The following is a 102,536-nucleotide window of genomic DNA, read 5'->3' as shown; positions in this document are numbered from 1 at the left end:
AGAATATAAATGGAATTTTACCTTCTCAGAAAACGTTTATGTAATGAAATTTTGTGAAACCAGTGAAATCTTTCCTTTCACTTTGCAGCTGCTCTTAAAGCTGATAAACCTTCAGCCCAGCCTTCCCTCTGTGATATCATGTTGCTTTTTTTGAAATGCCTGATAAATGAAGAATTCTGGTCTCACTACTTCCAAAACAAACTGTTACTCTCCTGATAATCACTGCAAAAGCCCTTGCTTCTCCTAAGCGAGGGAGTGAAGATTCTCTGCAGCTTTACGAGAGCACAGACTACCTCGGTTGAAGTTAAATCCTTACACATACAAAGAGTAGACTTATGAGGCTGGCTTTCACCTGGCAGTCCTGTTAACCTTTATGAGTCTTAATGAATCCATCTGTCTGTAGAATGTCCTTGAATTTCTTTTCGTCCAAGACTGTCTCCCTAAGAATGCCCCCATCCCCCAGCACTCTGTAACCCAGGAGTAAAATGGGTTCATTGTTTGGAGTGAGAGTTCAGATAGTTGTATGTGTGTAAGACAAGGTAGCGGTTCTTGTTATCACAGAGCCTGCAGACATATGGGAGACAGGGAGATGAATAAGTGCTGTGACAGAGACTCTGAGTTGTCTAATGAATCTGAGTGTGTAAAATTAATGACATTGTTCTTCTTTACACCCCTACAATATCAAGCTTGACCATTTTTGTTCTAAATTAGTACATTCTCATTTTAGTATGAACAGTAGAGTATAATTGACCAGTCTACCATCAAACAGAGACTTGGTTAATTTTATATCATTACCATTAGTTTATATAACTGCTGTGTAATAGAGCACTGCTTCTCAGCCAATGATGGAAGCAACTAGATTTTGAAAAAGTCAAAACATACATTACTTCGTTGATGCTATGAAATATTATTAATGTGTGTATTTTGCATGGTTTTTCTCAAATGTTGATATACCAGATAGCTCACTCTCAAAAAAGTAAAAAGGAAGAAAAAGCTTCTTTTGGGTGTTCGCTTATTCACATTCACTTATTTTTTATTTATTTTATTTTACACTGCATACCCTATCTCACAGTAACATTCATCCAAAGATCATCGTACACCTCGGATTTCTTAAAAAAAACAAAACCCACTGACATCGATTATTTTGATTGACATTTAATTTCATGTATTTGTTGCTTACACTCTTTTTTTCCTGCCCTTTATACTTTTTAACTTAAATTTTTGCAATCACTTAAAACAGTCATAGTCACGCATTGATTATTTTTTACATTAACTGCAGGATCCTTTATAGACAGATAAATAGATTATCTTGAAGCCTTAGCAATCCGTCATTTTCAACAGTGAGGGCTCATTGTCAACAGTCAAAATCATCACAAGAGGTTTGTTTAAAAAGGGCATTAAAAACATGTAAATCAAGAAAACATTCCAGAGAAACAGATGTAAAAAAGCATATAGATAGATACAGACAGAACACAATGACACCTTATTCTAATCAAAGCATTTATGTGTATTTAAAAATGCGTAATCAACACAATTTAAACTTCAGGCATATAAATGAATAAACTCTCTAAATTTGGACTGCAAATAATAGAACTTTAAAGTTGTTAATCTCCAACAGCAACATGTCTGCACTTAAAATGTAGGACATGACAATATACCAAGACAGAATATGGAATTTCCTTCTGAACATGAAAGCAGAGCGATACCAATTTCTAAGAAATGGCTCTTCTCCTCAACCATGATGGCAAAGATATGATAAAAGAGCAGATGTTTTTTTCAGACGTAGTCTTTCCTGTCATAGTCACTGGGGACGACGGACTTAGGTTGAGCGTATACCGTTGATGGAGGCCCATGCTTTTTCTGAGGCTTCTGGGACCGGCTGCACAAGAGGATGGCCCCTCCTATGAGAAGAAAAGCAGCTGCTGCCCAGCCCAGGTACAAAGCTGCACCGAAGTCTTTCTTCTCCCCCGATCCCGTTGAATTGTGGAAGTCCATCATGATATTGTGGGCAAACCATGACACGGGTATCATCTGGCTCAGAGATGCCAGGATAAAGTTCACACCAGCAACAATCATCACTTGAGCCTTGGTTGCCTTTTCATCCACACAGTTGGTACACTTTGCTCCCACAAAGGCTGCAAAAAGCCCCACAATTCCCAAAAGAATGGAGAGGATAGTAAGGGCACGCGCGGCCTGAAGCTCAGGACTTAGATCCAACATGGAGTAATGAATTTTACACCCCATGTAACCTGTGCTCTGGATTCGGCACTCCATCCAGATGCCCTCCCAGCTCGTCTCAGTAGTGATGATATTACTTTGAATAAAAGCTGTTACTTTCCACATGGGCAAAACGCAAGACGCAATGGCAAAGATCCATCCAAGGAAAGCCAGGGCCACTCCAAGAATCTCTAATCCCATTGAAGGCATGTCTGCACTGTGTGTAAATACGAAGTGTCCACTGTCAAGTGTCAAGTGTCAGATGTCCTCAGAGTAGTTTGAAGAGATCTGAGTGATTTATTGAGATTATTGCTGATACGAGAACAGATGGTTTTAAATAGGTGGAGTCACATGGATATTGATTGGAGGAGTTCAAATAGTTAACTGCCCCACCTCATTTGTACTGCCAGAAACAGCCGACTCAGCTTAATGATTCAACTTTCACGGCCTTAGCAGCTCTCCCACCTGTTTGGGTGAGGGGAGAGTAAACAGTGGCTTTTTCTCTCAAGTCTACAGTAGTTAAAGAATAACAGAAAAGTTAAAGGTTGAAGGATGAATGCTTGAAAGTAGAGGACAACTTCAGCAATAGTATCATTGTAGTAGTGTGTGGCAAATGAATCAGAAAGAAAATTTGTTAAAAATGCTTATGCAAGTTGCACAAATGGGTTTGTGAATGCCATTAGTACTTTATTACACCTTATTTGGATAAACAGTAGTCACTGAACCCCGAACATGATGGAAGTGGTGAAAAGCAAATGGGGGGGGGGGGGGGGGAGTTCTCTGGAAACCAGTGGGAGTTCTCTGATTATGTGAAAGTTGTATTTGTATATATGTGAAAGCCTCTGCATACCTCTGATAAATTTGATTAAAAAAAAACATCATCCCAAGTTCTATGGAAAGCTTTCACAATTCCACCTAAAAATGTTTAATCTTTATAAGTTTAGAGATATAAATGTTTTGGAAAAAGCGCTTTCATCTGGCCACAAAAAAGACAAGGCCTAGGTTTCTTTCTCTGCTTTTTATAGAAATATCATTTTAAAAAATGTCTTTTTAAGACAGGTGATTGATAAGAATGTTGAACGAGTTAATTTTCTCTTAGTGTAAAGCACACACTGAGTTACTCAAGCAGCCTCAATTTAGAAAGCTTAAATTGTTAGATATTATGTCATCATAATAGGGTGTGTAATGTGCTGATATGTACTGCTGAAAACAGCTTCACTGCATCTGTTCAAATGACTAATCTGTCCTTCTGGGAAGTTCTTGACTAACACTACTTGTGGAACTGCAATGCAACACAAAACCCCTCTAACATAATACAGTGTGCACTGAATATATTACTTTCGTGAAACTCTTTTAGGAACATCTGTATTTCTCTCAGTACACACACGTGCTCGTAATAGAAGAAAACACTATATAATAGGCCAGTGTGTTGGAAAATGCATAAATAGTCTGTTTAGGTGTCCTGTGGGTGGGTGGAATGGATTATCAGTGTCCTTTTTCAGAAAATCATTGCATCATTTATTTCAACTTTTATTTCAGTGTGCTGTGGAGAAAAACTTACACTCTGGCCTCCAAGATTTAGCAGAGCTTCCTCATCACACTAACACAAACTGCACGGCATCATTTTCACTTTGTAAACCATTTTACTAACATGAACATTATTGACATGATCATAGGACCACAGCAGTCAAACGCATGGCCTTCAGACACTTGAATGCTTGGGCTTAAATCAAACATTATTCAAGAAATTTATATTTTCTTGAAGTTGTTGAGCAAGCCTTGGCCCATCAGAATAAGAACAGTAAAAATATAAAAAGCCTTAACATTTTATCCTGAGTCAACCTCTGCTGGGAAATGATGGTTTAACCAACAACAACATCATTGTTTCTCTCTTGCATCTGCAGTTTCTTTGAAATGGGAGCTGGCTTGTACTAATATGTTTTCCATCACTTCTGACTAGCACCCGATTGCACTGTTGTGCTGAATGACACATTTTGTAAGCAGCTCTGTGGCTACTGAAAAGGAATTTCTAGTATATTTAGAAGCTCGTAAATATACTTTACTGTATACTAATAAATATATGTAACTTCGTATCTAATGCCTAAGTTAAGAAGAGATGAAATGTTTTCTAATTTGTGTTTCTTGTGGATTTTTAGCTCTTCTTGTTTGTCGAACGGATTAAATCACATGGGTTGGTTGACCTTAAATGAAGCAAGTCGACTATTTTTCTGTCTATATTGTTAAAGTGTACTATTTAAGCATAATTTCTTTCATAGTAAATCTTTTTTATATAGTGTTTGCTTTTTTAAAAAAAAGAAAAAAAGAATTGACATACCCTTTTAAACATTCAAACTATATTTTGAGTCTGTGAATCCAATGCCAAGCAGAAGTGCACAGCAATTAGTTGCAAACTAGCTGATCAATAGAGTCTTTGTGGCTCAGTTGTGACTCGGCAGAGGTTACATCCCCTGCAGATGGAGACTGTTATCTCCGACTCAATTTCACTTTGCAAATGGAGGGCAGGCTACAAAAGAAAGGGAGCACAAGGTGCTCTTCTGAAACAAGCCATCTATTGTTAGTTTCTTCCATCTACATTGAAATAAAATATCCAAAGCTGGAATGCCCCTGAACTGCACTTCTTGGTCAAACATGGCTGAACTCTATAGCCGGTATATGTCCCTGCCTCTGCACACCAACAAACCTTTTGGAATAAAAAGCACAGCACAAAGTGCACTATAAAGAAAAGTTGATAACAAACCAGTTACTGAAAAAAAAGTTTTACTTTTCAACTGAAGTTGTGAAACTTCCTCTTGTCAGAATTTACTTCCAAGTACATTGTGTGAAGATTTCTAAAGGTTAGAAACATCTTGATTTCAGCTTTTTGAGGAAAAAAATGTGTTCATACTTGCAAAAGAAACAAAAAAATGCACATCATTTTAAAAAAAATGTTCACGACTAAAACATGAAACACGGATCAGTCATTTAAACATTTGAAGCTAGCACCAAACATGCATCTACTAACCACAAATTTATAAATGCAGTTCATCATTTCCTCATGTCACACAGTCATACATAGTCTCTTCTGGTGTATCCATTGACTGATATGGTTTTTACAGCTGAGTAGTCAATGCGGGAAGGTGCAGAACCACCACCACTTGGTGCCGTGGTTGATCTGCGAGGGCAGGAGCAGCAGAGCAGGGCTCCCCCTAGAATCAGCAGGCAGGAAGCAGCCCAACCAAAGTACAGAGCATTACCAAACTCCCTCTTCCCTGTCTCCTCCAGCATGGGGTCATAGAAGCCCAGGACAATGGCGTGAGCTGTCCAGGACACAGCCAGCAGAAGCAGCAGTCCAGCCACCACAAATGTCACCCCAGCAGCCACCATGAGGCGAGGTTTACTGCTCACATCCCGGCTACAGTTGGTGCACTTGGCACCAGCCACTGACAAAATGATGCCCACAATGCAAAGAACCAGAGAGATGATGACCAAGGCACGAGCTGCTTGCAGGTCAACTGGAAGCCCCAGCATGGAGTCATGTACCTTGCAGTGCATCTGTCCTGTGCTCTGTACAGAACAGTTCATCCACAAGCCTTCCCAGATAACCTGAGAGATGACAATGTTCTGGCCGATGTAGGCAGCCACTCTCCACATAGGCAGGCCACAGGTCACCATTACTCCCAGCCAGCCAGCCACAGCCAGAATGATCCCGAGGATCTCCAAACCGGTAGAATACATAGTTGGAGCAGGGGATGAGGAAGGAGCTGAACAAAATTCTGTTTCAGTACGCTGTGAGATGGGAGGGCTTCTGTGTCGGTGAGCTCAACCCTCTTGAGATGAAGGTGACATTGGATCTCTGTGGCTCAAAGGCCTGTGCAAGGCTTTTAGCGAGAGAGGAAGAGAGAGGGAGAAAGAGATTCTACCTTCTTTATTCAGTTTAGATGACTGAAGGTGGAGTCAGCTTAAGGTGGCATCATTTCTACCTCCAAACTGAACTTGGGTTTCTGGAGACATCAAAGTTTTCTTTAAAATCTGATACAAAAGGATGTCTTATAATATGAGACAACCACAAAAATACATATCATTGTTAATAGAATAGTCCAATGCTGAAATGTACATGAACCCAGGGAGTGTTAGTTTATAGTAAAATGCTGTAGATTTTTTTCTGAAAAACAGTTTTATCTATTTTTACACCAATTAAACATTTACATTTATTTACTGAGATGCATAAACTGAATCGAGTAAAGATACTTTTAAGTGTTTTGGAGTTTGTTAGTTTTTTTAAACTGGATACACAGTATTTTAGTCCATGTGTGCATATTTCTGTGACATGTGACAGAATGATGAAAAACGCTGAATCATTCCCTGAATGAGACCCATGAAGAAAAAAAGAGGAACAATGCCAGCCTTGTTTTTTGGTGGCCAGTCACACAATCCCTTATAGCACAGAAAATACCTACTGGCCAAAAAAAGAAAAAGAAACAGGCATCTAATGAGTCCTCTTTATGTCATTTGAGACCTATCTAGAGATTCTTGGATGACTTTATCCAGTTATATTACCTCATTTTAAGCCAGTTTCCTTAATGATGGCTAGGTAATACTGAAATAAAGTGTGATGGGCAAATTAAACTCTTGATAATCTAACTGACCAGAAAATTAAAAAAAAAAAAATACAAATCAAGGTGTAGTAATGCCCAGATATTTTCCCATTCAAAAAATATTCACTCACAGCTGTTATGTCTTTTTTTTCTTTGGTACTGTCTGTCCTGCAAATACTTTGGTCAAAGGACTAGAAAATGCCTAACAGTTAGGGATATCTTCTAAAAAGTCTTCACATCTTCTTGAGAATAGGGGCTTGGCTAATAAGTGAACTCTGTGTCATTAAAGGCTATCCACTAATATACAGAGGTCACATCGGGTCAGTGATTGGCTACAACAGCATTAAAATGATTTGTTTATCAGCACTAATTAGATTGACCAGTGCTCAGAACAAAGAGTCCAAAGAACTGACTGAAGATTTAAGAAGGAGAAACATAGGTTTGCACAAGCTGGGAGGGTCTCTTGGGGCTATTTCTAAATAACTGCAGATCTGAAAATCTTTGGTTCAAATAATTTTACGTGAATACAAGTTATTCAGATGTGTCACTCAAACTCTTACCCTCAGATGAAAGAAATTTGTTAGGTTGCTCAGGAACAAGAAAGTAACTGCCAAGACTCAGGCCTGCAATGAACAGTAAACTACTGGAATGTCAGATCTCAACCTTAATGGAAATTTGTGTACTTTGCTTAAAAGTCAGGCCTATGCTAGGAAATGGACCCATTTAAATTCAAATATCCAGAAAGAATTATCCCAGAAGCTTGTTGATGGCCAAAAGCATGTGGTTGAGGTGCAATTTAACTAAATTTAACTAAAATTAATAGGGGAGTATAAGTCAGTAAAGATGTATGCTATGCAATCATTCCACCCTGAAAAAGAACAATTCAAAGAAATCATTAAGAGGCCAAAATCTCCTTGAAATTCTTGTGCATCATCAGTGTCTGAAAACGTCTGGCCACAACTGTAAGCTGGGAGTAGTAATAGTTCTCCATTCTGCAACCACACAGTCTTTCATCATCATGACACATGCCTGCCAGAAGTCTGTTGTTAGTCAACAGAAATATACTGAATAGTACTCCCTTTGTTGCCAAATAAGTATTAATAATGTGACTTAAAATATAAATAAATAAATACAAAAGCTTTATCGGTTAGAAACAATAGTAGCACAGTGGTGATGCAGTGATTTACCTAAACATGCAAACATACATGGAATACAGTACATAAAGAAATAACTAAAGAATTTGTACATACAGTACTTTGCTTCATTTATTATTTCATCAGTTTTGACAAAACCACCTCTGTGTTCTAAAGACGGCTGTAGGGACTCACTGTTGTACCTCTGCTTACCTCTTCTGTACAGATTGACAATTTGTACAACTTTCCCCCCTACCTTGTTCAAATTTTTACACATTTTTTGTCCTTCCTTGAGAATGTCTTCTTCACAGACACTTTTTCCCTCAGACCATTTCTAATCGTACTTCAATGAACAGACTCAACTGAAGGGCCTATTTCTTGACTATAAAATACTGTTCATCTGCTGTAGTTTCTTTTTGGGCTTTTCCCTTCTACTTTTGTCCTACACTTTTCCAGTTTCTTCAGAACTTTTAAGAAATATCCTGCGCACAATGCCAAGGTATGCACAACTATTTTAAGTAATGTAACTATTTGGCTAATAGCTATTTGGTAAACACCTTGTTGGTGTGAAAATATTAAAATATTATTTTATGGCTGTCAAACTGTGTTATATTTTGCATCATATATTATATTTCGGAGATTCAAGTAAGGAAATGCTGCGTGTTGTTACAACAGGTTGATAGTATGTTAGTAACAAAATACCTAAGTTACCTGTTATGTGTAGACACAACACTGGTTCCTCCCTGAGTTCTCTTTTTATGTTTGTATAAAAATAAAACTCACTCAGGTGTCTTCTGTGCAAGCCTTTTATGCTCGACTGATTCATATTATCAGATACAATGACTGGATTGAAAAACAGTGAAAAAGCAGCCAGTTTCCATATAAACACTGTGAAAGAGCTCAGAAAGCCTGGAGCACTACTCAGTATCACTTTAAAATTTACAGGTAAGTCCGGTTCCATGGAGGAAACATGAAAAGAAATGGGGAGTGGCTGGAGACTTTTGCACAGTACCATGCATGGATAATATGTTATGGGAGCTTTAAGATGTTCTTTCCTGCGTGCCTCAGCTGTGGTGACCATTTCTTGGTATCACACATGTAGCAACTCGCACACCTTGCTCAACATTTACCTGTTATGGGAACCAGTCTGACCTGTTCAATGAAGGTGCTCCTGGTTGTTGTCACTGTACGCTAAAGTGTACTAATCCTAAGTATAAATGTATACCAATTATTGTTAACATTAAGCTGAAGAATTTCTTTTGTTGTTTGATTTGATTGCTTTTTAATTGTTATTTAAAAACAAGCGTCTGTTGTTGAAAAATACTGTAGTGAACTAATCCAGTTTAAGCTAATACAGCTTAGTGCAATCAGCATTGTTACAGTGATTGAAAGCACCATGAATCATGTAAGGAAATAGTAAAATAAAAGGAAATAAAAGCTGTTCCTGTATAGAGCTGTAACGGTCTACACAGACTTTACGAGTCTTTCCCCAGGGCAAAATACAACCTGACAACAATTCTTATAGAATTCAAAACAACACCTGCATGCTTGTATTTATCATAGAACAAACAGCATTCTTTTTTTTAGGGGGGGGGGGGGTAGCTCTCATCTCAACCATATGAGCATCATAAGTTGTAAATTAGCAAACCAAAAGTAGATCCGTCTAAAACGGGCCAACTGTCGTTTTAAGTTTTCTTGAAACCTGTTCAGTCACAAAGACATCCATATTTGGTGCGTTGTTATGTTGTGTCGTGCAGACTAGTCTCTGAAGTTGCGAAACATTAAAGGGCACGTCGATGTACTCATTGAGATTAGTTCTTAGCATGTTATCCTCTTGGCATTACAATGCCCACAAATGCAGTTCGCTCTAAACTGAAACTGGGCACAAACAGTTTGCATGGTACTTTTATTTATTGCATTACATCTGATCAAGCAGTTTAAATTTAAGGTTTAGTAGCGCTGGGTGGTTAGCACTTGCGTTCATCCTCATGCCCTGGATGTTTTTGTTTATTTGGCAACATAAACAGAGCAAGCACCTTCTGTTTTTCTAACACAAGTTGCAAGTGGCCTGTACTTTTTGAACACCTGTTAATTAATTTTGTGTGTAATGTGGTGGTTTGTATTTAACGGCATTGCTCAATGAATCATTGTATAAAAACTAAATAACCTGTTGTCATCTCTTTGAACAGAGATATTAATAGAATGTATTAAGGGGCTAATAGGAGTGCTACTGTCAACAGACCTGACTTCAGTAAGCTCCAAATAACAGATTAAACAAGAAAAAGACCACTGTGAACAACAACGCACAAACACACACAGACATCTTCCAAGAGTGTGATTTTAAACCACTGCCCTCTGAGAGTAAATATTAACAGGTGTGTTTTATACAGGATGTTATCATTTCGGGTCTAAAGAAGCTCCTATTTGGCAGACTGAAAGATTTCAGGTTCCCGTTGGTGTCATGTGATAATAAGACACGGCAAAAATGAGTGAGTCACTGAGCAACACACCATGTTGTGCCTAAATCATCTGTCATGGTCCTGGGTCATTTTGACCCAGTGTTCTTAGTTTTTCTGTAGTTTTGTATTTTGTTTCTTATGTCCATTGGATTGTTTGGTTTGGTATTTGGATTCCCCCTGTGTCCATGTTTTTATTGTGGTGTCTGCTCTGGTACCGTGTTCCCATCCTATGTGTTCTGTGTTCTCCTCATCCCCTCGTATTCATCCTTCTTCTCTGCCTCTCTCTCTGCCTCTCTCTCTCCGTGCTCATCTCTGTGTACTGTGTTGTGTTTAAGGTCCACATCTTGGTGTCAGTATCGTCAGTTTCGTGTCCTCCCTGCTCGGCCATGAGTAATTGTCTTCAGCTGTGTTCCCCGTGTGTTCCCACTTCCCTCGTTACCTTCTGTGTATTTATGTCAGAGTGTCCCTTTGTTCTGTGTTGCGTCGTCCCTCTAGGTTGTGTGCAATTTCCGTGTCTTCCCAGCGCCTCAGCTTTTAGTTGCTCCCAGTATAGTTTTGTATGACTTCTTATGTTCCTGTTAATAAAGACCGGCCTTTGAGTTCATCCCCGTGTGTCTAGAGCCGTGCATTTGGGTCCTCTCTTGCCTTCACACAGCCGCCGCATGACATCATCCACTGAAACTGTGACGCTACCTGAGCAACTGGCACGCAGCCCCCAGTGATGATATCATACAGATACAAGCAAACCACAGTTTTATCTGATGAAAATCCTAGACAGTATAACAATTTCCCTTACATCAGAAAATCTAACTTTTTCCATAGGAACCAGTAACAAAACATTGATCTCATATACAAGAAGATACCTTGAGCATATGACAACTTATAACTTATAAACAGGTGCAAAAACTATTAAATAGGTCAGGTAGGTTTTACATACAAAGCTTATGGGCCTTACAGCATATAAAATAACACACAATCCCTCATCTGCAGTTTTATTTTGTTTATTTCTTTGCATCGTAACCCTTCAAGTTTGACTAAAGGGTTGGGCAACTGAATAACAACCAAAGGCAGCCGTTACTGTGAAGTCTGAGCTTGTTCCAGACAACTCCCTTTGTCATTTTCCCACAGCTCAAGCATTCAAGTCTCTTACCTGTTGTATCAAAATTTGTACTGTTGGCTTTTGCAGGGATACTTACGCATTGTTATGCCTTTTAAGCACAGTTTAATTACTTGATCGCATGTCTTGGCAGTTTTTTAAGTAACATTTTTTAACAGTTACATTTAAATTTTGTTCACCATCTGAATCTTAAAATGATCTTACATGTATGTGAATATTTTCTTATTACCCACGAGTTTGACACGAGGAGTCATGAGGTAAATGATTGCAGCATAAGGCCTATCAGGAGTAATTTGGCCCTGAAAAATCTCTCCTCAGAGTCTTAATTGTGAAAATTCCTCCCAGCCTCCTTGTGTCTGGAACCTAATCTCCATAGCCAGGCTCAAGTACCTTTAATGATCCTACCTTGGAAAAAATAGAGGTATTATGGTCCTTACCGCAGTTCTGGCTCTAAAACACTGCCTCTATTCATTTCGGGGACAATCTGATTCTCCCTCTACCTCCCTTAGCCCCCACTCACTATTCCCTCTTTTAGTAATAGTCTGTCACCTGAAATCACTGTTCCTGGTGTTTGCTATTTCTCTAACATCTCAACCCTGATGTCTTCAGAATACTGTGGAAAACTATCTGTAAGTCAAGTGGGATCTGGACTGCAAAATATACATTCTCTCTGAGGACATCCTGTAAGAGCTGCAAGTATTTAAGGACCGACATCACTGCAAGGTCAGCTTTAAACCTTTTTACTCTTTTCATGCTAACTAATATAAATTATTTTCTTGAGGCTGTAAAGGAGGTTGACAACAAATCTATCATTCTTTTTCATTCATTTCAGCATGAAATAGCATTCTCTTTACATTTGCTGACAAGCAGGGCATGTGTGCTTTCAGTGAATGATAAGAATGGTGTGAGTGCACCTGCACAGTGTAAAGTTTATGAGAGTCTTTTCTAAAAAGCTGTTTTGGAAGACATTTGGGTTCAGCTAATGTACATTTAAACAACTATTCAATTCAGATTAAGTATTATTAATATTAGTTTATATTATTTGGACAGTCAGGATTTTCTTTCTCTAGACTGAGGCATTATTGAATTTCAGAAATAACTTGTTTTCAGTGGATCTGTTATCCTGACTTGTATAGTTAATCAAAAAAAAGGTTAACTATACTACAAAAAAGTATAACAATTCGATCTGTATATTTAGGAACCAGTTGGAGAAGCTTTTTTTTTCATAGTTCCTCAAAACCTGACATTTTACATATGCATGATTGTTACTTCACAACAGTAAAGTAGTTTCAGTCATTGTTACTGCAACACATCAAAAAACATGGGACAAAAAATATCTTCTATGGGCAATGCTTCTGCCACACCCGTGAGTCATAAGGTAGCTTTTCCACCTGCAACGATTACCCAACTGAGACCAAAACTGACATGATGATACACGTTTGGGGTTGAGATTAGGGATGAGAACCGTAAGGACGTCACAGCTCTGTGTAACTTTGCATGTGTCAAGCCCCTCCTCAGTTAAGTATAAAAAAGGCCCGTTCCAGACTTATTCAAACATTTACACTTGGGGATCTTTCAAGCAAGACTAACTTTCTGGACATTTTTTGAAATACTGCAAGAAATTTTCTGAGGAAATATGGCTTCGGCTGGCTTTCAGATGCTGGGCACTGCCCTGTGCATTATTGGATGGATTGGGGTCATTGTTATCTGTGCTTTACCTCAGTGGAAAGTTACAGCCTTCATCGGCCAGAACATTGTCACAGCTCAAACTACATGGGAAGGCATCTGGATGACCTGTGTAGTCCAGAGCACAGGCCAGATGCAGTGCAAAGTTTATGATTCAATGCTGGCCCTGTCTTCAGACCTCCAGGCTGCTCGAGCCCTTACTATCATCGCGATCCTGCTTGGTGTCATTGGCATCCTACTGGCCATGGCTGGAGGGAAATGCACCAACTGTGTGGAGGATGAGAGCTCAAAAACCAAAATTGGCATTGCAGCTGGAGTGGTCTTCATCATTGCAGGTGTTTTGTGCCTTGTCCCAGTGTGCTGGACAGCAAACGCCGTCATACAGGAATTCTACAGTCCATTGTTAATTGCTTCTCAGAAGAAGGAACTGGGAGCTTCTCTGTTCATTGGCTGGGGAGCAGGAGGCCTCCTCATCATCGGTGGTGCATTCCTCTGTGCCAACTGTCCTCCCAAGGATAACTACTCTGCCAAGTACTCAGCTCCCCGTTCATCTGCTCCAGCTGCAAACAAGGGCTACGTTTGAGGAGAAACAAGGAAAAGGAAAAGCTGAGAAAGCCAAGAGACTAAAAAAGAGATATGAATCAAATGCGTTGTGGTCTTATTGATTGATTCATGTTGACACTTTAAATATTTCAATATTTCTATCGTGCTTGTTTGAAAATTGCTAAGAAAAAAAGCCCACCGCACCCAAAACTGGGCGTGGTGCACACAATGTCCCATACGGTGGAGTCACAAAATGCTGTAAAGTTCATCATGCTACTTGGATTTGTTGTATTTTTCATTCATTCATTTTCCTTTGATATTATCCATTTGTATCTTTTTGCATAACATTTCATGTGTGTTCAGTGTGTTTTTTATTCATAGACGTTTTTAAACTGTAAATAAAGATGCGTTTTAAGCACTGCTCAACCAACATATTTTGTGAGTTTATCCTTTTTTTTATTTATTAAAACTGTATAATGTTAAGTTTAAATGAAGTCTTATAAAAGAGGATATGAGGTAACACCTCTGTCTTACAACAGAGGTGTTACCACCCATAACCATATTTTAGTTTATAGAACTAAATCAGTGTTTCTTTTTTGTTGGCCAAAAAAGAGTCCAAGCAGATAAAACTTATACAAATCAGAAATCAATATAATTATTAAATATATTGTAATATAATTAAATATAATATATCTAAGCACATATTTTTTTTAAAAAAATGATTAGTAGATAGTTGGGATAGGCTCCAGCGCCCCCCGCGACCCTGAAAAGGATAAGCGGAAGCGAATGGATGGATGGATTAGTAGATATATATAAGATACATATTTATCAAATCACTACTAGGAAACATGACTAATTTTTATGTAAAAATTCTTTAGTAGATGCATGAGCAGCTTAAAGATTTCCATAATGTACTTTAAAAAGAACAGTACAATACCGTGAAAAAGTATTTGTCCCTGATTCATTGGTTTTTGCATATTTGTCACACTTTCAGATCATCATGTTTCAGATCATCAAATAAATTTTACTAATAGTCAAAAAACTCAAGTAACTACAAAAGTAGTTTTCAAAATTGGTTTCACTTATTAAGGGAAAAAAGCAAACGCGGTTTGTTTAGCCGTCGATAGGACGACTTACTGAGTTTCTTATCATTGGCCTTCTGCATAACCCAGTTTTACTCGTGCTTCAGGGCACAAACTGTTTGCCCAATTTAAGTGTGAAAAATGTGCAAAAAATAAGAAATCAGAAAGGGGGCAAATATTTTTCACAGCACTGTATTCTAGGAAAATAAGGCACTCCTTTTCCCTCCAAAACTGCTTCCTCTGAGTGACTCTTTAGTGAAGCGCTCCCTATCTGAGTAATTACTTGGCCAACACTGCCTCTTGCTGCAAAGAAGATATCACATCTTGCAGTTTTTTGTCTGACTGCTGAGTGAGACAAAAAAACTGTTTCAACAGTCAAACGGTAGCATTTTAACCTTAAAAAATCTGTTAAACCTGAACCTTCAATACATCAGTATAGTATAAATGAACAAGGTTAGTCACTTATCTGATTAAAGATTTAAACATTTAGCATAATGTCTGTGTAGGTTCTCAGTCATCCAGATCATGATATTCCAAGGAGCTTGAAAAAGAAGCGACTGGACTTCTGTAAGTTTTTGACAAGAGACCATCAAATAAAACAGGAAATTGCTAACACACTCAAACATATGAACTTGTCCCAGAGACAGGAGATAAATACAAGACAGCAGGAACAGAATGGGAACACAAAAGAGGATTAAAACCCTATAGCCAAATTCAAGCAGTAAAAACACAGATTTCAATATCACAAGGAAAGTAAAGCTAACATGGAGCTCGAACATAAATCCAATCTCAAAACCAAAAGAAAGTCATAAACCCCCAAAACACAGAATAAACCTTAAGACCTTTGGAACAGGAACACAGAACTAAAGGCATGAATTAGCACCAAAAGGAACTTGTATCAGTTGTAAGCAAATCAAGGCCAACTCAAGTAAATCAAAATAAACACTAAGAAATAACAGAAATCTAAATATCAACAATACCGACTAAAACTAAAGAAAACTTAAATATTCCCAAAACTCAAAACTCTGGATCCCAGACAGAAAGACCCTGACATTTATAGCATATTTAAATCAACTGACCAAAGTGTTTAGAGGCCATAAAAAATATACATACAATTAAAAGTGCCTGAATAAAGACATTAGAAACATAATTAAACAATAATAGAAATAAATAAGACTCTGCTTGCACAATGATAAACCAAGAATATTCTTTTAAAAGTCAGAGAAAATAAATAGGTTTTAAACAGCATAGCGTGGCTTAGCATATTTGATTCTGCATTTTCAGCATATTTTTACACCAAATGTCCTTGCTATTGCAACCCAAAAAATTAAAAAGAAATAAAAGAAACCACAGAAGCAAAAAATTATTGTTGTTTGCTTTTTCATTTTTTTATCCAACCTTGAAACTCTGGATTTCTGGCTGGTCAGCAATAATGAAGGTCACTAGGTCTGTTTGTGTGTAAACTCATCTGGCCAATGGCAGTTGACGACTGTGGTTTCACATTCCCTTATGTCTGTGTCTCTTTTATTTCACACAACAAACTTTAAGCACAAGCTTACAGCATTTCCTCTGCACTCTTTTTGACCTTAATGTTGGAGAAATTAAGACAACAAGATGGTTTCTCAGGGGATTCAGATCACTGGTATAACAATGGCTATAGTTGGCTGGCTCTTGGAGATCACAGCATGCGGCTTACCCATGTGGAAGGTCAGTGCTTTTATTGGTGCCAACATCGTCACAGCTCAAACCTTCTGGAAGGGCTTGTGGATGGACTGTGTGGTGCAAAGTACAGGCCAGATGCAGTGCAAGGTGTATGACTCGATGCTGGCTTTGGAATCTGACCTACAGGCTGCTCGTGCCATGATTATCATCGCGATCCTTGTTGGAGTCTTTGGACTGATCTTGTCAGTTGCTGGTGGAAAATGCACTAACTGCATCAAAGAGGAGCGATCCAAAGCAAAAGTCTGCATCTGTTCTGGGGTTCTGTTCATCATCTCGGGATTTCTCTGTCTCATTCCAGTCTGTTGGTCTGCCAACGCCGTCATCACCAATTTCTATAACCCAATGATGATGAATTTCCAGAAATATGAGCTGGGATCTGCACTGTATATTGGCTGGGCCGCTACTGGGTTGCTCTTAATGGGAGGGGGGCTCCTGTGCTGGAACTGCCCACCTAAATCTGAGCGCCGCCACTATGTGCCCAAATATGCACCTGGAAAGTCAGTCTCCACATCAAGAGAATATGTTTAAGGTGGTATTCCATTTCCACATGGACTCTCAAGGTCACAGAAATAGCAAAGGTAGCAAACTGGAGATTGCTTTAAAACTAAGATATAAATTATCCACATATTTGAGATAATGTAAATATGGCTTAAAACTACTGCTTGTTGAACGATGAGGTTTGGTCATGCTTTGTGTGGTTGTCAAGGTGATCTTTTCCACATCGGATGTTTTGTTTGGCCAAACATGTGAAGCTTATATCATAAACAATGGCTGCATTCCATTTGGAGGTACCGGCAGGGCTTTGCGACTGAGTCATTTGATTCATTGTCACATCTGCATGAAATGAAATGTTATTATTGTTACCGCTGTACTATTCCTTATGTGATTTCTCAAAAGGATTGGTGTAAAATACTTTCCTTAAACACCAAAGTATTCTGTGAAAGGGGCTTTTGTAATGTCTAATTTATAATGGAATGTAGCTGTGTTCAGAATTTCTGTTATTTGTAGCATCATTATGATCGGTGTAAATTTTAAGTCAGTTTTCTGTCAATGACAAATTGATTAATATTTATATCTTCTCTCACATATTACCTAAACAACCAGCAGCACATATATAACTGCTACTCAAGAAATGTGTCTTTAAAATTGTTTTCTTTTGCAAAACACTCTTTCTTGCCTTTGATGTATTTTCCTGAAAATAGAGAATTCTCTCCATTTTTCTGTTGGTGATCACTTGTAACATTTCAGCACTGCAAATAAACTGAAGTTTGTTCTGCATTCTTGATTTTTATTTTGGTCAAATTTTAGTGTATAAACTATATTATGGAGACAGGTGAATGTTGAGGAGTAGTAAAATGAAAGTCAAGCAAAAGGTGAGGCAAGTACACAATCCTCTACTGTAACTAAAGAGCAGATTAAGTACATCATTACTCTGATAATCTATTTTGCATGCCAGTTTGTCTCAAAATATGCCATAGATCAATACTGAAATATAGTATAATAAAACTATCAACGTGAGCAATAGCTGTAATATGACATAGTGAGGATTTTTTTTTATAACTTAAACGCACCCATTGTTGTGTTAACAAGCTTTAGTTTCAAATTTTTATAAAAACCTAAATCATATATCACTCCGTAAGAAAAAGGTGTGTTCTACTAACAAGCGAAAGTGTGAAAGTGGTTGGTAGAGCAGTATCGGGTAACTGGTATAACATGTGAGCACTTTGTTTTTACCCAACAGACATCTCGGTCATGGGATGTTATGGGTTTTCTTTAAAGTATCACCGTCAGCTGTATTATATCCCATTCCTTTTATGTGATTATTATCAAAACGAAAACAAATAATCCAGTTTCTGTTAGAGATGGCACGATACCACTTTTTTATGTCCGATACCGATACCGATATCATAAATTTGGATATCTGCCGATACCGATATGAATCCGATATAGTGTTTTTTAATCAACAAAACTGTTTTTTAAATATCTTGCTGCATTTTGTATAAGTTCATACTCAAGTTTAAAACAACAACTACACTAAAGCTATTCTGTTATACCTGTATGCAAAAGAGAATATTTCATAGTTCAGCAATACTGATCAATCTAATAAACTTAAACCTACACCATCCTCCCTATTCTGGTATTTTAAAGACTACTTAGCATAAATATTAAGCAACCTAACTAATAGGGTTCCAACTCCCAGCAACAACAAAAATAAATAAATAAAAAATAGGGAACCACCCCTCACGCGCCACCTCATGATGCTTAATCGACGTAATCAACCTTAATTTGATGCAGTGTGAAAAAAAATGCACAGAAATCAATTATTTTTCAAGAAATATTAAATAGATTCAACAGCTTTCTTCAACAAAATTGCAGACTGCACAGATGGTACCTTCCCAAAGGAAAAAGTACTATAGCTTACTAGGGTATATTAGACTTAATAGTTACTATATACAGTAATTGACTTCTATTCATTTTACATCAAATTAAAACTTTGGGTGTCAGATAATTAATTATTAAAAACAAGACATTTTAAATGAGAATAAGAAAGAAAAGTGTGTCTTTGTGCCCCCTTTTCCCTGTTAATGCCCTATCGGCCCCCCTGGCTAAACTTTGCTAGATCCGCCCCTGCACAGCTACCAGCGTCATCTACGTAGAAAAAGATCCTCGAGTAGAAAGTAATATTAAATAAATTCTAACAACAGCTGATCAAGCTTAAACGTGCTGCTGTTGTTCAGCCGCTGGTTTCCTCTTTCTGGTGCAAAGTGGGCCAAAAGCAAACAAGAGACACGGACTCATGACAGAAAAGCCGATCAGCTGATCATTGATCAGTTTCATGATTGAAGTAGCAGCAAGAAGAGGCAGTCGCTCCATATATCGCTTGTTAAGCTTAACGCAGGAATGCTTTACAAACATTCAGAGATGGACTTACACACTTGCTTTACTTCTCTCGGGGATAACTTTGTCGGAGATGAAATGCCGGGTTGCTAGCGAAGCTCCAAATGCTATCCAGACCACCGACAGGTCCCGCATGCCACAGCCGCTCTATCACGTGATGCATACTGCTCTGACGTGCTAACGTTCTGAGGCGAGTTACGGCGTGTTGCAAGTTTTGCGAGGTGCTTTCGTGATATTTAATGGATCGGATTACATTTTTAATTTTTCTCCGATATCCGATCCAGTAATTTAGGTCAGTATCGGACCGATACCGATACGTAATATCGGATCGGTCCATCTCTAGTTTCTGTATGTACCTTTGATCGCCTGTCAGATTGGCATAAAGTATATGAGAGAAATAACTATAGGCAGGCAACAGAGAAAACATTGTGAGTCTAAATGTGTTTGTTTTGTACTTCATCACGTTTTTTCAAAAGCTTTTATTTTAGTTTTAATTTTAAAAAATGACAGCTAACAATTTAATTACTGAACCACAGAGAGAAGCAGCATGTCAGCTTTGTTATTCCCTAAATAAATGAAATGAAGAAATACTGGCGAGTGTGTTAAACAAAATAAATAGATGAAAATAAATAAAATTAAACCATGTGTTTCATTTTAGCTTATGGCCATACCACCTTGAGCTCACAAATCCGTCTGAATTTAGAACTAAACATTTAAAACAAATTTTCCAGTAAAAATCTTTTTAGCTTCAAGTTACTCAGTTTTAGTGAGTGTGTGAAGGATGGAGAGGGGTTATCCCAGTTTCAGGTACTTTAAACTTGACGAGTGATTGTTTCATCCAAAAGACTTATTATCACTGTGAGAAAAAGATCCACATATGACACTGTGTTTTGTTTTGTTTTGTTGTAAAAGGAAGCACTATAAACATTTTGTTTGCCTGATTATCTAATCAGCTGTAGGCTAATTATCCTTGTGTGTGTGTGTGTGTGTGTGTGTGTGTGTGTGTGTGTGTGTGTGTGTGTGTGTGTGTGTGTGTGAGCTTTAGGCTAATTATTCGTGTGTGTGATCACCAGTGAAGGGCAGGGAGGGGGCATCACAGTTTAAGCTGGTTTCAGGCACGTTAAAGTTGATAAGGGATTGTTACTAACCAACAGGCCAATAATGATTATGAAAAGAGATCTGCATATGAAACTGTGCTATTTATAAACAAAAGGCAGGCACTGTTTAAAAAAATCTGTGGCAATCCTTCAGCTTTAGAAGCAGAGGAATCTTGTTTGGCCAGAGGAACTCATCTGACAACAGGACTGCCCTCCTCCTTCACATTCTCTCGCAAAAAACAGAGCTGTGTCACTCTGCAATTGAACCTGTCCACCGAAAGACTTTTCTCTCCTGGTGTAGACGAAGCTGCTAGACAATGGGGAAGATTTGCAAGGAAACGGCAGGTCAGGTCATAAGCTTCATAGGCGTCATTGGGGTGGCAGTGGCCTGTGGGATCCCCATGTGGCGAGTTACCTCTTTCATTGGAGCCAATATTGTTACAGGCCAGATTGTATGGGATGGTCTGTGGATGAACTGTGTGATGCAAAGTACTGGACAGATGCAGTGCAAGCTGAATGACTCTCTCCTGAGCCTGACGACTGATCTGCAGGCTGGCCGAGCACTAGTCATCATCTCACTTCTCTTTGGATTTATTGGCTTTATCATCTCGTTTGTTGGAGCCAAGTGTACCAGCTGCCTGGAAAAAGATGCATCAATGGCAAATGTGGTGATCATAAGTGGCTGTCTCATCATTATCTCTGCTATCCTGATCTTAATCCCCGTCTGCTGGTCTGCAGCTTTCACCATCTCAGACTTTCAGAACCCCTTGACTGTAGCAACACAGAAAAGGGAGATTGGATCTGCTATCTACATTGGATGGGGCTCAACTATACTTCTTCTGATTGGTGGGATCATCTTAACCACCTCCTGTCCTCCCCAAAAACAAATGTATGGATACCCTAGCTACCAACAACCGGTGTATGCTTATTCAAGACCAAACTCAGCTGCATATGGCCGTGTGTATGCTCCACCATCCAACCAACCATACACAGTCGCAGGTGGTTATGCTCCCAGCAAGCCATATGCAGCACCAGCCTCATATCCTGCTTCACAATATCTATAAAAATGAAGGAAGAGATCAAGGACAGAGACTGAAAACCTTGCCCTGACAGCTGCTGGACTTTCAAATGACCACTGGGAAATACAATCACACGAAAATATCAGATGTACAGACGGCATTATTCTGATACACTGATGTAAAACAACTAGACTTCTACACATACTTTTACCTTTAAGATTGTGAAGCTTTGATGTAAAAGGAATCTGTGTGTGTGCTGAAAATTGCATTGCTTTTCACAAGGAAGTCACTGTCTGATGTATTTATTTCCCTGTTATGAACTACAGATTTAGCAGTGTGCTTCTTTTCTGTAACTGCCACTTTATCTTGTACATTTTCATATGAATTTCAATAAAAACATTTGTCTTACCTGTAACCTGCCTGTTTACGGAGTCATTGTTTATTAAAACATCATGAACAATTATCTACATAAAAAAATAAGTTCAGATCCGTAGATCTACACCTACGTAAATTTTCTGCTAAAATCTTTAAGAAATTGATAGGTAACAAATGATATTAGTGTCTGATTCCACAACACAAAATAAAAATAAAAATCACAAGGAGTGCGGTTTAATCTTTGATAATAATGTAAAATATTGATAGTGATATCAACAGAGTGGAAAATAAATTGGGAAAAAATCAACTCGATTGGTACAGTATTTCTGATAAATTAAAAAAATGAAAATAAAAATATACAAAACAATACATTGACTCAAAGCTATGATCAATTTCTATTATGTCTAAGGACACCTAAAGTAGGAAGGCATCTTGTTAGAGAATGCCTTGACATCCATTGAAACTAACACCCGTGTTTGTTTGTAAAGCCCGAAACCAGTGACCTGCCCAACCAATGGTTGACCAGTGCAGAGGATTGTTGGAATGAGGAATTTTTACAGTCCTCATTTACATACTGACGTGCATCTGATCGAAACTAAGTCTAGTCTGCGTACAGATAATGTGAAGAATCTGGCTGGGCTGGTAAATCATTCCTGGTAGTGGTTTCAGGTCAGAGGGAAGGATCATTTGACTCCACCTTCAAGAGAGCAGAAGCACCTTTATATGTGCCATGGTCTTAGTTAGAGTTCACAACCTAAGTGGACGTGCTCGTGAAACCTTTAAATCCTTTGCTTCGTTCATCTCCAAGGGACTCAAGCCTCATCATGGTGTCAATGGGACGACAGTTGCTGGGCTTTGCCCTGGCAATCATTGGCTTCGTGGGGACCATCGTCACTTGTGCCTTGCCTATGTGGAGGGTCAGCGCCTTCATTGGAGCCAACATTGTGACGGCGCAGATTATCTGGGAAGGTTTATGGATGAGCTGTGTCATGCAGAGCACTGGCCAGATGCAGTGCAAAATCTATGATTCTCTGCTGGCTCTTTCTCCAGATCTCCAGGCTGCCAGAGCTCTTGTGGTCATTGCTATCTTGGTTTCTTTTATGGGGGTTATCGTCGGCATTATTGGAGGAAAGTGCACCAACTTTGTGGAGGAACCAAGATCCAAAGCCAAAGTGGCCATTGCTGCTGGAGCTATCTTCATCTGTGCTGGTGTGCTTGTTCTCATCCCTGTATGCTGGTCTGCCAACTCCATCATCCAAGATTTCTACAACCCTACCCTGATAAGTGCCCAGAGGAGAGAGATTGGGGCTGCACTCTACATTGGCTGGGGCACAGCTGCACTTCTAATCCTGGGTGGTGCCCTCCTCTGCAGCTCCTGCCCACCCAGAGAGAGCCCAGAGTATCCAGTGAAGTATGGCGGTCCCAGGTCCACAGCCACCAGCCGAGCCTATGTCTGAAATTCTACTGAGAAGGACTATAAATTATTTTAATTTTCTTCAGTAACACTCCTTCATTCTGATTGTCTAATTATACCACAATTTGTATGTCACTTTCTGTGTTAAGGTAACAAACTATTCTGACTTTCTGTGAAATTCAGAATTCTTTGGTAGACACATGAGGGTTGTGTTTCTTAGACATCAAAAGTCCAAAGATGTGTGAATCACAGAGCTTCCAGCACGCCCCAAATCTGGACTGAATGAAACTATTTTATACTGAGCTTGTATCAAACCTAACTATCCTCTGAAGTCTTGTGGGAAATCAAACCTGTGCTTGAACGATGCTATGCAAGTAAATGTGTATTGTACTACAGTTATATTATGAATTTGTTGTAAACAATATTTAGAAATATCTCTATTCAGCTGCAATATGAAAGTACTGCTTTTGTTTACTGAGCTGATTTGTAATAAAACATTTTACCTAATTATATAATTTTGTTGGTGTCCTTTTAGATCACTCAGAAATTTGTTTACTGGTTTAAATGAGGTGTTTTTCTTTTTTTCATCTTTTTTTCCTATTTATCTTGACAATAATGTATTTATCATTACACAGAGCCTAAGCAGTTAAAACATTTAGCCTTTGTTGCCGCCTTCATGGCAACAAAAGCTAAATGCTCCTTCGTGGCACCTTTTAACAAGTTTAGCCAGTTTCACACCAATACTGCCAGCGATACCCTTTTCATAAAACTGGTTTTGTGTGTTAGTCAGTGAGTAAATAGAACACCCATAACACCCATAAGACACTACAAGTTAAAAAATAATGTCAATTAAAAGGCATTTAGTTCTGCTTTGAATGTAAGCTATATAGTAGAGATGGCACGATACCACTTTTTTATGTCCGATACCGATATCATAAATTTGGATATCTGCCGATACCGATATGAATCCGATATAGTGTTTTTTAATCAACAAAACTGTTTTTTAAATATCTTGCTGCATTTTGTATAAGTTCATACTCAAGTTTAAAACAACAACTACACTAAAGCTATTCTGTTATACCTGTATGCAAAAGAGAATATTTCATAGTTCAGCAATACTGATCAATCTAATAAACTTAAACCTACACCATCCTCCCTATTCTGGTATTTTAAAGAGTACTTAGCATAAATATTAAGCAACCTAACTAATAGGGTTCCAACTCCCAGCAACAACAAAAATAAATAAATAAAAAATAGGGAACCACCCCTCACGCGCCACCTCATGATGCTTAATCGACGTAATCAACCTTAATTTGATGCAGTGTGAAAAAAAATGCACAGAAATCAATTATTTTTCAAGAAATATTAAATAGATTCAACAGCTTTCTTCAACAAAATTGCAGACTGCACAGATGGTACCTTCCCAAAGGAAAAAGTACTATAGCTTACTAGGGTATATTAGACTTAATAGTTACTATATACAGTAATTGACTTCTATTCATTTTACATCAAATTAAAACTTTGGGTGTCAGATAATTAATTATTAAAAACAAGACATTTTAAATGAGAATAAGAAAGAAAAGTATGTCTTTGTGCCCCCTTTTCCCTGTTAATGCCCTATCGGCCCCCCTGGCTAAACTTTGCTAGATCCGCCCCTGCACAGCTACCAGCGTCAGCTACGTAGAAAAAGATCCTCGAGTAGAAAGTAATATTAAATAAATTCTAACAACAGCTGATCAAGCTTAAATGTGCTGCTGTTGTTCAGCTGCTGGTTTCCTCTTTCTGGTGCAAAGTGGGCCAAAAGCAAACAAGAGACACGGACTCGCGACAGAAAAGCCGATCAGCTGATCATTGATCAGTTTCATGATTGAAGTAGCAGCAAGAAGAGGCAGTCGCTCCATATATCCTTGTTAAGCTTAACGCAGGAATGCTTTACAAACATTCAGAGATGGACTTACACACTTGCTTTACTTCTCTCGGGGATAACTTTGTCGGAGATGAAATGCCGGGTAGCTAGCGAAGCTCCACATGCTATCCAGACCACCGACAGGTCCCGCATGCCACAGCCGCTCTATCACGTGATGCATACTGCTCCGACGTGCTAACGTTCTGAGGTGAGTTACGGCGTGTTGCAAGTTTTGTGAGGTGCTTTCGTGATATTTAATGGATCGAATTACATTTTTTATTTTTCTCCGATATCCGATCCAGTAATTTAGGTCAGTATCGGACCGATACCGATACGTAATATCGGATCGGTCCATCTCTACTATATAGTGAAAAAATGAAGTAGAGCGGTGGCCCATAGATGTGTTTTTGGAGACCTATGTTTTACTAAGCTCGATAAGTGGCGAAAATTTATTCATCGATTCAATGGATTCTCTTTGGAAGGCATGAGGTGGGAAGTAACAAAGTACAAATACTTGTACTTAAGTAGAAATTTCAAGAATCTGTTATTTGATTATTTCTGACAGTACTCGCTTTTACTCAACGTGTAATTCTTGTATCATTTATGGCACTAGTCTCTGAAACGGTTAAAGTGGAACCGTGTGTGCTAAAAAGCAATAATCCACCAAAAATTTATTTCCAGTCTTTATATCGTTGCCCATATGGTAAACAGGTGACAGTCTCATGGTCACAGCACTTCAGTCTCTAGCTAAAAGACGCATAAAGGGAGTAACATGTTGTGCAACTTTTAAATGCAAGTATTTAGTGAATATCAGCTAACACAAACTGTTTGCCACACAGTGTGTCTGCTAGATAAAGGTACAACAGTTTCATTTCCCAGGGAGAGAAAAGAATGAGAGATAACCACAGATTGAGAAATATGTAAGAAAGGCACGTCAGCACAAAAAGAAGAGAGGTTATGTTTAAAAGTAAGGCATGAAGCATGTAATGTGCTCATTAAAAATCAGGTGTTACATCTTTTTATGGTGTTTCGATAAATTAGATTTTTTTTCATGTAGTGAAATTTCCTGCAAAACAAACTGAGGTTTGCTAGCCTCAGGTCATTGTAAGTTTAATGGGCTTGTGATGCTTAGATTACGTCACACCAACTGTATACTGCCGTGTATAAGTACAGTATCAACAGTATGCTGTCAGTGTAGGGGATGGAAATCACCCAAGGTAGCTTGTTGAATTCACTTCATCCACAAAGAGCAGTAAACCTCAGTTCAGCAAAAGCAGCAGCACAGGTCAGCTGATCAAGCCTGTGCACAAAGAAAGTATACTAGAACGCACAACAGTAGCGATGGTGTTGTGAATCTTTTACCCACACTGAATAACTACAACCAATTTAAAGGTTCCCCAGCTGCTGAATTCCATTTTTAACCCTGGTGTTCAGGGTGTGTTCGCTACAGTCACACAACCTGTTATGTCTGTCCATTGTTATCTAGTATCACATTCCAGAGTTTCTCTTTGTGGTTAGACAGTGAATCTGCTGAAACCAGCTGGGTTGATTACTCTGAGCTCTGTCACATGTCACTGACATCACAGCCTTCTTCTCTGAACGAACGAAAAATAACAACTAGGTTTTGGTTACTCAATTAACAGAAACTCTAACGCAGGGGTGTCGAACTCCAGGCCTCGAGGGCCGGCGTCCTGCAGGTTTTAGATTTCACCCTGGGTCACCAAACCTGAATCAAGTGATTAGTTCATTACCAGGCCTCTGGAGAACTTCAAGACATGTTGAGGAGGTCATTTAGCCATTTAAATCAGCTGTGTTGGATCAGCACATCTAAAACCTGCAGGACACCGTCCCTCGAGGCCTGGAGTTTGACACCTGTGCTCTAACGTGTTGTTTCTACTTCCATTATACATTAAAACACTTATAGTAGTCTTGAAATAGATAGTTGACATTTGAACAAATGTAAATATAAGGAAATATTTATGAAAACAAAATCAATTTGGCATTATGTTGAATAGATTTCTCACTACTAGTATTCAGATTGAGGGATTAAGATATACTTCACTGATCCTCTCAGGGAATTTTATTCTATTTATTCAACCCATCCTAAATATTTAGAAGAGCAAACAGCCAGTATATTGAGTCCAGATGTGAGCAATTGCCTTAATCAAGGGCACAGTGACAGGAGAATTGAATTAACACATGTGACATTTTGACAAAAAGACAAAAAATAAGAAAAACAAAATCTTATCAACATTTCAAAATGTCAAACAAACTGAAATACCGATGCAGTGTCTCATTTCCTAGAGAAACGTGTGTGAGAACAGATAAGCTTTGGCACCGTTCATCTAAGGTTTTGGATCATTAGGACACATTTTAAACAACAAAATAGAGTTCTGTCTAATTAACATCCAATATTGATTTATTTAAAAGTAATTTATCCAAACCTTCATCAGTGACATTGTGAATCAAGCTAGATACAGGATCACTTCACAACAAAGCTGAAGTTTTCTCAGACCCCAGACATAATGGAGAAGACAAATATATATATGTATAAAACAGATAAAGACAATTTTTCATATGGGGGTTACAAATAATATATACTGAAAATGAAAACACGCCTGAGAACATGAGAGCAAAGCAGAAACAATGAGCCCCTCCCTGTTTCCGGAAGCTTTTACTCAGTACTTGGATGTCTGTGTTTTGTTCCTTTTACGGTAGTTCTCACTATGACCACATTTCGCCATGACAGCACATACACTTCGACACACACTGACTCACAAAGCGAAATCAATACCACCTGCTCTATTGCGGCTGAAAATCTGTTTACAGAGTTTACAGATTTGGAGTTTACATATTGCACCTTTATCCTTTGTTTTTGTTGAAAAAATGTATTTTGTTTTGGTTTTTGATGTTCAGAACATTAGGAAAGCATTCAGTTACCAAAGTCCTTGTCCTTCTGAAAAATGATAGAAGCCTGAATGTTTAATATTCCTAAACACAAAGAATCCAGCATAGCCAGTCTTCTCTGTCAGGGCTTCTGAGCCCACAATAGCTTCGCTTTTATACCTCTTTTTATTAGATTTCATACACACTTTAGTGACATTCAGAGCGAGAAGACAATGGCTTCTCTGGGGTTGGAGATGGCAGGCTGTGCCCTTGATCTTTTTTGGTTGGATTGGTTTATTTGGTGCTCTTTGTCTGCACCAGTCCCATGTGGAGGGTCACAGTGTTCATGGACAGCAACATTGTAACTTTGCAGGTCATGTGGGAGGGCATCTGGATGAGCTGCATGCATACATGTATGTCTACGACTCCATGCTGGCTTTAAGCCCAGACCTCCAAAGTTCCTGTGCTCTGGTGGTAGTTTCCATCATCATAGGTATTGCAGGGCTCCTCGCAGCTTCTGCTGGAGGGAAATGTACAAACTTCATTCCAGAGGAGAGAGCCAAAGATAGGGCCTCAGTGACAGGTGTTGTGCTGCTGATCATCATTGGTCTACTCTGCACTATTGATGTTTCCTGGACTGCCAGCATCACCATAAGGGACTTTTACAAACCCATGGTAGTAGACGCCTAGAAAAGAGAGCTTGGTGCTTCCCTTTACATTGGCTGGGGGACTACTGATCTCAGGAGGGGGGCTCTGTTGTGTCAACTGCCCTCCTAAGAAAGATAATGCTCCATCTGTGAAGTACTTCTTAAACAAGTCTGTAGGAAACAACACAAAGGAGTCATTCAGATCTCTGACACCAAAGACATACATTTGAACATTCTGATGGGAATATTGAATAAACAAAGGCTGTTGTGAAACATAAAGAAAAAGCACATGCACACAGACAACATGCAATGAAGGAAATCTGTTCATTGCATTTGTTCTCAAGAGGGAATCAGTTTTAGCTTCCTAGAGGCTTCCTAAACATGTTTCCTAAACATTAAACATGTTTACGTGGACAGTTTATTGTATAATGTATTTTATTATATATATACATATATATATATCAATCACCTGACTAATATATATATATATATATCAAATATATTATATATATAGTTCTTACTTTTATTATTATTATTATTATTATTATTATTATTAATAATAATAATAATAATAATAATAATAATAATAATAATAATAATACAATAATTCTGCTTCTGTGTTTGTTTCCTCTGATGATATTTGTTTACATACTTTTGAAAAAGGGGCCTGGGAGTGATGTGAAAAAAACACGGAGAGAACCTGTTTGTCCGGTACTTACCAGTAACGACTACTCAAGTAACAAAAAATGGTGACTCAGGGACCAACAACGCTGTTGGCTGATGAGTTTAGTAACCCATGACTTACCCTCAGTGGTTTCATTTATCACACTGTGTCATGCTGCGTTTGCTCAGCACCGCAAAAATTCAAAGGTATTATCTGAAAGGGTGTAAACCTGTTTCCGTGTGTTGAAACTGGTGCCACTGTGTGTATTTCAGAATAAAAAAAATAACTTTTAACTGATTTTCCTTTAAAATGCTTATGTTGTTTGTGCTCAGCCGCACCTGTCTAAAAGGAGTGTTTTCTCATGTTATCAGGCTGCTGATCTGACAGTGGGCGGGGTCGAATCACTAGATGTTCAGGAAGTGTGTGAATAGCAAATGATGGTCAAAACAACACCTCTCACTGCTGTTCCTATCTTTCTCTGCTGTTTATGGTCACAGCCCACCCCCCGAATGGCACTTTCCGGTTATATGGATACAGCGGAGGAATAAAGATAGCTATTAGTATCAATAGACTTTATTATCAGTTTACTAACAGACCCAATGCAGTGTGGGGCGCTAACAGCTCATTGTTTAACATTAAAGAAAATTCAGTTGTAAATATGTGCACCACAGATTAAAAAAAAAAAAAATCAAAAAGGTGATACCAGCTTCTCCAACATCCCATAAAGATTCCGATCGAATTAAATTTTATACTAACTCAATTTTACTTATATAGCGCAAACTCACAACAGCAGTTTGTATATTGTAGGGCAAAAACACTGTAACCCCCTAGGTGAAGGAGAAACTCCCTTGAAACAGGAAGGGAGAACAGCAGAACCAGGCTCAGGGTGGGGCATCAATCGGGTGTGACTGGTTTGGGGCAAGGGGAAAGAAAGAGAGCAGACGTAGCGCATTTTGTTTTTTAAATAAGGTTATTACTAACTCAGCAGTGACAACTCGAATTCTGAACCTGTTCATTGTGAAACAGCTATTTATAAGATGATAGATCATAGTCCAAGAAACAGTCTGTCGACTGCAATCATCTTGACAGATGTGTGTTCGTCTTTAGTGAAATACTGCCATCTAGTGGACTGTGAGCTAAAAGGCCAGAAAACCCCAAAATGATTTTCCGATAAAAGACACAGGAAACCGTGGAAGCTTGTTTTTGCCAGTAGAAAATGAATAACTTAAAAAATTATGTATTTTTTTGTTATGCAAAAGAGCTTTTTTGCCTTAATTTTAAAAATTCTCTCAAAATTCCAAGTCAGCTCTCTCAGAATCTTGACTTATTAACTCAAATGTTTGAGAAAATAACTTGAAATTTAAACTTCATACAATGCTTCATATTTCTTCAGTTTCCAAGTAGTTATAATTTAAATTTAAAAGCTGTATCTGTATGATGATCCTCATCTACATGAGTACATGTTACATGACAGAATGTTGCAAACATCTATTCCAAATAAAAACGAAGCTTCTCATTCTTGTCAACCTTCTGTGTTTCCTGCAGTTCTCCATGGGTCTGCAGGAGCTTGGCATCAGCCTGTCAATGACCGGTGTCGCTGGGACCATTCTGATCTGTGCTCTGCCCATGTGGAAGGTGACAGCATTCATTGGCACTCATCTGGTGGTTATGCAGGTGTTCTGGGAGGGTTTGTGGATGACCTGTGTCAGTGAATACACAGGTCAGATGCAGTGTAAGCTCTACGATGCTCTTCTGGACCTGTCTCCAGACCTCCAAGCAGCCCGTGGCCTTATTTGCATCAGCCTGGTTTTGGGATGTCTGGCGTTCCTTATCTTTCTTCTGGGGGCGCGCTGCACCAACTGCCTGGGCCACCCACAAATCAAAGCTAGGGTGGTGATGAGCTCTGGGGCCATCTTCTGCCTGGCAGCTCTCACCTCTATAGTTCCTGTTTCTTGGACAGCCAACTCCATCATCAGGGATTTCCACAACCCTCGAGTCCCTGAGGTGATGAAGAGAGAGCTTGGAGCAGCCATATACATAGGTTTTGTGACATCTGGGCTGTTGTTCTGTGGGGGAGCCATTTTGTGCACAAGCTCTCCACCCCATAGAGACAGGTTCCCCTCTAGTGGGTACACACTGGCCAAGACACCCACACGTAGCAGTTACGCCATCAAGAACTATGTGTGAAGATAAGATTGAAGACTGAACACACATGTCAGGGTGCGTCTGAGTGAATAAAATACACTACCAACATGTTATCACTTTAGAATAAATACCTTGAACTTGCAGTCTTGAACTCTTTGGATAAAACCTATTAGCCATTTAATAATTCAAATATGGAAGTAATTGTTAAGATAACCATCTATTCTGGCAGTAAAGTAAAATAATTAGATAATTTATGTCTTAGTGTCAAATCATACATGTTTGATCACATGGAAATCAACTTTAAAAGTATGAAAAATTTACTCAGTAGTTTGTTTGAACCACATAAATCTTTTCTTTTTTTCTAGATATTTTGAAGTGGCACAGGGTTGCACCAGTAGAGGTAGTGCATTTGCTTCACACCTCACTCCTTACCCAACTCTCACCTCTACCTCAAAGAAGGTGTCTGTTGAATCTGGCTTAGGTGTCAGAGTTGGTCAGTGACTGCTCAGAAAGTCAGTGGTTCAGTCCCAGGCTTGTCCAGTCTGCATGCATTGTACTGTGTGGCTACAAAATAGTGAACATTCCTATTTCTTATGCGTCTGTTTTGTGTAGCAGTCTGATGTCTATAAGTTGTAAATTTAACTTTATTAGAGACACACACAAAAAAAACAATCAAGAGAAAAACTCTTGAAAGTTGCCATTCAGTGAGACAAACACACATATTTGTAGTTGTATCCAGTTCTGGAGTACTGCTGATTGTGAGAGTGCTATCAGTCCCCACATTCAGTTAGTGATTGTGACCATAATTGCACAGAATGAACACATATTTCACACCCATCAAATCACTCAAAAACCTCTCTTGAGCTATGGATGGGAGCATCATTGTCATCCTATAAAAGACTCATCCCATCAGAACAGAAATGTTTATAATGCTTGTTTCTTGAAGCTTTATGACAGGGGATGTTATTCTGCTGAAAGCTATCAGAAGATGGGTATATTGTGGTCATACAGAGACAGAGATTGACAGCAATAGTACTGAGACAGGCTGAGGCATTTAATTAATGATCAGCTGTTGTGAAGGGGCCAAGTGCCACTACACTACCACTCGAATACTGAAGCATATTCAGTATCAGGCAGGATGGATCCATGTTTTCATGTTCACGCTGCTCTCTGACCCTGTCAAAGCTGGTCCAAATGATACGCCTCAGAAAAGCTTAACTCTGGTGAGCCTTTGCAACTTGTAACCTCATTTTCCTGTTCTTAGCTGATGGGAATGACGCTCTCCAGGACAGGTCCTCTGCTGTAGCCAATCTGCTTCAAGTTCAACATGTTTTATATTTTCCCAGATGCTCTTCTGCATTCCTTGGCTGTAACAAGTTGTTATTTGAGTTACTGTTGCCTTCCTATCAGCTCGAAGGAGTCTTTGCCTCTGACCTCTGACATCGCAAGACAGAGCAACACACTAATGCTCACTGGATATCTTCTCTTTTACAGATCACTCTCTGTAAACCCTGAAGATGACTGTGTGTGAAAATCCCAGTAGATTAAAAGTTTCTGAAATATTTACACCATCACCAACAACCATGACATGTTCAAAGTATTTGGAAGTAATTGTAAAAGTAATTGTGTTTTCAGCTTAACGTGCATGCGTTCGTGTAGTTTAGTCTGAAGTTTTTGTGAACTTAAACAGAGAATGTTTTCTACGCTGAAAGCTTTTGTGATTGTGACTTGTTTCTTAGTATTCAGAATAAAGACTGCAGAGTAACCGTGCGTCATTTGAATCAATATTTTGCTGTCACTTTTCTTACTGCCACAGAGATTTAGTAACCTGTTGGGAGAAATCTCAGAATCAGCAAGAATTTGTGGCTCTTTAGATCAAGTTACTTCCCAGAAACACAGGCCAGTGGCTAAACATGAGCGCACAGAAGAAGCTTTGTTTTCCCCCTCTGCTGAGAAACTGTGAGAAAGCGATTGTTTTGAAACCATGGTAGGGCAAACAGGGATTTCCCTCCTCCACCCAGCCGTAGACACGCGGTGCCTTCTTTTCAAGAATACCAAAGAACTGGTTTCCTCTCTCTGAACACGGCATGCAAAACAAACAGGCGCACAAGCAAATGATCTCTGCCTCACACATGCACATGCACGTTAAAATAACACCCCACCCCACTGTGCTCTGCAGCCAGCTGCTTCTGGTTACACAGGCAGGTCTGCAGTGAAGAGGAGGACCCGGCATGAAGCAGAAGCTGGAGCAGAAGCTGGAGCTCGCTGCCCTCGGCCTCGGCGCCATCGGGTGGCTATGTGCCATTCTGACACGCTGCCTAGCCTTGTGGAAAGTAAGCGGCACCGTGGACAACACCACAGCTACTCTGCCTGCCTACTGGGACGGGGTGTGGTTGGAATGGGATCACTGGGATTTGGCCCACGATGGCAGCCTGCATTGCTCCTTTTACCGGTCTCTCATGTCTCTTTCTGGAAGTTTTCGGACGTGGAGAGCCCTGATTTTGGCAGCCATTGGCGCTGGGGCTTTTGCTTCAGTGATCGGAACAGTGGGGATGGTGTGGTTCCCTCAGCGAGGCCAGATCAAAGTGTTTTCTGGTAGTCTCTTTGTTTTGTCAGGGATCATACTGTTGGTTCCCATAGCTTGGACGTGCCACCACACCAGTCAGCCACTGGAGGGCGCTGTGGGTCTACAAAGGGACTGGGGACCTGCTCTCTACCTTGGATGGATCTCTTTTGGCTTGATGCTTGCCGGTGGGGTGTTTCTTACCACCAGATGCCCAACTGCTCAGAGGCAGGAGGAGCAGACTTCAGACAGCAGGTACCCAAATCTAGAGGAGGAGGCCAGTCACCCACTGAGCAGGATCAACAGGACTACGTTCACACACAGCCAGTACGAACGCAGATCAGAGCCTATATGAGAGGACTGTGATGCAATATTTAACCGAGCGTGAGGGATTAAACTGGAAAATCAGCAAAGAGCTGAAGAAAACTTGTGGCTGCAGGTTAGGTAATGATGCACTGGCTTAAAAGTAATGAACACAGCACTGGAAAGTCATTTATCATGGGGCTAGTTTCACTGATAGGGATGTGGGCAGGACTTTAACTTTGCATGTTGCTTTGCAGTGTTTTCACCTCCAGTGAAGATAGCAAACTGTTCATAATGCAGTACTGTTATACAGTTTAAATTACTTTCAAGTGATACCTTTGGGTGTCTGTTGCATTACTTGATGAAATTACCAATTCTGACCGATAATAACGATCCCAAAACTTATCGCACAAATACATTTTACTGTGTAAATAAAGCAATACAACTTTACATGGACTGAACTGTTGGACACAGAAAAGCACTGCAAATTATTCAGAAACATGTTTTAATAAAGTTGTTTGACTTTTTTTCTTTTAACTAGTTATGCCACTGAGCAGATGAAGAGGTGTGAGGGGCAATTTAAAAATCATATAACCATCAGTTTTTCAGTCTTTTGAAAATGTTTGATGGAAATAAAGCCAGAGTCTCTGAATAGATGAATATTTGTGGCCCAGTGGCGAATAAGACCATAAACGTACTCATCCTACTCACACAATAAGCAGTGAGAAACAAGCATGAATTACAGTCTTCTAGAAGAACGCCAGCATCTGGATATCATTGCACGGATTAAAGTTTACCAGCACCACATCAGGTGCTACAACCTCACCCAACATCACCCAGCATCACCCAGCAGGAGTGCATACGAGAGCTCAAACGTGTGACGCTGCTGGACAGAAAAAAGTCTGCGTTATATCGGATTAAGCCGATGTGCCAAAAGCATAGATTATAATCCAACAAGCAGAAGTGAACCGTTTCCTGTGTGTGCTGCATGTGAGAAAGGAAAACTGTGGAAAATATCCTCATTCTGAATTTGACAGTCTCTGATATTCATGTGTGAACGAGGATCTGATTTCTCAGCTGTATTTCTTTTGTTTGACTTCTAATTTAAAAAAAACAACAACAGTTGCATCACTCTTTGGGCTGCATCTCACTTTTACTTTATAGTTTCTTCTACTAATGATATTTACAAATGCTGTATTGTCACCTTTCTGAACACCTTTAAGATAAACAGGATATTCCATGGAATTCTGTACATTATTTTTTTTCTTAAAGAATAAAACAGAGGTGAATTTGTCATTACCCTGTGCTGGTTTACTATCCATCCTCTTAATTGCTTTACCAATTCTGGGTCTTGGGGGCCTGGAGCCCCTCCCAGCTGTCATTAGGTAAAAGGCAACAGGAACCCTGTTGCTGTGAGCAGACAGTGTGAACCACTGCACCACTGCGCCGCCTCTGCAAAGCAGCGTATATGAGAAAAATCCCCCAAGAGATAATATTTTGTATAGTGTTTATTACAGACCAAACTTATTATAATAAAATAGAATTTACCAGGATAAAGAAATGATCCACAGATAATAGGATGGGATACTGAGCGCGACTACATGGCACACGACTTTGTGTAGACGTTCTGCTAAATTAGTAATCGACTTAAAAAAAAGTGAATAAATAAAAGAAAAAACATCAGAAATAAGCACCGACTTTAAAGTTCAGGCATAAATTCTCAAACCTGCTTTCAAAATATATTCCACTCAGCAAATTATAACTTCTTTCAGTCAAATTAATCCTTACAGGGTGAAAGTGGCTGAAATTGTGATAAATCAGACCATAAACATAGATTTTTTTTCATGAGTTTGCAGTCTGTGTGCCCTAATGAAGCGTGTTAGTGTGGATAAGGTGCAGAGTTCTGACGGGCAGGGTTACTATAGTTTCTCATCTCCCTCCTCCACATCCTTGAGACTGAGAACCTCCAGAGAGCCTCGGCCTTTAGTCTCACAGCGGATCAGCTCATCGATCTCCCTGAAGCAGCCGGGATCCACCAGACACACCTGACAGACGCACACCCGGGAAAAATAAAGAGTAATAAAGGGATAATAATATTGGCTTTACATTATAATATGGTAAGAGACAAAATTTCAGTTTAAAAAACACAAAGCTGATCTGCAGAGCTTCATGGAATTGTTCATATTATTGAATGAAAGTAGAGATTATTCAGTCACAACCACAAATACCATTAAACGCCGCTCACCATTTCCAGCTCCTCATCAAAATCCTCACTCTCCACGACCTGCAGGAGCGGTTTCAGCTTCTCCTTCAGCCTCTTGGCCTCTTTGGCTGGCAGCACCAACCGCAGCCTCATGTGGGCTCTCTGGATCTCCATGCTCTCCTTCAGCTGCCGAATCACCTCCAGGGCCTGAAAACAACAGCACACATCTGTTTATCAATGATGTAAAAAAGCATCATCATTCACTGCAGAGAAGGCCTGAAATACACAGATTATAACTGCAACAACTTCCACACCAACAAACTGAAGTCAGAGGGGCAGAGTATGTGTGATCACCGAGCTTCAAACATTTAGTTGCTCTTTGTTTACTTGTCACTGGCAAAAGACTTTGAATTCACTCTCGTCTATTTATTTGTTTTAGACACAAAACTCAAACTACTGAAAAAATATGAAGCTTCCTGGCTTGAACTTTCTAGTGGGGTCTGCTTGTTCTTCCTGTGTCTGTGTGGGTTTTCTCCAAGTGCTCTAGATTCATCTCGTAGTCTTTGGACTATCAGAGGAACTGGTGATTCAAAATTGGCAGTAGGTGAATATGAGAGCCTGAGGTTGTCTGTCTGTGTTAGCCAGGATGCCCTAATGCCCTAGTGCTATGGAGTAGACGCCAGCCACCTCTCTCAAGACCCGTATATATAAAACCAGTTTTAAAGAAAATGGATGGATGAATTAGAATTTTTTTTAAATATATTTAACATGATTTTTAATGACTTTAAAGGAAAATACACCCATTCGTGCACTATTTTCCATCTGAAGTTGCTGTTGGCTCCATGTTAAGCCTCCAGTTCCTCCTGGGAGATCCTGAGGTGCTCTCAGGCCAGATAAGAAATTTAAGCTCTGCAGCAGGTTCTGCATCCCCCCACAGGGTCTCCATACATACATACATACATACCCAGAAAACCTCCAAATAGAGGTGCCCAGCAGGCCTGAGATGACCAAACCATCTAAACTGGCTCTTTTGACATGAACGAGCAGCACCTCTACTCTGAGCTCCCCAGATATCTGCTTAAAGGGCTTTGAGTGCTCAGGTAAAGTAGAAAGATGCTAAATAAGAACCAGCCCATTTACTAACACAACACAAGAAAGGGAAACACATGGTATCCTCCTCACCTGCTGCTTTGTGCTCTTGTTGGGCTTGACAGAGTAGTGGATGTCCTTCATGGCCCGCTCAATCAGACTGACTGTGTACGGCCTCTTGGTTTCAGGGTTGACGCACTTCTCTGCCACAATAGTAGCTATATCCCGGAACATGGTCTCCAGCTGAGTCTGCCTCTCTTTGTCTGACACCTGGAGCTCTCCTTTGGCCAAGATCTTCAGGAGAAAAAACAAAACAACCAAGCCTACATGCAGTAAATGGCATGGCTTATGCTTACAATGTGTACGTATGGGGATGTTTTATACCTGTTTACAGATTTCTGTAAGGTCGTCAGTCCCAAAAGCTTTGGTTAAGTCATCCTTCTTCGCCACCTGGCCTTTGGAAACATTGACGAAAACAGAGTGCGTCTGCAAAACCTCGTCCAGGTCCTTCTCTCTGTAATGAAAACATGACGTTTTGGAGCATTTTTGGCTGATTTAGCATGTAACGACCATCGAGAGGATTTAAAGTGGAAGAGAAATGAATTGTCAAAGTTTCCTCTAGCAACAACGAAGTAAAACAGCAATCAGGCACAGGAGGCGTTAACATCTCCTGGTACTCACGCTCCTGATCTCCAGCTCATAACTTTGTTCTTGTAACAGGCGATTTCAAATCGCTTCCCGCCTTTCTTCATCCTCACCACCGCTACGTTGGTCAGCCGGATTTGATTCGTTGGCGTAAATATCGACATATTTGCGATTACCACAAACAGTTGCGAAGCAAGCGCCGCTGACAAGAAACGTACGCTATCACAACACCACCCGTATTCTTCGAGTGTATCCTAAATGGCTGTTCGGTATGAAACTGTGACTTCGAACATCAGTTCCGAGTCAGTTTTGTTTTCTTTGTTGTTATTCGTTTAATAAATTAAATAAATACATATATGCATAATTAAATACATATTTATGAAATTTAACTTTTCAAACTGTTATTATTTTCGAAATAAAACGCCACATAAATTGGGCACTGTTAGATTAATGGCTGCAGAGTTATGAGATAACATCATATTTAATTGTCTGACAGCACAATCTATTCTTATTTATTGTTATTGACAGCGTTAAGTATTAAAAACGTTTTGAACTACGTGTAAGTCTTATTTTGAAATGAATAATCGGACGTGCTTAATGCCGCTGTCATGCCTACATTAATGCAATTTTGACGAATTTCTATGTGCAGTTCGCCGCTGTGACCACTGGAGGGCAGAAAATATTCCGTTTCAATTTAAAGCCACCTGCAGTTCTTTCTTCCTACATTATCATACTTTTCTCTGCACGTTAGTGATTTCGCCTAATAATAGTTGTCACATTATCACGGAAGTTAACACAACTACCAGAAAATAGCTCACAGCTTTTCTCAAGCCTCAGTGTTGTAATTAATTTGAACGTTAGCATATTTTAATCGTTCCTCCATATGACCACAAGAGGGCGATCTACAAAAACGACTAGAGGTATTTGTAACCGAGCTAGCTTACCAGAATGCATAAGTGCAGTTATTTGTTCAATATCAATTGACATTGCATTCATTTTATTTTTAATGTCCGGGTCTCCTCATCTGGCGTCAGTTTACAAAATGTTAAAAGGAATTAAAATAAAAAGGACAAATTAAAAATCCTTCTGGAAACAACAAGAAAATCAAAATAGACATAGTGTAATAGAACCACTTCCTCTATAGACTTTCAAAATAAAGCATATAGGTATGAATGAGTAAAATATTCAAAATCAAATCCAAGAAGATGAATTTCATCGTTTAATTTAACTTCAGCTGCTTTTTAAAAAGTCTGAATGTCCATAAGCAAACAAACTCAAGCCGCTGGACGATCCGAACTCAACTTCCCAGCATTCATATCGGCAAAGAATATGGTTGCGCAGAGCTTCAGGTGCTGAAGACTGTGTGCAAGTAGTTACTTACAGCAATGCCAACTTTTATCGTATTTGTATTGCTTTTGGCCTCCAGCGTCTCTGCCTCGGATTCAAAAGGTGAGTTTATTTTAAATATTTAAAGCAACTGAAAACTCTCTTCAAGCTGTGTTTTGGCTAAAGGAGGGTAGCATTACTAGCTAGCATGCGTTGCTCGCCAGTCCCCCGACTTTTATTTTTCGCAGGTAGCTTCAGGTTGGGATTTAATTCTGTTTTGTTGTTGCATGTGGTCAGCTGTGGTTTGGCAGAAACAAATATGATGTGGCTGTTTTCTTCATCAAAGCAGTTCAGGATCTGAGGACTCAGTTTGATGTGTTTTCTCCCTCCAGTTTCTCAGGATGCCCGCAGTCCCACTGAGAGCTATTTCATGTGGTTATGGCACAGCAGGTTGTACCTGTACTCAGCTGCTGCGCTTGTTTTTGGGCTCTGGTTCTTACTGAAGAAGGTGAGGCACTTACTCATACCTTACTCTAATTTGTGTATGTGTTTTAGTCTCTAAACGGTCTCTGCAGTGCTTCTTAAGGTCTCGCTGTCTTGACCGGAAACAGCTCCATTTATCGCTGCACTGATCTGCTTTCAGAAAAGCGTTTCTAAAGATGCCAGCAAAGAGAAGAACGACAAAGTTGACAAAGCTGCAAAGAAGAACGACAGAGAGACCAAGGAGGTTCATGTGTCAGGAGTCAAAATCTTCTATGGCTCACAAACCGGGACTGCAAAGGTACAAAAGTTATTTCCTGCAAATCTAAAGTGACCAGATGAGAGCAGAGAAAATATGAGACACAGAGAAAGCGACTGATCAGAAACCTCCTGTTGGTTTTCCAGCCTGTCTCTCCTGTCACAGGGGGCCACTGACACGCAAACCCCTTTACCCTTTTAAAAATAAAACAAAATAGTAATACTAGTAATTATAATTACTCTACAGATCATTGACAACCTGAATCACTACACTGATTAACAGTTTCTGTATCAAGGCTCATGTGTAACTTTCACAGTCTGCAATAACAATTCATTACCCTTGTGCATATTTTTGCTCTAGCGTGGTAAAGCTACTGCATTTTAATGCATCAGTAGCACTCCTCATCTCACAAAGCACAGTGGTAGTAAAGCTTTCTGTTGCATACAGCAATGCTAAGCTAAATTTCATCAACCAGTTCCTGAGTCAAAAACTCTGAGCACTAAATTTTACACACATGTAATCAAGCACATTAAACGCAACTCAAATTTAAATCGATAGTATTTTGAAAAGTACTCAGCATGTGGTAATTTAGTCTTTACTGACATCTTAAAAGCACCATCTGAGACTCTCCATATGTTTAGGGCTTTGCGAACGAGCTGTCAGAGGAGGTGAAGTCTTTGGGTTTACCAGCCGAGGTGATTGACATGAAGGACTACGATCCAGATGATCAGCTTGCTGATGAGGTAAGCCAACCAAAGCAGAATATGCTTTTCAGTTTCATATTAGACTGCTTTATACTGTAAGGTAGAGACCCTGTACTGTTTCACCCTGTGAGCAAACACTTCTCAGGGGAATGCTAGGTGTCTGCCAAGTCCTGTTGGGGAGTATGGGGGAAGTATAGACAGAGAAGGTTAGCACAGAGATGACAAACAACACACAAGTGACATAGTTGGCTGGTTGATGGACCAGTGAAGCCGGACAGGGACCGTGCATCTTGGAAACCATAGACACCGCTGGAGGGAGAAGGTGTTGATATGTAAGTGCATATGGAGGGAAAGTGACCAGAGGCTAGTTGCACAACAAAACACAAGAGGTCCAGAGCCACTAGCAGCATAACTGAGGGTGGTTCAAGGGCATATGGGCCAACCCAAATATTTAATTCTACTATTTAGTAATACTTGTCTAATAGTTTATCTAAAAGGAAAGTTTAAGACTAATCTGCAAAGTAAGATGGTGTCTACACCCCAAATCCAAACTGGGAGCTGGTTCCACAGATCCTCTAAGGAGACCTGGCAAACTTTTCTTTATCACCCCTACCTGTGGCATCATAGAGAATAAATGAAAGATTAATGCAGCTGTCAGATGGGTACTCTGTAAGCAATTAAATGCTGTTTACAGGATGCTCAGAAGCAGCTGTTGGGTGCTAATTAAATCTCTAAAATGTAACTGTGAGCTCATAAGACCTGCCTGTGTGTACTTCCAGGGAACACCTGATTAGAACAGAATTAATCAAAGGAAAATAAAAATCGTTACTCTTATTTTCAAAGCTTGACAGCAAACACTGGCGTGATAAGCCTCAAGTTCTATTACTGCCAGCTCAGCTTAAGCTTCATTTCTGCTTGAGCCTTCAAACGGCCGGTGCAGAGAGCAAACATGTTCCTGCTCATCTGCAGCAAGATGGATTGTTTTCATCAGTCTTTTTATTTTTGTGAGCACAGTCCCTCTGTGCTGCATTTCGAGATGAATAGGAGATTGGTTGGCTGGTTGACAGCAGAAAAAGGAAAATAACTATTTATTCAAAGGGACAGTGATACAGTTTTCAGTGACAGAAAAGCTCTACGTGAAATGTGTCTGCAGACATCTCTCCTTCAGTGCGACTGATTTACTGGTCAGGCATCAGAGGAAGGAACCTTTTTGTTTGGCACATTTGACCCTGTTTCAGTTCAGTTCATTTTATTTCAAACATTTCAAACATATGGAGAGATGGGAGGAAGCCGGAGTACCATGAACCTTTTTGGATACTCCAGCTTCCATCTACCTGTCCAGGGTGTACTCTGCCTCTTGTTTATAGATTCCTCCCCAACTGTGACCCTGAGTTACGTAAACAGAAGAAAATAGATGACTGCATTATTTGTGGATTTGAGCTACTGTTGGTTCAGTAACAAAAAACATCCACCATCCATTTTCCACTGCTTCTCCAGCAGCAGTCTAACCAGACTTGCTCAGACTTCCTTCTCTCTCTGGCACTTCCCTTCCACCAGATGCAGATACATAGATTCCCAAGCCAGTCGGGAAAAATAACATCTTCACGGTGTTCTGCCCTGGGGTTTGCTTCCATTTGGACATGCTGAAAACACCTAGGAATGCCTATACCACTTCAACTGGCTTCTTTATTGCATCTGCTGCTGCTTAGTTTGTAGCCACAGGCGAGAGTAGGGTGTTAGTAATTGCTTAATTAATTAGGACTAGCTGGTACGTAATTATGTGTCAGCAGTACATCCAGTTAGTGTCCAGTGTTAGTGTATCAACCTCTCACTGCATTTCGTCCCTAGTTAGTCCCACAGATAAGTGTTTCCATATTTGGACAAAAAAAGTCTTGAATGAAGAAACACTAAGCTTTTTTCCTCCTGTTTAACTCTTTCCTACATGCTGTGTTTACCTCTCCCATTAGTGCATCAGTAAGTCGGTGTGCGTGTTTCTTGTGGCAACTTACACTGATGGACAGCCCACAGAAAATGCTGAGTGGTTCTGCAAATGGCTCGAAGAGGCATCCACTGACTTCAGATATGGGAAGACCTACTTGAAAGGACTCAGATATGCAGTGTTTGGCCTTGGAAACTCTGTCTATGTTGGCCATTACAACACGGTATGAAAGGTTTTCACAAAATGAGAAGAATGACACTGGTTGATAATAGTCAGCTATTCAGAGGATGTCTAAAGCTTCAAGGCTGTAGCTCAGCAGTTTATTAAGCCTGAATCACTTCAGTGCTTTCAGTAATTACTAAGAATTCAACCTGCTTTTTTCATACAGGTGTGTAAAAATGTGGACAAGTGGCTGTGGATGCTGAGTGGCAGACGAATCATGACCAGGGGAGAAGGCGACTGTAATGTGGTGAAGAGTCTTAATGGCAGCATCCAGGCAGACTTCCTGACCTGGAAGGTCAAGTTCCTGAACCGCTTAAAGACTCTGGCAAAGGGCGAGAAAAAGAGCTGCAGTGGGAAGTGCAAGACTGAGGGCTCCTGTAAGAACAAGAGGAAGGAGCGACAGGAAGAAGAGAAGAAGGCCTCTCCACAGAATAACAGCTCTGAGGTAAGGGCAGGAAAGTTGTTTTTATTAAAGTCTTCATCAAAATATTCAATTATTCACATTTTTGGGATCCAGATATTTGCTTTTAAATATGTTTGAGCCTATACCGTCTCAGCTTGGCAGCCTGATACGCCTCTCACTTCCAGCTGTCATTATCACGCATCAGTTCGCTTCATTATTGCCAACTTGGAAACTTTGTATCAACGTTTAGCAGCTTTTCTAGGAGCCGTGTTTAATTGCCATTGGACGTTTCTTCCTGTACTTTTGAAGGGAACCAGCACCCAGACAGAGAAAAGGAGACATCCTCTTGCTTCTGTCATTCTCTCCGAGCGATTGTTTTAAGATAGTATATCTTAATATTATTATCTATAACAGTAGTTCAAACGCCCCTTTTGCCCCTGCTGATGGGCAAAGCTGTGAATACTCGATGTTAATTATCACCAAATCTGTTCTTTTGTGGGTGAAGGCTGGCCTTGTGCTTAAAATGACTAGCTGATAAGCCATTTAGTTTCTGAACATTCATTCAGCTGTTCTTAAATATTACAGCAAACATCTACCTGCTGTGTGACAGACAGAAAAAATATTTATTGGTCCACACCAGTTGTCCAAGTTTTGGTAGCGTGTCTCTATTTTTATATAATAGTGAAAGCAAGCTTCTGAGTGAAAAAATGTTGATTTCTCTGGCTTCTGACTGAGATTATAAACTATAGTCAGAATATGAAATATAGCCATGGGTTCTGCTTTTAAAAATGTCCAAGTGGTTTCTAAAGGCCAGCAAGAGGTGATTCACGTCTTATTGAATACTTCATGAAAATCATTCTGTTTACATTTAGAGTAAGAAATGGGGATAAATCCAGGGTAAGCTTTCGGGTGGGCCTAGCATGTGATTTATAAGCCACTGCTGTACATGCGGCACAACTGTCCTCGATGTCTCAGTGATATTGATCTCTCTCTCTCTCTCTCTCTCTCTCTCTCTCTCTCTCTCTCTCTCTCTCTCTCTCTCTCTCTCTCTCTCTCTCTCTCTCTCTCTCTCTCTCTCTCTCTCTCTCTCTCTCTCTCTCTCTCTCTCTCTCTCTCTCTCTCCAAAAGGCTATGATGGACGCCCAAAATGCTTTAAAAAAAAAAAAAAAGAGTTCACAAATTAATGGGTGACATCAGGGTGCCTCTGTCATCTTTTATAGACAGCCTACAAATAAAAGTAAAAACACCCACATAAAAATGTTAACTATCATCAGAACAGCTTTGTGCATACGATACCACACGTTGTAATATTATTTCCTCACTATTTGACTCCAGGCTTGTCCCACCGACTCTAAATGAAGCAGGTAAAGAGAACTGGAGAAAGAAAGATAGAGAAAGCATCCAGCTTACATCTAGTTGGAGAATTGTCCTTTGGGTTAGGATAATGTAATATGACATTACACGGGCACTTTAGAACTCCAAGCAGGAGTCTGAAACAGACTGGCCAGGCTAATGGCTTCATGTTGCACTCCTTCAACAATGTGATTAAAATCAGATCAGACGCCTGAATTTCTCAGGAGTGTTATACTTGGCTTATTAGGTCCTTATTTAGTAGCAGCGATGTGCACTTTCAGGTGCAGCGTGGCGTTATTTAATGTTCTGCATGAAAATTGTTGTATTTCACTTAACACCGGTCTATCATGTGAAAATATGAAAATAGCACTTTTTTTCCCCCCCCACCGCTCTCTAAAATTACACATTTCACAAGTACAAAAAGACATTTTATGTACACACATGCGCACACAGCCTTCATATGCATCACAGCACACACAGATGATCAGTTGTCATGGTAGCGGGGACCTCAGAGCCAACTCTAGCTGAGACTTCCTCCCCTCTGTCTGCAACACTCAGCAGAGGTGACATTCAGCCGGAACCGAGAGGAGCTGAGAACTGTGGCGAGGGGACCATCGTGGTGATTTATGTACCCGCTGTACCACTCATGCATTTTATTCTCCTGCTGCACATGTCGGCCATGTGTCGTGATAAATCTGCTGAAATGCCATAAACGCATACATAGTTTTCTTATTTAATCAGGCAGCCCAGGAGGACATAACGATGTTCAATAAATGTGTTCCACATCAGCACACTCACTCAATCACAACTTCTTTTTTTTTTTTTTTTTGTTATGGATTGGACCATATGTGAGCCTTTCTTTACTACATGCCATTCATCTTTATCACCGTGTCCCCGACTTTCCATTTTGACCTTGTTTTTTAACCACTTTTTGTGCTTCTTTATTTCTTCTTTCATTTTTTTCCCCAGGATGATCTAGTGGAATCCAGCAGTGATGAAGATGAGTCCGGTCTGCCAGATGAGAAAAAAACGGTGCTCGACGTGGAGGATCTGGGAAATATTATGAACAGCGTTAAGAAAGCAAAGGTCAGGCTTCCTCCGCCAACATGTTAGCACCACTTTTTGCAATACATATGCTCGTGTTATTTCACACATTGACAGCAGAAACCCTTAGAACTAAGCAGAGCTTAGTATTCGTACTTGTAAATATGAGTTGTGTATACAGTACTTAGCAATTCCCCTCATAAACCTGCAGTTTTGTTATTCTTGAGTCATTTTAAACTGTCACTCCAATGTCATCATCCAGCAGCTCTATTTTCAGCATTTCCATTTCAAGGTCTGCAAGCAGGCATCACTGTGGCATTAAGCTCCCACCACCTTCATCCAGTGTAAGTGCGTTCAGTAAAGAGATAAGAGTGGTATCATTAAAGGAGAAATGGCAGATGGTTTGATAGACACCAGACCCCGACAGACGAGGAGTGGAGGCTTGCGTAATAGTTAGGACGCCCACTCCACAGACTTGCGAGAGATGAGTGACTCAAGAAAAAATTGAAAAAGAAGAGACATTATCACTCTGCTGTTATAGGCTGTCCTATAAAGATCTATGACAGCTTATATAAAGTGGACAGACGAGTACCCTGTAATGTACCACTTTGAATGTAGCAGATTAGTGTAAGCTGCTCATTAGTTTCATTCAAAAAAATGGAAGAAATTGGAAATTCAAGAAAAGAGAAATTACTTCATTCAATTGCAGATTTTCATTTTTATTGATTTTAATCATGAATAATGCCAAATGATATAAATCTCTTATTTTTTTTATGTACATCGTGACATTTTTGTTAGTATGCTTTACCTCAAAACCTCTGTACTCAGTTCAGGAAGCACTGATGCACTGCAGAAATGAGCCTTTTTGGACTTCAGTCTGCTTGTTGGCAGATAAAGATGAAATTCATAATACACAACAACAACACAAGATAGATTAGTATCAGTACAGGAATTTTCCATAGTGTAGGCCCACTTTAGAAAATGTGAATGAGTGCATAGATTTTGAACTTTTAACTATAATTTCAGTTTCACCGCTTGTGCCCATTCACACTACACCAAAGTCCTTTGGGGTTACATCAGGAAGGGCATCCAGTGTAAAAACTTAAAATAAGGGAAATTTCAGCTGAAATGCTAAAAAAAAAAAAAAAAACTTCAAATAAATTGCCAAATCAAATCCAACATGATTTGGCAACTTGATGTGGCAGCTCTTTGTCAAAAAGGGAGCAACTGAAAGTATCATTATTATTGTTATTTTAAATTGATAATGATAGTTGTTGTGACTGTATCATTTCTATACATCCATTTTATTAATTGAAGTGAGGGGTCACAGGGGGACTGGGACAGAATTGAGGTAAATGATGGACAAATCAGCAGTCCATCACAGGGCTAACACAGAAACACAGACAGCCATAGACTGTCACTTGCAGACAATATACATTCATCGCTTTAACAGCAGAGCTATGTGTTTAAAGTGTCGTAAAGATCTGTAGCAGTCCTGATGTGCAAATCGGTCCTCCATCCTGGGTATAGCGGCAGGCGACTAATTGGTAACTTGAACATTCTTGCTCTAATACGTGGTGCTAACCACGGCACTACTGTGCCATGCATTTACTGTTACTTTATAGTATTTGACATTTTGAAGTGATCACACTCTACTTTAAGCTTCTTTCACCAGAAATGTTACATCATAAAAAGACATTCACAGAATTATTTACTAATGTTGCCACAGTCAAAACACAAACTTCTGTCTCGGTCGACTTTACATCCAGAAAACTTTTAGTGTGGAGGCAGCTCCTGTCCTGAAGACGCACACAAGTATTTTATTCTGTTGTGTTTTGATAGATGTGAAATTATTATTTTCGCTGTATGTGCTCCTTTGGGTTACTGAATATTATGCTTCATTTGACTGCGGTTCATAGGAGACTTTTTTTTTTTTTTTAATTTTTTTTTATATTCTTTATTTCTACAATATTACCTCATAAAGATGATTACAGGCATTAATTAACACAGTTTACAAGAGAAAAATGAAACAAAACGAGAAGAAAGAAAGACAGATAGAGAAAAAAAAAAAAAAGGAAAAAAATTATATATATATAAAATAAAAGGAGAAAGCTCTGTCGGGAGTAAACAATTAACTAAATTGGTGGTTTCAAGCTTTAAAGAGAAAATTCGGTTTATAGGTATTAACGTATTGGACCCACTTATCCCAGCACAGATGGAACCAGGCCATCCTGTCATTAACATGAGCTGTTACTTCCTCCATCCTATATATCTCTAACGTAATTTCCCACCATAATGACAAAGTCGGTATGTCTTGCGAGGACCATTTCTTTGTTATACATTTCTTACTTGCAACCAATAAAGCTCTTAACAGACATATGTCATTTTTGGACCAGTTCTGCGGTATACAGCCAAAAAAAATTGTCTTCATATCCTGAGGGAATGTACAGTTAAAAATGCCTTGTAATATACCATGAATGTCTTTCCAGTAAGTCCGTAGCACAGGACAGTCCCACATAATATGGGTGTGATGGGCTCCTTGGTATCCACAGTTTCGCCAGCACACGGGAAGATTCCCATCATAGTGAGCCTTTTGACATGGAGTGATAAAGAACCTTATCAGAGTTTTCCATCCGAACTCCCTCCAGCTTTTGGAGGAAGTACTCCTCCATTGCCATTCCCACATCTGAGTCCATTCTTCCCTAGAAATACACATCCCTCCCTCCTTTTCCCATAACATCTTCACATAATCAGTTGAGTGTGGAAGCTTATTCATAAAAAAATTGTACCAAAAAAAAATGAGTCTTGTGTCAACATCCCCACTGTACGCCTGTCTAAATAAAGTTACCAATTCCACGTTAGTATTTGACATCTGACCGATTGTTGTCTTTATATAGTGTCTTATTTGCAAGTATCGAAAAAAATCCTGTTTTTTCTAGATTGTGTCTCTGTTTCAGCGTGTCAAAACTAATAAGGTTCCCATCCTTTATCAAACTATCATATGTAGATAACCCTTTAGCAGGCCAGCTTTTAAAACGTGAGTCCAATTTATTCGGGGCAAAGTCAGAATCATATGCATACCATTTGAATAAAGCCAAATCCTGTTCAAGTTTGAATTCTTTCACGACTTTTCTCCATATATTAAGTGTGCACGACACCCAGGGGTTATGAATCTTGTCAATATATTTTCGAATATTCGAGTCCATCAGGACAGCTTGTATTGGGGAGGAAAACATATTCTCCTCTATAGTCTTCCAGTGTGCTTGGTAGCTTGTATCACACCAATTAACCACCGTTTTCAACTGAGCAGCCCGATAATAATTTTTTAGTGATGGCAACCCCCATCCTCCCACCTTCTTATGTAATTGTAAAGTTTTAAAACAAACCCTCGGCCGCTTCCCCCCCCATATAAACCGCGATATTATTTTATCCCATTCATTGAAACGACTTGGATCAATGGATATTGGTAATGTTTGGAATAAATATAATATTCTTGGCAAGATGTTCATTTTAATAGATTCAACTCGTGAGTGTAAAGAAAGAAAGGGGATCATGTTCCATCGCCTAATATCACCCACTATTCTCCTTTGTAGAGAACCAAAATTCTCCTCAGATAGTTTAGTTAAATCCTTGGGAATAACAACTCCTAGATATTTCAATGATTGTGCTTGCCAATTCATTGGATATTGAACAACCATGTGAGCTGGGGGGTTGTAGTTATAGCTGAGAATTTGAGTTTTAGACATATTAATTTTATATCCAGAGAGTTTCCCAAATTTTTGACACAGATTCATCAGCGAAGGCAAGGAGTTAGTGGGCTGATCTAAATAAATCAATATGTCATCCGCATAACAAGCGAGCTTGTGTTCCTGTCCTGCAATAGTGATCCCCTTAATGTCTTTATTTTGTCTAATTGATTGTGCCAAGGGTTCTAAGTACAATGCAAACAGGAGCGGGGACCAAGCACAGCCTTGTTTATTTCCTCTCTGCAGAACGAAGCTATTTGAGAGAGAACCATTAACTTTAATTCTTGCGGTGGGGTTAGTGTATAGTGCCCTCACCGTATCAACAATTCCCTTATGTAAGCCGAATTTATCCAGGACTTTATATAGAAAGTCCCAATTTACAGAATCAAAGGCTTTTTCTGCATCAATACTCATAAGCATGGCTGTACTCTTAGATGTCTGTATCTGATGTATTACATGAAGAGTTCTACATATATTATCCTGGGTCTGTCGTCGTCTTATAAACCCCGTTTGATCATTGCTAATTAAGTCAGGTAAAAATTCTTCCATTCTCCTGGCCATTATCGAAGTAAACAATCTATAATCTATGTTAAGGACAGAAATAGGTCTATATGAGCCACACTCCATTTTGTCTTTCCCTTCTTTCGGAATAGCCGAAATAATTGCCTCCTTCCAACTCGGTGGAATTTGCGCTGTTTTTAACACACAGTTAAAAGTAGTAAGTAGTGTAGGGATCAAGTCCTGTTTGAATTCCCGATACCACTCCGCGGTGTAACCATCGGAGCCTGGTGACTTATTTGATTTCAGCCTATTGATGGCATTCATAAGTTCAGCTTCCGTCACCTCCGCTATCATCGTTTTATTTTGTTCCTCGTTAAAGCTTGGTAGGCATAAAGAGTTCAGGAAGTTGTCCATTTCGTGTTCAGCCCCCCCTGGGACTCCCGCATATAATGTTTTATAAAATGACTCAAAGGCGTTTTGTATCTTGCAAGGATGAGTCATTATATTCCCCGTCTCTGGGTGTTTGATTTTAGTTACAGTATTCTCCGCTATCTTCTTCTTAAGTTTCCATGCAAAAATTTTCATTGATTGCGATCCTCCATCATAATGTTTCTGTTTCAAATATAACAATTTTCTCTTTATCGTCTGTATACTCTGCGTATTTATTTCATTTCTAATCATTGTTAGTTTCTGCAAGGTGCCCGCTGAAGGCTTATGTTTGTGCTCACTTTCTAATTGTTTTTGAATCGCTTGTAAATCTTCCATTTTTTTCTCTCTTGCTTTTTTTTGGAAGGAGGCAAATGCTATAATCTTCCCCCTCATAACAGCTTTTAATGCGTCCCATAGTATCGGGGGTAAAACCTCCCCATTATCATTAATTTCAAGGTAATCTTTGAGCTCTGCCTTTATTACTTTCCTAAATTCTACATCTTTAAGCAGGGATGAATTCAATCTCCAAATTGAAACTTTTGGGTGTACATTCATATCAATCGTTAGGTACAGCGGTGCGTGATCACTTATATCTATCAAGCCCATCTCGCATGTTAAGATTTTATCCCTATCTCTTCCAAACATTAAAAAATAATCTATCCTCGTGTAAAGTGAGTGTGGGGCTGAAAAATGAGAGTAATCCCTCCTTGTAGGAAAGCGATTTCTCCATACATCAATTAAACCCACCTCATCGAACAGTGCTGAGATTCTTTTGTATAATGTACTCGATCCCGGCTTTTTTCCTTTAGAGCTATCTAGGTCCGGTTGTAGGCGTATATTCAGATCACCGCCGCAAATTAAAGGGCCTTGAGTTTCTGTCACCATTATGTTAACAATGTACTTAAAAAAACTTAGGTCACTTCCTGGTGGGGCGTACACATTCATTAGAGTAACCTGATTACCATCAACTGTTCCCCGTACCAGTATAAATCTCCCATCCTTATCTTTAAGTTCAAATGACTTTTCAAAGTTCAGTGCCCTGGAAATCAAGATTACCACGCCCCGTCTGCGGCCTGATTCATACGCTGAGGAGAACATATTTGTAAAACCCATCCTCCTGAGTTTTTCATGTTCATTATTATTCAAGTGTGTCTCTTGTAAATATACTATCTGCGCTCGATCTTTCTTCATTTTATTCAAGATTCGACTTCGTTTAATGGGATTCGTGAGCCCATTCACATTAAAAGATATAACCTTAATTCCTCTAGTAGTCATTTATCCGAAATAAAATATCCAGACTTAATTAATTTATCAACTGGTAAACTCCCTTTAACAACCCAAATAATAAACAACCACAATCGTCCAGAATCGGACAAAGAAAAAACAAAACAAGACAAAAAAACAAAAATAATATGTGATTCCAAGGTTGGGGTCAGTCCTAACAGACCCTGGCACGTATATCCCATAGACAGGGGGAAACCTCCCCTGACTGGAGGGCAAGGGCCCCTGCTAGCTCCTTTAAGGTGCATTTCTCCATAGTCTCTCTGCAATCTTAATCATCTAATAAGGGAAAAGTATTTGTTATCTCACCCATTGCGGCCGCACAGTATATCTCCATTAGTCTCCTGTCGTAGAGGGAGAGCACCTTCTAGATAGCTGAAGCTGCTCACTATTGGGACTTTCTCTATGTCCCTCCAAGTCACACCGCTGCGACTTTCCAATCTTCGCCCACGTCAAATTTGACAGCTGTTCCGTTAAGGTCTGCTTCAGGGCAACTTTATCGATCTGAAATCCCCTTGTCCGCATGTCCGCGGTTGCTTCCTCCGCCGTCGCATAAAGCATGGTTCCCTCTTGATAGAAGACCCTCAATTTAGCAGGATAAGGAGTCTGGAACCTTATGTTCTGTTGTTTCAGAGCTCTTTTAGCTTCAGCGTAGCCTTTACGTTTTCGCAGAATAGCTGGTGCATAATCCTGATCGAAATATATTTTCTGACCGTTCAACAGAACAGTCCTCTTGGCCCACGCTTTACGCAAAACTTCTTCCTTGGTGTTGTAACGTGCAAAACAAATCAATATCGAACGTGGGGTTCCCTCTCGGTTCCTCACTGCTCCCGGGGCCCGGTGTGATCTCTCAATACCAAGCTCTGTGCCCTGGGGGAGGTCGAGGCATTCCGTCAATACTTTTTCCACAAAAACTGTCATCGAAGACCCCTCCACTCCTTCAGGGACATTATACAGCCTCAGATTCTTTCGCCGGGCCCGGCTTTCCTGATCCACAATTTTGTTTTCTTGCTCGTTGATAATTTTTAACATCTTTAGCATCACCTGTTCCGCGTTTTGGACCCGGTCTTCCAGCTTTGCAATGCGGGTTTCTGCTTCGGTTATCCTGTTATTGGCTCTGACCAAGTCGGATTTAAATTCTTGGAACTCTCTTCGAAAGTCCCGTAATTCTTCCAGTATCATGGTCAAGCCCGAGCCTTCATCCATATTGGCCCTAGTATTGACTTCATGTCGAGATGGCGATGCCGCTGCCATAGGCCCTTCGTTTACACGTTCTTCTGCTGAGCTTTTCTGTTTGTCTCTTTTCCCCATAATAGGAGACTTAATGCACTGAATGCAAAATGCTTTGTGCTGTCCATGCTCTCCCAGGCTCATCTCTTCCTGTGTGACAGTAATATTACAGTGTAGACGCTCTTGGAGGTTAGGACAGACTACATTGTAAGGACAGCACAAATGTGTTTATACAGCACAGCTGGGAAGTTAAAGAGACATTAGTTTATGACTTGAGGAGTCTGGGTTGATCAGTACTCTTCAGTTATGCCCTCCACAGTAAGAAGAGTCAGACTTCTTTTCTTTTTTCTTTTTTAATTCATGAGGTGTTTTCATGTAATTTTTATGATCAAGCTGCTGTTATCCTTTTCCCCAAAGATATACCCATAGACTATTTGTTTATGATACCCAAGGCAGTCATCTTTATTCCTAACCTGTCATGTAAGATTTAATTGTAACTGCTCTGGGATGATTTGTGCCATCACACGTGGATGCCAGAGATGACTTGGATTCCTGTAGTAACAAATTTATGTTGCTTTTGCATAATTTGTTCACACAGAGCGAGCAGTGTAAGATGTAATTAGTTTGAGCATTAATATTGTCAAGAGACAGCAGGTATTTAGCCAAGCTGAATACTCTGTGAGTAATCAAACTGTGACTAGAAAATGCTGTATCTGTGGGGCTTGTTACACTCTTCAGGCTTAATTCTGGCTCTTTATGGTGATTTTTAGTAAAACATTACATTTTCTTTAAATTTGACATCTGTAATACTGTAAGAGGACCAGATTTACAAATACCATTACAATGATGAAAGGGAGGATTTTTTTTTCAATTCATTTTTTTTTTTTTTTTTACAGGTTTTATATCCCACGCTGATTTCACAAGTTTCCTTGTGGCATTTAATGCTCTCTACCCCATTACACTGAAATAAACATCAGTCTCCTGTTCGTTTTTAGTTTACAATTATGGTGTAGTGTCAGTAGCTGAATAATTCACGCACAAATCACCTCGTGCTTGGATAAGTAGGTTACCTCGCCCAACCTGTCTTTCTCTTTTTTTTTGCCATTAAGTTGATGTAGGTGCCCCTGTGCAAGATACTAAACCACACATTACCCCTTAGATGCATCGACTGACCTATGAATGTGTGCATGGGAGGTAAAAGGTGTTTAAAGACACCAAATATTTCTTGAAACTAATAAAACACTGTGTGAATTGGTAAGTTTGGCTTGTAGTGTGAAATGAGCTTTGAGTGCTCAGTAAGAGTAAATATAAGTTTGCATTTATTGACTGATAAAAACTGAAACTGGAAGGATTTGTCTGTACTGGTGTCCATGTGGCTTGTATCCCAGATGGAATCAGGATGACTTGATCACTGCTAAACATTTCATGAATACATGTTTTGTTTTTTTCCTTCAGTGATGGACAGGCTGTGATTGGCTGTGGCCTTAATCTATATCAGTCTTTGGCTGTAGTTCCATTTTTATTCTAGCAAGTGCCTGCAAAATTCATTTTGCATTGTTGTCCTAAATTGATTTTTTACAATTGTTTATAGTATTGGCATCTAAACTTTGTCATAAGAGTCTTCCATTTCTGCCAGAGTGGTCGATTTTACGTTGTGGGACTGTTGCCAGTTAGGAGTTAGTGTAAAACGCATCATTAACCTGAGCTGGCACGCAGCAATTTTGGCTCCGTTTTTATGTTTTCAGCTCACTAGCCAAAGGAAAAAAGCACACATAAGATGCCAGTATAACTACTACTAAGGTATATTCTATATTTTCAGAAACATTGATTGGCATAAATTAACATGTTCAGATTCTGGACTGGACTGGCTTTATTAAACCTCCTGTGTGCAAAATGCACCCTAGTTAAAAGTCCTCAGGCAGATTACATAGTGAAAACAACAATTTTGAGCTCTTAGGGGTGCAGGGGAGTTTTGATTCATCTGCAGGCCTGTTTAATTTTAATTTTTATCATTATTATTGTTATTATTTATTTATTTATTTATTTTTTTTATAAATCATCACATTTTTTTTTTTGTTAAGTTTTAATGTCTGCTAACTGTTTTAGAAACAGAAATGTAGAAAAAAAAAATATTCGAAATTTAGAATTTATGCTGTTCCATCAACATATCTGTTACAATATGACTACACTTGTTATAAGCACAAAATAATGGCAAATACTGTTATTTTATTGTTTTACAGTATAGAGAGTAGTGCACCTATAGACTAATTTTCTTGGTGTGCAATCCTCTTTTGGAGCCGGAGCAAACACTGGTAACAAATAGCTTCTCTCACATATATTAAAATATTTGGATAATAAGGTTAAGCTTTAAAATATTGAATTCATTTTGCCAGCTTAGAGTGTTTGTCTTTCTTATTTTCTACTTGTTCATGGTTTGGGCTTTTTTTGCCTCCCGTACTTTTATGTTTTTCCCTTATTCACATGTGCTACTCAATCAGTGAAGTATTATTGCATCATTCATCTGCAACAGCACCATGTTGTGTCATGGTTCCCGTGCACAACACGATGCTGTGAGATGTCCCATTTCTGTTAGCCCAGATTGGCCCAAGCATGACTGGGTGTCAAGGCTGAAAGCCAATCAGTGGGATCCAGAGACTAGGGCCAGATAAATTTTCAAGGCTGCATGAAAACACCATAGGGACAGATTGTTTCACCGTTGGCTACGTGCTGTGTATGCTATCAGAACTGTACGAGTCACAGATGCATTAAGTGAAGGTGGACATTTGGGCCGGCTGAGTGGCAAACTAGTCTTATCCAATCTTGAGTGTTAAATTGTAGGCTGTACATGTTTTCACTCCCAGTTTAGATTTTTGGTGAACTTTAAGAATGACTTGAGGCCCATTCACACGATGATTGAAACACTGGATGGCTGTTGCTCGCCCTGATTTACAGTGTATGGTTGTTTTTGTACTCCTGTCTTTATTACTGGAATAGATCATAGCTTAACGTCACCTATAATAGAATAGATCATCGCTTTAAGTCACTCAGAGTAAAACATGCAACCCACACATTTTGCAGTGATCTAAATGACGCGTAAAAATATCATCAAGCACCATCTTTTTTCCATCTAAGAAAGAAATGTGACAGTATTCTGACAAAGCAGCGTGGCTTCCTTGTTCACAGCATCTACTATCAAAACTGAGCTCTAGGGGACCACTGCTGCTGTCAGGTGTGAGAAACCTCCTCTGTATTTGGGGCTATGATTGTTGAGGAAATGCACAGAGCAAATAGTGCTACTAGATAGCTACAAGGGCTTGCATTCTTCCAGTTTTAAGTTAAAAGAGTGCTATTTTACACAGATGACTGTGAACACCTGAAGCATAGGTTCACAAATAAAATTGGCAGTATATTTAGAGAGAAGCTTGCTCTCTGTTTTTTAACAAAGGCTTTAGGAGACTAAAACGGATTAGCAGCTGCTCAATTCTGGCAAAAATTATATTCAGAATTAATATTGAGGCAATTATCATTTAACCAACTGCTCACAGACTGTGGAAAAGTTGACTTTGTCTTGTTTCTTTTCCAGTTGATCAGATAGTTATTAAAATATTTTCTAGGCTTGCAACAAGAAACTTACTGAAGAGTTTCACAAAGAACAGACCTCATAATTTCTTATCCACACCCAAGGACATTAATTGCAACTACGTTAAAACAAAGAACAGAAGCAAAATTCTCACAGACTCTAAGTTTAACAGTTAATTTGTGTTACTGTTACATACTGGGGTAGCTACTTGGCTGGGAAGCACCAAGGCATGGACGTGCATGCTGGGAGCTACCGAGGCCTTGAAGAGGGTTGGACGGTAATATGTTACAATTTCTAAATCTATTGCTCAAAGATGCTCAAAACATAGTTTCACAAGCTTTTAATACTGGAATATAATTACTTCCAATGAACAGACCCGAATAAGGGAAATGGTAGCACCAACAACACCAAACAAAAGAGAAAGAAGATCATGAATCAGACACAATAGACTGTCATATTCAGGCTTCTCCCCAAACTAGACTGTTAGTAAACTAGACTACAAAAAACAAACCTGAAATCTGGAATGCCGGTATTCCCAACTCAGCCTATAATAAATGTGAGGAATAGTGCAAGTGCTGATGGAGGTGAGGGAGCGTGAGAAGGAATCAGCCTGACAACCACTCTCAGGCATCATATGAGTGCAGGTGAGCCTTCTGCTGCCAGTCAGCACTGGAGATAAATTGGATAGCAGGTTACTCAGGATGACTGAGAAAGAAAAGCTGGTGCACTGAAGCACATGTAACAATCCACATTGGAAATAGCAGTTGACCAATAATTTCTAGCCCTGATGCAAATGATGTTTTACTATCATGAGGTGAAAACTTGCCTGCAGTAATTAGCTATATCCTGTGGAAGCCCACTGTATTCTATCTGCTCAGCACCAAGCAGCAGACATATTTAGAGACAAACTGGTGTAAATGAGTAAAACATTTAGCATTTAAAGAGCATGATCTTTCCTTTTACACTTGCAAGAAGCAAATATATGGGTTAAAAGGGGAGTGAGTACTGGACTTAATTAAATTTCCACTGGGTATAGCGCAATATTTTCATTTATTTAGAGCCATTTAACCAAGAAATCTGCTACTGCGGGATCAAAGTTTTTGCAAATTTGCAAGTAAGAGAGAGTACAAATGTTCTCAAGACTACTGACTCCAGAGATAAGAGAGGAAAGATTAAAATGGACTCTATAAGAATCTCATTGATTTGCAGTAACGGTTTGTGCAATGTTAACAAGTATTTTTCACACAGTTCTACGGGGGTTAGTACCATACGGTGAGCTACAAAGGAATCTGTGAACTATCTACATTCTTGAAGAATACAAGTGTGTTGAACATTTATCAGCATTTGCTGACACTGTATTAGCACCTAAAGGGCCCTAGTGTGCTGACAGGGTGACATATAGATCCCTATAGACAAACTGAAGAAGTGGCAAAGGTGCAGTAATTGGGTGAAGCTGTCATTTACCATGGTTAATGTTAAAGGCTGGTCATCCATCACGTCTTTCTGAAAAGTAACACCTGTTTCTCTGTCCCCAGGCAAAGTTTTCTTGCAGGATTTAATCAATCTTGTTGTATTTGTCCACAGAATATATCTAAGATATTTAGCATTATACACAAAATCACTGCATTGCAGTATTATAATCCTGGCATGAAATAAGATGTTGATGATGATGCAGCAAAAAGAAAAAAAATAGCTGTTGTGATACAGAGAGCTGTATAAAAGTTGGTCATCACTTTTCCAAATGGATCCTGGACATGTTTTCAAAAGTCAACTTTCTTAGACAACAGTTGATGTCTGCAGCAGTGTCCATCTTTTTAAGCAGCCTGTGATGGTCATTTGAAAGCAAAAAAAAACCCAACTTATTAATTTTCGCAAAGCAGGGAAAATGAAAAGACGGCAAAGTATTTTTCGCTCGCAGTTTCTAAATATGGACCACATACATATGTATTGTAATGATAGATGCAATTAATAGGCAGGTTGAAGAGGAAATGTTGGATTTGTAATGTCTTTATGGTTTTTTGCAAGTGTGTAAATGATTCCTTAATGTATTTATTCTGCTTGTCAAAACAAATATATATACATATATACATAGCTGGATTGACGTGATCATCTTTACAACAAAATGCTCAATTTATGTGGCCTTTACTTTGTTCTTTACACACACAACAGAACATAACAGAAAAACTTTTTCAAATACTATAAATAAGACATCATTTAATTATGTCTTTTTCTCTGAATCTTTTGATGATGGCTCATCTACAGCATTGCATTCAGTTTTCACAATTTAATATTAATAAACATTGTCATCTTTTGCAGATCTAGATCCCCTTTTTTGCAGAACCTGTGCCCATCTTTACTTCTGAGAAACCCCGTCTCGCTAAGATGCTCTTTTTGTACTCTGTGATGTTACGGACTTGTTGCCGGTTAACCTGATTAGTTGCAAAATGTCTCTCCAGCTGTTTCCTTTTGTTACCTAGTATAGATATAAATGTTTATATGGCTGTAGACCATAATAGACTGAAAGTTTTGTTTCTGCCTCAGAGCAAAGAGGAGAGTCAAAGAGACGGCCAGATGGTGAAGCTATCCAAATTAAACGGAGTGCAGAAGATTGAAGACGAAGGGGAAAGAAGGGAGATGATCACCCCTGCCCTCAGAGAAGCACTGACAAAGCAAGGTGAGGAAAGAGGATTCAGAAAAAAAATTGAGGATTAGCAAAAGAGAAGTCACAAAAGCAAATTAGAAACCAAAAATGCCAAGTTACCAGCACTGATAGCTTACTGACTCAGTCAGTGGTAGTTTTATGGTTCTTCAAGGTGTATTTGTAAAATTATATATCGCTTTCTAAAGGAACATCTGGTGGGTGTCACTTGTGACTGCGAATAATATATGCATGTTATCTAGCTGCATTGCTTTGCATTGTAAACCAAAGAAATCTCATTACAGACAGAGTGCACCAGCTGCTCTCAGCATATGTTTAACCTTCATCTTTCCACAGAGGGCAGCAAAGTTTTTTTCACTTTAAACATAGATTGTTAGTTATGCCATTTTTTAAAATTTATGTGGTACTAAAAGGTATTTGCATAACAATTTAATGTAACTCATATGGCTAAAGATGTATTTTTGCAATTCATTAAGTATTTAATGGCTATCAGTGCTTATTGCTCTGGCGTACTATGCAGAAAGAAGAAATTAGTTGAAACCATTGGGGTATATTTGGGTTAATCAGTTGCTGAAATTTCATTACGTTTTAACCTTGCTGATGAGCTGTTATTTAAAGGTTCAACATGGAAACTGTGGGTGGGTGCAGTGCATTTCAGTTCTTGCTTGTTTAAGATAGTAAGTTCAGGACTAAAGATTAGCTTAAAATGTTAATCTAATGTTAACTTAATGTCTAAATAATAATATGAATGTATAACTAGTGTCTGTTTTAACTGAGGCTATTTGAAAATTGGACTGTTGTATTAAGGTTTAACATTATCTAGTAGAAATAACATCAAAATATTCTGTTTAAAAGGTCTGTGAATCCATCACTATTTATATTGTTGCTATTTTTTTCCACTGTGCACCATGTGCTGATTTTTTTTTTTTTTTTTTTTACTCATTAGGTCTGGATTTTACTATTCTACTCTTCTACTATCCCACTATTAAAACACAAGCCAGCAGTCATTTTCAGCCAATACCCCCCACAGTTAGCTTACACAACACTCTATAAATAGGACACTGAACACAGGACTTCACTTCATTTGACCAAATGTTGACCTATTTCGTGGTGTTTATGTTGGCAACAATTAGTCCTGGAGGGCAGTTTGTTTTATTTAGAAGGAAGGATGAAAGTTTTGGCATTGTCTTCATGGTTTTCAGCCTTGGAAGGATATGTTTCCTGTATAGTCTTTTCCTGGCATGGATTGGATGCCAGTGTCACATACTGCTCTTGTGCATTGTCCAAAAAAGTTTTAACACAGTGCTGCACAGTGTGCAAAATAGTTTTCCATCAGCGAGGTTCAAGAGAAACCTATTTCAAGAAAATAGTGACAGGGAAAGTCATAACTAGAAGGTAGAGGTTAATTAGTAAATTATTATTAATTATTAAAGTAGCTTACCAATGTCACTTTCAGTCAGTTCCGGTAGTGTGCAACACACAGAGTTTGGCTTCTTCTTTGTGCCACACACCAGGTAAAGCTTTCCTGTTTGGTTCAGACAAGAAAAGCACAAAGTCAAGAGTGTGAAACCTGTTGTGGGGGTGATATCTGTGGTATCTTTGTGCTTAAATTGTCACTCTAATATGTAAATTGGCAGTCGTCTCTTTCATTACTTGGTGGAAGACCAGTTAGGACATTGTCTCCCTGCTCCTTTCATTCCCCTCAAGCAGCTCAAGAGTGAAAGACAGAGTATCACATGAGTGTAAACTGTTTTTATAATTTTCATATTCTCCGATGCTGTTTCTCTGAAATGGTGCAGTTATCATAGAGTGTATTAAAAAGACGGACACATTCTCAGTGACATCAACTGTTGGTTTGTGAAGTCTAATGTGAATTGAGCATATTCATTGTCGTCATCTTGTGTTTTAAACCTGACATGATGGCGAGGGGAGGCTCTCACCGGAAGAACTGAGAGACGCTGCACACATGGCATCACTTCATTTTTCATATTCAGAAGACATGTCCATCTTTTATATACAGTGCATGGAGACACACAAACACAAAGATAATCATTGTTCTTGTTAAAGTCACTAATAGCAGGTCCGATTCAGTACTGTGTTGTCCAGAGTCTTGTAGACCTGCACTCAGTTTTTTTTGTTACTTGTGAAAAGATGATTCAGTGGTAAGCTGTTACATTGAAGTGTAAAAATCAAAAAAGTGTATTTCATTCATTCAGCCTTTCCTGCAAATATACCCACAAACAGCCTTGATGAGGAACATTTTGTATTTGACTAATCTTGCATCAAACCTGAGATCTGTGGGAGCAGTTCGAGCACAAACACACCCCGGTACAGATGTCCTGCTGTGTTTTTGTGTTTTAGATATTTCATGAAGGTTTTAATAGCAGCTACAACACACACAAGCTTCCAAAATAGGAGGCTTTGTTTTTTAAACTTGCTGCCTACATTCTTTGTGTGGCTTTGTACTGCTGTACTTACTAGAAAGCTATTTTAAATGATTTTGAAAAGGAAAGGCAGCCCTTCTTCTTTAATCTATCACGTTTTTTTGTTTGTTTGTGTTTTTTCCTGGGATTTCATGAATGCGTCAAGTCATGAGGATAAAAGGATTCCATCTGACAGATATTATAGAGCGGGACGGATTTTTTTCTTTTCAATTTTTTTTAATGAGGGAGAATGAGGAGAAATCCACATCCGGCTGTTCATAGTGGTTTGAGGCCATGGTGTTAAAAGGGATAGAGAGGCCCACCTCAGGGGCATTTGAAACACTTTCCTCACAGACCTTTTTGTGCAAAAAGGGAATCTGAAACATTCTCTCCTTTCTCCCAATGACATGGCTTCAAGCTGCCAGTAGACACTTTGCTGGATATGTTCAGTGGCTGTTAGCATGGGGCCATTAAAAAATCAGACTTTGTGAATGTTGAAAGGCTTTACTGAAGTAAAGCTATAAAAAGTATATTGTCCATGTTTCTTTCAGCTTAATTTGACTTGTGCAGTTCTGCATTGTGAAGTGTTTCACTGATTTGATGCCGTATTTATAACACGTTGTGTTTTTACCTTATAACACGTTGTGTTTTTACCTTTTTGTGAAGGATATAAACTGATTGGGAGTCACTCAGGAGTGAAGCTTTGTCGATGGACTAAGGTAACGAAATCAACCCTTTTAAATAAACCGTTAAAACACTTCCTTTAAATTATCTCAAATTTCTATTACAGCTTTGACAAACTGAATGCATGAATTGTAATTCATTTATTTATTTTAGTCTATGTTGAGAGGAAGGGGAGGTTGTTACAAGCACACTTTCTACGGTATTGAGTCCCACCGGTGCATGGAGACTACCCCCAGCCTCGCATGTGCTAACAAGTGTGTCTTCTGCTGGAGGTATGTGCTTCTCAACTTCTTCTCTTTTAGTTTGACATCATTAAGGAGAATCTTAAGTGATCCAAATAAAAGTTAATCTTTCAGCCTATCAATATTAATACCCTAGTAGAGTACATGTCTTATTTATACTGTGATTTAATTAAGATGCTAGTCCTTCTGGGTACAGGCTTTATGCTTCCCATCTAGGGCTGTGCAATATGACCAAAATCTCATATCCCGATATAAGAATTTTATCGTCCCGATAACCATATGAATCACAAAAATATAACATTTTCTGTAAATTCTGTGAATCTCGGGCAGCTCCACTTGCGTGAAGTGTTTCCAGCTGCGCGTCATGTAGCTGGAGTCGAGTGTTTTAACCGATGCATGAAACTATACATTTTTAGACATAAGTTGTAAAGGCCGCCGTTTTCTTTGTGAGTATTTATTACACGGCGTGCTGCGGGGAAAAGCCTGTTCTAACGTTTGAGTCTAAGGTTTATTTTTTAGCACCTGGCGGCTCTTTTTTTAATTCTCATCTGTAAATAATCTGCTGTTTCACGCGATTATTTTGAAAAGTCTCAACAGGATCTTGAGCTTTATTGTGAAAGGTTTATGTGGAACATAAACAAGCGGACACGCGATGCTGTTACCGTCGTTGTTGCTAACGACAACGCATTAAAAACGGCGCTTGTCCGTCTGTAGTGTGGTTATATTAAATGTAAGAGAAAGAGAGAACTTTAAGAAATTAATATACAGTGACCATCAAAACGATGAAAAAATATTGCCGTAAACAGTTTATTTTGCGACACCACGAAACAAACAATAGCGTAAAATGAAACGATAGACGTTTTTATATCGTCATCCGATATATATCGTTATATCGAACAGCCCTATTCCCATCACTTTAACTGTCCATTGCTACACAACTGTATATAAGGTATAACTCCAACATGTGTTTTCCTGTTTTTAGGAGTGTTTTTATTTTGCTATATATTAACTAGTTTTAGCCTGTTTGGTTACTAACTTGTAGGGTTTTTTGTTTTTTTTAAACCAAACCCATTTAGGGTTTAGTCCAGTCACTGTTGATGATCTCGCTGTTCCATAGAAGTTCATGTTTTATGTGCAGATGGATAATGGTCTGCATAGCTGCAAGGCCTAAATGTGGACACTGATTCATCATGGCATTAGTGAGAGATTGGGCCTTTTACCAACTTCAAGTTCCATTTGAAAAGGCGACTGTGTTGAGCACTGAAAGGTCGCTGTCAGAATGTGCTGTGGTGAACTGCTGCCCTGTCAACACAGATCTGCCCGTCTCCCTTACTACAGCTATGTGGGATGACAGGAAATAAGCAATTTCGGGGCACAGTTGCTTTGTTCCTTGCTGCCCCCACCATCCACCTCTTTGTGGCAACAGGTGGATCAAGATTTTCATGGACGCCATCAATATATGTCACGTTAGAGTGTGCATACTTATCTGACAGAAATTTGTGATACCCCAGGATTTGGTGTTGCACATAGACATCACACTTGGATAGTTGGAACGTGTTATTAACACCCAAAGGGAGAGCATGCATTCTTTCACTTAATATGTTTTTATAGGGTGATAATACACACGCCCACATAATTCACTTTCAATCTGTGAGTAAATAACTTGAGTCTTAGCATTTGGCACCTCGTTAAATGCTCCTTTTATTCTAGTGAAATATGTCTTTAACTTTTTAAGTGATGTTTGTGTTGAACAAACGGTCTAATAGTCTTGGACTTTCTAAATCAGAATTACCATGGAGTAATACCACCGATGAGGTGTAATGTCCTTTGTTTGTACTGAAGCTGGTTTGGAGCCCATATTTACAGTTTGTTTAGGCCATTTATTCCATTTGTAGCCACAAGCAGTGTTCATTTTCCCTTTTATGCTCCAGAAGCATGTCTCCAAAGAAGGTAATACCATCTCTAAGGCTACAGTGGTTGCTCTTTGATTAATATTTAGTTTGCTGTATTGCTACATTTGGTTGGTGCTTGCTGAAGCAGTTACATCTTGACTGCTGTTAGTTCCTATTTATTCATGTTTGTGCTCCACTAACAGACATCATACCAACCCTGTCGGCACTGAATGGCGCTGGAAAATGGATCCTGCAGAGAAAATCTTGGAGGATGCCCTGGAAAAGCACCAGAACATGATTCGACAATTCAGAGGTTAGGCTTTGAGCAGGTGACACATGCAAACATGAACAACAACATGCATGTTTTTTCTAAATGTCTGTCTGGCTATTTGTCTGTTTACTTATGCTTATGCTTGAAAGTGTTCATCATCTTTGTTAAAATGAACATAGTCACAAAAGTGTGCAAGAATAAGCCATTTTGCACTTTTTCTCCTTAAGGTCTTCAGCTTGGAACTTATGAATTCTTTTAAACTTAATGAAGTAAAGTTCACATGCAAGTGCTGATGATCTGTGGGGCTGATGAGCTGTTTCATCACATTGTTGCTTTCCTCGCTCATAAATCACTTTTCAATCGCAGATCCACAGACACACAGTGCATGCAATCTTTGATTTCCACCTCCTGTTTGTAACAACTCCACTCTTTATTTTCTTAAAACTTATCAACATTTGAGGTATCTAAGTTAGTAATTGGAAATCAAAGATTTAAACCTATTTGTACTCCCATTTTCTGGACTATGCTTCTACTGCTTGTACTAACATTGCTGGCATTTGGGACTTTTTCTCTGGCTGCTACCAGCTTTGGCTGAGAACGGCTGGCTGGCCACTCAAAGCTCAGTCCAAACAGAATTTACTGATCCTGTGTGTATGCCCCAAGCAGATTTTCTTTGAGGTTTTCAGAAATGTTGTCAAAACATAGTGGTGACAAATTTATCAGACGTTAAGTAAGGCAAACTAATTCAGAAATATTTTGTTCCTCGTGTGGATTTAAAGGTAATCAGCAAAATTAGGTTAGAGTTCAGACTAAGTTACTCCTTAATGAGTTGTAGGAATAAAACAATGCTTATACTGCAATGTTCTTACACATAAATGTAAGAATATTTTATATTGTCTGTGTTAAACAGTTATTTATTATTCAAAATATAGTGGAAAGGCCTAGCAAAAAGATTTCTTAAGTTTTTCATGTATGTGTGGGCCATTTGATTTACAGTGATATAAAATAACAATTTGAGAAGCTAAATGTATGAATGTTTTTATATTTTTCTAGATAAAACAATTGTGAATAATTAATAGTCAAGAATGTGTTTGCATCTGTTTTGTTTTGTGACAAGCTCAAAGAAATGCGGATAAATTCATTACCATATTGTTAAAGACAAAAGTGTTTTCAAATGTTTTTCAGACTCTTGCTCTCGAGTGTCAGCTGTGGTACAGAAATACAGTCTTACATTATTCCATTCCAAACTGCATTCTGCTCAACACTGGATGTTACTCTGTCCGTACAGCCTGTTGTGACTCTAGTTAGCATAAACACACTTGCAGAGACCATTTCCATCAAGCCCAAACCAGCATCTTTCCAGTTAAACTCTTCATCTTATTTTCTATCGTGCTCATGTACAAGTCAGTACTGACACCATACACTTACCTGCATTATGTAATATGATATTATATGGCTAATAAATAAAATATTCACATGATTGCTAGGCCGGCATGTAGGACCTCGGTCCAGCCAACTATTCTTGAGGCCTGGCCTGATCCTGCAACTTTACGGTCAGAGAGCTGCCTCTCTAACCTCAAAGCTGCTGCTGATCCCATTATAAAACACTGCAGACATTGTGCTCGTGAAATGATATAAATGCAAAAAACTTCTGAGACGTATCTTCTTCAAAGGGGCTATTTTATAGTTAATATGATTCTCAGAGCTGAGTTTAAGGATATATATAACGCACATCATCATAGAAAATCTAATAATTTTTTCTTGATGTGGTTGCAAAAGAGCAATGGCATACCAATGGTTGTCCTGAATGCCACCTTCATATTTCTCTTAGAGTTAACCCCCCCAATATTTCACAAAAGACATTACAGTAAAATGATAGAAAACGTATATTTTCAACTTTGCAATTCTAATTAGAGGCATACTAAAGCAAGGCACAAGCTTCTATTGTCATCATCATCCATAATCATCTTTCCAGTTGCACTGTAAGACCACATTATGCAGCCTTCAACTTCTTTTACAATTGACAGTGATACATTTTACTCTCTCTAGCACAATGAAATCCCCAGACAGTGGCTCACAAAACCTTCAGTGTGATTAAGCAGCTTGGTGTCTGCTCTGACTCCATGATGGGCTACTGAATAAAAGGTCTCAAGTAGCAGTTTAATGTCAGGCACAATTTATAATGGATTTATAATGAAAGCTATTACTCGTAGTTTAAAAGCATAAACGTTAGCTTATTACCCTGGGATCTGCTTGTTGAGTTTGTTTGTATTCTTTGTAATGTTGTCTTGATGACTGCATCTAGGAATAAATCTGTGTTCTTCACGCATTAGGCTTGCCATGATACTAGAATCTCAAGCTTGATATCAGTACCCAGGAAAATACTCAATACCATTTGGAAAAAACAAAAAACCTATAAGGTGTGTAAATGGGATATTTTAAGATTACCTTACATAGTGCCAAAAAAAAAAACCCAAACAGACACCAACATTTTAGCTTGTCTGAGGTAGTGCTGTTGCTGGTTGCGTTGCACCAAACCTTTATTGCTGATCAAATAGAAAGGTAGGCTGCAAAAATTTCTGTCTAGTTCCTTCCTGGTAGGCTTCTCAGCTTCAACCTATGCATGACACGAATATTTGTTCTGTGCTGTTAAATTAACACTGTTAATTATAACGTTATGGATGAGCATAGCTGCTAGTTGTTACCTTAATGATGACTTAACAGGAAGCTTATGTGGCTGTTTGACAAAGGCTGTTCTGAAAGTACCTTTGATTTGTCAAAGGTTTTATACCAGATACACTTCCTGATGCAACCATCCCAGTTATGGGATGCATAGTTGCATAGTCTACTAGCTTATGACCCCCCTGAGGCTAGGTCAGTGGCTATTGGGTAATTGACGATAATTAAGCGTCTAACATTTACGTATGCTCCAGGCAAGTTAACATTTGTGACAACTGTTTAATCCTTCAGTGTTTCTAAAGTAGGAGCTTTGATGACCTCTCAAAATTCATGTCAACTGCTTCAGCCAGTAGTGAGGGGAGTGGTTATGTGACTGTCTATCTGCAAGTGCTGTGTGAAGCTGTGTGTCAACTGCAGGAGTCAAAGAGGGCACTTTCATATAGATACTGTTGCAAACGAGTATCTAATCTCAATCATTTTCATTACCAAGCATAATGAACCCCAAACTATTAGTGATACGTATCCTGTATTCAGTATTTATCTAACTGTCCCACTTAATTCTACACTCTAGGCAGTTTGTTACAATTCACACAATTATTTATGTCACTGTGCAACAGAAGCTTGGTGAAGTTTACTTTGGCAGACAAGTCAGCACATTAATTAAATATCTTGTAATGTCATTCCCTGTTACAACAGCATGGCACTTTCAGTACATGAAATGTCTTTCTTCATTCATGCATACTGAACTAACCTGTACCCTTTTCATAATGTAAAGGTGCAGATGCACTGATATGAGTGGACAGTATCATGACAAAGTCTTCAGTATACTCAACTCTTATACAAATTGAACTCAGAAAAGAAGCCTGCAAAGATAACCAAATTAAATTGTAATGCTAATGCCACTTTTTATTTATTTATATATAGAGATATAAAGATAGATCCAGATATAGATATAGAGATATAGAGATATATAGATATAGAGATAGATATATAGATATATATGGATCTATATATAGATATATAGATATAGATATAGATATATATATAGGGATGGGTACCGGTGTCCGGTGCCATGATGGCACCGGTTCTGACATAAACGGTAGTAACCAGACCGAAAAGCAGCGCACATTTCGGTGCTTTATTTCGGTGCTTTTTTTTTCCTGAGCTGTGATACACTTCTAGCCAATCATTTTACGTTTCCCAGGATAGTAGGCGGGGCCAGGTACGTACGTTCAGTTAGAGCAGAGCTACAGATTAAAAATGTCCAAGGCGAAGCGGTCAAAAGTCTGGCTGTACTTCACAGTAAAAGATGCAAACTCAGCAGCAACAAGTGCTTTAAGCTGATACTGTGATATTGTCAAAGGAGGTAACACCTCGAATCCGATGAAACACCTGGCGACGCATAGCGTTTTTTTTAAAAGCCGAGAAATGCGCCGTATTTGATAGCTTGCTGCGAGACCTCACACTGTGCACGTTGGGTGGGTTGCCAGTTATCGGACCGGAGCAACATCCCCCAAAAACCCGAAGAATAGAGTCCTGGCCCCTAGCCCTGCCAGTGTAGCAGAAATGATGAGGATGATGATGGCAGCAGAAGCCGTTCTTTTCTGCGTGAGTCGCTTAATGTTGTCCGTGTGTAATTTACGTTGAGTAGGCTAACCACGTTATTACATTAATGCATGTAAGGTGAACTAGCAAACATCATCATAGCTACATGCGGCTGTCCTCTTGTTTGATGGCAGATACTCCCTTCACCCTGGACAAAAAGGCTAAAATGACCAAAGAAAAAGTGGGAAACAGCTAAACATGAGAGGATTTTGGACAAAGTTTGTGTTTTTTTTCCATTGTTTAAGCACTGCTTCCAGCCAAGAGTGATACCATATATGCCCCATAGCTGCAGAAAAGGCTAACATTGTTATCTTTTTACAAAAACAAAACAAAACAGCTGAACATGAGGTTTTTGGACAAAGTTTGTGTTCTCCATTCTTTAAGCACCGGTTTGAGCACCGGCACCGTTTCAAAAGTACCGATTTGGCACCGGTATCAGATAAAACCTAAACGATACCCATCCCTAGATCTAGAGATAGATATAGAGAGATAGAGATAGATAGATAGAGATATAGATAGATAGAGATATATATATATATATATAGAGAGAGAGAGAGAGATCCATATATCTATGTAATATACTTTTTATAATCTGAGTGATCCACATAATTCTCTAATTATGTGAGAATTTAATGGAATTTCGCATATGATACTGTGCAGTGTCATAACATTGACTCCAGACATACAGCCAGACTCATAAAAACTATTCTCAGCAACAAGAATAACCAGAGGTCCTAGAACAGATGGTGCCCCCCCTAGACCTGATGTCAGCATCATCAAGTCAATCTGAGGCTACATGAAGAGACAGAAGCAACTAAGAGTTCCTAAATCTGCTGAAGAGTCTTCTGTCTTTCAAAGATCTTGAAAAAAAAGTGTGTGTAGACACACATTAGTGTTTAAAAGCAACAAATACTGATTCTTTTTTGCTCTCTGCATTACTAGCTACCAAGTTATTAAAAATATATATATACACCGGTGTGTATATATATATATATTCATGATTCATATCAAGATCTTCTGTAAGATTTCCTGAATTTAGTCTAAAAATGTCTTCTGTTCTGGCTTGAGAAATATCACATTAAACCCTTTGAATATTCTCTGATACCATTTTCATGTTTGTTTATTCCCTTTATTACAAATTCCTGCAGTGTCATACTGCTTTTAATACTTTATACCATTTCCAGGCTGGAATCCCAAAAGCAAACTTGGCCTGATTAAATCATTTATATACCTACATACTTCACATTATCTCTCCTGCTCTTTTCAGTGTTTTTGATTTCATTCATCAACATTCTTATTTCAATTTTAGATGAATAGGTGGATGGATAGATAGATTTTTAGCATGGTTTGTGTCCTTCGAGATCTCAACACAGCTGAAAAATGAATGGGAGGTTTTTAGATCCATCTATTATAAAATGCTCTCCACCATGCTCTCAAAACACCAAATGAGCAACTGTCTATTGGGTGAATGTTTAAAACCATTACTGTGGTTATTTTTTGCAGTTTATTCTATGGATCTTCTGTTATGCAACACTTTGAAGGAAATGGATTAACTGTTTAAGAGCCTAGGATCAAGAGTTGAAATGAAGATATGTCAAGCCCTAGATCTCTCTTGTTCATCTTCACATCTATTTCTTGTGACTCTTTGGTTATGGGTGTAAGGAAGAGGACTCCCTTACTACATTTATTTATATTATATTATCTGTATAGCACTTTAAGCACACCTTTCACTTTATTAAAAGCACCTTATCAAGCACTTTATTTAGCATTGCACTTTAAGCCTAGATTTGCACAGTAAAACATTTACACACAAGAAGTTTAATTATTTATTGACTATTTATTGGGAATTTTAAAATCAGTTGGTAGCCTTGTTTCAGATCCTGCACAGCTGCTCCTCATCAAGGAATATGGTGGTTGTCTGTGAGGAGAGAAGAATGGTGATTGAGATTGTGATTAAAGTTTACCAGTAAGGAACACTAATGCAAGTGTGTGTGTGTGTGTGTGAAATCTAGGAATAAAACTGGTGCAAATAAGTGTTTGTAAGATAATGATTACTCACCTTTCTTGCCTGTGTCCTCTTCAAGGTGTTTGGGCAAATGTTTCCCCAGGGGTCCAGACACCATTTAAAGGTTCCGGGAGAGACCATGGGTTAAGAGAGTGTGGTGAATCTTTTTGTGCTTGAGGTTTCTGGGTTTTTATAATATTGGGTTTGGTGTAAAATTAAAGTGTGAACTATTTATTAATATGAAAATGTGAAATTTATTTATGTATTTATTTATTCTAATTGACATATAGTGTGTTGTGGTGGAAGGTTGGGATTTAATAATTTACCTGAGAGTGGAATAATGGTTTAGTCCGTGACAGCTGAACATATTTAAGGCTGCCAGTTGTCATTAGAGGGGTTGATTGTGCTGTGAAGAAGCTCGACGAGTTAATTGTTGTAAGGAGAGCTGTATAGCAAATAAATACTTTGTTCCACTACACTTGCCTTGGTCCATCTCACTGTGTTTCCAGCCGCTAAGGGCTGCCCTGTTACAATGGGTAATCACTAAAACAGCCTTCAGTTCAAAACCTCACCTCAGTCTATTGCTTCACACAGTTGTTTTTTGTGTCTGACAACTATGATCTACTCCGACATTGACGTCTCTCCTGCTAGGTGTCCCTGGAGTAAAGCCTGACAGGTATGAGGAGGGCCTAGCAGTCAAGCACTGCGCCCTGTCCTTGGTTGGTGAACCAATCATGTATCCTGAAATCAACAACTTCATTCGCCTCCTCCACCACCATCAGATCTCCAGTTTCTTGGTAACCAATGCGCAGTTCCCCCAGGAAATCAGGTACAAGCAAAATGAAAAAATATCTTCTTTGTGTGTTACATGATCTTTTTGTTCTTACTATTAAAGTAATCTTAAAATAAGTTTGATCTGTTTTCATACTTTAATAACCTACCTAACCCTAACAAGAAGATTAAAGAGTTAGTCGGCGGGGGGGGGGGGAAGATAATCCATTTTTCAGTGCTTTGAGCAGCACATAATTTCAATTAACCTTCATTAAATTGATGGATTTTTAAAAACCTTAAATGTTTGCATGTACTGGGATAATTTGAACGCTTTTCTATAATTATATTAAAAAAAAAACATTTAAACCATAATGGCTGATTGTTGGTACCTTTGCCTGAGTGTGTAAACATATATTATTTTCTGACTTTCCTTATGAAGGTGAGGTCTCTGTAGTTAATCCGTAAGACATACTGTAGATTCCAAACCCATTTTTTCCCCTACTAAAAAATTCCTAACCACGATAAGAATCAAGGTCTCGATTGTTTTTATTAATGTTTCTTTCACTACAGCTTCACCACAAACACAGTTAGATACTAAGTGTAGTAAGTGAAATGTGCCTTAGATTCAGGAAGGACTGTAAGCATCAACATGAAAAGTTTTTGTGAGTCACACTCAGTGTAATGTGAAGTGTAAGACGAAGTACCAAAAGTTTTGTCAGGGCAATATTGTCATGCTACAAAAAAGCATGCTGAAGTGCACATCTGTTGTATTATTAACAATGTTACCTAACACAAAGGTTACTTTGTTTGCAGACATGTTTTATTCAAGAATAAGTTTTCCAATTGAGTGTTGGTAACTGGTAAATGCCCTGTTTGTATAGGGCTTTACTTAGTCACTATGGACCCCCAAAGCACTTTACACTACATTCAGTCATTCACACACTGGTGATGGCAAGATACATTGTAGCGCACTGACAGAGGCGAGGCTGCCGGACACTGGCGCCATCGGGCCCTCTGACCACCACCAGTAGGCAACGGCTAAAGTGTCTTGCCCAAGGACACAACAACCGAGACTGTCGGAGCCGGGGCTCGAGCCAGCAACCTTCCAATTACAAGACGAACTGCCAACTCTTGAGCCACGATTGCCCATTCTATGAGTGTTGAATAAATCTGCTAAATTCTTGATTAGATCAGCAGACAGAAATTTTTATTGTATTTTTATGTCATTCTTCACTCCGAAGAGGAAAGTTACCACTTCTGCACAAACTAAATTTATCATTGCCTTTTAATCTTTCAGTGGTTTTGTAGCCACACAGACTCTTAGTGAAGATGCTGCTGCTTGTTTAAAAAAGAAAAAAATATTGTATGTGTTCCCATTTAGTACACAGAATACTGTTGACACTTTCTATAAGTCTAGACTGTAATGGATGAATGCTGCGTGAGCCATTTGAAATGAACAGGATATTGACCTCTCTATCAAGAACCACTTACCGGTTTTCACGACACACACTGACATATCCAATATTGTGGCTAACTGGCCTGTCACAGGCTTATCACATAGTCATCGAGCAAGTTAAAGGCAAGGACACCAGGCATCAGCCATTTATCCTGTCTGCCAGAGCTATCTTATAGGAGATGAGCTGTTGCACTTTGGGTTGGAGAATCTATTCCACGGCTCTTTTAACAAGGGGAAATGTGTTTTTGTTTTTTGCTTTATTTGTTTTTTTGTTCTTTCACCAGTATTATAAACGTTCTTCATGTGGTACTTTCTGCTCTATTACTCTTTTCTGATTACTTATATGACCAAAGTTCAGTTTCACCCAAATAAGTTTTTTTTTTCTTACTTGATATTTATAATAGGTACTCTTTATTTTTACAGTTTCTTTCTCAGCTCCAGCTCAGTATTCTCCTTGTTTATTGATTATCTATAGAAAAAGAAAGAAAACCATTGCTTCAACAACAATGAGTATTTGACTTGATGTTCTTGTGTCACTGAATCAAGTTGGCAATTAATCACGTTGTCTGAATAGGATATAAGTGCCTGCATCAGAGAACTGTGTTTTCTTAGGAGAATGTAATTTTTGTTTTAAATGCGTCTTAAATTTTGCAGCAGCTACATAATTCTTGTCTTTTCTCAACCAAATTCTTTTTAGGAGTTTGGTGCCAGTTACTCAGTTGTATGTCAGTGTGGATGCCAGCACCCAAGACAGTCTGAAGAAGATCGACCGGCCACTTTTCAAGGATTTCTGGCCGCGCTTCCTGGATAGCCTCAAGGCCCTGGGAGAAAAAGTAAGCTTTCATCCAGGATCTTAGACAAGTGATCAGCTGGGCTGTGGGGTTCAGTTTGATAAAGAATCTGACTCCTCGGTAAAATTCAACTGGATAAAAACTAGCATTATTAAATTATCTGCAGACTTTTACGATAGCATGGTATTGAGCCCTAAAAAGAATGTGCTTGCTTTCCATTGGGACGCTAAATTAAAAGTAAAAATGTTTTTCACACATTCATACATTGTTATTCCTGTCCTAAAAATCTTGGCCCAGAGCCAAACCACATAACTGTCCTGGGTTACATAAAAAATATAGCAAAAATTAGCAGTGGCAATGTAGTATTTTAATACCATATTTTAATTGAAAAGAACGAAAGAAGTCATTCTTAAACCTGCAACGCAGATGTGATAATTATCAGTTTTATACTGTGTCAGTCACAATTAAAGTTTTAATGTGTGGATGTTATGCTGCTGTTAAAGCCTACAGAATTTCACTAACCTGAATGTTACTGTAAATATGATTAATTTAGTGCCTATAAAATAGTTGCTGATATGTTTTTTTTCCCAGGTCATAACAGCTTACAGCAGCAGTCTTTGACTAATACTGCTTAACTTGATCGACCTTTGTAGAAACCTCAGAAGGAGGGGTCTTCTCTGTTTACCCATTTCCATATATTGACACTGAGATCCCAACAAATGACAGGGAGCAGCTATTCAAGTGTGAAATGTCGCCTTGCTATTCTGCCTGTTCTTTTTGCAACTTTAAGAGAAACAGAGACCTATGTTTTCATTCTTATTGTGGTGACAGTGACCTTATCGACTTGTCTTTGTGATCTGTGCTCATAGATTCATTTCAGCAGGTTTAAAGTGCTTTCAATAGACTTTTAGAAGTTTTTGTCATTCCAAGAAGAGGGAAAATCCATTATCACAACCTCCACCTTGCTACCTGGCTGCTTCCCCCCCCAAATAAATAAATGGGTCTATTAACCACCAAATGACCTTGAGAAGGATAAAGTCTGCAGTGTCTCTATTGCAAATAAAACCTGTTCAATAAGTATGTAGATACTTTTTTTTTCTTCACATTTTATGTTGCAGCATTTTGGTAATGTCAACCCTCCTTCAGCTAACACTGAATTATTTATGTTGTTTGTTTTTTTTAAACTTGTATAGTATATTAACTTATAATTAAATTACTGTACAGAAGACATGAGCAATCACTCCTTCTCCCCCCAAAAGGAAGGGAGTATATAATCGGTTCAATTTGTTTGTCTGTTTGTTTTCATGCAGTTTTCATGATATCATTTCCAAATTTTGTGTGACCATTCTTCATTTCGTTGTTCTCGTGACAATGACAATAAAGTTTCTGATTCTGATTCTGATCCCAATAGTAGCTCGAGCTGATCTAATTTTGGTGACAATGGCATCATGGTCAAGGTCACACCAAATATATTACCCACAGTTTTTATGGATAGTCTTAAAACTACACTAGGTCTTGAGTACTTAGGCTGGTTAAGCATTTGACCTTGACCCCTCCATTGTTAGTATCCAAGATCAAACTTGACCTTCAAATTCAAGAAACCACATTGAGTAATATATCATATGAAAGGGCGTGGAGTGAGCTTTGCAACACACTTCTTATTTTTTCAATGAGATGCCCTACGACATCTCATTGATACCATAACATGCTTATATTTGCCAGTATTTGCCCATTATAGCCCCTTATATATTGTATACAGGTTTCTGTCTGCCCACTCTACCATGAAAGTCAGATCAATGTACTGTACAGGTGTGGTTATGATTGTTTTCCTGGAGCTTTTTCATTTCCAAATTGGATCTCTGAAGCTTAGTGGTCATCAGCTCTCTTACCATGGTTTATTCTCTGCCACTATTTTTTTTTTTATTCCCAACACGGAGCTGTGTCTTAGCATTGCAGGCAGTTTCTGTGAAACTTTTGTTTTTTGCTTTGATATAAAATATTATATACATATTTCAGGTTAGAATTATAAATACATTTACAAAAAAAATCAAAACGTATTTATTATGGAGCAGCAACATAACATACAAATTTGAAAAATACTTTCTCAGCTGTATCTGTGATGAGCCTGTGTCCTCATGTTTAATCCTTTAATATTGGGACTTATTCATTAATGCTGCCCAGCTTGAGGTGTTTTTCAGTGCTTGGCGTGAAGCAAACTACAAGTGATCATCACACTCTATTTGGATCTATATCACCAGTTTAACCTGACCACAGCAGGAAAATATGAACGTGCTGTAACTGCACATATGAGATGTACACACACGTGCACACACAATTTTACCCTGTGGCATATTTACTGATTTCTGCCTGCAATCTCATTATTGTAAATATTGCTCCATTGTCTGATAGTCGGATGAGGCATCAATCAATACAATTATTTCTGAAGTTGTCAGAAATATCTGATATCAGTTTTTCTTGGCTAAGCATTTTCATTTGCATATTGCATATTAGCGATACTAGCGATGACATCTAATGCGCACAATCTGTTTTGCATAAATGTCAGCAAAAGTCAAATCTGCAGACCTTGCAATTATGTATGCCGTGCCATTCTGGGGGGCATGAGAATGTTGCATATTGTTTGTTTTTAATAGTTTGAATTGTAGTGTGTGTGTCCAAAGGGTTGGCTGGAGCTCAGGAGGTAGAGCAGGTCATCTACTAATTGGAAGGTTGATGGTTCAGGACAAAGTACATGAACACAGATGTTTATTTAGCATTAGAGGTCATGTGATTCAGTTCAATATGGATGTTGTACCTGTACTTCTGTGTTTGCATATGCACATCTGACTGTAATACTACAGCATGTCTGTGTGCAGTGTCCAGAAATAACCTTTCTGTTGCCAATCCCCCTCCCATCCCATTCACCTCCCTGTTCGTAAGTCTTCATTTCACGGTGGGCTCTCTCTCCATCCTCTTGAGCGCTTATCCTTTATGCTCTCTGTTTGACAGCTCTCCTCCTCTCCCCCACTTGGCCTCCCTGCCAGTGCACTTGGGATTGATAGAGTTGTGCCTTCGTGTTGGATTTGGAATAGAGACAGCTTGAAATACCTCACCTCCCTGCTTCCACTGGCCAATTATCCCCTTCCCTATTGGGCTGAAAGGACCTAGTGTTAGAGATAACCTTTGAGTGCAAGAGGAAGATGGAGAGGAAATGAGGGAAAGAGTGCGCTTTCTTTTCTCGATGTTATTTGCTTGAGTCTTTGTACCAACCATTTGTCATATCATCTGTTCTTACAATCTCTTGGCTTTCCTTGCTTCTCTTCCTCTCTGTCATATTGACAACAATTCAGTTTCTACTGTATCTACACCACTGAACTGTGATTCTATATTTCCTGTTTTACTTACCTGGGAAAAATGGCCGACTCATGAGATACAGATCAGGTATTCTTATCCCGTATTTCGGTTCAAAGCTGTTTATAATTGTAACATTTAAGCCTGCCCAGTATTGTGTAGGTACCCTTTGGACTGCTGAGATAGGTCTAATCCACAGAGGCATGGACTTTATAAGGTGTCCTGTGGTTTCAGGCCCCAACATCTTTACAGCAGATGCTTTTCCTAAAGTGCTGTAAGCTGTAAAATGGGTCCTCCATACATGTGGACTTGTGACCCGCTGTTTTACAATTGCAGTGAGCAGTCATAACAACTCTGTCCAGGGCCATAATAATGTGGCCAGATCCTTACCCTTCACTGAAGCCTTATATGAATACATATACCCGAGTGTGGCAGGCAGGTTGGGACCCAAATGCAGGACTCTCAGGCTTGACTGAACTGAACTGCTTTATTTCTGGAAATAAATCCTACTAAGTAACTGGCAGTCACTCATGGAAACAAACACTGGAGGCGCTGAACAAAGAAAACAAAGAGACACAGACGATATATACACATGAGGGAATCGGGGCGGAGAGGAAACACCTGGGGAACACAGCTGAACAATAATCTAACTAACGAGATAGGGGAACAGCGCTGAGACACGACTGACTAAACAGAGCGAGAGCAAGGGACAGAGAGAAAGAGAATGACATCGAACTTGACATTAATAGATCGACATGATGGGCTACACACTAGGGACACATTGGAGGAGACAGCAAGGAGAGACAAAGACAAACTGGACACGAAAGGGAACGAAATTTTTAAAAAAGAACTAAGAACTAGAAACATTACATAACTCGGAGGCTCTCCAAACTGAACATTAGCATCTCATTAACCTGCAAGAAGTGACCAAAAGACTAAGCAAACTCATAAACCTGTATCAAAGACCCAGAACCATGACACAAATGACAATATAAACAAATGCTGCTCAACCTGCAAATGCATTTTCCTTACAAATTTGCCACCATTTAAGGGGAAATAAACAAGCTTTTCAGGCATATATTACCAAGAAGTATTGTTACAACAATCAATTGTCAGCCAAACACAAATTTCTGTACTTTTCATTCTAATATTTTTAAATAATTTAACTTACTTTGTTCATGTTAATATTTTCATAACAAACAGCTCCGTTTAGGGTTACACTCTCCACACTCCTGCTTATTGAATGTACAAAGCCTAGGGTTCTCAATTCTAGAGCTACATGGTCTTTTGTGGCAGCTAGAACTGTGTCATTCTCTTACTTCATCCTTGAAAGGGAAAAAAAAAAGTTCTAAAATTTTAAGATGTTTACCCGAAACATCATTTCATTTGTGTAGTGTGCCTCACGGTTGTTTTCTTTTTATATTTCTATCTCCTCTGCTCACATAGCTTATGCTTACTGAAGCCGAACAACTGAAGGTGCTGGCAGCTTTTTATTCATTAAAAGTCCACATGCAGTCCACAATTCCCTCCACTATTCACTGGCTTACAGTGCTGCTGGAGTCCCAGTGTATTGTGGAGATTTTTGTGTGTTGTGTCTGTAGTGCAAAGTATTGAATTTGAAAAAGTGTTACACAGTAAATAATATAACATGCAGCTCTTTTGTAACAGAGGGTTAGCAACCATTTGCTAACTGATTTAGGAGGAAATACGGCAGCTGACATCTGTGAGCAGCTGTGTTGCCTCCAGTGAACAGATGTTGGTGATGACATACTGTCACTGGAAGTGATTTGAAAAAAAAAAAAAAAACGAAGTGGTTAAGTTCAAAAGTTATAAATGACTCATCAGCTTTGTATACCAATGTGTGCCAGAGGAAAATAATGCATGCTTGTCCTTTCTAATTTGAACGAATATTCTATATAATACACAAGTCACAAAGGTAACTGTGGTTTAGAAACCGAATTAAAAATGAAGTTTTTCCTTCAGTGTTCTGTAATCTATATGTCAGTGTCTTGCAGATATATTGTCACTTCAGAATCTTTTGAGTAGCACTAAGAACTTAAGTTTATAAGTTCTTACTGATGAAATGTAAACTAAAAGATTGATACATATGGCATCTCTTTATTGGATATCATAGCTATTCCCACACCTTATGACTTCTTACATCACTCCCAAAAATCTGTTTATTCATCCACAGAAACAGAGGACAGTGTACAGACTGACGCTGGTCAAATCCTGGAATGTGGAGGAGATGCAGGCTTACTCAGAGCTCATAGCATTGGGCCAGCCAGACTTCATTGAGGTCAAGGTAGGATTTAACAACATTACGTATCTCAGCATGTATTTTCATGTATATATCATTGTGGTGTAGCATGATTGCCTAATTGCCTGAAGTGTGTAAAACATTTGTGCCGTTCCTGTTACTACATATATTGGATAAATTCACTGAACTGGTGTGCTGTGTACCACATTCACTGACCTTATCCTCGGTCATTTGGCGGATATGGTATTAATAGTGTGGGAGGGGACACCTGGTGGCAATCTGAGCTACAGCTGTCATAGTGAAAAATGTGAAAGAGTTTGAGCTCATTATGAAGTGCACCACATCAAGTAGTGTTGGTGATAGAGCCCCATCTTGGATGTCTTTTTCCCGTTCATGTCAGAAAGACACTAACAGGAAGGGGTTTTTCTGTCAGTGAAGACAAAAAGTTTCTAGATTGCTCTTCTCACCTGTAGTGGTGAAAAGGTTTGGAGAATGCTTAACATTAAACAAGCCCCCTGCCTGACAGGAAGGCTTTTGTGGAAGTATGTTGAAAAAGTCGTTGTCTCAATTGTTAATCTACAACTATGAATTTAGAGTTTTTGACAGCTCTATGCTCTAATTTAATTTATTTATTTAGGACAGTGCATGTTAATGAACATAAATGTAAAAAAATTACATGAATGTAAACATACCAGATTATAGCCAAGGGCTAATTTCCATCTGTTGTCCATAAAACATAAAAAAAAGACATAATAATTAATAAAAAAAATCATAATTCATCCATAATAAAAACTCCATCACCAAACTCACACATACACACCATTCTATTCCCAAATAAAACATAGAATCTATCTATAATAATATACATTTTTTGGTTTTACTGGGGTAGGCATCAGCAACCTTCAACATCAAACAAGCTATTTTAGCTCCTCCTACCAAACAATGGGAGAAAAAGAGCAGGATTACAGTTAATCCAAATTATAACCTGTGGTTGGAGGTTGCTAACCTCCGGACTGGAGTGTCCAGACATTTTAATTAGGGGATGTCCCACTGGAAAGTTCTTAATTGTCAGTGTTATATCATTAAATTGTAATTATTGTGTCAGATTGCGTCTTAAGATCTGTCAACACACGCTTGTAGTGCAGGTTTATTTAATTCCCAATTCTTTTTCTTCCATATTCCCCAAAAAACACAAATCTTATTAAAGCACTATATGCCTTATGATTATTCTGTCATGCAAAGACACCATAAATGTAAATATTCACTTCTTTATTCACATCTTCTGTCACGTCTACTGTGATGTCATTATTTCTTTTAGGGTCTGTCAATTATAAAAGTACATACATATAGACATAGACAAATGAGGCAGGTTTAGTGACAAAACACAGGATTTTGTGACTTGTGCAATTTTAGTTGATTAATTAATTAACTAAATTAATTCTTTCTATATAAAATAATGTAGAGAGAAAAGAGAAACATAAGAGAAATATAACACTATAAACAGTTTATATTCCTTATAATAGTAAGCCAGCAGAAACACTATGTCAAACAGAGATTTTTAAAAAAGTAAACCAAAGTTGAGTATTACTTGTGTTGATTCTACTCTAACTTGAGTGTGGAGGTGAGATCTGATTGGTCTGAAGTGTTTTGCTCTACTCTGGTGGTGGTCAGAGGGCATGGTGGCGCCAGTGTCCGGCAGCCTCGCCTCTGTCAGTGCGCCCCAGGGTGGCTGTGGCTACAATGTAGCTTGCCATCACCAGTGTGTGAATGTGTGTGTGAATGGGTGGATGACTGGATATGTAAAGCGCTTTGGGGTCCTTAGGGACTAGTAAAGCGCTATATAAATACAGGCCATTTACCATTTACTTCTTTCCTTATCCATTTACACATAAATGACACATCATCATGACACATCTTACATGTGCACCATTACTTGTCCCTTATCTTCAGTGTCCTGATATAAAGGCAGAAGAAGAGGTGCAAGGTTTCCAAAGTCAAAATTAATATTCACCGTGAGCCTCTGTCTGCACGGAGCCTCACATGGCAATGCTTCCACACATCCTCTCATTCATAATCCAGAGTACAGTTTAGGAGTCCAACAATGACACAGTGTCCGCTGGGATCTCACTGCTCACAGTTACTGTAGCTATTACTTTCTTTAACCTTCGTTCACGCAGGCTAGGTTTACTGAAGTGAAGTTTAGGGGTTTTTTTAGTACTAGGCTGCCCACAATTACACTGAATCATACCTGGGAGCTGAGTTGTACAAGCACAATGTTATCTATCAGCCAGCCAGGAGCATTTGGGGGTTAAAAGTCTTAATCAAGAGCATTGTTAAAGATGAGGGTTTGTCTTCTGTGTGTTTTCAGAAAATGAAATTCCTAGGTTTTGTTTATTAGTTCATTCCCTTTGCATTATACACATTTAATGGCAATTTTAATCTAAGTTACAAAGCGGAAATTTATTTATTTTAAATCACTTGTTCTGCCCACCTGCATTAACTCCATGCTCACTGTTGCTCCATGCTCACAAAGATTTGCCCTGTTCACTATATGTCCCTGCTCTAGACTATAGTTTGCTGTAATTCTGCTCCTGCTTACTGAGGTGTTCTGTAGCCCACCATAGCATATTTGAGCAGACTGCTGACACTTAAAAAGACCGTAGAAATGTGCCTGTTTTGCTATCTCGGTTCACAGTCTTGACTTCTGCAAACTCCACAGAGAGAAAGTGAGATGACGCTTTGCAGAACTCAGCAGCAATCATCTCCTCTCCCCATTCATGTTCTGCTCTTCTGATGTTGCATCATGTTGCTGAATGTGCAACGACACACAGACACACACAACAGAATTTGTTATAAGCAATCTATGCAGGACCACAAGTAAGATTGTTGTTGACCTGAGCAGTCTTTTCATTTTGCTGTTCACACCAGACATTGTAGCACTGTCTGGATGTCATGCCATTAGTTCAAACATGTTAGTATATAAAAGGCACAAGTGCGTTCTACATGTTCAGTTTAAATGTCTTTAGCCTTGATCTTTTATGTAACTTTAAAGCACATATTGTTTCAAATTTTTTTAAGTATTGTTCAACATAGCAAAATCAATCACTGTAGTTCTACCGTGTCTTTTATCATTTCCAAATACAACATGTATCCTTTCATGGTAAATCAACTTTTTTCTGTATTTAGATGACAGGTTGGGAAGACAAAACTTCTCTCAGGTTCTGGCACAGAACTTGGTAGGATAAGCTATCTTTCACCTAAACTGAACCTTTTAGAGCTTTCTTTTTGTGTGTCTAGCTAGATTCTATTGAAGTAAGTTGCCATATGGAAATGGTCAACAGGTTAAAAATCATTTCTAAACATGTCTTGCTCTGAGCTTATAATCTGACTCTTTTAGAAACTGGCTGCATGGCAAGGATTGGTTAAGAGCATTAATGTCGGGCTTGTCAAGCGTTTCCAAGGGAGCATTGAAAAATTACCATAACATTGGAAGACTTCAGTCTTGTAAAGAATACTTGATGTCTCAACTATGACATGCAACTTTGGTACTTAGACTTTTTTAAATGTAGTCTTTTACAGAGCTGCTGGGGATTAGCAGGGTTGGGCATATGTACTGAGTTACCTGTCTAGATACTCACACGTTAAGCCATAGAAGTATTCCAATTTATTCTTTATAGTGAGTTGTAGTTGTTTGTTACCAATTCATCCTTTTACCTGATCTTTATTTCTACTAAAGTTGTGTAGTGACATACCTTTATAGCTTGATTTGTAGGTGCTGTAGAAGAAAAAGGACTTAATTTGCCATGTGTGCAAAAATTCAACCGCCTGTGTGGTAATTAATGGATCCCCATCTGTATCTCCCCCAGTTCTTTTATGTACTACTAAGTTTGCTTTGCTTGCTGTGTTTTATTGCTCTCAAGTAATCGGCGTGGTGCTTCAAGCAAGTCTTTGCTTGATCGAGTTTATGATGTGCTCCTTTTTCAATCCAAGTTGTCTATTGAGACAGTTTATTATTGACATTCTCTCACAGGACTCTGTATTGACCCAACACTACATGCCATTTTATTATATTGAAGAGGCAGAACACTAACAAGACAGTGGGGAGCATTGTAGTGGAGAGGAAACCACCAAATATGGGACGTCAGACCTTGAAATATTTTTGGCTTGTCTTTTCTTATATGCCTTTCTTTAATGAAGGCAAACTACAAACCCACATTAACAGTTTTGCCTGTTCTCTGGAGTGTGTGAAAACGTCAGCCAATAAAAGACCACATCCTCTGGTACAGGAGACTAACAGCGATGCCGCATCCAGAGACCTTATCTCAACTTGGAAGCTAACATTTGAAGTGACTAGCAGTTGGATTGATACCAACTGATATACTGTATGTAAATGCATTAGGGCTTTAATTAAAATGTGATGCATGATAAGCAAACCGCTTTGTCTTGACGGACTTGAGACCATCACATACACACCTGTGCTGTAAATAGTACAACTTGCTGTTTCCTTGTCATCAGTGTATCTGCACAGTGATTACCATAAAGTACAAAGGTACATAAAGACAAAACTAATTTGAAAACATAGATGACAAATTATTAAGGATATTTTACACAATTCTTTGTTATTGATCACATTTAAGCAATATTTTTAATAATATATTGGAAAGTCATAACTTCTACAGCACTAATTTTGGCTTACTTCCTCACAAATACAGCCACATTTTATGTGGTAGCGGAAACAGCGGTACTTTATTGCTTTATTCAATGCCCACATTTGCCCTAGCATTTGTCCAATATTCAGTTGTACATATGTAATTATATATCTATCAGTCTTTATACAATTTTGGTCTCTCAAAGTCTGACCTTCAGATCACTGAAAATCACAGTGAAATCTCTGCCTCATCTTGACAGTTAATAATTTAAGCTGTCTCTCTTGCACAGGTCACTCTCAGGGTGAACTCTCCTTCATGTTATAAAGGCTTTTGTGTCTTTTCTTCCTTAATTATCTTTCTCTGTCACCCTCTTATCTCTCTGTCCTCCTCTTCCCTGTTTCCACAATGAAGAGTATATTGTCCCTTACTGAACAGATAAACTTCTCTGGCTACTGGCAGCTCTGGGCAAGCTATCAACTTCAGCATCATGGGTCCAGTAATTAGTACATCCCAGGATGGATTAATGACAGTATGATAGAGTGAATTCCTTTGTCATCATATCGCTAGCTCTCAAATTGGCTTTTACTGCTGACCGGTGGGGTTGCTTGGGCCTGTGAATGGCTTTAGTAGTTATAATAATCTTAACTTGTCCTTTTTTTTTTTTAAGATTTACAGTACTTTCCAACAGTCTTAAACCACCCCTTGTTTCTTTATATTTTGGTAGGAAAATTGGGAAAGAGTTGCAGTGATTTACTGAAACACATGCAGACATGGAAATATTATGTCTGCATGTACTATACCAAATACTATTAAAATAATAGTATTTGGTATGACCACCTTTATTCTTCAAGACTGAACTCTCTTTTTCTTTTGTCCTTTATTTGTCCAGTTTCCTCATTTTATCTTTAAGGACACACTGCACAGCATGCCAAGATATGCCAAGTTTTAGGTTTTTGGAAATCACCTTGTTTCAGCAAAAAATACAATTTTATTATCAAACGAAATTATCTTAGGTGTTTATGTATTTTAAATTGGTTCTTTCCCGAGTTGTCTGTTATCTGTAGACACAATACTAGTTAACCCTTGAGTTAGGTGCCATTCTTTCCTCATGAATAAATTCATAGGTCAGTGATAAATGGCTTAACAAACATGCTTCAGTCTAAAAGTCCAAAGGTTTGCGGATAGGATGAGGACAAAATGCTAGGTTTAAGAGTTTTTTGAGAGATTACGGGTAGCAGACTAGGAACATACTGAAGTGGGAAAATTTATGACATTGTTACCATAGTTATGATCAGAAACATCTGGAAACCTGAAAAAAATCAACTTAATTACCTTCCCAGTGGTATATTACAACAATTTTTTTTCAACAGTTGTTAAAAATGAGCCTTCAGAACAGCTTCAGTGTTCATTGAGTCTGTATGTGTGTACGTATAGCATCCATTAATTAAGATGAATTGTGGCTCTTTAAGAATGATGAATTGTATGCTTATGTGCATGTCCACCATCACCAGCAACAAGACCTTTATTACTGACCCACTAATAACTAGTTCATCATCTTATGTGGCACAACACATTCTGCCTGTACAGTTTACCATCCTCTATCCAATTGCCCAGTGCCTAATTTATCATCTTAGTCCAGCATCAATACCATTTACTCTGCCACAGTCTCTCACTTGGCCTGAAAGGAAATGGATTACTGAGAGCAAAAGAGACACAGAAAGAGAAGAGCCAGGCCAGCATGTAAGTGTATTGAGATAAATTTGGTGAAAAGTGCACAGGGATATGTTGCACAGCGTGAGTGAGGCCTCAATGACCAACATTTATGATTTCCATTAAAGGTAAGAGACATAGATTATTTGAACAGGTGAGGGACTCTTATTATTTTTGCTCCATCTCTCCCACATAGTACAATATCTTCTACCATATATCTCAAAGATCTTTCCCCATCTCTTCCTGCTGCACACTCCTCCTGCCCAGGCCCCTTCCTGATGATTTATACAGAGTCCTGAATGGTTGATCTTTATTCAGCAGGCCTCCGGGCAAGGCTGATAACTCCAAGGTCTCCCATCAATTTTGTACAGCGCTCCCACTGTGTTTGCCCTCAGCCACCCAATTTCTGTCTTTTCAAACCCAACCCAAAGAAATTTTACACTCTGTGTTAACTTTTTTTTTTTGGTGCAGTGAATTTTCAATCAGTCTTAGAAGACATATGAGGTTGGATTAGTGTAGAAATGGCTGCAGCTCACAACTGGATTCACAGATCCCCTACAGCTCCTCAGTAGATTGACTGACTAGAATAAATGTGAATGGCAGTCTTGAAATGGGTGGACCGGTGCGAGAAAGAGATCAGTTGTAAAACTGCTGTTTGGGTAGCCTCTCTCTGAGGAGTGGAGTAAATTCTCCAACAGAGAAATGAAACTGTTTGTTTCATTTGACAACCAATTCTTTCTTAGGTGAAAATGATTTTTTATTGGATTAAGAAGTTTTACCTCATCTGTCAGATTTGTGTTTTGTCTTTGTTTTTTTTTAAATCTGGCTCTGTGAAATGGTGAAGCATCAACTATTTTTACTTCCCTGGACATGTCATGTCTTCAAACTTCCAGAGTTTGAAGCCAAATAGATTATTTCTAACAGACAAATTAGTATTTGGGGCTTTTTCTTTGGGTCTTACTTAACAAAGAATCTAAAAGATAACAAAAGCAGACTCAGAAAAGAAGAGTCACAGTACAGTATTTAAATAGTGGATTGTACCAAGAGTGAAAGAGATGATTTTCACAGCTTTAGTTACAGTGCTTAGTGGTGCAGTGGTTAATGTATTCGCCTAAAAGCAAAAGATCCTCCGTTTGAGAATGAGAGGAGACATAGATCCCTGGGAGTGTTGTTTCAGGAAAGGCATATGACATAAAAAATCAACAATGCAGATTCATCTACTGTGGTTATCTGAGCAGCCAAATTGAGTTTTTAGTGACTTGTATGATGGTTTGCAGATGGTGGCACTAGCAAAAAGTAGGGGCACCAAACTGGAGGTGGCAGAGCTGAAGATATTAAGATTTCCATTGGGAGTGACCATTATGGACAGGATTAGGATTGAGCATTGTAATGGGCAGAGGAGAGAGAGTGGATATAGTGGGCAAAGGATGTTAAATATGAAGCTGCCAGTCATGAAGAAAAGAGGAAAACCACAGAGAATATTTTTGAATGTAGTGAAAGAGGACAAGCAGAGGATTGGTGTGATAGAGGAGGATGATGGGAGAGGCTGAGATGGAGGCAGATGAGGAGACCGCTAAAGGAACAACAACTGAAAAATGAAAACTGTGAAATACATGTTGACAACAATATATCATACCGAAGGAACTGTGTAAAACAGGGTCTTTCAGCTCATTTTCTTCAAGCTTATAAGAACTTATAAAATACTGTTCAGGTGTGCTTTATGCTGTGAAGATGACCTACAGCAGTATATTTAACAAAACCATTCAAAGGTTTGTGGCTAATGAAATTTTTATCTTTAGGCATTAACTTTATTGGTTTCACTGCCTTTCACTAAACTTATTGTGATTATTGTGAATCACACCTTTTATTTAAAGTTTATGCAGTTAGTCGTTACAGGAACATGATGCAGTGGTTCATGTGTAAAGCTTTAATTAAAATAAGTAATGGCTGGCTGGGTCTGTGTAAAGATTTCTTCAAAAGACAGTTACGTCGTGTGCTGTGGATTCTTACTTTTAACTCCTCTGTAAAATTGTTTTCTTAAATGGTTTTAGGTAACATCTCTGTTTGTGAAGGTCCCCGACTCTTTCCAGTTTTTGCCATATCAATAATCATGTGTAAATACATCTATTTTTCCAGTTGTACAGGACCTTTTTTTTTTTTTCTGAAAATCTCATATCTGAATAGGTACTACTGAAAACATTCCTTAAATCCTGATGCATACACTGATTTCTTCTTCCTCTGTACTGCTTTGAGAGGTGTACTGAACTATTAAGAGGCTGGCTCAGTGATTATTCACTAAGAAATACAAAAACTTCAAGCTCCGACAAAACAGTTGTCTGTGACCTCCACAAGGGATAGCTCAGTAGGTAGAGTGGTGGCCCCATGATCGGAAGGTCGGGGGTTCGATTCCCCTGAACAGCTACCCTGAGGTACCCCTGAGCAAGGTACCGTCCCTACACACTGCTCCCCGGGCGCCCAATGGTTGCCCACTGCTTCACTGAGTGAATGGGTTAAATGCAGAGAGGTATTTTCCCCACGGGGACCAATAAAGTACACCTTCTTCTTCTTCTCAATCTTTTTGGTGTATAATGCAAAGCCAAGAGCAAATGACAGTCTGACACGGGGTTTTAGTCTGCAGCAGATTCTTTCAGATAATGGCAAAAGTTCGTGAAAGGTGTATTCACCTTATTGCTTTCTCCTCTGCAAAAGTTTCTCTTTATCTAGCGCTAAATCACAACAGTTCAAGTTCAAGACCCCACAATAATACAGAGAAAACACCAACAATCAGATGAACCTTACGAGCAAGCAATTTGGCAACAACAGAAGAGAAACCTCAAGTAGAACCAGGCTCAGGGAGGGGTGGGCATCTTCCTTGACTGGTTGGAGATGAGGGGAGGATGACAAACTGTGGAACAGAGCCAGTGATTAATAACAACTAAAGATTAAATGCAGAGTAAGAGCCACTATTGATCAGAAGAGTCGCTGCTGTATATCAAGTCTTAACAATTTCACAAAATGAGCATTAGTTAGAGTGAGAAACATCAGGGTCAAATGAATCATAAAAGTCACTACATAAAAGGTGAATGGTCAGTTGCCAGTCATTGCCCTCATGGAGCCAACAAAAGGAACTCACTGCAGCTCAATTAGATTGTAATTGACTTGATCTGACTGAACAGGGTGATCCGAAGGGCCAGCTCTGTTCTAGGATGCCCTCTGGACCCAGTGGAGGTGGTGAGTGACAGGAGAACGGCGGCTAAGCTGTCATCCCTGATGGACAACATCTCCCACCCCATGCAGCAGACTGTGACAGCACTGAGCAGCTCCTTCAGTGGGAGACTGCGGCACCCACGGTGTGGGACGGAGAGATTTCGCAGGTCTTTCCTCCCCACTGCTGTCAGACTCCATAATAAAGACTTTAACTGATCAAGCACACACATCCATACATGTGCAATAATACTAAGTGCAATAATCCTTTCTGTCATCGTTGTATTTTTACTCAGTTGTATATAGTATTTGTATTTGTATTCTATTTTTATCTTATTGTATATTTATTTTATTTTATTCTACTGTATATAGTATTTTATTTTATTCTATTCTGTACAGTTGTGTACTGTATTTATTCTTATTGTATTCTAATTTTTGCCTCATAACTTTTGCACTGTCCACTTCCTGCTGTGACAAAACAAATTTCCCACGTGTGGGACTAATAAAGGTTATCTTATCTTATCTTATCTTATCTTATCAATCAATTACAATCTGGATATTTTTATGCTTTACATTGAACATCTTTGTGGTTCCTTTAGATCTATATTGGTTTAGTTTACCAGTTTCTTTTTTTTATGTTTTTGTGGACTTCTGTCTAGTCTATCAGTTTCTCCACAGGATAATCTACTTTTGATTGCTGTACTCTAAAGAATTTTAAGCAATAATACTTTGTTTTCAGAGGAAAGTATTTGATCTAATCTTACAGTATCTCACACATGTTATTGGTCTGGTAAATATTTGAAAGTCATACCTGTCCATTAGTATCCAAAGTACAAGCTCACCAGAAAAGACTCTGCATTTTCCAGTCTTAGATATTTCACTCAGTTTAATTTTTCAGTATTAATCTTTTGATGAAGGCATGAATACAGAAGCATTTATGCTTTTAATAGCTGATGTTCAATCAAAAAACCACTTCTGTTAAAATATGTTTCTTGGAAAATCTATTTATGTGTTTAAAAAAGAGAGAAAGAAAACAAATGGAGTACTAAGCAACTACAAGTGGATGTGTTTTAATGCTCTACAATGGCTGTTTTGCAATTTTAAAGACACCGATTCAGATATGATCTAAAAATCGGAACTAGTTCTTCCTTTGCTCAACATCTCAAAAAGCTTTTATTAATGTAATGCCTTGTAGTTCGTGCAGTCTTGCTGACAGACACTGTGGCACTAAAAAAATTACTCTGTCACTCAAACTAAGGCCTTTGTATGGAGACAAAAAGCTGTTTTGCTGAAGTTTGTGCAGGAAATTATTTGTCCTTTACTTGCATTGTTTCTCTTCTGTATTTTGTGGGGTAAAAATATGTTTGTTAAAATCTGTAAATCTTTCTTTTCTGTACTCTGTTTCTGATTGTCTGCTCATGTGTCTCCAGGGGGTGACATACTGCGGGGAAAGCTCTGCGAGCAGCCTGACGATGGCAAATGTTCCCTGGCACCAGGAAGTGGTCACCTTTGTTCAGCAGCTAGCTGACATGTTGCCTGAATATGAGATTGCCTGCGAACATGAGCACTCAAACTGTCTGCTCATTGCACACACCAAGGTAATAACTCCTTCTAAGCCTCCAAAGGTTTGTACAAAACTACATAATGTAGCACATCTGAAGTTTTTGACAACTAAAGAATATTTGATACACAGTTATTATTTATTTGGAGTTTCTTCTCATCATTGATAATTACTTGGATGTCACAGGGATCCAAGTAATTCCACACATTTGATGCAATTAGTGTCAGTTCAAGGTTTTAAACTTATAGTAAGGTCTGTCACTTAATGTGAGGAAGATAATTGTCTAATTTTCGTGCTTTGCTCAAGATTATATGACTTTTTTGACAGATAATCTAGAAAACGTACGTTTTTAAACATTATTCCACAAGAAATTGATTTTCAGGAAGTTAGTACCATCTATGCATCTGATGGAAAATTCTGATTCCTTCTAAAAACTATGAACTTGAAATTAATAAAAAAAAATTAATGTTATCATTAGACGATACATAATTCTCTGTAGTTTTCCAGACACATGCCTTTTTATCTGTTTTCTCTTCTAAGGTTGTTTTCCAGGCAGCCCAGTGCAGGTTCTTAGTTTTAAAATTGGCTTTTTGATTTTTATCTTGTTTCATAATTTATATAGTTTAGTCTGCTGTCTTTTGAAAACGTCCAAGCATCAGGAGGAATTTACTTCTACAGAGGCAAACCCTCAAAAAAGTTCCAGTCAGTGTTGGGTTCTGCCAAGGCGACTGTCCATCAGCAGTTAATGAATGATGATTAATTGCCATCTTGGCTCTCTCTGACAGGAGAAATTCAAGGCAGCCAGCAAGCAAGGCACCCACACCTGCCTATCACAAAAACACATACACACATAGTAGGAACTCTGTTTGATGTACAGTCACAATTTATGGGAGTGCCAGTGCTCCTTATCCTCCTTTTTTCATTTTCATTTTTACATTTTTTTTTCAGGTTGGGGGCAATGGTCCAAGTGTTTCTCTCTGTGGTGTGTTTGTTGACTCCTACTGCCGATTTCTTCTTTTCATTTAAATGCAATTGCTTGAAGCTATATATATAAACTGCATATACTGTAAACATCATATCTCTTGAGTCTTGGAAGATTTGAGATATGATTCTAAATAAGCTTTAGTTTTAGAAGTGCTGGCAGCATTGCACAAAGGATGGAGTGGATGGAAACGTTAGCCTGGCTAATGGTGACCATTCTTTTCCAGACTTGAATATCAGTAGCGCTACTGATATATATAAACACACTTTTAATATGTGCACTGCACTAAGCAAATGGATCAGAGACTTCCACTGAATAATTACTGCAGTGATTGTGTTTTGGCTGGCAACGGGTCATTTAACCTTAACTGATGCAGTGAATAGCTTCTCATTTCTTAAAATACCATCATGGTGGTTGTGGAAAACATTGCATTTCTAAATGCTAAAATTGTTTATTTATGTGCTGAAAGTACTGAAACTGAGTTAAGAACCGTCAAACACATTATTCAATCTTGAAAGTTAATGGTGAATGATCATCTTTGTGGTAGAAATGTGGTCGAAAAGCATCCTGAATGATCATGATTGGACGTCACTTAAACATTTGGAAAAATCAGTAGAAAAACAGTAGAACTCAGAACTCAGTTCTACAGTGTGTTGTGAGGGGATTTCAAGGGATTGGGACTAAACGCTTTAGCCTTAAGAAAACCACTTATTAATTACACTAGTCATAAAAAAGGTTCAGTTGTTAAATAGCATAAAGTCTGGACTTTAGAGCAATGGAAAATGGTCATCTGGTCTGATAGGTCCAGATTTATTCTGTTCCTGACTGATGATCAGGGAAAGAGCTGGATGAAGTGATGGAGCCGTCATGCTTAGTGCCTACAGTACTGACCTGTGGGAGCATCACGATGCCAGGAGTCATAAGGCTCAAACTGTGAAATGGTGATCCAGGGAGTAGGAGACATCATTTTCACACAGATTAGCACAGAGTCCAGACTTTAATCCCAGTGAGAATCTCTGGGATTGGGCCGTGGTCCAGCTCTCCCACCAACAGCACTAGATCCTGACAAAAAATTAACAAAACTCTGAATAGGAATAAATATTGTAACACTACATAGGCTTATTGAAGCCATGCCACATATTGTAACCAATCATTAACTTGTCGGAGATAGCAATGAGGTGCAATGCTTATTTAACATTAGCGACGAATTATTAGGTCTGGGAATCTAGTGGACCTTGTAGTTCATCGTATTATCATTAAGTTTCTAATGTTGTAGAAAGCAAAACATTAATTACACTGCAATACTTGTATATTCACTTGCAGGAGACGGTTTACATGTTTTATGTTTGCTCTTCAGAATCTGTTTCCATGTTATTTTTAACAGGAATAATAATATGATACCATATCAGGCAGAAATAGTTTGGGGTGTTTTTTGCTGATTAGAATATTTTGGATGGATCTTAAAAGTCGTACTCATGACACTGAATGTTAATAATATGAATATGTTAAGATTGTCGTTCTGTTCTCAAATTCCGTGTGAGATTTATTGATAATTAGACAAGCGTTTTGACTTTATGGAGATAAACTGGAATGTAAGCCCATAGATGGTACAAGTGCACAATAACTATTCGCTGTTTGTGTCTTTTTATCTTTTTCTTCTATTTTTCTTCGGACTTACACTTGCGCGAGTATGTTGTTTCCTGTATCACACAGTCCATCTGTGTGTTTGTCTGTATCCACCTGAACTCACACATACTGAAAGAATGTGAATATGTTTTTGTGTCTGTATTTAAGACCATACTGCAATTTATAAAACTGCCAGGGAGAAATTGGATTATTATAGGTTGTTATTATTAATGAAACTAATGAGCAACGTTAATAAGAAACTGAATTATATCTTAGGTGGGATTAGCAAAAAAGGCAAAAAACCTCAAATATGGAAGCACTTAATTTTAAATTGTGCATAAATACTATTCAATGTTCAAATTTGAGCGACAAGTTAAAATACTCAGCTGTCAAGGACCATTAATTGAAAGGTCACCGCAGTAAGAGGAGTAATCCCTCAAATTCCTTAACCAAAAAGAGTCAGGTAAAGCCTTTTATTTATTCGCCCTATGAAATCTAAAACTAATAATAATTCAACTTCATAGGAGATGATGATCACCATCATCTCTAAATATACCAAAGCGCCAAATGGTAAATGGTCTGTATTTGTATAGCGCTTTACTTGGTCCTAAGGACCCCAAAGCGCTTTACACTATACACAATCATCCACCCATTCACACACACATTCACACACTGGTGATGGCAAGCTACAGTGTAGCCACAGCCGCCCTGGGGCGCACTGACAGAGGTTTAAAGCCAGTACCTGCCTTAGATATATCTCTACAGTGCTCTCCAAAAGTGCCCTGAAGTCAGAGTGAAATGTTTCCTTTTGCTACTTTAAGCTTTGTAATTTCTCATGAAAACATAATGCAGTTTTTTGTTATGCTATTTAACAGTTAACTGTAAGTTGAAATGTGATTCAGCTGTTAACACATGCTCAGAGCAGTGTTAATTTTGACTGCAAATTTTGATTTAGTTTTAACTATAGTCTTTTGAATAAAACATCAACTTAGACATCGAGATTTTTTTTCGTTTTAGTCGACAAAATATAAGACTGTAGTAGACTAAATATAAAGTTGATTTAGTTGACTAAAATGTAAAGTCTGAAAGTTTGTCATGCTTTTACTGGCATCAAATGTGAAATGTGCATGTCTAATCTTCTCTTCCACCCAAACGTTGACATTTTGCTTTTTACACAAGTTAATTAGTTCTGATTGGATCTGGTTGCTCCAGAATATTTTCATCCCATTTTCATTTTTTAACAAAATTGTCAGTGCATTTCATCAGTTTTTGGCCTGGTGTATTAGTTTTTATTTAGTTATCGTCCTAGTTATGGTCAGGAAATAAAGGTCCCTGACAAAGACTGTGACACAAATTTCAGTGAAATTTACACTGTTTCAGTTGGTACTTTATAGATGAGTTCATCAACATTTATAGTTTTAGGCAGAGGAAAAGAAACCGCTATTGGTGCACCAATGCCAAAGTGTGACTGGAGCAACTACATAGACCAAAGTAAAGAAATAAAAGGAAAATCAAAATTGAATGAAAACTTGAACCTCTGAATGCCTCCCAGTTATTTCTGTGTAAATATTTACCAATGTGTGCGTGCTGGCACACTGCTGTCTTTGGGCATTCATCAATAATCCAGCAACTTTGGGAATTGAATTCACTTTTAGGTTCCTCTTGTGAATGAGACTGTTTTGCTTACAGGTCTTAAGGGTTTTGAATGTCTTTGTGCAGCAGGAAGAGAAATCAGAATATGAATTCCTTCAGGTTTTATGTCAACTTACATAACAGCAGAATTTAATATGCATCACAGGGAAGCACATCAGTCTCATTTTGTGGGTGTGTGTATTATGAGTGTGTCTATTTCTCTATAGCAACTAGCAATAGATCCTCCTTGCACTGACACATCATCATCATTAGTTACTTTTCAACTGCTGGGATCCTCCCATAGCTGGGCATTTCTTTCTCTTTGAATCTCTGCCTCTCTCATCCATCGTTTTACTTTTCCTGCCACCCTTTTTTCTCTTTTATCTCTTCTCTCTTTCCCTTCCCTCGACTTTTCTCTGTTATTTTCAGTCTTCTTTCATCCTTCTCGGTTTCATTTCTCTAAGAGCACAGTGCAACGAAAAAACAGTTGAGACCCAACCTTGTTTTTATGAAAGGCGAGCTGACTTGCACATCAGTGCTTTCACTAGACTTGTTTAGTTTTTGTTTCAAAGCCTAAATTAAGTCAAACCTTACATCAAATGTTTGAACGTTTATTATAAATGTAGGAACAAAAACATCCTTGTCCCTTCTGGGCTACTGTATGTGTTACATGTGCCTGCATAGAGATGTATTTTTCAAAGATCTTGAGTCTACTTTTAATACAAATTATGCCAGGTACATTGCAGAGTATGTCTCCTCAATATTTCTATCTTTGGTTTTGCAAGTTTTCTACCAGTTTAATGACAGTGCTGTAGTCTTTTGACATTTCTGTGATCCATCTCACAGAGTGAGATATTTTAACTATCTGCCCTGAAGCTATCGTTTGATTGCTTTTATGAAAGGTTGTTTTTGCACCGGGCTGTGCAAAGCACTCAGCGTGGTAGTGCATTGGTAACCTGTAGGTGCTATGAAGAGCTATGTTTGTTTCTGGTGTTTTTGCTCTTTTAGCCCCACGACAACGTCAAATCTTAAATCTTAATAGACAAAGCACTTCTTTGTAGTTAGGTGGTAAAATTGTTCACTCTAATTATTATCGCTGCATCTCATGTATACTTTTTTTTTTATCATTGTGGGGTGGAGGGTTAAGGCTTTTTCTTTTTTGTGATTAACTTCTGCTGTTTCCTTTCTGTTCAAGATAACTTTTTAACATATTAGCGTTTGACATTTACATGGCTTCTATCAGGCTACACACAGGACTGCACACAAGTGCCTCTCCTGGTTGAATACCTCCCTCTGCAAAGCCAAAGAGCTACGTAAATCCAGCATAACTTGGAAGAGTTGTTTTTTCCCCTCTACTCAGAGCACTGTGCTTATTTCGAGTTTACTGTACCTCCAGTTGATTATAATCTATAGACAGAAAAGCTGGAGCGGTCTTCCATCCATCCAGTTGCTGAGAGCTACAGCTCAGTGACATGTTCTGACATGAAAGTAGCTCATTTAGTTAGTTAAAACCGCTGGGTGCCTGTTCTCCTCTAAGACGGCACAGCTTTGCTCTCACAGAGACAGTAATTGTTTACTGACATGCCAGCTAAGCAAATATAGTCCTTCCTCATTACAACAAACATCAACTCCCAACAGGTGATGGTTCCATTATTTTGACTCTTCTTGGGCTTCGTTAGAAGTGGCAAAGAGATTTTCTCTAATGACCGACGAAGGCACTGGGTCATCAACAGGCTAACGTTCAAAAGCCATTTACCCTCAGTGAGGCATCATTAGTCTTTAAAGGGGCAAATCAGCATTCATGAGTAAAAAAGAAATTCATCAAGTTGCTATATTTTTTTCTTTTTAGAAGAAAGTCAGTGATGTGATGTTACTCTCTTTTCCACTTGTTTATGAATAAAGTGGTAGGAGCAGTTTGGTGTGTGAAAATTTTAAAGTGGTGAGCCCAAGTGCACTCATGGGGGGTCAGGCTAAAGCAGCAGTGAACCTGAAACAAATTTTAAATGCTAAAAGCACAATGTTTGTCCCCAGTGACAACATGGTGACATTTTGCATCCAGTTACAGCTTATAGAAAACTTCCAAGTCTTCAGGGACCACTTTGAAATTCAAGCTTTGCTGTAGAGTTAGCTATAAATAGCATCAAACTTCAGAGAAGTTTGGTTTATATAACACACGCTTGCTTCTTTGCCTGCCCCCTGTTTCTTTTCAGTCTTTCCCACCTTTGCTGATAACAAGGAAAACATCGTATTGTATCAACTAGAGAGCACTGGTGCATGCTGGGAAAGTAGAGGTCACGCTCTTCACCCACTGTGCTCGTCAGGGAAAACAGGCAGGCTTAGCGAATGATGATGGAGGCTCTTCCCTCACTGTCAAACACACAAGCTGTTCTCTCTTTCCCGGGTAGTTTGTGTGCCCCACTCAATAAACACACACACACACACATATTCTTTCTCCACGCTCCGCTGCCCATTTATCTCTGCTCTTTTTTTCTCTTTAGTGAGATGGATGGCAAATTGGGTGATGAAGAAGGAAGCAGTGATTGATAAAACAAGTGATGGGATTGGAAGGGAAGTGGTGGAGTTGATGAATCCCACACCATTTAAAGAAAGGCTCAACTTCTAGCCAGTGGTGAATGTGGAGGAAGAAGCTCTTTAATTAATGTTCATCTTTCACACCTGTGAATTATTTATGGTTGAATTTACAGCACACAACACTTATGTGTTTGTGTGGTAATTTGCTGAGAGCCTTTGCTTTCTGCTTTGCTTCAGTTCCAGTGAAATATCCTGTAGAAATGAAATGTGTGCATCTCTTGTTTTACTTTCATGAAATGACAGATGCATGAAATTTGATGGGTGATATTATTTTCTGATACGGAAACGGCTGACATCAGTGGACATGGTGTCAGGTGGCCGTCTCCTTAAATTAGTGTTGAATTGCAAACAGGCTTAGCAAAAGATTTGCAAAAGCACAGATCCCTAAACTCTACTTGGATTACTGCTTGTTGCTCATCTGCAACCTTGTTTCTGTCTTTTTGTTTCTGTGGTTTTAGTTCAAGATGGATGGCGAGTGGTGGACATGGATCGACTACGAACGCTTTCAGGAACTGATCCAAGCTTATGATGAGAGTGGAGGACAGCAGACTTTCTCTGCCTTGGACTACGTAGCCAAGACTCCCAGCTGGGCTCTGTTTGGAGCCCAAGAACAAGGTTTCGACCCTGCTGAGACACGTTTCCAACGACGCAACAAAAGCAAAGACATCTCAGGATGCTGATAGATGGATGAGCGAGCGAGAGAAACCAGACAGAGGTAGAGTTGCTATAGTGAGCGCCAATACTTAAATAAAAAACGGAAAATTAAGGGTTTGTTGTTTTTATTGCTGTCCTCTTGGAGCTTCAGAGTTATTTGTGTGTCTGTATGTCCACAGCTGCCTTCCTTGTCATGTGGACTCCCTGGTTTAATTTTTCTTATATTTCATTTCTTTTGACATAACCTCTAAAATCAGCCATGGACCAGAAGAAATTTACTCACTCCTGTTTTCTAGGAATTTGCCGGAACATCAGGTTATTGCTTCTTTTTCTTCATAGATGTGCCTAGATCTTTAAAATACCCCACTTTTTGAAATTATTATTATAAATATGAATGGCATTGATCCTTGTAATAAGGCAGTGGCAATATTTTACTTTGTTGAAGCCATTGACGGGTTTTTCGCACGATCTTATCTTCATTTCTAAAGCTTTTAAATCTAGGTTTTAGTGATGCAACTGCACAGCACAGGACAAGATTAGCACATAAGGAGTAGTGCCTATATTTCTCCTTATGTTGTCCTTGGGAGCACCGCATCTTTCCCGGGCACCTTTGCTCTTCCTCCTACTCATTAGGACTGTGGTTGTTTTTATTTAGAAGGAAAAGAGTTGAGCAGTGAGAGAAGTGCATCAAGGCTGCACCTCCATGGGAGAGTCTTTTTACAGCACATGCTTCTTGATGCTCTCTTTTTTTCCAGTTTTCTTCCAATGCATTGCATTCTCTGTTTTCTCGCATTGTCACCTTTGACTGGTTTCAGCACTTCGTATCTGGATGATAGAAAATATGTAGCGTTTCAAACATATGATGTGGCTGTTTTATTAAAAACAAAATCATGTGTTTGAAGTATTTCAGTACCGCAGTCATAAAAAAGTCAACATTTTGTGTTTGATCATTTGAGCTAAACTAAGAAATGTTTAATATGATAAAGCAGGCATGCTTCTCTTACTGTTTTACATCAAAAACTCAGAATCTTAGTCTATAACAGGTCATAGCTTAATTTAAACAACACTGGGTACAAAGATGAACCAGATTAAGGTTTAAGTTTAGATTGGATTGGTACTGTAATGCTGCTTTTTGCTGGTTAAATTCATATGTACCATCAAATGTTTGTCATGTCAGAACAATGCAGAACCTCTACTAGTTTGTTATTCAGTCCATATGTAAAAAACTTTTCATGGATGAAAATCTACAGAATCACATGAATTTGGTTTGTTTTCTCAGGTCTCTGATGTGGTGGTGTGTTAATGTATCACTGTAATAGATGTCTTTGCAATAAAGTTCTTTCTCACTCGTGAATTTCATACAGTTCAACGAGATCTTAAAGCAAATAACAATAACTTACTGTACTTCTCGCAGTTTTTTGTTGACTTTTTACTTGCAGCAGTACTGAGAAGTTGACTTTTTTTTTTTTTTTTAAATGACATCAGAAACAGCAGTATGCGACATTACGTGATGGCAGAGCTTCAGTTCATCCTTTGTCATTTTTTTTTTTTTATTTTTTTTTTATTTATTTATTTTTTTTTAATAAATAGGACAGGGGGAATGAATGAGAGAAAGAGGGAGAGAGAAAGAAAGAAAACCAAAGGGGAGAAGAGACGGTGAGAAGGGGGGGGAAGAGAGAGAAAAAAAAAAAGAACTCCTGGGTCACCTGTATGGAGAAAAAAAACAAACAAACAAAAAAAACAAACAGAGGAGACAGCAAACAACAAAGAGTAACATAATAATAGAGAAAACAAAGCACCATCACAATAAACTAGCTAGCCATAGATATCAATATTTACTAAATAATAAACGATATTGTGCAGCACGCAAGATAGACAGCGCACAGTGTGCTTTGAGGCAGCAGCCAAGAAAGCTTTAGTCCGCGTCTGTGAATACCCATGTGTGCATACCTGTGTGGATCAGCATGCTTGCATTCCAAAGGTTTCTCCATGTAATGATCTGCTAGTTGACATTTTAACAAAGGAATGATTGTGGCAAAAGTTTTCTAGGCTGCACTTAGAGGCCAGTATTGAGAAGTTGACATTTTAACAAAGGAATGATTGTGGCAAAAGTTTTCTAGGCTGCACTTAGAGGCCACAAGGAGAGCACTAACCGAACAAAAGTGATTCAGACATACAGCAGCCCCTTTTTTAAATTTCTACATGTAACTTTGGCACTTCAGAAATAAAAATATTAAAGGTGATGGTAGTGGTGAGTTAGGCATTTTTACAAACACATTATCCTCTACCCTCTACAGAAAACTTGCATTATTAAGTGAAGGAAATGAAGGATTAAGCCATCCTTCATTTCTTTATATTAATAAATAGAGAGAGAAAATGCTATGTATTTTTGGGGACTTTCATTTTTTTTTTTTTTTTTTTTTTTTTTTTTTTTTGTTATGTGTAGACACAAAACTAATTTGTCCCTTGAGTTTATTGGCTTTTTTATGCTTGAATGATTCATAGATAAGTGTGAAGTGGCTTAACAAACAAGCAAAAAAACAAAAAGGGACTGGATTGAAAATGAGTCAAAAAGCAGCCAGTGTCCAAAATCTGGGGACTGGGGAACTATTGCTTCAATAAATTAGAAGCAAGGGACATAAAACTCACGGTGGCATTTAACTGTTCAGAAATTGTGTTCTTTTCAAAATACTGTGTGTCTCATTTTTAGTCCACAAGGTGTGGAGTAATTTATGTAAACTGAGTCTTCGTGCAGTTGGAAAATTCTTTGAGCTGTAGTATTGTTAGGTTTTTAAGATTATATATGGCCAGGTCGGGCATAAAGTCACTATTTAGCTATTTCTAAGAAAGCAGGGCTTCATAGTTCCTGCTGATGCGAGAAATGTTGAGATTCTTGAGTGTGGAGATTGTGGGGTAAACTGAAAGGTTAAATAAGTAGAGCTGCATGGCTTCATCTTTATTTCAGTCTGCAATTACCACAGACAAAAGAAAAGAAAGCTGTCTGGTTGTCTACTTCTATATAAGAGTAGGTGGATGGCTCTACCACAGATAATAGCATTTTTTTTCTTTCATTTTGCAATCAACAAGAAGCAGTTCCTTTTTTTTCTTTTTTAAATAGTGGGGCACATATCAAAAATAGCTGTAAAACATTAATAAGCACCAGTAATTTGTAATTGATATATACTGTCCTTCACAAAGTTGAGGTAAAAATGCCATACGTGACTTTTAATCCGAATGCATGTAAAGCATGAGAGCACATTGCAAATTTACGGTTATTTCTGGCTTTATTGGTTTAACTGTACCCGTCTCTGTAGTTTATAGTGAAATCTCAGACACGTCAGGAGTGGGAATCTGCCTGCCTGCGGTTTAAGTGACTGGTAATGACTGGTAATAGCTCCTTTTCCACAGGGGACTCATGATAAGAGAGCAGGATATGCACATTTTTTGTTGTTAAGTTATTTGCCTCCTTGAAGACAGAGCTCCCATTGAAAGAACGTGATACTGATGCATCATTGGGTTGATGAAGTGTTATGTGCAGTAGGTAAGTCTGACTGTATTGAGGCAAAGGTTCATTTGAAGGTGATTATTAAAACATCTAATTTCAGTTGGATTTGATTGATTATTCATCATCGATTCACTCACAACCTTGTGAATAGTGAATAGCTCAGCAGATAGAGGTCATCTAATAATTAGAAGGTTGGTGGTTCGATCCCTTGGTGCATATTTGGTCTGCATGCCAAATATCCATAGGCAAGATACTAAAAATTCCCATTTCACTTAATGGCTTGACTGGTGTATTTTAGTTTTTTATTCATTACATAATCTTAAATCTGCAAATGTATCCGCCGAACATGGCCGTTATTTTTATTGTGTTATTGTGCAACACATTTAACCAGCACTGCCTCCTGCCAAATCTTAAGAGTTTGTGTGATTAA

At 38.7% G+C, this 102,536-nt stretch overlaps 9 protein-coding genes and 1 pseudogene across 11 annotated transcripts; 8 read left to right on the top strand and 2 right to left on the bottom strand.

Moving 5' to 3' along the window:
- Positions 1-1,013: 1,013 nt before the first annotated feature.
- Positions 1,014-6,098, bottom strand: LOC308401040 (uncharacterized protein). The gene is made up of 2 exons (XM_080889099.1): positions 5,290-6,098; positions 1,014-2,466 (listed from the first exon to the last, which is right to left on the bottom strand). Exons 1-2 carry the CDS (start codon positions 5,950-5,952, stop codon positions 1,777-1,779), a joined length of 1,353 nt encoding a protein of 450 aa, XP_080745225.1. The 5' UTR covers positions 5,953-6,098; the 3' UTR covers positions 1,014-1,776.
- A 5,418-nt stretch (positions 6,099-11,516) lies between these two features.
- Positions 11,517-33,393, top strand: cldnj (claudin j). Of its 2 annotated transcripts, none has more exons than XM_080889260.1 (2): positions 11,517-12,244; positions 31,006-33,392. In XM_080889260.1, the coding sequence occupies exon 2, from the start codon at positions 31,012-31,014 to the stop codon at positions 31,645-31,647; it is 636 nt and encodes a 211-aa protein (XP_080745386.1). In that variant the 5' UTR covers positions 11,517-12,244; positions 31,006-31,011; the 3' UTR covers positions 31,648-33,392. The 2 variants fall into 2 exon arrangements, with proteins under 2 accessions (XP_080745386.1, XP_080745387.1); XM_080889261.1 differs by lacking the exon at positions 11,517-12,244 and adding an exon at positions 24,926-25,471 and having other exon boundaries at positions 31,006-33,393.
- LOC308401649 (claudin-4-like) lies at positions 13,065-14,182 on the top strand. Its single transcript, XM_080889963.1, has one exon. The coding sequence runs from the start codon at positions 13,158-13,160 to the stop codon at positions 13,788-13,790; it is 633 nt and encodes a 210-aa protein (XP_080746089.1). The 5' UTR covers positions 13,065-13,157; the 3' UTR covers positions 13,791-14,182.
- LOC308401648 (claudin-4-like) lies at positions 16,374-17,822 on the top strand. The gene has a single exon (XM_080889962.1). The coding sequence runs from the start codon at positions 16,447-16,449 to the stop codon at positions 17,080-17,082; it is 636 nt and encodes a 211-aa protein (XP_080746088.1). The 5' UTR covers positions 16,374-16,446; the 3' UTR covers positions 17,083-17,822.
- On the top strand, positions 20,777-22,008 carry cldnf (claudin f). The gene has a single exon (XM_080889654.1). The coding sequence runs from the start codon at positions 20,867-20,869 to the stop codon at positions 21,611-21,613; it is 747 nt and encodes a 248-aa protein (XP_080745780.1). The 5' UTR covers positions 20,777-20,866; the 3' UTR covers positions 21,614-22,008.
- cldne (claudin e) lies at positions 22,661-23,872 on the top strand. The gene has a single exon (XM_080889262.1). It carries the CDS (start codon positions 22,768-22,770, stop codon positions 23,398-23,400), a length of 633 nt encoding a protein of 210 aa, XP_080745388.1. The 5' UTR covers positions 22,661-22,767; the 3' UTR covers positions 23,401-23,872.
- LOC308401039 (claudin-4-like) lies at positions 28,475-29,026 on the top strand (annotated as a pseudogene). The gene has a single exon. The product of its transcript is annotated as a claudin-4-like (transcript).
- Positions 33,394-33,661: 268 nt separating the features above from the next.
- LOC308401135 (claudin-4-like) lies at positions 33,662-35,811 on the top strand. The gene has a single exon (XM_080889234.1). It carries the CDS (start codon positions 33,837-33,839, stop codon positions 34,521-34,523), a length of 687 nt encoding a protein of 228 aa, XP_080745360.1. The 5' UTR covers positions 33,662-33,836; the 3' UTR covers positions 34,524-35,811.
- A 153-nt stretch (positions 35,812-35,964) lies between these two features.
- On the bottom strand, positions 35,965-38,660 carry sbds (SBDS ribosome maturation factor). Its single transcript, XM_080889233.1, has 5 exons — positions 38,445-38,660; positions 38,148-38,277; positions 37,857-38,057; positions 36,717-36,881; positions 35,965-36,516 (listed from the first exon to the last, which is right to left on the bottom strand). The coding sequence occupies exons 1-5, from the start codon at positions 38,570-38,572 to the stop codon at positions 36,391-36,393; spliced, it is 750 nt and encodes a 249-aa protein (XP_080745359.1). The 5' UTR covers positions 38,573-38,660; the 3' UTR covers positions 35,965-36,390.
- A 1,005-nt stretch (positions 38,661-39,665) lies between these two features.
- On the top strand, positions 39,666-99,960 carry tyw1 (tRNA-yW synthesizing protein 1 homolog). The gene is made up of 16 exons (XM_080889229.1): positions 39,666-39,857; positions 40,127-40,242; positions 40,378-40,515; positions 41,115-41,216; positions 43,145-43,339; positions 43,505-43,783; positions 46,064-46,180; positions 59,447-59,579; positions 62,654-62,706; positions 62,825-62,943; positions 65,009-65,118; positions 72,017-72,194; positions 74,290-74,425; positions 79,926-80,036; positions 90,985-91,152; positions 98,406-99,960. Exons 1-16 carry the CDS (start codon positions 39,794-39,796, stop codon positions 98,625-98,627), a joined length of 2,241 nt encoding a protein of 746 aa, XP_080745355.1. The 5' UTR covers positions 39,666-39,793; the 3' UTR covers positions 98,628-99,960.
- The last annotated feature ends 2,576 nt before the right edge of the window (positions 99,961-102,536 follow it).

Source organism: Rhamphochromis sp. 'chilingali' (genome assembly GCF_963969265.1).
Source record: "Rhamphochromis sp. 'chilingali' genome assembly, chromosome: 8".
NCBI lineage: Eukaryota > Metazoa > Chordata > Actinopteri > Cichliformes > Cichlidae > Rhamphochromis > Rhamphochromis sp. 'chilingali'.
This window is presented reverse-complemented; position numbering and strand designations above follow the sequence as displayed.

Coding starts and splice junctions, on each gene's coding strand:
- LOC308401040 (XM_080889099.1), bottom strand. CDS start 5,952: ATGTATTCTACCGGTTTGGAGATCCTCGGGATCATTCTGGCTGTGGCT. Junction 2,467..5,289: donor GATACACCAGAAGAGACTAT/GTATGACTGTGT, acceptor TGACACTTGACA/CTTGACAGTGGACACTTCGT.
- LOC308401649 (XM_080889963.1), top strand. CDS start 13,158: ATGGCTTCGGCTGGCTTTCAGATGCTGGGCACTGCCCTGTGCATTATT.
- LOC308401648 (XM_080889962.1), top strand. CDS start 16,447: ATGGTTTCTCAGGGGATTCAGATCACTGGTATAACAATGGCTATAGTT.
- cldnf (XM_080889654.1), top strand. CDS start 20,867: ATGGGGAAGATTTGCAAGGAAACGGCAGGTCAGGTCATAAGCTTCATA.
- cldne (XM_080889262.1), top strand. CDS start 22,768: ATGGTGTCAATGGGACGACAGTTGCTGGGCTTTGCCCTGGCAATCATT.
- cldnj (XM_080889261.1), top strand. CDS start 31,012: ATGGGTCTGCAGGAGCTTGGCATCAGCCTGTCAATGACCGGTGTCGCT.
- LOC308401135 (XM_080889234.1), top strand. CDS start 33,837: ATGAAGCAGAAGCTGGAGCAGAAGCTGGAGCTCGCTGCCCTCGGCCTC.
- sbds (XM_080889233.1), bottom strand. CDS start 38,572: ATGTCGATATTTACGCCAACGAATCAAATCCGGCTGACCAACGTAGCG. Junction 38,058..38,147: donor TTACAGAAATCTGTAAACAG/GTATAAAACATC, acceptor TTTCTCCTGAAG/ATCTTGGCCAAAGGAGAGCT. Junction 36,882..37,856: donor ACAAGAGCACAAAGCAGCAG/GTGAGGAGGATA, acceptor TGTTGTTTTCAG/GCCCTGGAGGTGATTCGGCA.
- tyw1 (XM_080889229.1), top strand. CDS start 39,794: ATGCCAACTTTTATCGTATTTGTATTGCTTTTGGCCTCCAGCGTCTCT. Junction 59,580..62,653: donor AGAAGCACTGACAAAGCAAG/GTGAGGAAAGAG, acceptor CTTTTTGTGAAG/GATATAAACTGATTGGGAGT. Junction 62,707..62,824: donor AGCTTTGTCGATGGACTAAG/GTAACGAAATCA, acceptor TATTTATTTTAG/TCTATGTTGAGAGGAAGGGG.